The sequence below is a fragment of the Rhinolophus sinicus genome, linkage group LG01 (genome assembly GCF_036562045.2).
Source record: "Rhinolophus sinicus isolate RSC01 linkage group LG01, ASM3656204v1, whole genome shotgun sequence".
NCBI classification, from domain to species: Eukaryota; Metazoa; Chordata; class Mammalia; order Chiroptera; family Rhinolophidae; genus Rhinolophus; species Rhinolophus sinicus.
The window spans coordinates 160,281,180-160,425,358 of NC_133751.1; the positions used below are offsets into that span (position 1 = coordinate 160,281,180).

A 144,179-nucleotide genomic window follows, 5' to 3' on the forward strand; every position below is an offset into this window, starting at 1 on the left:
CCTCTATAAGTTATTCTTTCACCCACCCCATGAGGCCAGTGAGTCTAGTGAGGACTCTTTCAGGGCCCAGGAGACAAGTATGTTGGAGGATTCTCTTCACTTTTTCAGAAATGTTACCACTATAGAACACTTCCAAAATTTTCTCTTTTACATATTTTCTGTCAAGTTACAGAACACAAGGGTTACAACGCAATCTCTCACGTTTTCCAGAAAATAAATACATCTAATTTGGAAACTCTTACCTCAGCAAGATTGTGCAAATATTATGTGTACCCATTATTTCTTAAAGAAAGAAAGAAAACCCCAGAAAATCTTTTTAAAATGTCATTTCAAACGATACAAATAGAAATGTGACATGCCTGGCATGTGCCTGTCCGTTTTACTTGTACTGTTTCACTGTTTCATATTCTGAGCAAACAGAGAGGCTATTTTCCCCCAAGGGTTCAGGAGGGCATACAATTTCATTTCTTCAGAAAATTGTTTCTCAAGATTTCAATCTTCTTAGCTGAAGATGACAAAACATAATATCAGAAACACTTATGCTTTTTATCTACTATATTTTCAAAGCATAAATAAAAGCTCAGTATGCATTTAAGACAGGTAGATCCAAACTTAGGGGGAAATCACATACATATTGCAAAATAGTTTTATAATGTAAAAACATTTTAATTTTAAATGCTTAAAAGAAGATCAATATATAAAGAAAGGCCTTTAAAAATATTTTGCATTGTCACTCTTATTATACTAGGTAGCATTCAATTTTCTGAATCTTGGGGTTAATGAGACAAATAATAAAAAATTAAATTGGATTTTTAGAAAAAGGGATTCAAATGGGCAGCACTCAGCTAAAGCTTCTTTTTTCTATTTCTCCGCACAGTGGTGAGCACTATTTTGGTTTTCAACCTCATTACACATCTATTCATAAAGCATGGTATGAAAACTTTAAACCTCAAATGTTTTAAGAATAAAACAAATCGTGCATCTATGAAAAGATCAGCATAATGGCTTTTTTGTAGCCTGCCTAGCGCACGTCTCAACTGGTCTCACACAGCATTAGCTGAACAATTCCTATTAGCATTAAGATGCTCTTAAGTTTCTACTGTCCTATCATTTAAGCAATAATTTGAGGATCAATTTAATTTCATGGGAATTTCACTATTCCAGTCTGGCTTTGTGGCTTTGTGACATAGAGAAATTTAGTTGTCGAGACATTTAAGGTTTCAAGGTCTTTTGTGGAGTAATTAAACACATACGCAAATGTACACACCCACCATACACACGTCATTAAACTAATGTCCTGGATAAAACCAGGTACAAAATAATGTCGCTTCTGAGGTACGGCTACTCATCAGCCTTCCATCCTCCTTCTCTCAGTTTCCAGCTTCTTTGCAGACACCACAGCAAATAGGTCATCCAGCAAAATATCAGGGTTGGTCCCTTAAGAGATTTAAGAGACACTTAAAGAATACTTGAGTCCCTGTTCCATTCTGGTTGCTGTCTTAGGTTAAGGCATTGCTTCTAGAAGGTCTCTGGTAAGACACTGATTTCTGATCTGGGAGAGTTAACAGAAACTCATTAGCAGAGTTCCTTACATGTAGTAGGTGTTCAATATATGCTTATTGAATTGAAATAGTACCCATGAGATCACATCCACGTAATCTGCCCATTAGTAATGAGCAGCTGCATCAGTGGACAGAACAAGAGTCTTGCGTGCTGGGGGGGGGGGGGGGAGGAGAAGGGAGAGAGGGTGCAGAGGAGAAAGGAGCAGAAAATAAAAATCCCACCGGAAAATTCAGAATTCTTATGTAACTGAGAAAGGTTTACAACGAAGCTTCATTGTGTCCTGAGCAAACTATACTCTTGACACCAAGAATGATTTCTAGTGGTTGCACGAATGTTCAGAGAATTCGCCATTACAAGCTTAGGCCGCATTTTATATGTTCTCACTCCCTGGAATTAGGAGAGGCCTAAGGAATAAGAACGTTATTACACTAAGACTAATAGGTTATTACACTTCTGAACTTTGATGTCAATAAACCTACAACAATCTCAGCAAGTGTCCTGGCTGATCGTGGAACCTCTTAGTATTTTGCTCTTTATAGATAATCCTGCTCCAAGGTTAGTTTAGCTTCCTCGGACAAGCCCTGAAAATGTACAGTTATAACAGCCACATAACATGCATTCAGAAAATGAACCACAGGCTCTTTCTTCTGCTATAAGCGATATATGTGTTTCAAAAAATACTTGCATTCTGCAAAATCACAGCATTTACAGGAAAAATAGAGTTAGAAGCAGATCACCCAAAACTTAAGCAATTTCGTAACAAAAAGAATAATAAAAATAGTCTCACAGGTGTTTTTTTTAAGTTAACATCCTGATTAAAATAAAAAAAAACTACTGTAAACACAGGAATTTTTACCTTGAAAAAAAGATGTATATTTTACCATAATAAAAAAGCAGAGAGAGAAACATAGAAGATAGGTTGATGAAAGAGATAAAATGAAGGATTGAGGCTGCTAATTTGTAGAGACAAGAGCGAAATACCCAAAGATGAGAGAGAACCACACTCAAGCACTTCCAAGACAAAGCACATGGCCAAACTGTTCACATTACGGTCTTTTCTTTAACTTAATTCGAGTGTATGTTCTGTGGTCTATGTGCCACAGCTTGCTGCATTCAGCTATTGTTTGGAAATAAAAGCATTCATGATCTGAGAGAAATCATGTATGACCAACATGACTTCCAAGTCATACTGGCCTCATTCTCCTATTTACCAGTTGCATAAGAGCTAATTCATGTTATGAAAACTTACTAGAGACTTTACTGGAAAAGTTATTGCCCAAATATTGACATGGTATTTTTGAGAAAATAGAAGACATCTGAGTATCCTATGTGTATTACTCCTTTCACAATTTAGAGGCAGAAACCTGAACAAAATAACCTCCACAATCCATCTAGCTCTTCCATTTTAGGAATATTCAATTCTGGGGGCTCAAGAGCAATTTAATTTTTTAATGATTTGTAAATGACAATAGCTGTAGATGATATAGATATAGATAGCAATGAACATTGGTACTAACAGGTGGTAGACCATTGCCCAGTACCTCACATAGAAGAGGAAGTTTTCATAAAGAGGCAATGATTTTGAAATTCTAACAGTCAAACAAGAGGACAGCTAATCAAGTCATCCATCAGGGGATACCATGCCTTTGGGAAACAAGTGCCCAAGGTCTATCAGGGTTTGTAATCCAGGAAGAATCTCTTCCTTTACAGCCCTTTGAAGACATACTCATAGTAGTTAACATTTTCCACCCTTTGGGAGTGTCCAATTAATGAATGGCCAAGAGGCTGTGTTTACCCTATTGCTTTTCACCAAAAGAATGTATTCAGGCCTCTTTCTTTTAAGCCCTTCTTGATGCTAAGCAGCTGGCCCTTTTAATCTGTTAGATTCAGCACAAAATATGAAACACAAAATAAAGTCAGTGGTTGACTTCCATAACTGCCTTTTGTTTTACCTTGTCGGCCCCCTCGTGCCCTATTTGAATAGCACTGTATCTCCTTCACATTCCATTCTTAATGAGGTTATTTACCTTGCATACCCAATGAGACTGTACCTTATAAAATAAATTCTTTTCTCTGATATATGTCTGAGAGGGCAGCCTATTCAACTATTAAAAGGATTAACCTTTTAACTGAGAGTGGTCTTAAAGCTGGACACAATTTTCATGCTGAGCTTTCAATTACTTAAAGATGTCACCATAGCATACAGAGGTGTTTACATTTACATATACTAGTACATCAGCCTTGATAGCTACTCACTAACTTTGTAAAAATGGCTAAGTAAAGAAAGCTTATTTGTTACTACATGTGTATTGCTCTTGCTTATGTATGTTAATGAAATACAGGTGTGCTAATAATGCAACCTGGGAAGTAAATAATATCATTTTTAATGCATTAGTATTGCTAACAATTATGTGTGCTAACGAAATATATGGAGGTACAATCCATACAGACCCTTCAAATGTCATTTTTGCCAATAATTGTTCTTTTCTCCAATGTTTTACCATAAGTGATAACACTAACGACTTTAATTGCATCTTCTTATATTGTCATCCCAGGTGGGAAATAGCAACAAACAGAGAAAGGGCCAAAAGTCTAGACACAGAAAATGGATGAGGAAGAAGCAAATGGCATGGACAATCTACCATTTGGTCAATAAATTTGGCTTTACCTCATCAATGAGGTGGTGATGGAGCTGAGGGGGAAGGTGGCTGGTGGGTGGAGGTTAGGGAAAATAGGAAACTTTTTTTTCATGTACTTATTTAGGCTTCTATAGGTCAAATGCTTATATTGTATTTGAAGGTAATATGAAAAAGAATTTTCATAAATCTTTTTTCTTCCAAACTCCAGTTGACTTTTGTATTATGGCACATCTCACTCTTAGATTCTCAGGCACATTATTACCTAGTCTGCTTGATTAAATGTTGCACTGACCTAAAAAGGATCTGTTTATAGTGGTATCCAAGGCACTGGAGAGCAGCTCTCTTAAGTCAAAACAATTTGGTCTCTATGCTCAGGAGAGGAGTAACTGAAAAGAGAATCTCCTCTTGGACACAAACCATCTTGTCCATCTCCTTTGCAGAAATCCCGGGAAAATTTAGCCTATTTACTAATGTTCCAGGCTCACAGATTATTTCTAGAGAATTCAAATATTTATTGACAACCTGCCAACTGCTAGGTAATGGGAATACGGCGAGGAGCACAACATTCAGAAATTCCTGGCAACATGGATTACTTTCTACTAGAGGCAGGGGTGCAATAAACAAAGATGCAAATATATACAGTATGCTAGATGGTAATAACATTGCTATTGAATGTTGGTGATAATAGAGAAGCTTTAGACAATTTTAATGGAGGACAAAAAGCAGGACAGAAAAGTGGATGGATATTTTAAGGAGGGTGTTGTTAGGACAAGAAAGCAACTTGATATTTGAATAAAGAACTGTTGAAGCGACTGGAAGCAATAGGCTAGTCCACTTCCTCATCACTCTCCTGGGAGGGCCTGATCTCAGAGCCCTAAACTACTTCCTTACCTGCCTTACCAAACATCTGGCAATAATGTTTGACAGCAAAACGTGTTAGTCGAAGTTTATAGAAAGCATACTCTTTGTGAATAGAACCATCACAACACTGAGTTACATACAATAAATGGGAGTCATGAAAACTACACGGAAAAGCCATAAGGACTAAGGAAAAGGTTGATGTCCACCCCACGTTCAATGGGATGACATGCAAAGTACTGGTCATGTCTGGGTGATGCAAATGCTGGGTGAGCACAAGATGACCACAGAGGAAGGATGTGAGAGGACGGGAGGAGAGAAGGGCCAGACTAGGTAGCTGACTGGTATGGGATCCTCTGACTGAGGGTAAGTAGAGAAAGGCAGCTGGTCACCCATGCCTGAACCTCTAGGTAAAGCCTAAGGAGACTGGAGTGGTAGACAGCGGCATTCCATACCCTTCCCAGCCTGGCATCAATAGAAAACCTAGAGGCACAAGGAAAACCCAAACGGAGCTTGCTTTATTCCATTCAAGAATCTCAAATTTCAGAGAAGATAAGCATCTATATCAGGGGCACAGTATCCTGCTAAGAAACAATTCAATTCTGCAAACATGGAGAACGTACTGTTTGCCACGCACTGTTCTAAGTGGAGAGGTGAGGGTATCTGGGACAGTCCCTCAGTGAATGCACAGTCCAGGGAGAAGTCTGTATCTTTCATATAAACCAGACTAACAAGTGTTCAGAAAAATATTTTGATAGACAAGAAATATTCATTACTTTTCAGCGCTTTCACTGAAAATCTCATTGGAAAGACAATTTTTAAAATGGCACAGAGTGAAAGAATTTAGAAGGTGATTCTAGAAATTCACTCAACATCAAGAATAGAAGTATAATTTATGTGATGTTTTCACAAATCAACTCAACTCTGCATGGTATCCCAGAAGAGACATCGCCAACAGTGGAAGTGGAAAGAATGCACACTGCTCCTTCTGAGTCAGAGGAGAAGCAAGCAAGCGGTATGATATTCTTTTTCAGCTTCTAAAATAATAGTTAGCATATCCAATAGTGTTTCACAACATTAGGGCAACCTAAGGAATAGTCGTCTTACTAAAGGGATTCTTCAAAATATTCTTCAGAATATTGAACAAAAACATTACAATGGAACATTTTTATGGACATTTTACTCATTTAAAGTATATAAGGTAAAGAGAGTGTGGCTAGTAAAGAGCCAGCTTTAGCAAACGGGTAAGATTGGAGGCGGTGTGGTACAGGGAACCATGTATGGATCGACCTAGGTTCAAGTCCTGCCTTTGTCACTTACCAGCTGTGTGGTCTTAGATAAGTTAGTGAATTTATATGAACTTCAGATTCCTCGTCTAGAGGATGGAGATGAAAATTATCGATTTCAAAGAATCCTTCTAAGGATCAAATGACACTGTGCGTATGAGATCTCTTAGAGCAGGTCGGCTATATGCTAAGCATTCGGTTAATCATGATTCCCTGGTAGGAGCCCAGTCCACCAGAGTGGCCCCTGGCACTGCAGTACAAAATTAAACATTTAAAATAACTACCCCAAAAGCAAATATTTCTATAAAATCTTACATATACTATAAATGTACCTATTTAATCTTCTAACTCATGAAATTCCTTTTCCTCTCTATTATCACAAATTATCAGTTTGGGAAGCTTGAATCAGATTTTTCTATAATTGCTATCACAAGACAATTGTGGACCACATTACACTCTGATGCATCACTGTATGCTGTATTGTGATTATTTCTTATCAGAAATAATTGTGATTAAATGCTTATCAGAAGCCAGATTTAAGAAATTAGTTGAACATCAAACAAGAAGCAGTCTCAATCTGAACTTAGTTGTGAGATTTCCAAAGAAATATATTAAGGGAAGATCAAAGATTATGGTGCCATTTTGTGTATAACAAAGCAACTACTTATTAGAAGACAAAACCTTTGATTCATTCTTCTTAAAGGAATTAATGAACTGTGTATGTCTGTATATGTGCTTATAAAGGGCAGCAGAGAACATATATAAATGTGTGGGGGGACTTTCATACCATTCTACAAGACGAGAGCACTTTATTTAAGCTGCAGAAAGAAAAAAACTAAGCTTCTCACATTCCTTCCTAAGTTTTAAGTTCATATCATTCATAAAGCATTCATTTTTCTTCTTTATTCCACAGTAGGAGAGGTCTCTATGTTTTTACTGCTCAGATACTCACTTTTTCCTCTTCATTTTGAAGTTGAACTTAGTCAACTTTTCCCAAGACTTTGCAAATGTGAAAATATTTTGAATTTGGGAATAACTGAAGTAGTAACTTGAATTTAGAAATATTTATGTAATATGGTGATTTGTTATAGATCATTATTCTACATTTTAAATTTTTTCCTTTAAAAATGAGTATTGCTACAAGTAAAACACAATCTTGACATTCAAATTTGGAAAATATAGGGTAAGAGGTAAAGAAAAAAAGTAACCCATATTCTACAACCCAAATATAATTAGTTAAAGTTTGCTGTATTTCTTTTGTTTTTTAATCTAATTGGCCTTATTAAGCAATTCACGAATCAGACAGCAACCCATCTAGCAAGCTTTTGCTTGAACAGAAAATTCCACACTGGTTGATTGAGATTACATTTCTGGGAGAGGTTAAAATAGCAATCAGGTCAGGTATTAATTCTAGGTTTGGTATTGTGGGCTTTAGCACAAGTGACACCATTTGGGGCCTGTGGTTTCCTCTTTAACACTACCACTCTCTGTCTGTCCCAGCCCTGCAGACCTTCTTTCAGTTGTGAAAACCCCCAGGGCCCTAAGCACAGGGAGTCCCTTCTATCTGGATCATCCAGCCCCTCCACCTTTGCTATTTGGCTCATTCATTCATCCATGATTTAATCATTCAACAAATACTTATTGAGTGCATACTGTGTGCCAGGCACTGCTTAAATTAGCACTAAATAAAGTTAAATTCCTGTTCTCATGGAGCTTGCATTTTAGTGGAGAAAACAGAAAAAATAACTGAACAAGTAAGTAACTAAAAACACAATGTCAGGAGTTGAAATTGCTATGACAACAAATAAAGCAGGGTAAAGGACTTGTGAGAGAAGAGGACACGATTGGAAGAGTGCCCAAAGAAGCTCACTCTGGAGAGGTTGACACCTGAGCAGAGCACTAAAGTGAGTGAATGCGCCATGCAGGTAAACGGTGAAGAACATCCCAGGGAGACAGAGCAGCAAGTGAAATACATTGAAGAAACCTACAGGGGTTGCTTGAGGCCCTGCCAGGAAGCCAGTGTGACTGAAATGGAGTGGGTAAAGGGAGGCGTGACAGAAAATGAGAGCAGAGAGGTAGCCGGGGCAGGTCATGTAGGGCTTTACAGACTGTGGTAAGGAATCTGGTTTTAATTTACGTGTGATGTGGAAGCATAGAAGGGTTTTGAGCAACAGGAAAATGACCCATTGTGAAAGGATTCCTCTGGCTGCTGCTGGAGAAGAGGGTATAAAAGAGAGAATGAAAACAGGTCAGTTAGGAGGCGGCTGCAGTGGTCCAGGCAAGAGACAGTTGGTGACCTGGGCTACAGCAGCTGTGTTGGAGGTCAAGGGATTGGAGATATGTCGTCAGAAGGTACAGTCAGCAGGATTCGCTGATGGATTGCATGTGTGAGAGACAAGAGTAGGACGACAGCTTTTGCCCTGATGGACCTGACTTCTCAGCTCTAAGACTCTTCCTTATGGAAGGCCTTCTCTGTCATCCAGACTAGGTGAGGTCTCCTGTAGAGAGGGGGGGTGTTACCTGTCCTACATTTTCATAATAGAAAACTGTATCCTGTACATTCCTGTCTTTGTTAGCACTGCGTTTTTGTGAGCCACACAAGTACTGTTTGGGGTATGGTAACAGAATCTGCCAGGATCCAGAGACTCTAGTCCGCTCTGGTCTATTTTTTTCCCACATAAACGAATACTCACACATGGCCAAAAAGCACACCAGGAAGATGCTATTATTAGCTCCATTTGACTCATGAGGAAACTGAGGCTCAAAAAAGGTTAAATAACCTGTCGAAGGTCACAGCGCTAGAAGAGAAGGAGCTGGGATTCAAACACTAAGAGACAGAGCGCTCAGAGGTGAGGAGTCAGTTAAAGGATAAATAGGAGGAGAGGATAGGACAAGTTCCTAAGTACACCACTCTAGCTATTCTTTTTTTTTTTAATTTAGGCATAAATTTGTAATTTGTTTTGTTGTTGGTTTACAATAGAGGAATTTCCTTAAGGAGCAGGTGAACTAGGACAGCACAACTCAGGTAATTTCAAAACCAGAACAAGCAAAGCAATCCTGAGAAACCATTTTTTAGCTAATAAAGTAGTAAAATTGAGAACGGAACTCCCAAAACCACCACTAGCGCTGCTGAAATGGTTGGAAAACTATTTTCTGCCTCTTGGCTAGAGGCCAGTATTTTCAATTCACACAATTGGCCAGTTTGTAATTATACTCTTGTGATGATCTGATTAACGTCACTCCTCTACTAGACGGGCAGCGATATGAGGGCAGAGTCTGTGTCCATTTTGCTCATATTATGCCTCTAGAGCCCAGCTCACAGCCTAGCACCAGCAGATACTCAGTTTGTAACTGTTGCATAAGTGGATGTTGCTGTTGCCATGATTAACTTTTTGGAAAGCAATGAGGCAATAAATAGTAAGACCTATAAAATATAAGATTATTTGAATAGTAATCTCCTGTGGGAAAATATACAACAAAAGAAAAAAAGGAAGACATGAAGATACCCATGTCCACATTATCTGTGAAGGTAAACAAACAGCTAGTCAATGGATTCTACGCATATGGATGGTAATCGTCAAAACAAAACAAAAAAGCATGTTCTCAAATTCAGTCATGTGAGTAGGCAGAAAGGAAACTGACATTTTTTGTTGGTGAGACTAAACCCTAGAACTGGTACTCATTAGCAGATTCTGGGCTCTGGGCCCTCCCTTGACTACACCAGAAGTTGGAGCCTATTCTGGGCTTCTGCCCTACAGCTTGTTGTCGGTGGTCAGCCCAGAAATGCTCAGCAAACACCCACCGAACAGGATGTCACTTTTATGTTCTTCCAATCTTCAGTGATTGGTCTCCAGTACTTACCATTTTCATTTACTATCCAATCAGTTAGGAGGTCCTATCAACAGAACATTGTTTCATCCATCCAATAAACATTTGGTCAGGGCCTACTGTGTGCCAGGTATTCTGCTAAATGCTGGGTAAGAGAAATGAACTAAACAGACAGTCTTCTGTCCTATAAGTTATGTGTTAGTAGAAGAGACAAGACTGCTAACAAATAAATAATGTCAGGTCACCCTGCCTGTCACCCTACTGCAAAAGTCTTCAGATTTCTTCCTTGTCCAACCCAGCCTGGCTGCTAGTTGTATTTTAAAATGCAAATCAGAGCTCACGTGTCCTGAATACTACACTGACTAGGCTACTCAGGACATTGTTTAAATGTCTTACTATGTGCACGAAGCCTTCAGGATGGCCCTCACTTACCTCTCCAGCGTCATCTCCAGGCACCCACACCCCCTGCACACAGAGACCTTTTCATGACTTCCACCTTTCTTCCACCCGAATGTTCCCCATCCACAAACACCTGATGAAAAATGTGAAAGGATTAAGAGCACAAATTGGCAGTTACAAAATAGTCACAGGGATGTAAAATAGAGCATAGGGAATTATAATCAACTATATTGTAATAACTGTGTATGGTGTCAGGTGGGTACTAGACTTATAGAGGGATCACTTCATCAGTTACATAAATGTCTAACCACTATGCTGTACACCTGAAACTAATATAATATTGAATATCAAATCTAATTGAAAAAAAATTTTAAATAAATAAAAACAAAACAGAAAAATATTAGTTAAAAACAAACAAACAAACAAAACACTTGAGTGCCTACATGGCCCACCACGGCCAGGCTCAGGGCCATCAGGACAGCTTTCTACTATCCGGTAGCCACCTCCAGCTCCTAGAAGGTACAGCAGCCCTTTATGTAGACAGGGACGATCGCTCCTTCATCTCTCTGCCAAAGGCCGCACATCCAAGAAACATTTGTGGAGTGAATGTTAAGAGTTACGACAGGCATTCTGAAAAGGACGCTAAGAACCTGGGAGGTCTGCACTTCCGGTCAGCACCTCGGTTGGCACCCAGAGGAAGAGAGAATTGGTGCCTCCTCCTGCGGCCGCTCTAGGAAGAGGGCTCTATGGCCCGGAGGACCTGGAGAGATGCGAGCACAAATTTGTTGTATTTCTTTCCAGTCTCTCTATATACATACATATACACGGTTGTGTCCTTGCATGTGAGACCAGACATAAATATACTATATAACCTTATATCCACTTGTCTCTTATTAATCCATGAGAATTTTCTCACATTATTAAAAATACTTTTAAAACATTTAAATGCATCATTTAAACACTCCAACATTCCTAAAAATCTGGATCACCTATTTTTTTTTCACTATCATAAATAATTACGGGATGAAGTTCATTTTACAGTACAACAGGTTTAGACCTACAAAGCAAGTGTAAAAACTCAATCTGAAGATATATTATGAAAGAGAAATGGAAGAGGAGATATTAGGGAAAGGAGTGAGACCAGGCACCCAAGCCCTCAGCACGCATTTGCCTGAGTATGAGGGGGAACTCATTACCACTTGACAGCTGCTCCGTGGTCTGTAAACAGTTAAGGGTTCAAACCTCTTCCCAGTGACCAGATGTTCATGGCTTCAGGTGGTACAGAGCAGTTAGTAATTGACTCACCAGTTTGACAACAACAGTTCGTGTGAGAGAAGCTACAGGAGGCAAGCAGGACCCCACACAGCGCACCTCCCTCAGACACAGTTTGGTTTAGGAATACAACTGTGTAAGTATCCATTGATAAAATATATAAGCCCAAAGAAATAAAGACTTAAAGAAAACCTAAAATAAAATTAATGCATTACCGTGATAGAATGCAGTGAAACAGCTTTTAAGTTTTTTTCTCTTATCGAGGTGCTTTAGATTTCTTATACTAAAAACCAAGAGAGAGAAACATAGGAAGGTGTTAATGAAAAAAAACAACACTAATTTTATGACATCACTGCATGAGCAGGAGGTTAATGGGGGTGATAGGGACAATTACAAAACAAACAGGGAGTGGTGGTGGAATGTAATATTTATAATATCAAAATTCAGTAAAATACCTTGTAATTCCTTATAATACAACCATCTTATTTTTAAAATTCAGCTTCACTAACTTGACAAGTTTTAAGCAATTCTCATGTGTAAAAGTGATCATTGATAAACCTATCAGCAGCTAAAAACACGCAAGACCCACATACTGAACTATAGTTTCATTTTTATACTAATTTTGCCACTGGGGTAGCATTGCTGCTTTGTGCCTGGCATATAGCTTCTGCCCATGGGGATAATTTGAAGGGTTCTTTAATGCCACAGAAAAGGTACTTGAGATTCAATTGATTTTTTTTACATCATTAATCCAAATATTACAGTAATGTTAAGTAATATCTTTGGTAGCTATTCTCCTAGAAGAGAGCTACAGCATTCCTGCTCTACTGACTCATGGTCCCTTTGAAAATTAGATGACAGCTATGTATTCTCTTCCTGGAAAAATGTGCAGGCACACATACAAAATTCTGCCCGAAATTTCCAGAGGCCTTTGGACTCCCTAAATCCCTGTTAATAACCTCTATACCAGAAAAAGGAGAATTTATAGAGAAATAGTAAACTGGCTGACTGCGAGGTGTAGAGGGAGATAAAGGAAAGCTGAAAAGTAGAAAAGGAAGTTTCACGTTCTGGGCCAGACTTGGCCTAGACTCGCCCCATTCTTTTTTTTTTTTTTATCTTTATTAAATTTATTGGGGTGACATTGGATAAATTATGTAGTTTTTAAGTGTACAATTCTCTAATACATCATCTATATATTCATTGTGTGTTCTCCACCCAGAGTCAGGTTTCCCTCCATCACCATGTATTTGCCCCATTTTACCCTCTTCTACCGCCCTCCCCCTTACCCTCTGGTAACCACTAAACCACTATGTCTATGAGTTTTTGTTTTGTTCATTTGTTGCTTTTAGTTTTATATACCACATATCTTCAATAGATGATTGGATAAAGATGTGGTACATATATACAGTGGAATATTACTCGGCCATAAGAAAAGATAGTATACTGCCATTTGCAACAACATGGATGGATCTTGAGATTATCAAGCTAAGTGAAATAAGTTAGACAGAAAAAGTCAAGAACCATATGACTCTCCCTATTCTTTACTTTTCATAAAAGCTCAGTGCACTACAGACTATTTTTCTATACTCAGGAAACTAAGGTTCAGAGAGGTTATGGAACTTTTCCACAAGGTCATACTGCTGGAAAGTGGCAGAGTCAAAATGCAAACCTGGTCTCCTGACTTTGTAAGTCCAATGCACATTTCAGTTAGCACTTACTACGTCAGCTTACTACTTTTTCACCTTGGGACTTTTCAAGATTGACTGAACTATTAGACTAAATGCATCTACTAGACTATGAATTCCCTGAGAGTGGGGTCCATGTCTCATTCATTTTATAGCCTGGCACATAGAAGGTACTGATTAAAGGAGAGGTGAATGTATGAATGAACACACTGGCTCAGCACTCCCATAGACAGTGGCAGAAACTATGTGCAGCTGTGCATTGCCACAATATAAAGATCCTGTCATCACTAAACATTCCTTTAGATGACCACTGGGTAAACACTTCAATAGATTTTAAAACACTTTTTTGTACAGAAACAGTATTTAATCCTTTTGAAAAATAACCTATTCCTAAAACACGAAGTAGTTTTATAACAATCTGCCTAATAATACCAGGTCAACAACTAACATCTGTCGGTGGTGAACTACTGGATCTCATGAAAACGAAACTCATGTTGAAAATAATTGCATAAATTAGGACTTTTTCTAAAGATGCTTAATTTTACAAATTTCATAATAAGAACTTAAACACATTTTTTGTTGTTTTTGTAATAATTGCTTTGAAGATGAAAACTAAAGCACCCTTTCAATGTAGTAAAGGTAATTGCTGCATTTACTGCTCATGTCATGTTGATGTATGACTACGTATCAAAGGTCATCCTTCTGCACTCATACATTATCAAATTTGAAAGCACAATATTTGATTCTCACCAACCTTTAAACTGCCCACAATGTGTGTGAAAAATAGATAGAGTTCTACCTTAGGTTAAAAAAATGAATGAACCCATGTTTCGGAAGCAGAAGGGTCAAGAAGCCAGTGGCAAGGTTAGATGTCAGCACTATGAATCTCATACTGTCATCGCTTATCAACGAGGTCTAGTACAATGATCACAAGGTAAAATTGCTGTACTAATGAAGACAAAGGTCTAAAAAATTAGATAGCACAGCCCCTCTGACAGAGGGCAGTACCTTGTGGACAATAATGCAGAAATAAGGGCATAAATCACTCTTTAGAGACAATAAAACCTATAATGCACAAATTGAATTGTTTACATGTCTATTGGTGGCACTGTTAAAAACAGAAGTGTCCACGGCCATATCTCTTGTTACTCATCTGGAATGCAGCAGCCCCAAAGTCAGCCGCGTTATTAGAAAGCAAGTTGTCTGCCTCCCACCTCTCCTCTTCCAACTCCAAAGCACACAGCACTCCTGTCCTGACACACAATTTAGTCGTCTCATGCCATCCTGACCTAAAAGAAGTGCTGGACATTCAGGCTTGCTTCAAACTATTGCATACAATTGTTTTCTGGGGGAATAAATTGGTCTTATCAGAATCTACTAAAACCTGAACAGAAGCTGCTCTGGGCTGGGGATCGGGGGCAGGTGGGCAGACGGGAGGACAGCAGGAAAGAGAAAATCCCCACTCTTCAGTAATGAGTGTTGTCCTTAAATAAAATACCATTTAATTTCATTAAGCCCAATTATAGGAGAATGTTTTAATGAAGAGAAACATGAAAAAAGAATCCAGGGCTTCAAAATCCCAAAGAATATATGTGCTGAAAACAATCCACCCAAAGCATGTTTCAAGCATATAAATTTTATTTGATTGTACTCATTTTAAATTATTTTTTTAAATCACACCATCCTATTCTGAAAATTCATGTATTCTTTGGCTATGTGAACACTCATAATTGAGAATACAAGTTCATTCTAAAATATGATTCCTTTTTGTTCCTAGGAAAAAGATTTTTTTTACAAAGCATACTACTATAATTCAACAAAATGTGTCAACTCTTGGCAGGTAGGCAAAGCCTTTAGAATTCTTGTTATAGATAGTAAGGCACAAGTAGCATGTTTCATTTTTAGGGAAAAAAAGATTAAGTGACTACAATTTATAAAATATACCACACCAGTGCAAGTTTTAATTATACTTGCCATGTACAGTATATATTGCCTTTTAATGGTTTCTTGAGGCAAGTACTCAACTTTAAGATCTGAATTCCTATGGTCTGTATACTGAAAGAAGACATATTGTTAAATTATTTTGTGTGTGTGTGTGTGTGTGTATCCAGTCTTCACCAGACACAGTGTCAAAAAAGCAACTTCATCCAGAAAAGTCCTAACTTAACATCAGTTATAACATTAAATAAGTCAGAAATGAGATAATGAATAAAAATAAACATAAAAACAAAAAGGTATTTTTAAATATCCCATTCCATAGGTACGTAAAATATGGGATCGGGGGTGGGGGAGATAGGGGTCTTCAAGATCCCTATCTTGAAGGAGTTTGTTAAACAGACTCAAATTATTTTATATACGATTTAGAAACCTCACCCAAATAATGGATTCATGTGACTTAGGGAAGAGCTCCTCCCCTGTAATCCCATCCTAGTACATTCGCTCTTAGGTAATCTCTAGTTCAGTTCATAGTTATTGCGGATGTATGTCAGGCACTAAGAACACAAAAACAAAGGACTCCTCCCTACCCTCAACGTGCTCACCGTTCCCCTATTCTCGTATCTTGAGCTAGTTCTTCTCACTTTCTACTTTATTTGTAGGAGTTTCAGATAGAACCAGCACACCAACCACCTGTTGATGCTAACCAAGACAGGTCTAACAATTACGTGAATCCACTCTCTAAACATACATGTAGCAGACACCATGCCAGGTTTTAATTTCGCTCTAATTTATGTTGTTTTGTTTGAGGAGAGCAAGAGAGAGAAAATAAAAATTAAGAAACATGGTCTGTCTTCTGTGTTTTCCATCAAATGAAGGAGGCTGACAATAAACAGGTCAGGAGACTACAAGTCACATGTAGTGTGTAAAGTATAAAGGGGTCAAAAAGCAAGTAACCGCTTAGGAAAGCTGAGAAAGATGTCACTCAGAAGACTACAAAGCTGGGTCTTAAAGAAATGAGTTTTACAAGAGTAGCATCATATATGATCAGAGCAGGGCATCTCTTAGAAATATGTAATACTCATCTGTGGATAGAGCACACGGGAGAGTGGTGGGAGAGAAGTCTGGAAAAGTAATTTAAATTTTAAAGAGCATACTTACAAACCACCTAAGGAGTCGGCCATACACAAATGAGCCTTAGAATATTTTTTAAATTTTGTGTTTGAGAAAGCTCCAACAGCAATGTGGATAATAGATAATAAAATAAACAAAAAGACAAAGCAATCCATTGGAATTTGCCTAAATTACGAGGTACAAGTTATCTAGCCCTTTCCCTACTAAATAATTCAAGTAATTAGATAATTTGCAAAATTCCCCACACTATAAAATCTGCACTAAGACTACAGCAATTTTTCCCATTCTGTGTGTGTGCACATGCGTGTATACTACCTATTCAACAGATAATTTATTGTGTCTTCAATATGTCAGACACCAGGAATGTAATAATGAACAAACACAGATATGGCCCTGCCTTCAAGGAGTTCATAATCTGGTGTGGAAGATAATATTATGACAGAATTCCAAGGGGACCGTGTGTGAGTGGAGAGTCTGACAAGTGTTAGGCTAAGGGAAGACTGCCCTGATGAAGTAACACTTGAGTTATCACAAAAATAATGAGAAACTCAAAAGAGCAGTAGTCTATTTCTTTCAGCTACCAAAAGAGAGGGCTCACAGCAAAAAAGACAAAGACTTAAAGATTCCATTTACAAGATCCATAAATTAAGTGGTCTTGAGGAATTCATTTAATCCCTGCTTGATAGGATTCCATCTCTTCACACAGTTGTGAGAACTGTTAAGAGAATGTATGCAAAAAGTCCCTAGAGCACAGTGCTTGACCAAGAGTAGGTATTCAAAAAATGTTCATTTAATTCCTCACTTTCTTCACCCTTCAAAATCAGACTAAGAGAGAAATATTTATTTTCACAAAAATAAATTATTTCTCCCAGTTTTCCTAATCAAGTGCCAGGGATCTGGTAAAAGTCTTTGGCAGCTAAAAATTTGGCCTATTCTCATATAATCCTGGAATAAGAACTTAAAACAACTAATTTATGAGGGAGATTTTGGAGAACACTTTTTAATCTTCTCAGAGTGCTTCCAACATCTATCAATTTTGCTGCCAAAGAAAAAAGGAAGGTATAAATATTTTTTTTAAAAAAAGAAAAAAACCTGGAGAAAAATGCATAAAGCGGAAAATCTAGTTTTTAAAAATGTCATATAGAACTATATAATGTAGTTCTATATAATACACAACTATAAAAGTGGATAGTGTTTTCTTCTCCTAAAGCCCATGAGTAGGATAAATTAAACCACATATAACAAGACCTCTGAAGAGACAGAATGGAAAAATTAAATGGCATCTTAATTTCACACAAAGGCAAACTGATAAAGGGCAATTGCAAGGACACTTACTATCCAGTAAATGCAACAATTTCTAAAAAGCATTTTTAAATAGTATTAAAGAATAAAATGTAGATCAGTTTCTGAAGAGGAGAAAAATTAGGCTGAGACAATAGTTTATAGATTGATACAATCTAACAAGGTTTTAATTCTATAATCATTTTTTGTTTATATTATAATAAATGTACTTTTCTATATTTATGAGACTAAATTCAGAGCCTGAATATATTTACTTACTAACTAAGTAAATATATTTAGATCTAATAATTTTGAAACTACTCAAATTACAAACTATAAGATTTGGCAGATCGATTCACAACCATATCTATCTTACTTCATCTTTACATAATTACTTGCATTATTTTTAAGAGCTCTTTGGAACTTCATGAAGTATATCTAAATCTCTTCTATAAATTTTATAATGAAAGTTATACTAGATAATAACTTATTGTATTATTTTCTTCCATTTTTGCAAAGCAACTGTTCTCCATGATTGTTTCCTTAAATTATCCCCTTTCTTTGACCCTTCAACTAACTGATTTGCCCACAATCCAACGGGTAATATTGTTAAGTAATATGATAAGAAAAAAGTTTTAGGAGAGTAAGTAGTTGGTATCAACCAGAAATAGAAGAAAATGTGTTACATTTTTAAAGTAATCTTAAACTCTAACACCAATATTGATTAGCAGTGTAAAATTGATGGTGCGAAATAAAGCATCCTGCATTAAGAGTTGAGGTCTGAGTTCTGGTTTAGCTGAGATGCTGGCTATCCCTATGACCTTGTGTAAGTCATTTAGCTTTTCTGACACTCTGCATACAATATTTAATGAAAATCATTACATAATTAAAATCTCTCTTTCATGAAGCTATAGCTCTCCAGATTCAATTATGTTCTCCACAACAATTGTGATTGTGTCTAAAGCATAAAATGAAAACGACCAATTTTAAGAATAAGAGGCATAACTCAACTAGCAAAATTTCCAAACCTGGGTTCTAGCTGGAACTATTTCAATTCAATAACTATTTATTGAGTGTCCCTGTGTCTATGTGAGTAGGAAGATATCGCAGGCAGAGAAGAACACGAGGCAGTTGTGGGGTTAGGAAAAACTTTGCACATGCCAAGCACAGAAAACATTATAGCTACATTAAAAATGTGTGTGGAGGGCAGGGTAGGTGACACTGGCAGTAGTTGTGGTGAGAAATGCCAGAGGTAACTAGTAGCAAAATTACACAGGCTTTGTAGGCCTTATCAGTAAATTGAGACCTTATCCCAAGAACAATGAGGAATCATTAAAGTATTTAAGCAGTGGTGTGGCATAATTTGATTTCCAATTTTGAAAACTCATTCATGGTACAGTGCACAGAACAGGTAGTAAGGGGCGAGACTGCAGAAGGGGAACCAGTTAGATGGTTGAGGTGGCGCGGGCCTGAAGTAGAGGGCAGTACAACAGTAAGAGCAGACTTCTGAAGTCATTTGCCTGCCTTCAAATCCCAGAATTTCTACTTACCAAGTTGCTTACTCTCACTATACCTCAGTTTTCTCTTCTATAATCCAGAGATAAAAATCCTCACAGGATTGTTGCCAAAGAACAAATGCTACACATACAACAGATAGCAAGCTGCCTGACACAGAGTACGAATGCAAGCGTTTATTATCATTATTACTGTAATGTTAATGGGATGAAGAAATGAGACAACTGGAAGACAAAAAAAGAAGACAGAAATTGAGTTAAGAGATAGGAAAAAGGGGAAGGGATGAGTGGACAGACTTTAGTTTCTGGCTTGAATAATGGCGCTATTTGATGAGATGAGAAACACAGGTGGTTTGAAAGAACAATAGGGTTCATTTTTTAATGTATTGATTAAGAGACACATTCTAGCAGGCAGGTGAATATATTGCTCTGAAGTGAAGGAAACAGATCAAGGTTGGAGATGTAAGAATCGGAGAGACATGATAATTAAATCCATAGAGGTTTGATGAGAGTCTCTAGAGAAGGGATATGTAGAGTGAAGAAATGCTGACACTAGGTAGAAGCTATGGAACAGCAACATTTAAAGGATGGAGGGGAGAAGCCTGCAAAGCACACTGAGAGAAAGGGGAGCCAGAGAAGTACTAAGAGAACAATAGTGAGAGAACTCAAAATCCAAAAGAAAAAAAAAGGTATTTCAAACAGAAGGGAGCTTACCAATGTCAACACTGCCAAGCAGTGAAGGAAGTTAAGGACTTAGAGCTCTCACAGGATTTGTAAGAAATTATTCATTCACATAATAAATATGTGTCAAGGGTCCTGGAGACACAGTGGTAAATAAGACAAGCAAGAGCCTTGCACACACAGACTTAATGTGGTGAAGATAGACAGTAAACTGGTAAACAAATAAAATACTTCTTTTATTTGAAATAGCAGAGATAAAGTGACATGAAAGAGAATAAAAGGCAGAGGCCAGTTTAGACAGTGATTTTGAGAGGGCATCTCTCTGAGAAGGGAAGATTTAAACGGAGACCTAAAACAGGAAGGGGCTTAGCATGGTCAGAGAATGAAAGAGGCCATGAGGCTCCAGCGTAACAGCGGAGGAGCGATGGAGAGAGAGGCCAGACCCTGTCTGTAGATGATGCTGAGGGCATAGTGAGAAAAGCTGAGATGATGACTTGTTGAGCCATGTGAGTAGGGAAGTTAAGATCACTCGAGATAACAGCACTTAGTAGTTTGCTTTTCCTCATTTCTACTAATCAGAAAGAGGACACTGTACCACTCCTTCAACCATTAACTGTTTATTACAATAATATCGGAATAAATCTTTCCTATTTTAAAAGGCACTATATGATGACAGCATGTTTCCCGTTACATTAATTTTACTAATCCCCGTTTGGCCTTCTTCCACATTTCTTTCAAAGAAAGTCCTCATAATCTCTGCTTGATTCTGTAATTAAATTATATTTCTCTGAGGTCTTTTCAAGCAACGTACATCAGAATTTGAATGTTTTATAACAAGAAGATTCAGCACGGTGCTACTAAAACATGATGGAATTCTCAAAAAAAGATGATATTCCATAGTGCTTATATTCCAGTTTCAGGTTCCTATTTCCTTGATATATGTGTGTGTGTGTGTGTGTGTGTGTGTGTGTGTGTATACATATATATGCACATGACAGGTAAAAGTTGATATAAAAAACATTGGCTTGATTCTGCACAGCTGAATCATATGTTCATATTATTTTTTCATTTCCTTATCTGCAAGAGGAAGAGTTTATTGCCCTTTCATATTTCATAAGGATATCAACAATACATAATGCCACCATTCACTTAAAATATATTAATTATCAGGCAGTAAGCTAGGAACATTACAAAAATTATTTTTAGTCATCCCCATGCCCCAAAGGGTAGGTGTTACTCTTCCCATTTTACAGATGAAGAAGCACTCTTAGAGCAAGCAGGCAACTTGCCCTAGACTGCAGAGCCAGAATTTAAGCCCAGTTCTGCAATTTCGAAAACTCTGGTCACTATACCATGATGCTTCAGACTATTAACAAATTGTCTGATAGCAGATATAAGATATTAAATCATAAAGGTGAATTTAAAATAACTATTACTTCATTAAATTTTTAATAAACTTTATACAACTTAGGAATATTTGCCATATACACCATTCCTATATATTCATTCTTTTGGAATAATAACTTAATTTCAAGTATTTTTTAATAATGGAGAAGAGAGAGAAAAGGAAGGTAGAAAAGATAACCAGACTGTATTTAAGGTCCAAGAATTACCATTCTGCGTCAAATTTTTTCCCCAGTTAATCTTTAATACACATATTAAATTCAATGAACTACCAGTAACTAACTGCTTATTCTCACAAAACTTATATGTCTCTCAAAATTAAATTACAAATGGCCTAGTTTTTCTGAATCAGAAAAACCGAATCTCTGATTGGAGCCTCTAAATGTCACTACTCCTCTGAATTCAAAAGGTAACAAGTCTCAAGAAAAGCATCATAATTTGCTCTCAGCCTATCTATAGATTTATTGTATTGTGAGCTCTTCCTACTAAGATTTTTCAGGTAGCCAAGTCATCTACCAAGACTTTGTCTGAAGAAGTCTAGATATTTAACAAAAGGAAACTGCTGCCAAATCATCTTTATTTTCCTTAACAAAATACACACAAGAGCACAAAATTCACTTACAATATCATCATTATTTTACAAGTATAAATAATGCTCAGAATTCAAGTACAGTCAAGTGCAGAAATATTCCCTATATGTTAATATGTAAACATAAGCTAATTATATACATCATGTGCCTTTGGCCCAGCTGCAAAATAAGAGACATCAAAAAGAAACACTGCACTTGACTGTTCAATTGCATTCTTACTGAGACTTCACACCAATGCCTATATAGTTACAGTTAAAACTTTCATACCGCTTAATGTAAATACCTAAGTAGACATTTAGCCCCACGGCAAATATCTCAAGAGTAAAACTTCTATCCATTTTTAATGATGAAGTATTAAAATCTTAATTGAGTTTCATTCCTTAAAATAAACACTATTAGAACTTATTCCTATCCAAAGTTCTTCCTATGTCAAAATGGATATTATTTATAGGTCACATATATAGAAAACAAGAATGCTATCATGTTTGTTTACTTTTAGAATGGAAAATAAATTTCTAAAATCTATCTAAACAGTGTGGGTCTTTGTACATTCAAAAGGATCTTACTTTACTGATATCACTTGATTTTAGTTTTAATATCCAGTAGATGTATAACTTTGACATACTGAAATAGCTAAGCAATCTTAATTCAAATGACATCAAGCGTACCCTTAGAGAAAAAAACAACAGAAAGCACCACCTAAAAAGCAATTACTGACATCAACAAGACTACAAATATCCAGTTGAAGGCACATGGAAACATTTACTACATTGTCATCAAAGAGTCTCCACCTAGTTCAGGATTAGTAGAATCAGCTGTGGGAACTGTTGGTTTGGCTTCATTCATTGAGGTTTCCTCATTCTCGTTCTCAGTCTCCTCTTGCTTCTCCTGTGGTTCCTCCGTACCAGATACTTTTTGAATCACTTGGTCTGTCTGCTCTGTATCTGATATTTTGTCCTCTGTCTGTTCTGTACTGTTATCAAGAACATCTTGTTCTTCTAAAGATTCTGAAAAGATAAAGAGTCAAGACTTTAGGAATACCCAAATGTTAAAATTGCTATAGATAAGCACACATGTACTTGATCTAAAAAACAGTAGAATGATCCGACATTATCCTTAAAATATTTTAAAACATGTACTTAACTCCCTACAGCATACCTACATAAATTGGTATGAATGAAGAGGAAAAAAATTGGGGAGAAACAAATGCATAGATACACTTTTATCTAAAGCTTCATATGTTCATAAAATTTAGGAACTTTCATCATAACATTTAGGAGTTTTCCTAACGATGCATTTGAATGTTGAAGGTCCAAATATATCAAATAAAGCCCCAACAGAGCTACGTGCTATAACAGCCCAGCAAGTAAAGCAAATGCATTAACTCCCAGAGTATGTTTCCTGCAGGAAATGTCTCCCTTGCGCCCAGCCAACTCTATGAACAACGTGTAAACGTGTGTCTCTGCATTGTGTACACGCATGCACATGTGTGTAGACATGCTATTTCCCACACTAATTTACATCTCTACTAGCCAAGGATGGAGAGGTCTGGATCCACCTTTTCCAAAGGCATGACAAGTCTCCCCTGGTCCCTCTGCAAGACAAAGCCTCAGGGTTTACACCTCTGGATCAGAATATGCTACATACCTAGTGTGTCAGGGGGAGAAAGGGAAGGAAAGGCCTTTTGTCCCTGTCTTGGTAACATAAACTAAGTAAATGTCTTGGTCCCTACCTGAAAATTTACTCCCTCTAAACTCTCTTTTGAGTTTCAGTGAGTTCAAATATCTTAATAATAATTTAATAATAACAATTTTATTAAATAAAGTCCCTATAATTCTTTAAAGTTTAAAGAATGGTTGGGGGAGGGAAAGACAGGAACACAGAGCTTTGGGCCACCCAATTTCCAAGTCAAAGATAAAACTCTGGCTTTGAGATGCTTCTTTGTTTTTACAATAAATAGCAACTAGCAATTACTATTCTTACTAGGACAGATATAGTTAAACCACTAATACGCTAAATAAATAAGCAGATTTTCCTACCCTCAAAGAAGAACCCTGTAACATAGTACAAATGTTATTGATTCCAAAAATCTGGAGGACAGGCCAGTCTACATTAGCAAAACGTTCTAGTTTAGTTCCATGTATAGTACAGACCTGAGTTTTGCTAAATAAATTGACAGTTTTGCAAAGAAACTATGTGCTACATATGCACGCATGCTAATGTGGAGGTCTTACAAATTCATGATTTTACCATATCAGTTCTAATAAACACAAATTATTTGTATCTCACACACTCTATGCCAAGACTTTAAAAACATTTTTAAAAATTAATTCTTTAAACAGATACCTTGGACTCAAGTTTACAGAATTAATTACAACCTCTTTCCCTCTTTTTATATCTAGAATGAAAGGCCAAAATTTCACAGTTAGAGACATCCAAGTTAATGAGATGTCCCTAACTTGTATGAAAATTTCACATGAGATAACAATAAGTAGAGAGTAGTGGTTCTCAAATCACATTTGTACCAAATATCACAAAAATGCTATTTTTATCTTAAAAGGAATGGCATTGCTGCACCACTGTGACTCTTATAAAAACCAAAAGTAAAAAGCAGGTTATTTGAATTTTGTTATTTTAATGTTCCAGTACACAAAGGAAAAACAGAAAGTGCAAACGAAATTCTATGGACATGTACAGATCACATCTACTACATGGGCAAGCAAGTTCTTCAGTAGAAATGTCAGGAGTCACCAACCATTTGCAATTCTACAGAATTCACAAAATTTATCCAGGGTAGAATTTTAAGTTACGATTTTCCACAAATCTCTGGCCACAGAGCAATACCTACTTGCTAAGAACTTTAAAATGTGTTATAATACAATAAGCTGTCTGAAACAAACCAATAAAGCCACACAAAATGAAAAAAACAAAAAGCTCAGAATCCAGGACTCAACTCACCAATAAAGGTGTTTAAGTAAACATAGCCCCACATAGCTTGGCATATTCTGTCTGACAGACTACCTCAACACTGAACAGGAGAGGTATCCAAGTTCATGGGCTATCATATTAAAGCTTTGTGATGTAACTATTTTCAGAAACACATCACTAGTCAAATCCAATTTAACTGTAAAATTCTGGGGTCTTAAAAAAGCAGTTAATACAAAGAGGAGAGCTTTACTACTTAAAATTTTAAATATCTGTAAAGGTGAATTCTGAGAAATACCATGTGCTGTCATAATTACAAAACAACATCATACAAAGCTTGATCATTAATATTATATGGTATTTCAGAGAATATATGGAAGACTAAAAATTAGTGAAATGATAGGGAGTGCTTGAAAACAATCAAAAAACTTATTAATGGCTACTTTTCTTCTCCCAGGTTAATTTACAGAAAAGTAATTTTAACAGCAGTAACACTACAAAAAACTGGCATGTGTCCTGAAGCCTATAATGCAGACATCAGCTGGTCTACATGACACAGATATTCGATGTTTGGATGCCAATGCTATTTTGTGAGCAGTCATCCAAACAAGATTTAAGTGATATGCAAGACTAACAGAGAATTACGTATCAGTTTAATAAACAAACCACAGAGCTTTATGTAAGATTATTGAATGTACTCCAAAAGTATTTTATTTCTATGGGACAGTATCATTTGCCTATTCTAATAAAAACAGTGTTTTTTCTGTGAAGTTGTGTTTTAAAATAACTTGGTGGTATAAAATACATTACAGAAGATATCAACATTTGGGCATAAAATATTAAAAAAGAAACCAGCTTTTCTGTTCACACCAGTTTAGACTAAAATTGAAACAAAGTCACCTGAATTACCTAATTCCATCTGTAAGAAAATTTTTAAAATCAACTTTGGCATCTGTAATGCCAGAAAACAATGTATCTCAATGTGGTAAAACAAAAATGACCCATGGAATTTGTTCCTTTCCCCAGTCCTGCCCCATGCCCTGCTCCCACCCCAATATTTGTGAGAGAGAAGGATTTTCTACCAAATTGTAACAATTGGCTTCCAGTTGTTTGGAAAAGCCTCAACTCAACTAGACAACTCAAACTCATAAAACTGAGTGTAATTGTATAGCAAATACCACTGTCTTACCTATAAACCACACACAAGCAAAAACGTGTAAGATCAACTTACCTTTAGGTTTTTAGCTCTTGAAAGAATGATTTTCTAAGAAAATTAAAGAATTGGCTAGCAAAACAATTTCATATATTTCCACAGGAAATATATAATTTCCACAGAAAAATACATAATTCTAGTTAGATTATGCCTTTGAAAACCCCTTGTATTTGGGTGAATTCATTTAGTCTTACTCTTTATTCCTTTTTACAATAACAAAAAACTTTTTTGCATTGTAAACACATCAATACCCACTACATACATAAACTATAAAATTTACCCAAAAGAAATCTGTTAAATTAAAATAGATCATTTGTCTTTGAACTCAGGTTTTAAACAAAACAGTTTTTACAAGAATTTCTGCCTAAGGAAAATAGCCTACTTATTTTAAGGAACAAAGACATGAATTTCATCCCAAAACTCAACCCAATGAAATGACTCAATGAATAAAATTCAATTAAATAATAACCTCCTAAGAAAAAATAGCTCATATTCAATACACACAATCCTGTTTATTTACCATTGGTGAGCAAATCTATCAGATGAGTAAGAATGTCATTATTAAGCAATGATGTAAAGCTATCAGGTGAAGGTGTTGTAGAAAAGGGAATCAGAAGGCCAAAACATCTCTATGTCTAAAGAAAACATGCAAAAAGCCTACAGTTAAGTTTACATCTTGAGTAAAGTGTACATAATTAAAAATAAAGGTATAAATTTTTGTATCTAATAAACACACAGAATTCAACAAAATTTACATTATCAAATAGTTCAATATCCTAGAGCATCACAACAAACAATACTAGAAACAGAATTTTCTCTACTTCAACATAACCTAATGGTAAGAGTATATTGCTTAAAAGAAAAGAAGAACAAAAATCAGATTTCCAAGATAAATTTTACTTTATATAAATTTTACTTGCTGTTTTAGATAGTATTAATTAGATGCCATGAGTTTTATTATTAGCAAGTTATTTACAGTTGAATAAAAGCTATTTTTTACTAATACAATTGCATAAGATGTAGATAAGTACAATTGAGCAATGAAAACAAACATTAACATTTTTCAAACATGCTAGCCTAAAATAACTACTAGCAATACTAACAGAAATCTCATGCTCTTTTACTATGTCTAACAAAAGAAAATGCAATTTATCAGGTATTATGGAATGCATATTTTTTTTTTTAGAAAGCAAAACTAATAAACCACTTTAATGCAGCCTAGCAGAGATTCAAGTATTACTGTACTTCTCATTTAACCATAAAAGAAACTGAGGAACCTAAAAGCAGTTCACTACTTTGGCATACCATATCTAGTATGCTCTTAGATAAAAACGTAATCCATAGTCCTAATTTCTTGTGTTCCTCTAATACTCGGTAACCAAAGCATTTGATACACCATTCTAGAAAAAATTCTAGGAATTCAAAGGAGCATTTAATGGGAGAAATTTCTTCTAGGTCTTCTTCTTTGATGAAACCTTTCCAAGATTTCATATGTTGTTCTAAAGAGTCATCCAAAAATTTCAAAAGCCTTGTGCCTCATCCTAAATGCAAAATCTTCCAGTAGTAGAATCAAGACAAAACTTAATTTCAAAGTACCATATCATAGACTGGGAAAAAAAGGTTTCTTCCATTAATGCTAGATTATTTGTATAAATCGTTTTAGAATATTTGTTGAAAGAAAAATTCAAACGAAAGAAAGTTACCTTTTCATTCCATTTCTAAATTCAATAATCTAATCATTGCTATCAAGGAGCTATTTCAATTCTTTAAAAAAATATAAAAATTATAGCAGGGAAGTCTTTTTTCAGACTTCAAGTTTCTTACAAGAATACAGAAATCAGAAATCTAAGCTCTCAATTACAATGGCCGTCAGCACAGAGAGTAGATGATCGAGATGATATGGTCTTACGTAGTTCAATTTAATCATAAAGGTATGCCACTTGCGTTCAAAACAAATGCAGCTTCATTTGTTCAGCAGAAATATTTCCAGTCGTACTACAGGAATCCAACTTGGAATTGATAGCTCTATATCAGTGTTGAGATAGGAGTCTTGGAGGAGAAAAGTTTCAGTCTTCTAGAAAGCCAATGAAGTAAAAGGTGCTCACAGCCATTGTGATGAATCCAAAGAGAAGTATGAAAAAGTTACTAGATACTATCTTAACCAAGAGGAATTGTTGCTTCAGTTTCTAGCACTACGAAGTTAGCAGACGAAGTTAGAAGGTCTGCCTCAAGGTTTGTCCTCACCTATTAACATTACCTTATTAGGGTTGAATTTGAGCCAGTAAGACTTCATTCCGGAGATTTCAGACAGAATGTGAGACATCTGGGGCATTGTTCCTCCTAGATTAGATGAGAAGGAAAGGTATAGCTGGGTGTGGTTTGCTATCTATCTATCTTGACCTTAGCAGAAGATATAAAGAATTGGACTCATTATCAAAAGTTTTATTTTGTTGGCTGTTTTTTCTTATTTTTTCTGTCCCAACTATTGGCCTTCAAATATTCACTTTAGTTTTCATAAGCAAGGTTACTCATGGAAAGGACTTCAATTTTTCCTCTAGGCATCTTCAGTATGAAATTCTTTCATTTTCATTTCCAAGAGGCTGCAATGGCAAGGCAGATGATTTGCATGTGACAACATGCAGCTCAGAGCACGACTTACGCAAAAGAAAAAATTTGATATGTGTTTGGAGTCGATGTTGCAGACTTGAAGAAGAGGAATGCATTGATTCAGTGTTGGACATACATATGCATGGCCTCTTGCCATGGCTATCTGTATTCAAATTCATTTTGGTATTTGTTAGTAAGCCAAAAGCCAAACCCAAGTCAACACACGTATTTTAGGTTCACTCTTCAAAGTTAAAAAGAGAGAGAGATACTCCATTTTCATACTAAACTTCCGATATCTGAAAATTCACTGCCTCATATTATTCTCAGTTAAAGCAATTTTTCCCTACTCAATGTTTTTATAAAGAAATAAGATATATATAAATGATAATCCCTAGAAATTAAAAGGATGAATACTGACTGCTAAATAAACTATGTGAACTAAACTTCTATTATGGATTTTTTTTTCTATACCAGGCATAGCACCACATATCATGGACTATGTCGTACTTTGCACAATCTTCACAATTGAGAGCTCTTAACAAATAGCTCCTCACCTAATTTTAATAGCAAGATTAGTCAGCTCTTCTAACTCATCTCTTCCATTTTTTCAACAAACTTCAAGAATTCCTAAAACACAATTACAAGATGAGGGCTAAGACCCAATGAATTCTGATAAATTCTGTTTCTCTAAAATAAGGTTGTGTCCTCAAAGGCATGCATCAGCAATGCTAGTCTCGTGGAGCAAGACAAAATGTTTGTTTCAAAGGAACACTAGTCCTATCCACATAGTCATCCAAAGAACGCAAGGATGATTTTCCAATTCCAAAATTTCCTGCTTTCAGATAACTTCTACCAATTCAAGTAATAAGCGCAAACCTATTTTATCAATGTTAATTAAAAATCTTATAAGAATTTTACCCTTGTAAGTAGTTTTTTCATAATTCTCATAATCTGCTTCATTTACATAAATATAAAAATTGATTCCATAAAAACATTACCAGTCAAATCTCCCAACAGTTATGAGGTCATTCCATAAACAATGTTTACCTAGCTGCTGTTAGATGCTGCTTAACACGATACACTTGACATAACCTGCATTTTAAAACTGAAACACATCATACCAATTAAATAGGAGGCTATAGTATCAGAGCAATAGCTGATATACACATGCTGCAAAATCTGATAAATTAATCCATTCTTATCCAAAAGCATTATGCTTTTATTGTGAAATAGCAAACATTATTAAGAGAGAAAACTTTTTAATTAACATATTCATACCTTCACTGATCTGGTTCTCTGATACAATCACACTTCCTGAGGGCAAGGGACCAACTGAACTTGAGCCTTCCACAGTCTGCCTCTTCTCAAAACTAAACTCTGGAAGTCTTGGAGCCTGAGGTCTGGTTTTTCTTGCAGGATTCAAGAAAAAACAGTAGGCACATCGAAAAGCTGCAGAGAATTTTTAAAAAATAAAACCAAAAATCAAAGAAAACTCAAGGATTAATCAGGTAACTCTCAAGATTACTTTTGCAAATAATCAAAGAACCCTTCAAAAGTTATTTATCCCTTATGAAATTACACATGTTTTCAGTAATATTATGGCAGTGTTCTAACTAAAGCTAATTTTAAAGCATACTTTTGTTTTGTTTTTTAAGGATACAGCTCACAATGGCCCATGAGGGGATCGAACCGGCAACCTTGGTGTTATCAGCACCACGCTCCAATCAACTGAGCTAGTCGGCCATCCCAAAGCACACTTTCTAATAATTATTAGAATATTAATTTTAAAGAAGAAAAATTAAGTCACATAGCACATTAACTAATATCAAAACAATATTAATAACGATCTAAATGTATTAAACTACATTTCTAGTCACCAGAAACATTCCGTATTTTTAAATCCAGAACCTTGCTCATTTGCCAAGAAAATATAGTATGTCATACTTGAAAAGCATAATTAATCTAGCACAGTATTTTTCAATAGTGGCTATACATGAGAATCATCTGAGGAGCTTTAAAAAATGCTGATGCCTGGACCCCCACCCCAGATCAATTAAAGCAGACTCACTGTGAGTGGGCCCTGGACATCATAATTTTTAAAAGCTCTTCAGGTGATTCTGATGCACAGTGAAGTCTAAGAACAGCTGGCCTAGAGGTTGTACATTGTATGAGGAAAATCTGAGTTGTCTATCTTGTTTTGGTCTGTGTTTTAAAATAAGAACAATATGCCTGAACAATATATACAAAGACAATACCTAAAATAAAATGACATTACACGGGAATTGGCACAGAAATATTTGAGAGTTAACTGCCCAATAATTCTTACCAATGTATTCAAATTCTTCTTTCAAAGCCATGCCATTATGAGAAAAACACTGCTGACATATCAAGGCATACCTACACCAAAAGGCAAAACAGATTAGTTACAAATGCAAACAAAGCCCAGGAGAAGCTATGTTAGCTATCACAGCTAATTTATATTTTAACATAGCTAAATATGTCATAACAGATTAGATGCTACTTAGTAAACAAAAAAACAATATTCTTTAAACATAACAACAGCCAAAATTTCAATCATTTTAAAATATAACTTATACAACAAATTAAAAGTAAACTAAGAAACAGTCAAATGAATCCTTACTAAATTAGCAGAAACATATTTGGTACAGAACACTTAAATTTAGTTTTTCCTAAAGTATATTCCTGGGAATGAAATACCCCAAATCTGTGGTCAGATAAGATCAGAAAAAAAATGGAACCTCTCAGAGACTCACAATGAGAAATCTTATAGTAAAGAAATAAATTTAATTTTGTTTACTTCGGTCCAAAGGTTAAAATCTGTGCATCATAATTCCTGTATCTCTCCCAGTTACACTTACACATCCTCCTCGTTTTCTATTTATATATTCTGTTCTCTGTGTATATACTTTTTTTTTTTTTCTGTGTATGTACTTAACAAATGCTTGGCCGTATCAAACAACATTCTGTATTGAATAACATGAAATTTACTATATTAACTTTAAATTCTAGCCTCTTTATTAAAATGATAATATCAACCAATACCTTTGTCAAATATTTAACTCTGGTAACCTAAGAATTTTTTATAAGTCTACGCTATGATATTGCTCTGCTCACATCATACCTATCTCCCCAGATTTATTGTAAGGATCAAGTAAGATAATTAGAAAAGCATTTGGAGAACTATATGTGCCAAATGTAAATTGTCTTCACTGCTATTAAAATTATTACCATCATCAAGGTCCAGTACATCTATAAAACTCCATTTCTTACAACCTGCCAGTTTTCACTATTTATGTGCTCCTTAGGTTTAAGAGTTTCAGTGAAGTGAATCCATTTCTCTAAGAGTGGGGTTATAATAGTTACAATATTGTTTTTTGGGTTTTTTTTCTAGATTATATCTAAATACTTGATCCCAACTCCTACTGAAAAACAACTGAATATGTACTCTCTTCAGGGCTATAAAATACTCCATTATGTTCTAAAATAAGGAAACAGGAGCCACAAAACTAGAGAACATCTAGCATATGTGCACACAACACACACACCATGACCAACAAACTTTTCCTTTACTTTCATCTATCTACCACTCTAGTAAACATTACCTGTTTTGTGGACCATCACCAACTAAATATTCAACAATTCTGTCTAGAGCACCTCGTTCTCGGGGGAGAATGGGTCTTGCTAAAGGTGGACCAGGAGGATGAAGACCTAGTAAATAAATACAAATGACAACAATAATAAACATAAAATAATAAATAACAAAACAAAAATATATTCTTATAAATCTCTGTAGAGCATTCAAACTTTCACTAAAAATGCTAAACTACAAAAAAAATGTGTTTAAGTATGTGCTATTTCACTTAATAGATTATACCAATGTAATCTATTAAGAAATGAAACTATGTTGGGTTCTGCACAAACCAATTTTAAGAATGCCCAGAATATTAAAAGCTTATGTAATAATAAACTAGGGATTTATTCTCTGAACCACAGAGTCCAGGGGTCATATTTACCTTCCCATCTAAAACTACTAAAACACTGTGCAAAAGACATTGGGTATCAGACAATGTAGGATAAAGATCTCTGACAGACAAAAATCAAATAACATAAGCCCTACAATTGCCCCAGTTTGTTGCCTGGAGAGACTTTCCAGGCAGCAGCTAAGGGAGGATACACCCAGGTGAAGTGACTCAGTCTCCCTGAGATGACAAAATAAAGCTGGAATGGGGAAGCCAAAGCAGCTTGAGTTCACAGGAAAGAGTAGGAGAGAATGCACAGATCAGGAGCACCAAAGATCTGCAGAGGATCCCCAAGACTCTCCAGAAGAGTACTGGCTGGTGTATTCATGTGAGACTACCTGAAGACAGAGAAAAGAACTGCCCCCAAATATTAAAGGTAACAGTGCTCACAAGAGGCCAAAATGTTGCATATTTTCACCAACCACAGGGGAAAACTTCGTAACTCACAGGTCACTGGTACATAATCATAGGAGTTTTGTACAAGAATATAAAAATATCTAGCATCCAATAAGGCATGACTCACTTCTGGCATCAGATCAAAAATTATTAGACATCCAAATAAGCAGGAAAACATGACCCATAATGAGAAAAATCAATCATAAGTGACCCAGAAATGACAGAGATAATAGAATCAGTAGACGAATATATTAAAACACTTATGACTATATTCCACATGTTTGAGAATCTAGAGGAAAGATTCAATGTTAAGTAAAGACATAGAAAAAATTTTAAAAACTCAAACTGAACAGATGAAAATTACCATGTCTAGGATGAAAAATCTGCAGACAGGATGAATGGCAAGCCGTTTGGACATTACAGGAAAAGTATTAGTACACAAAGATATAACAATAGAAATCATATAAAATGAAACACAGAGAAGTGACTAAAATTATTTTTAAATGAAAAAAACATCAGTGCGCTGTGGAACAACCTCAATTAGTCTAACATACATATAGTTGGAGTCCAGAAGATGAGGAGGGAGAAGAAGAAAATAATATTTGAAGAAATAATGCACAACATTTTTTCCAAATTTGATGAAAGTTATAAACCCACAGATCTAAAAATATCAATAAACTTAAGCACAAGAAACATAATTTGCAACAAGACACAGCATATTGAAATTGCTTAAAACTAGTAATAAAATCTTAAAAGCAGTCGGAAAAAGATACATTACACACAGAGAAACAGAGATAAGAATGATGACAGAGCTCTCATCAGAAAATAAGTAAGCCAGAAGAAAATGAAACAATGTTTGAAGTTCTGAAAGAAAAACTATCAAATTAGAATTCCATATTTGTCGCGTCCAGAGCAACACAGGCAGTGAGAGAACGAGAAGGGACGGTGAAGGGTTAAGAAAGAAACAGAAATCAAGAAAGTTATGAAACAGGGGGCCAAGGGTCTCCCAGCCTCAAAGGACTGAGAGCCCCGAATCGGGCCGCCTTCTGGCTTTTATTGATAAACACACAAGGAAGTAGTATTTTCTCCATGGTCTGTGAGTCTCATACATCATACCAGAAAACTGATTCAAATCAATCACCCCTGCCTGCAAACAGCCGGAATAGAAAGTCCCATGATGTCTTAACAATTATGATATGTGCCTCCCCAGGGACAAATCTTTTATGCTAAAACTTATTGTTAAGAATGGAAGGAGAACTGATGTTATCACATCATTGACTCACTTCCCAAGCAGGTTGTGGGAAGGAATATAGCCACATAGGCAGAAGCTCTCATTAGCTAGGGGAAGGTGGGGAGCTGTGCCCACCTCTATTGACCCCGTGAGTTCTCCTGGTGGTCCCCACGTGGTTCCGCCTGGCTTGCATTGTTCTTCCCGTGAGGAATCTTACCCGTCATTGGCTGACCAACCATCTTTTGTGGGCCAAACAGAGAGAGATGAAGTGTAAGCACAAAGGTGAAGCAAAGTCCCTGAAAGGAACAGTCACAAACTCTTCTTTCTTTAGGGATAGGCACGACGGTATACATGGTTAGGGTGCTGTGTGACAACACATATTAATGAAAACATCTCTTAAAAACAAAGGCAAAAATGAAAACTTTTTCAAACCTACAAAACTGAAGGACCTTATCACTAGTAGAATTGCACTACACTAAATGTTAAAAGAAGTCCTTCAAGCAGAAGGAAAATGACACCAGATGGGAAGCTGGATCTACACAAAGGAAAGGGGAGTACCAGAAAGGAGTTACTATGTGGGTAAATATACAAAATTTTTATTATTTAAATCTTTTTAAAGTTAAAAGGAAGAATAATTCGTTCTAAATTTTATAACATACATAGAAGCAAAATGTATGACAACAATAGCAGAAAGGTCAGGAAGAGAGAAAAGGAAGAATACTGTTGTTAGATTCTTAAACTAGGTGATGTCATAAAAATGGCGGCGTGAGGTGAGCCTCTTGAAATCTCCCCTGGAATTTACAACAAATTGAACAACTATAAATCCACAAAGGACTCCCTGCACAGCAGACCGGCAAGACGAAGAGTCTCAGGATGGAATTCACCTAAAGGTGGGCAAATTGCGTGCGCAGGGGAGGAGGGAAGGGAGAAGTGCAAAGATGGGGTCCCGCAGGCGCAGGACGCAGACCTAGCTCAGTGCTCCGAGCTCTCTGCATCCCGGAACTACCGCAGCTGCGGGAGAGGGAAGAACTCAGACTGTTAGGGCTCTGTTTATGGGCCACAGGGCTGAGGGGATAGCATATAACACAGCTGAACCCAACGCTCACGGCAGAGACTGCGGAGCAAAGACTGAGGGAAGAAGGCTGAAAACGGTGGTTTAAGCCCTCACTGCCGAGCAGAGAACAGAAGCCTTAGGCACTGAGACTAGCTGTCCCCTCCTTACCCTCCCAGAGCTCGCCCGCCCCACCTGCCCAGTGCTAGAAGCGGAACAGTAGCAGTGTCAGATCAAAAGAACAGAATATTTGCAATTCTGAGATCTGTGGTCCACAGAAACGGACTCGCAGCCCAACTAGTTCCGGCAAAGGGGAGGGAGCTATGGAAGCAGGACTGGCTGTGGTGGTGTTCCCCGCCATTGCTCTGGGTCACCTCTCACAACCCACCCCGCCCCTGTCCCCACCTATCTGGGCGGATCCCTGCAGGAGTAAACAGAACTGCTGAAACAAATGGGCTCTGAATCTGGTGCAGGAAGAACTTGGAACTTCAGAAGCTCTCCACATCCCTACACGGAGGCAGTGCCCTATGACCCAGGCGAACTGTTCACAGAGGAGAAGCCCATCTTCCAAGGAATCCCCCTATTGTGTGAGAAGCCAGAATAATGCAGAGAAAATATAACACTACAGTGTGAGAAAGAACAAAAGGCTGCAGTTGGAGAGAAAATAAAACATTCTACCAACAAGTACTGGAAAACAAAAGAAAGACCTCTTACTATCAACCTGTTGCAGAAGCCACTCCTGTAGATGTCTAGGAAGAGAAATAATAAATCAGTAATTGCCATGAATAACCAAGGCAACAAGACAGCTCAGAAAGAAAGTGAAAAGTCTCCAGAAAAAGAACTTAAAGATATGGAAATATGTAATTTAAATGACAGAGAATTCAAGATTGCAGTTCTGAAAAAACTCAATGAGATGCAAGAAAACACAGAAAGGCAGTTTAATGAACTCAAACACAATCAAAGAACAACATGAGCATTTTATGAAAGAGATTGAAATTTTAAAAAAGAACCAAATAGAACTTCTGGAGATTAAGAACTCAATAGAAGAAATCAAGAATGAAATAACCAGCTTAGGTAGTAGAGTTGACCAGATGGAGGAAAGAATCAGTGACATCGAAGATAGAAACATGGAAATTACACAGATGGAAGAAGAAAGAGACTTGAGACTTAAAAGAAATGAAAGAACTCTACAAGAACTTTCTGACTCCATCAGAAAGAGCAATATAAGAATAATGGGCATACCAGAAGGAGAAGAAACAGAGAATATATTCAAACAAATTGTCGATGAGAACTTCCCAAATTTGTGGACAGAACTGGATCCTCGAATCCAAGAAGCAAATAGAACACCTAATTACCTCAATCCCAACAGGCCTTCTCCAAGGCACATTGTATTGAAGCTGTCTAAAATCAACGACAAAGAAAGAATCCTCAAGGCAGCCAGGGAAAAGAAGACGGTAACCTACAAAGGAAAACCCATTAGATTATCATCAGATTTTTCAGCAGAAACTCTACAAGCCAGGAGGGAGTGGAATCAAATATTCAAACTATTGAAAGAGAGAAATTATGAGCCAAGAATAATATACCAGCAAAGATATCCTTTAGATATGAAGGAGAAATAAAGACCTTTCCAGACATACAGAAGCTGAGGGAATTTTCTAATACATGACCTGCACTACAAGAAATACTGAAGGAGGCTATTCGACCAGCATAAATAGGGATAATTTGTGACAACCAAAACATAAAAGGAGGGAGAGTAAAGGCCTGAACTGGAATATGGGAATGGAGAATGTACGCATGCTGAAGAAAATGGAATACTCTATATGAAACTTTCTTTTACATAAACTTAATGGTAACCACTCAAAAAAAAAAAATCCAGAACTGAAATATGTACTGTAATAAAAGAAGAAACAGAGGGAAAAATCATAGAATACCACCACATAGAAATAACAGACAACAACAAAAAGGCAAAGAAACAATGGAGACACCGTCTTACCAGAAAACCAAAGACAGAATGACAGGAAATCCTCACGTATCAATAATCACCCTAAATGTAAATGGACTGAATTCACCAATAAAAAGGCACAGAGTAGCAGATTGGATTAAAAAAACAAAACACAACCATACGCTGCCTCCAAGAGACACATCACAGCTATAAGGACAAACATAGACTCAAAGTGAAAGGGTGGAAATTGAATAAAAAAAGTAACAAGAGACAAAGATGGACATTTCATAATAAAAAAGGGGACTATACAACAAGAAGACATAACAGTCATCAATATTTATGCCCTCAATCAGGGAGCACCGAAATATACAAGCAACTACTAACAGAACTAAAGGGAGAAATTGACCAAAACACAATTATACTAGGGGACCTAAATACATCATTGACAGCTATGGATAGATCATCCAAACAGAAAATAAAGAAATAGCAGCCCTAAATGATACATTAGATGAAATGGACATAACTGACATTTATAGAGCACTTCACCCTATAACATCAGACTGTACATTTTTTTCCTAGTGTACATGGAACACACTCAAGGATAGACCATATATTGGGACACAAAACTAGCCTCAGCAAATTTAAGATTGAAATCATACCAAGCATATTCTCTGATCACAAGGCTTTGAAATTGGATATCAACTGCAAAGAGAAAGCAGGAAAAACTACAATATGTGGAGATTAAACAACATACTTTTAAAGAACAACCAGGTCAAAGAAGAAACAAACGGAGAGGTCAAAAGATACATAGAAACAAATGAGAATGAAAATACATCCTTCCAAAATTTTGGGGATGCAACGAAAGCGGTTTTAAGAGGGAAATTTATATCATTACAGGCCTATCTCAAGACACAAGAAAAATCGCAGATAAATAACCACACATTACACCTTAAAGAACTAGAGAAAGAAGAACAAATGAAACCCAAAGTCAGCAGAAGAAAAGAAATAATAAAAATCAGAGCAGAACTAAATGAAATAGAGAACAAAAAGACAATAGAAAAAATTAATATGACAAAGAGCTGGTTCTTTGAAAAGATTAACAAAATTGACAAACCCTTGGCTAGACTCACTAAGATAAAAAGAGAGAAGACACTAATTAACAAAATCAGAAATGAAAAAGGGGAAGTTATGAGGGGAAGAGAGGCCTATATGCCACAGAAATACGAAGGATTATCCAAGAATACTATGAAGGACTATATGACACCAAATTCAATAACCTAGAAGAAATGGACAAGTTCTTAGAAACATAAAGCCTTCCTAGGCTGAATCACAAAGAACTGGAAAATCAAAATAGACTGATCACCAGTAAGGAAATTGAATCAGTCATCTGAAACCTTCCCAAAACCAAAATTCCGGGACCAAATGGCTTCACTAGTGAATTCTGCCAAACCTTCAAAGAGGATCTAATGCCAATCCTCCTCAAACTCTTCCAAAAAATTGAAGAAGAGACAGTACTCCCTAACTCATTTTATGAGGCCAACATTACCCTAATACCAAAACCTGGTAAGGACAGCACAAAAAAAGAAAACTACAGACCAATATCTCTGAAGAATACAAAATCCTAAACAAAATTCTAGCAAATCGAATGCAACAATGCATTAAAAAATTATTCATCATGACCAAGTGAGGTTCAACCCAGGGGTACAAGAATGGTTCAACATTCACAAATCCATCAATGTGATACATCACATAAACAAAATACAGGACAAAAATCATGATTATCTCAATTGATGCAGAAAAAGTGTTTGACAAGATACAACGTCCATTTATGATTAAAACACTTAATAAAATAGGTATAGAAGGAAAACATCTTAACATAATAAAGGACATATATGACAAACCCTCAGTTAATATCATAATTAATGGTGAAAAATTGAAGCCCTTTGCTCTACGTTCAGGAATACGACAGGGCTGTCCGCTATCACGTCTGCTTTTCAACATAGTGTTGGAAGTCCTCGCCAGAGCAATTAGGCAAGAGAAATTCCTTTTGCAATTGCAACAAAAAGAATAAAATACCTAGGAATAAACTTTACCAAGTATGTGAAAGACCTATATGCTGAAAACTATAAGACATTGAATTTAAAAGAAATTGAAGAAGACACAAAGAAATGGGAAGACATTCCATGCTCATGGATTAGAAGAATCAACATAGTTAAAATGGCCATATTACCCAAAGCAACACACAGATTTAATGCAATACCCATCAAAATCCCAATGGCATTTTTTAAAGAAATAGAACAAAAAAATCATCAGATTTGTATGGAATCACAAAAGACACCGAATAGCCAAAGTAATCCTAAAAAAAAAGAACAATGCTGGAGGTATCACACTCCCTGACTTCAGCTTGTACTACAGGGCAACAATAATCAAAACAGCATGGTATTGGCAGAGAAACAGACACATAGACCAATGGAATAGAATTGAGAACCCAGAGATAAATCCATATAAATATGGACAGATAATTTTTGATAAAGAAGCTAAAAACATACAATGGAGAAAAGACAGCCTCTTCAAGAAATGGGGCTGGGAGAATTGGAAAGCCACGTGCAAAAAAATGAAACTGTACTGCTATCTGTCACCATGTACCAAAATTAATTCAAAATGGAATCAAAGACCTAAGCATAAGACCTAAAACAATAAACTGCAAAGAAGAAAACACCGGTACTAAACTTATGGACCTTGGGTTCAAAGAACATTTTATGAATTTGACTCCAAAGGCAAGGGAAGTAAAAGCTAAAGTAAATGAATGGGACTATATCAAACTTAAAAGCTTCTGCACAGCAAAAAAAACCATCGACAAAATAAGGAAGCAACCAACTGAATGGGAGAAGATTTTTGCAAACAGTGCCTCCGATAAGGGGCTAATATCCAAAATATACAAGGAACTCATGAAACTCAACAACAGGAAACAAACAACCTAATTGAAAAATGGGCAGAGGACCTGAAGAGACTTTTCTCCAAAGACGACATACAAATGGCAAATAGACATGAAAAAAATGTTCAACATCACTAATCATCACAGAAATGCAAATAAAAACCACTATGAGATATCACCTCACCCCAGTTAGAATGGCTATCATCAACAAGACAAATAGTAACAAGTGTTGGAGAGGCTGTGGAGAAAAAGAAATCCTCAGACACTGTTGGTGGGAATGCAGACTCACGCAGCCACTATGGAAGGCAGTGTGGAGGTTCCTCAAAAAATTACGAATAGAATTACCATATGACTCAGCAATGCCTCTCCTGGGTATCTACCCAAAAAAATATGAAAACATTTATCCATAAAGTTTTCAGGAACATTGAATGCTCCAATGTTCATTGCAGCTTTATTTACAGTGGCCAAGACATGGAAACAACCAAAGTGTCCTCTGATAGATGAATGGATAAAGAAGTTGTGGTATATATACACAATGGAATACTATTCGGCGGTAAGAAAAGATGAAATAGGACCATTTGTGACAATGTGGATGGCTCCTGAGATTATAATGCTAAGCAAAATAAGTCAGACAGAAAAAGCAGAGAACCATACAATTTCACTGATATGTGGTATATAAAACTGAAAACAACAAAAGAACAAGACAAACAAATGAAGGAACAAAAACTCATAGACACAGACAATAGTTTAGTGGTTACCAAAGGGTAAGGGGGAGGGGGTGGTAGATGAGGGGGTGGTAGATGAGGGTGAGGGGGATCAAATACATGGTGGTGGAAGGAGAACTGACTCTGGGTGGTGAACACACATGGGATTTATAGATGATGTAATACAGAATTGTACACCTGAAATCTATGTAACTTTACTAACAATTTTCACCCCAATAAAACTTTAATTAAAGAAAAAAAAATATTCTTAAGCTATATGTGAACTGGTATCACTTGCAGATAAACTGCGATAAATTAAAGATCTATACTATAAATCCCAAAGTACTCACTAAAATCACATGAAAAAGTAATACAGCCAGTAAGGCAACAAAAAAGATAAAAATGGAATCATAAAAGATACTCAGTCCAAAAGGCAGAACATGAGAAGAAAGGCAACAGAACAGATGGGACAAATAGAAAAAAATATATATAGTACAATAGAAGATTCTAACTCAAACCTAAACATATCAACCATTACATTAAATGTACGTAGCCTGAATGATCATCCTCATTACGAGGCAAAGATTGTCAGAATGAATAAAAAAGCAATATCCAACATACGCTGCTTACAAAAAAAATAAATTTAAATATAAAGACCAAATAGATTTAAAGTAAATGATAGAAAAAACATATATAAATATGCTAACACTAATCAAAAGAAATCTGTAATAGCTTATTAACATCAAGTAGATTTTAGAGCAAAGAATATCCTCAGAGATAAAAAGTAATTTCATAATGACAAAGGAGTCAATTCATCAAGAGGGCATAACAATCCTAAACTGTATGAAGCAAAAACTAGTAGAACCACAAAAAGAAACAGACAAAGAACACAGTTATAGTTGGAGATTTCAACAGCCTTCTCTCAATAGTTGACAGAATAAACAGACAGCGAATCAGGAATGATACAGTGTTGATACAGAACAACACTACAACCAACTGGACCTAACTGACAGTTGTAACCACTCTACCCAACAGGAACAGCATACAGTCATGAATTACTTAACGATGGGGATACATGCTGGAAAACGTATCGTTAGGCAATTTCATCATTGTGCGAACATCACAGAATGTACTTACACAAACCTAGATGGCACAGCCTACTACACACCTAGGCTGTGTGGTACAGCCTATTATTCCTAGGCTACAAACCGGTACAGCATGTTACTATGCTGAATACTGTAGGTAATTATAACACAATGGTAAGTATTTGTGTACCTAAACATACCTAAATAGGAAGCTACAGTAAAAATATCGTATAAAAGATAAACAATAGTCCGCCTGTATAGACCACTTACCATGAATGGAGCGTGCAGGACTGGAAGTTGCTCTGGGTGAGTGAGTGAGTGAGTGAGTGAGGAGTAAAGATGAAGGCACAGGACATGACTGTCCACTACTGTAGACTATGTAACCGCTGTCCCACAGGCCCACTCCCTGCTTCCTTCCACTGGGGTCAGAAATAGACCACCAAAGCTGTCAATGCTACTCCATGAACAGAAATGTGGACTGGACTGATTGGAAATATCGAGGACAAATTGGCTGGGTAAGGCATAGATCACCACAATTGTAGTGACTCTCAGGAGGGAGTGAAAGACAGCCTGAGGCTCAGTAGGAAGAAGAAATCAAGATGAGATAAAAGAACATGAAGGACTGTTGTGGAGACATAGTTTTGGCTATTGCACGTTGGAGCAGTGGTCTGATTAAAGAACTTTGTGGTATTCATAAAAATGAAAAAAGGAGACTATTTAACATGGAGAGGATATAGAATTGAAGACTCAATATTTCTACTTTGGAAATTTGTTTTTGTTTCCATTGACCCTGTTTGGTGCAAAGGGCTCTCTCTGGCATTGAATTGATGGAATAAATAAAACTTATCTATGCTTTACATCATTACAAATCTAAAAATATTTCCAAAGTTCAGGGACAGGCTAGCTCCACACTAGCACAGAAAGCTTTTACTAAAGTGGCAGTGGCACTTAATATTTGTCTAGGTAGCGCCTGTGGACCTGTGTCCTTGTACAGGATCTTAGGTCATCAACAAACGCTTTACAGCAGTGTGTTCTGAAGACTATCAAGCTAGATCTGGGAGGGCTGGATGCTCTCTGAATACTTAGCACTGCAGGGACAGGCTCCTTTGTGCTGAAACAATCAGTGGCTGACTGATGGGGATGTAACCTGTGCACTCAAAACTGAGGTCCTGTGAGTGAGAGGGAATCTACTGCCAAGCCCCACAGACATTGCTCCCATTAAAAAATATATAAATTCCTTCTGAACCACATGTCCTCCATTTCTTACAGCAAATTCATCGCTATTATAATCTTACGGGATCATCATCATACATGCGACCCATAGTTAACCGAAACATCATTTTGTGGTACATGATTACATACATTCTTTTCAAGTGAACATAAAACATTTATCAAAACAGATGATATTCTGAGAAATAAAACAAGTCTGAATACATCTTAGAAGATTCAAATAATACAAAGTATGTTTTCTGACTACATTAGAATTGAATTAAAAATCAGCAACAAAAAGACATCAGAAAAATCTCCAAATATTTAGAGACTAAATCACATACATCTGAAAAATTTAGAGCCAAAGGAAAAAAATTAAAAGGGAAATTAGAAAGTATTTTAAATTGAGTAAAAATTTTAAAAACATCAAATTTATGATATGCAGCTAAAGCAGCACTTGGAAGAAAATTTGTAACACTAAACACCTACAAAAGAAGATAGGTCTACAATCCATGAATTTGTCTTCTACCTTAGGAAACTAAAAGCAAAAAGCAAATGAAGGTAAAAAGAACAAAAGACATATTAAAGATAAATAATAATAAAGGTAAATAATAAATATTTAAAAAGAGAAAAGTAATAAAATAGAAAATACAAATATAATATAAAAAAAGCTGGTTCTTTGTGAAGATCAATAAAATTGGTAAACCTCTAGCCAGACTTATCAGAAAAAGAGAGGGAAGATACAAAATACTGTTATCAGGAATGAGAGAAATAGCATAAATCCAGATTGTAAGGATAATAAAAGTATACTATGGATAACTCTATGCCAAATAATTCTATAAGTTAGGTGAAATAGACAAATTCCTTGAAAGACTACAAAACTACCACAGCTCACTCAACAAGAAATAGATAACCATTCAATATGCTAAATTTTGTTAAGAATTTTTGCCTCTGTGTTCATGAGGGATATTAATCTGTTGTTTTTCTTTTAAAGGTTTAATTTTTAGTTTTAGAGAAAACCTCTCCTACAAGTAAAATACCAGGTCAAAATGTTTCAACCTATAATTTCTACCTAACATTTAAGAAAGAAATAATATCAATTCTACACAAACTTATCTATAAAATTGAAGATAAGGGACTACTTCTCATACTAAATATAAGGCCAGCATTACACAGATACGAAAATCAAAGACATTACAAAAAAATAGAGAGATATAGATATATAGATATATATATTACAGACCAATATCCCTCAGGAAAATTGATGTAAATATTTTTACAAAATTTTAGCAAATTGAACTCAACAATATCTATAAAAAATAAAACATCATGACAAAGTGAGATCTAACCCAGGAAAGCAAGGTGGTTTAACATTTAAAAATCAATCAATGTATTTCACATACGAATAGATGTTGAAACAAAAAAAATAAACTAAAACCCCATGAGCATCTCAATAGATGCAGAAAAGCATTTGACAAACTCCATAATCTATTACTAATAAAAACTTTCAGCTCATTAGGAATAGAAGGGTACTTCTCCAACCTGAAAAAGCTATCTATATTAAAAAAAAAAAAAAAAGAAAAGAAAGAAATACCACCAACCTTCAGCTAACATCATGCTGACTGGTAAAAAAGTAATCACTTTTCTCAGATTAGCAATAAGGCAAAGATGTCTGCTCTCACCACGTCTATTCAACATTGTACTAAAGGTTCTAGCTAGTATAATAAAGCAAGAAAAAAAATAAAAAGAATCAAGATTAAAAAGGAAGAAGTAGAACTGTCTTTATTCACAAACAATGTGATAGTCTATGCAGAAAATACTATGAAACCTATTTAAAAAGCTATTAGAATAAGTGAATTTAGCAAGATTATAGGCTATAAGGTCAATATACAAAAATCAACTGTATTGCTATAGATATTAACAATGAACAATTGGAAACAGTTTTTTAAAAAACCACTTACAATTTGATCAAAAATATAAAATTAGATGTACATTTAACAAAAAAATGTGCAAAACCTATATACTGAACACTGTGAAACACTGCTGAGAGAAACTTAAGATCTAAATAAATGGAGAGATATACTGAGTTCGTGTAATAAATTATGCAATATCAGAAGAGAGGAATAAAGAGTGTGGGGTAAAAGAATAACCTAGAATTTAGTTAATGATTTACATCATATAAAAACAGTAACAACAAGAATAGAGTTACACATTTAAACTTTATGAATTGTAACTCCACAATCTTGAAAAGTAAAAGAGAACTGTTTGCAGGAGATAACTCTGAACTGAGACCCAACACAGAAGAAGGCACTGAGAAGAAGGTGGGAGAATAAAATAAGTAAGATTTGACGCTTGCCTTTGTAAAACAAGGCAGGATGAACATAAGAGTAAGATGGGTAGCAATGGAGATTTACATGGAGACCTCCCAGAAGACTTTGAAACAAAATGAGACCTTGTTGGAACAAGTCTTTCAATACAAAGATACAAGGTTTTCAAAAAGACTAACAAAAACTTTAAAGCATTCAAGAATGACTTTAGGATAGAAATATTATATAAATATTTTAAAGAATACGAGATTTGCTTTACAAATAATCACAAACCTAAAGGCTGTTACCATCTTTAAAAAAAGGTCAAATGATGTTAAAATTGTAGCTATCAGTAAATAAAATTTAAGTTCTAGAATAAGCTCTGAGTATTAAAAACCAAGTACAATTTTTAGATTTTATCAGATAAGTTATTTGTTTACTTGTATTAACAACATTCAATCATTACCATCAAAAAATAAACTTTAATGCAGACATTGTCATCCCTCATCAAATTTTCAACTTGAATAAGCATGCCAAATTAGATTTTGAAAGCATTTAAGTCAAGTTAACTTATGCTGGAATATTTTACTTCTGCATGTTTAAAATTAAAATGTCCATAAAGGACTCTGTATACATAAAACAACAGATTTCACAAAAATATCTTAAACCCCTCACATACTTAATAACTTTTAAATAATGCATCTTTGCATTCATACTGTTAAGGATAACAGTTATTAATACAAACATCAAGAGCAATCATTGTAGGAATACTGGTCATTTTTACACAGCTTGGCAAATTATCAAGTACCTGCTGGTTATTAATTTTCAAACATATGGGAGCCCTGTGGTAATACACATTAAATTGATTCTCTTCCACAAATATGGCATAATGAAAAAATGAATTATTAATCTTCTCTATAAGAAATCACTTAACTCATTCATATTTTTGGCAATGTTCAACTTAAATACAAACAGTCTTTTACAGATAAACTACTTAAAAACTTTAGTAAAATATGTTATATTTACATGATCACAAAATGTAGGCCATTATTCCTTCTATAATCCTATTCTTACATGTGTGATACAGTTTTTATTTATATAACTTGCTAAACTTCTGTTTCTTTGAAACTAGATACACAAATGTATAAAATATATGCATTTTCACAAAAATGTTTATTTCATTAAACAACAAAGAATTTTATAAATCGTGTGTATCTCAAATCAGTCAGATAACAACAGGAAAATGAATAATTTTCTATTTAATTTTTCTCAATTTCACAAAATATATGGCTGCCTTAAGAGACATCATTATACGTAAAATTTTAAAGTTTTTTTCAACTATTTTTAAAATTATGACTTGTATACATTTCATTTGTAGCCAGACTTCTTAATTTGTTTATAAATTAATAGTTTTCTTGTTTTCTAAAATCTTTGGCTGCTGTTTTTGAAGGAAGAGCAGGGAAAAAATCTACTGTAATAGTAACATTTAGATTACTTATTGATATTACATACACGTTAAGTGAACTGAATACCTGATATGAACTACTGACTAGCCTCAAAGTCATTATAAATTATGTTAATAATTAGTCATAAAATACCAAAGTAATCTAAATTAGAATTAAATACCCTAAAAGAAAATAATTTACTATCATATTCAAGTATCTGACATGGGAATCTACATAAAATGATGTGATCTGCTAAAGCAGTGGATTTCTAAGTCCCAATCACATCCAAAAAGAAAGTTACAGGGTAATATAATCTATTATGCTCCAAAAATGCAATATTCTAGTGATCTACCACGCTAAAAAAAGAGAATCCAAAGAAATGAAATAGAGTAAAGGCAGTTAATTTAATAGGACTTTATGCTTTAAAGCATCTGTCAGTAAATACTAATTGTCTGGGTTAAAGAAAGAACAATTTACCAGCACATATTAACAATAGTAGTACTGTATACCACAATGAAGGAATATTCTTCCTGAAATATCTTAAGTAATTGTCATGTTTAAAAATATATGTGAAGGGTTTAGCAAAAAGCATGAATATATTCCAAAAGTGTTCTCTTCTATCCCCATTTTATATAAATCTGGAGCCACTCTAAAGCTGAATATAAAAAGATATGCTATACTGTTGACTACAGAATACTACAAAGTTTTATTGCCATTTAAACAAAGAAGCCATAACAGTTAAATGAGCTCAAGAAATAGGTTTCAGTATCACAAGGTGCCAGCTGTAAAGAGTTATGGCTAATTGAATATGGAACTCCTGCTTAATCAGATAACTGCTTTGCAATTTCCAAATGAAATGCCATTTCCATACTGTCTGAAAATGGCCCGTTTTATTGGTAACCAGAGAAAACAATATAAACTGTAAATAACATTAAGTGCTCTGTTTACCCATTCCAGGCACTGAAGTAGCAGGGGATCCGAGACGTCTTGGTAACACATTTGACGATAGGCCTGGAGTAAGCGTTCTTTCTGGGGGTCCACCAGGGGCTGAAGTGTCCTTTGGTGGTCCAGGAGATACTGGAACTTGTTGGGGAGGACCCTGGCTAGAGCTTGCTGGTTTTGGAGAAAGGTTTCTTTGAGCTGCAGTTCGCTGACGAATCTCTGACAATAAGAATAAAAAGTATATATTAAATATCCAATATACCACATTAGCCAATACCACAAGTCTTACTTAAACTAATAAAGTGTTGTGCCACCAGAAGGCATCTGTAGGGCCAAACCTGCTTGTAATAAGAACAATGTAACATTGAAAATTGACTATAACAGAGTTCTCCAGTTCTGATCCCAGAAGTCAACTGCATATAGGTATTTACACAACAAGCTTTGATCTCAGTCTATCTACTGATATTACTCTTCAGAATAAATTCAAATGAAATAAAATCATCACCTAATTGAGTGTCATGTCTTTTACAGCAATCCTTCCTAATTTATGATAAAGAAAGTTTATCAGAATTAGTAAAAGTTACAGATTTGTTTTTCAAGATAAAAATAATGATAACTCTAAGAAATGAGTGAATAAGTATATTCTGGAATTATCAAATAATTTATGAAGTAATTACTCTAAGTAGTCAGAGAAATCCTGAAAAAGTATTCTTTAGTATTAAGTACCATGCCCAATCTCCTTAACACTATTGCTATCTTTTTAGTAAGTGTTTTTGGCAATACATTCAATAAAGGAAAACTTCCACTTGGCATAAATAATATATCACCATAAATAAATCTTATCTTGAGTGGCAGAAATAACAAGACTTTCTGTAACAAGGGTTGGCAAATGTGCCAAATCCAGGCTACCGTCTCTTTTTGTAGCTTTACTGAAATACAATCATGCTCTTTTGTTTATATATTGTCTATGGCTGTTTTAAAAGAGTTGAGTAGTTGCAACAGAGACCATATAGCTCTCAAAGCCATTTATTATATTTATTATCTGGCCCTTTACAGAAAGTTTCATGATCTCCTAACTCAATAACATAAAATTCAATTCTATCATTCCCAATTCCCACTAACACTTTACTTGAATGTTGATGGTAAGATCTCAAGAAACACAGCTTTTTAATTCTACACATCACATTAAATTACCACAAATCTTGAAATAGTAGGCTGAAACTACGTAAGTTAAATTTTAATAGGCATGACTGGTAAAAATGCATAATTCCAAAAGTAAAATACTTTAGATTTGGACTCTATTTCACAGTTAAAGATTTTCGTGAAAAGTTCATTGCAATCAAAAATACAGCTTCAGCATCAGATTTCAGTTTACCACAATCTAGTCTACTAGTTAAGAACCTGGGCCCTGTGGTCAGAAAAGTGTGGTTAGAATCCTGGCTGTTGCTACATTTCCTTAAATGGATTAACTTCACTAAGCCTGTTTCTTTATCTATAAAATTAGGGTAATACTATTCTTAACTCATAGAATTGTTATGAGGATTAAATAAGATAATATCTATAAATTGATAGCTCACATTTATTGAATACCTATTTCAGAGGACAGTGTTTTCACACAACTAAGTATTTTCAAATGACTAGTTAATTATAATGACTGGGACGAACTAACTTTCCACTGATTCTTACTGTAGTCTCTAATCTAACCACTGCAATAATTACAAGCATGTCATCACATATAAATGCATAAATGAAACTGTCTATATTTGGCTATTTTCCATGCAGTTTATATAGAAAATTTCTGATTTTACCTGGACTAATTATACCCTAATATCTCCTACAAATTAGCGGGTCACTTAATGATCACAAGGGACACCTTAAAAAGTAGTTACACATTAAGAAAGCCATTAAATGCTTCAAAAGGTACTAAGATCAGTGAAATCATTAAGATTAGGTCATTAAAACTAATTTAAAAAACAAGGCATTAAATATTGTAAATCATTTTTTGCAGATTTTCAGGTAAAACGTAACTCAAAAAAATGACATTTTCTTCCAGATAAATGAAAGTTTTTTCCATAAACTAGTAACATAGTTGTTTATTACAGATAAATGAAATGTTTAACCTTTATTAGATATGTAAATGAAAGTTTAACCTTTATTAGAGTACATTAAAAGTATCTATTATCCTTCTACTTCTTGAACAAAGACGAGACTGCTTCTTCTGAATGTGCATATACTCTGCGAAAATTAACCAAAGCACACTTTTACCACTCTTCATGTGCTACTGAAAGGTGAGGTCTACGAATAACTAGTAAGCAAGGAACATGAGGTCTGGCATTCCATAAGAGAGACTTGGCTTAATAACGTCTAAGTTGCAATTTAGGCAGACAGAGGGGGAGAAATATTAGAGTCAGTAAAGGGAAAAATACAGTTCCATCGTTTTCAAAGGAAAAGCAAGTAACAAAGAGTTACAATATCAATAGTTAAAAATAGCTAATGATATAGTCTAAATCTATATTTGCTAAAGTGTTACGAAATATGAGTATTTTGTTAATCTCAATTTAAAATATCTAAGATTTCTCAACTTTAAGTCAGCTTGCCATTCACAAATGCCTTGTACTATAATTACTCCAAAAAGTTTCTAGTACTCAACAAAGTAGTCATATTGGTTATATTCAACATTTCCTACACTTAAATGTAAAATAGCACCCCCCAAAAAAGATTTACCCACATCAATCTGGTAAAGTATCATAAGGAATGTTCCATAAGGTCAATTCTTGACCTGAGGATGTTCTAACATACTTATCAATGACCAGTCAATGATTTGATAAAAATCACTCTCACTGAATATGAGGACATGTCTATATTTTCAAATTCAAAATTAAGCAAATAAAATCAAAATAAGATTAAAAACTACAATACCACGATAAACAAAAGGTAGAAAAGTTTAAATAATGATAACAGGATGATTGCTAAAGCAAAGACTCTGGGATTAAAGTGTCTTAATTTAAATTTTAGCTCCATCCTGTTTATTAGATGTGCATATAGCCTTTTCCAAGTTAATAACATCTCTAAGTTCAGGCTCCTTAAAATGTGAATATTTACCTCTTATGGTAAGATTAAATGAGACCATCAGTGCAAAGAGATTAGCCAGAACACAGAAAAAGTACTTAATGAGCAATAACCAATATAAGTAGTATACATCTAAAGGTTGCAGAGATTATAATAAATCAAAAACCAAGCAACCTAGAATTTCTAAATCAATTAAAATAAAATAGATATGAATTTACAAGTTAAATGTTTTCCTAAAGTTATTTGTAAACTTGTTTAAATGTGTAACTTCACAATTTATGTAAAACTTTAAATCTATAACTCTAACTTGTTATTAAATAATTCTTGAGATGAATGTGCTATAATACCAATAATTATCTCTTAATTTATCAGATTTTAAATACTGTTTCTTTACATACTGGTGGAAGGTTTTGTCTTTGCTTTGGTATTAAGCTGTAGTAGGAAGAACACCATACAATAGTTAGCAGGCCTGCATTTTCATCCTAGCTGATACCACCTGTTCTTATGAGAACTTAAAAGTCTTTTATTCATTCTAGGTTTCAAATTTCTTTAAAAAGTGTTGGCAGTACTACAAACACAATCCTCATATTTTCCCTAACACTAGTCAAAGACTTTCAGAACTATTGTGTCCAGTTCTAAGCCTCATAAGAAAAACTTTCAATAAATTTTAGTAATGAGGAAAAAAAAAATCTTTAAGCCTATGAATGACTCACATATGCAGATGTGAAAACTTAAATTTAGGGTGAATTTGGCTCTTTAGAAGTATGATTATAAGATGCAGTTACGTCAGATGTGGTAATACATCTTCAGGAGAGTTTCTATTTTTCAATTTACTTATATTCCGGTCTCTATTATTTAAATTTATACAAATATAATTCCTTTAAATAACCAAAATAAGAAAGATCACACACTGATGTCTCTTACTTTCAAATATTCTAAACTCTACATTCACCATAACATCTTCACATCCTCTTCACACTAACCTCTTTTAAATACAGCTTCTGCCATACTTCTCTACTAAAATTGTTTTCTCAATAAGTTGGTGGCTTTCTATTAACAGAAATGATTCCATAACATCTTCCTTCAAATAGAGGCAAAGATTTTTGAAAAAAGAAAAACTTCCCCAACATTTCACTTCTTAACATAGCACAATCTGGTTTTGGTCCTTCTTTGCTACCACAGTAACCCCCACCACTGGAAAGTACCACTGCTTTGGTTACACCACCATTATTGTTATTAGCATAGCTGCTCTTCTAGGCGCTTTATGTGAGTTTACTAATTTCATCAATATTTAGATCTTTGAGATAACTCCTATCCCCAGTTTTCAAAAGGAAAAACAAAAGCTCAGAAGCTAAGTAACTTACCAAAAGTCTCACAGTGAAATAAGATGGAGCCAGGATTCAAATCCCAGTTTTTATGACACCACCACCCTCATCTGTTACGCAACCTGTCAGATGCAATGGTCTCATCTGTCTTCTACTTACCTGACCCTTTGCAGACTATAGCAGTGGGTGCCAGCTCTACTACACTTCAACTTTTTTAGATGCCAGTTTAATTCTGTTGTTAACGCTGATCACTCCTTCTGTCTTTTTCCTGGGCTCCTCTTTCTCCACCTACCCTTACAGGGTTTTGCCATAGCTCCTCTTACTGTTTTCTCTCCCTGGGCAATTACACTCAATTCCATAGTTTCAGTAACTGTCACCCATACTTCCCAATGATTCCTAATCTGTATCTACAGTCTCAACCTTCTTCCTGAGCTCCATAAGAAATAATCAACTGCCTATAAGCCGCACCACCTGGATGTAATTCCTACACAACAGTTCCAAAAGCAAATGCATTACGTATCTTCTACACAATTACTCCAATTCTCATGTTCCTTATCTTGCTTAAAACACTAACATCTAACCAGTAACCCAAACCAAAAGTAACCTAAGTGATATGCTGACTCCTCCTCCCACTCCCCTATTTCCAAATCTGATTGCCATCAAGTCTTGTCAATCTACTCTTAAATCTGAATTCTCTTAAATCTCTTTTTCAACTCCTTTGCCACAACTTTAGTGCAGGCCTTTATTGCTTACCTACGAATATATTGGATGATAACCGTGTTTCCCCAAAAATAAGACCTAGCCGGACAATCAGCTTTAATGCGCCTTTTGGAGCAAAAATTAATATAAGATCCAGTCTTATTTTACTATAATATAAGACCAAGTCTTATCTAAAATAATATAAGACTAGGTCTTATATTAATTTTTGCTCCAAAAGATGCATTAGAGCTGATTATCCGGCTAGGTCTTATTTTCAGGGAAACACAGTATCCTAACTGATTTCCATGTCTGCAGCCTTGCTCTCTCCAATCCATCCTCCATGTTAAAAAAAAAAAGGACAAAAATCATATGATTATATCAATTGATGCAGAAAAAGCGTTTGACAAGATACAACATCCATTTATGATTAAAACACTTAATAAAATAGGTATAGAAGGAAAATACCTTAACATAATAAAGGCCATATATGACAAGCCCTCAGCTAATCTCATAATTAATGGTGAAAAACTGAAGCCCTTTGCTCTACATTCAGGAACACGACAGGGCTGTCCCCTATCACCTCTGCTTTTCAACATAGTGTTGGAAGTCCTTGCCAGAGCAATCAGGCAAGAGAAAGAAATAAAAGGCATCCAAATTGGGAATGAAGAAGTTAAATTATCACTCTTTGCAGATGACATGATGCTATATATAGAAAACCCTAAAGACTCCACCAAAAAGCTATTAGAAACAATCAACAAATACAGTAAAGTTGCTGGCTTCAAAATCAACGTACAAAAGTCCATTGCATTCCTATATACTAATAATGAAATCTCAGAAAAAGAAATACAAAAAACAATTCCTTTTGCAATTGCAGCAAAAGGAATAAAATACCTAGGAATAAACTTAACCAAGGATGTGAAGGAACTATATGCTGAAAACTATAAGACATTTTTGAAAGAAATTGAAGAAGACACAAACAAATGGAAAGACATTCCATGCTCATGGATTGGAAGAATCAACATAGTTAAAATGGCCATACTACCCAAAGCAATATACAGATTTAATGCAATCCCCATCAAAATCCCAATGGCATTTTTTAAAGAAATAGAACAAAAAATCATCAGATTTGTTTGGAACCACAAAAGACCCCGAATAGCCAAAGCAATCTTAAGAAAAAAGAACAATACTGGAGGTATCACACTTCCTGACTTTGGCCTGTACTACAGGGCTACAATAATCAAAACAGCATGGTATTGGCAGAAAAACAGACGCATAGACCAATGGAATAGAATTGAGAACCCAGAAATAAAACCACATAAATATGGACAGATAATTTTTGACAAAGAAGCTAAAAACATACAATGGAGGAAAGACAGCCTCTTCATGAAATGGGGCTGGGAGAATTGGATAGCCACGTGCAAAAGAATGAAACTGGACTGCTGTCACCATGTACCAAAATTAATTCAAAGTGGATCAAAGACTTAAGCATAAGACCTGACACAATAAACTGCATAGAAGAAAACATAGGTACTAAACTTATGGACCTTGGGTTCAAAGAGCATTTTATGAATTTGACTTCAAAGGCAATTGAAGTAAAAGCTAAAATAAACGAATGGGACTACATGAAACTTAAAAGCTTCTGCACAGAAAAAGAAACCATCGACAAAATAAAGAGGCAACCAACTGAATGGGAGAAGATTTTTGCAAACAGTGCCTCCGATAAAGGGCTAATATCCAAAATATACAAGGAACTCATACAACTCAAAACAAAAAAACAAACAACCCAATTGAAAAATGGGCAGAGGACCTGCAGAGACATTTCTCCAAAGAGGACATACAAATGGCAAATAGACATATGAAAAAATGCTCAACATCACTAATCATCAGAGAAATGCAAATAAAAACCACAATGAGATATCACCTCACCCCAGTCAGAATGGCTATCATCAATAAGACAAATAGTAACAAGTGTTGGAGAGGCTGTGGAGAAAAAGGAATCCTCATACACTTGGTGGTAATGCAGACTGGTGCAGCCGTTATGGAAAGCAGTGTGGAGGTTCCTCAAAAAATTACGAATAGAATTACCTTATGACCCAGCAATCCCTCTCCTGGGTATCTACCTCAAAAATCTGAAAACATTTATACATAAAGACACGTGTGCTCCAATGTTCATTGCAGCTTTGTTTACTGTGTCCAAGACATGGAAACAACCAAAATGTCCTTTGATAGATGAATGGATAAAGAAGTTGTGGTATATATACACAATGGAATACTATTCGGCACTAAGAAAACCATCCCATTTGCTATCAAGATCAAAAGAGATTAATGATTTCTACTTTAATCTTCAATATATCCCACGGAACACAAGTGAGTAAACTCTAAAAACCTACTTAAATAAGAAGTTAAAATCCATTTGCTAGAGCCATTAATTTTTTCTGCAATACTTATTGATTTCAAATTTAGCTGTGGCAGGATACAATTGACTTTTCTTTTGCTAATTTTATCAGTAGAGACGTAGTGTTATGTACAAAGGTAAAAGAGAATGTATAGGTAGCTTCCTTTTAAAACAAATATAGAAGGGTCTGTTAAGAATTTATTTTAGCTATCGGATGTCATCATCTCATAATCTTATCAGCCCCCCTACTTCAGCCATTCACTCCTATGGTCCTATCTAGTCCTATATCCTTGCCATTAAGGATAAGTACATCCCTCTCAAGTTCAAGTATCCCACTCTCAAAGAACACTTACCTTTCCAGCTTATTTCCTCTATTATTCTTTCAACTCCAAGGGGATCTATGATTCATTAATTATTAGTTATTAAAGGGGTCAGCAAATATTTTTCATAAAGCGTCATACATTAATATTTTAGACTTTGTCGACCACATACAATTTCTGTTGCATATTCTCATTCTTCTTTGTTATTTCTTAGAACACTGTAAAAATGTAAAACCAACAGCCATAATAATTTCAACAGCCATGTAAAAGAGCTGTTGGCCCAGATTTGCAGGCTGCAGTTTGCAGACCCCTATATTAATACTGCCAATACCTTTTGACCATTTATCAGCCCCCTCTCATGTCCTTATTTACCTCATGATCATCTTAGATTCCATAATACATTGTTATAATCACTTCCTTGTTATACAACTGCACCTCCCTGCCCCTTTATCACTTTATCAAACCCATTAGGCAAAACCCCAGCTCTGGTTAAAACCAACTCTCGGCCTACTCCATGCCTGTTCCCATACAGCTAAACACAACTGGAAAACACACACAACCATGCTTTAAATTCATGACCATTAACTCTAAGTGGATGTTAGTGTCCCCTGGCCTTCCTACATTTTCCTAATCTACTTACTCTCTCTCCTAGAGAATTATTTTATACCTTCTCTTCAGAACCCCATCTTCCCCATCCTCACTCTCACTGGGAAAAAAGATAAAACCAGAAGAAAATTCCCACCACCTTCCCATATCTCTGTCTTCCCTCCTTACTATAGTTATCAAAAGCCAACTCTTCCATTTGTACCCGAAACCCCACCCCTTCATGCCTCCTCACGGACAGTTCTCCATCAATTGTCCCCACTCTCTCCTCCATCATCAATTATTCTGTGTCTTCTATGCCATTCCCAGTAGCACACAAACATGCTATCATTTTTTTCATACAGAAAATGCTTCCCCCCTTTAGCTTTTTAATCAAAAGAATTGTCTCTCGTTATTGTCTCCAACATCTCTATCCCCATACTTTCTTAAATTCACTTATCAGATTTTTGTCCCCATTCTTCCACCAAAACTTTTCTTTTCAAGATCACCAAGGACCTCAACATTGCTAAAATCAGTGTTGAATTCTCAACCCTCAACTTACTTGGCATTAATTTTTGTCACTACTTTGAAATACTCTCTTCAATTAGCATCCCAGACTCCACACTCTTCTGGGCTTCATATCTCAGTGACCACTACTCAGTTTCTTTTTCTGGTTCCTCTTCATTACTCTCAGTATCTTAATTTTCGAGTGCCCTAGGGTGGCCTTGGTCCTTTTCTTTCCCCACACTTACATCCTTGGTGACCATTTCCAGTCTTGTGGTTTTAATACCACCCACATACTGATGACACCCAAAATTTATATCTTCAACCCAGATAATTCCTGTTTGCCAGACTCATACTCAAATCTTCCTTAAAATCTCCACTTGGATGTCTATCTAGTAGGCATCTCAGATATACATGTCAAATCCTGCTCTTCACCACCTCACCTCAACCCCCTCCAAAAAGTGTTCCACTTGCAATATCTACCATCTCAATAAATGGCAACTCTATCTTCCCAGTTATTCAGGTAAAAATACTGGAGATCATCTCTTACTCCTTATTCTCTGACCCTATATTCAACCCATCAGGAAATCTTCCACCTTCAAAATATGCAGGCTCTTACTACTTCTTACACCACCTCCAGTGTGACTAACTCAAGGTCCAAGTCACCCTCAGTGCTTTCCTAGATTATAGCAACAGCTTCTTAGGTCGTCTCCCTGCTTCCACCTTTGTTTCCTTTGCAGCCTCAACACAGTAAGCTGCCTTTTAAAACATAATTTAGATCATGTAAATTCTCTGTTCAAAACAAAAAAGTAAAACATTTTTTTTAAATCATTGAAAAATGAAGTTCTTATGGTCTACATTCTACATACAAGGCTCTCTACGATCCTTTGTTGCCTCTCTTACTGCTTCTCCTATTCCTCTCCACATGCTTCAATCCAGTCCAGCCATACTGGCGTCCTTTCTATTTCTAGAGCAGTCTGGGCATGCTCTCTACTTCGTCTTTACACTTATTGATTCCTCTGTCTGGAATGTTCTTTCCTCAGATATCAGTAGGGCTCATTCTCTCACTTATTTCATGTCTTTGATCAAATACTTATAAATGTGGCCTTCCTTGACAACCCTATTTAAAACTTCAACCCATCCTCACTCAAGCCACTCCCTATTCATCAATTCATCAGCATGTCTTTATTTTCACAGATAAATTTATATATATACACACATACAAAAAGAGAGAGATTTTTGTTTGTTTGTTTTGTTCACTACCATGTTTCCCCAAAAATAAGACCTAGCCAGACAATCAGCTCTAATGCGTCTTTTGGAGCAAAAATTAATATAAGACCCAGTCTTATTTTACTGTAAGACCAGGTATAATATAATATATAATATAATATAATATAATATAATATAATATAATATAATATAATATAATATAATATAATATAATATAATACAATATAATACTGGATATCATACCAGGACTTATATTAATTTTTGCTCCAAAAGATGCATTAGAGTTGACTGTCCGGCTAGGTCTTATTTTCAGGGAAACAGGGTACTATGTCCCCGGGGCCTAAAACAATGCCTGGCAGATACCACAAACTCATTAAACATTATTGAGGAAAAAAAACAACCCTAAATAAATCAGAAGTTAGAACACGGAAGTCAAATTTAATCCTATACACCATATTTCCCCGAAAATAAGACAGGGTCTTATATTAATTTTTGCTCCAAAAGATGCATTACAGTGTATTTTCAGGGGATGTCTTATTTTTTCATGTACAACAATCTACATTTATTCAAATACAGTCATGTCATCTTTTTCTGGAACATCGTCAAAACGTACTAAAAGCGTCTGTCTGGCTGATGATCTCAACTGAGGCTCATTTTCAGGGTAGGTCTTATTTTCAGGGAAACATGGTACCAACTAAACCTTGAACAAAAATTTAGTTTTTTTACCATCCCCAAATAACTAGATTTATTCTCCTATAGAAGCTATTCAGGAATTTACACTGTGACAAATTCCATTTTTCATTAAATCCAAACTTTATTGTTTTTTAATCCAGAAAGGACATAAAATCTTTCCATCTCTCAGTCCATGATTTCTACAGAACTAGAATAAGTGCTAAGCATCCAAGCACCATATCATTCTATTTAATGATATATGTATATTTGTACATATATCTACTTTTTATGTTCATTTATTCCTTCACATCAAATGATGACACTGATTTTCTGGCACAGCCAAAAGAAGCCTAAGAATACATGACAACTAAATGTAATGTGGTATCCTGGATAGGATTCTGAAACAGAAAAGGGACATTAGGTAAAAACTAAGGAAATGTGAATAAACTGTGGATTTTAAGTTAATAATAGTGAGTCAATATTCATTAATGTTAACAAATGTATTCTGTTAATGTAAGATGTTAATAGTAGGTGAAGCTTTGTATACGGGTATATAGGAACTCTTTGTACTAGCTTTGCAATTTTTCTGTAAATCTAAAAATGTTCTAAAAGACGAAATCTATTTAAAAAGGGAGAGGTAGTTGGGTTAATATCATGCCCAGTAAATATTATACTCCTTTTATTACTAAATCTAAGCAAATCAAAGAATACTATTCTCAAAATCTATAATTAATCTCAGTGTAATATATTTCATTAACAAGTAGGTAATAAAAAATAACAGAATGATACCTACTACACATAAATCAAAGTTCTGTTTTCAGCAATCATGCAAGAGAACTAGTAAAATAAGGACACCACAATTAGATTTACAGTTAGATTTGGAGAGTAAATCTATTCAAGTGCCACATATATGTACATACGTACATCTTCAGTACTTTTTTCTCCTTTCTATTATTTAAGTTCAGAAACAGGTGAAAGAAAAGGAAAGGGAGGGAAAGGGGAAGGAAACAGGAGGCAGAGGGAACGGGGGAGGAAGGGAGGGAGAAAGGAAGGTTGGTTCAAGCAAAGTAAAAAGACTTAACTTTAAACACACAGAAACAGAACTTAAATATAAATAAAACGTATGACAAAGTCATCTGTAAAAATAATGGGAACCTAAAAGAGATATGACAGGATTAATTTAAACAACAAAACTAAATTATAATTCTCAAAAAGTAGGATAAAGTTGAAATAGTTTAGAATTTTTTTAAATAAGGAAAAAATCCAAACAGCAATTAATTACAATAGACCTGGAAGAGCTGGGATTACTACAATAGCACAGTCCAGAAAAAATATTTTAAAAAAAAAATGGTTATAAGCTTCTTATAGTCAAAAACCATTTTTTAATAATTTGTTTATTCCGCATGGTGCCTGTACATTCTTTTAAATAAACAATTCATTTATATATAGCTAAATGTTAATTTTCCAGAAAAGAATATCTAAAAGCAGTACCACAGGAATCCAAAACAGAAAGACCAGCAATGGTTTTTCTATAATTATGATATGACATTAGAAGGAAAAAATGTATTTGGATTTCAAAGTTTCTAAGGAAAGTTAAGTTTAGCTCTTGAAGTAACTTATGCTGCTTAAATATTAATAAATACTTAAAAATGTCAGTAAAGGGGATCATACATCTGACCTTTAGTAAGAGAGAAAAGAACAGAATTTTTCAAAAGTAACAGCAACAGATTTCTGCAAATTATCACATTTTAAAAACATATTCACTAAGGTTATTCAGGAAGTATTTTTGAAAAGTTAGTACCAGTTATACAAAATACTGCAAAAATTACAGAAACCTAGCCTATAGGCCAAAAACTTTTTTTTTTTATAATTACTAGAAAGAAGTATAAATTGTGCAAAAATTTAGACTGATTATTAAAGTAGGAGTTTCATTGCAAGTACCTATGCCTAGTTTATTTTAATAATATGTAAACTTTTACAGTTATCAAAAGAGCAGGCTAATATTTCTAAAACCCAAAATCCTACTTAGGCAATATGGGAGAGGGTGGGGTTCTTCCCACATAGCTCTGCCAACTAGAAAACCTAAAACTATTATGGCTTACTTAGTACCCATCGTCTTTGTGGATATTTATAAAAGAATTGACTTCTCAAAGTTCTAAATGTCATCCTATCTTTATAAACCAGCCTAAATTCTGATGATTTAAAAGGATAGATGTTAAATTTTTCACAATATTATCTTCTATATTTGCTACAAAAGCATTACAAACTGTAGTATTATATTCTAGAGAAGAGAACAAAGAGGGAAGCCAATGTAAACTCAAAAATACTTTTTCACATGCCAGTCTTGGGGATACTCTGTGTAACCAGTCAAAATAATGATTTTTTAAATTTTACATACTATTTAATGACAAAATAAGTCATGGTTTCACTAATAATCTGGGAATATTACCTCAAAAAGAAAGACTTAATGTTATATAGGAGTAATTCAATTTTTTCCTCATTTCTAAATTATTTTATTCTCTTCCTAAATAAAAGTGTTATTTTAGAAGAAACTTCAAATTTGACAAAAATCTTCATTAAATTCACCTCAAAAGTAAATCATAAAAATGTAAGAATTTTCATAACAAAATATTTCATAACAAGATATTTCATAACAAGAATTTTCATAACAAGATCCTTATTTAAAGCGGGGAAAAAACTTACAAAATATTGGTGAAATTACTTAGATTTCAAAGGATTAAAACTAATTATATATTAAAGCTCAACAGATACTTTATCATCATAATCCTATAAAATCAAAATGAAATAAACCTACTGCCATCACTCCAAGTCATATCCCAAATTACCAAATAAAAATTAACATAAAAGCACTCTACATAAATTTTTACACACCTCTATCACACTTTTGAACTCACTTGGATAAATATGGATCTTTCCAACAGCAGCAGCAGTTTGTACAAAGTTATTTACCTTGTCCAGGTCTTGCAGCTACAGCTGCTCCAGCAGATGGCGGCTCAAACTCCTGTCAATTACAATAATGTTATTTCAGTGACCTATTACAATGTGCAATTTGTAATAAAATAGTAGTGATATCACAGACTTACCTTTGCTTTCTTTGAGTCTGGATCAAATCTTTCAAGAATTAATTTAGCTGTTTTATACGTTTCTTTTTCCATGACTTCTTCAAGCTGCGAACAAAAATTTCCATAAATTGTTACATTTTAAAACACACATATTACTTATTTTATAAGTGCTAGTCAAAAAGTGCTCAAATACAAGGCTTAAAATAAACAGCACATAATACATCCAGATAGCATGAAAGACTTCCTACATTCAAATAATGAAAATCCAGATTTTAAAATGACTTCTGACCTCTAATGTTACTTGTATTTAACAGTTTTACTGCAAGGAAATACCAAATATTGCTAATTGTTTACATATAATGAGGAGAATAATTACATGCACCAACTTCAATAATGGAATGTGCAAAAATCTATCAGCCATCATTATTGGAAGTTATTAGACATGACAAGCAAATGACAGGCAATTCCTCAGATTTATTTCCTCACAGCACTTAATGCTATTAATTTAAAGAAGGTCGTTAGCCAAGAGCTTTACAAAATAAAATCTCTGTGCCAATTAACTGCTGTCAGCATCGATTTTAGATTATTTATTAGCAGAAGCAATTAGCTTGCTGCAAATGCAGTGAAAACTCACTAACTGGGAGAACAGCCATGGAATTTGCTCAAATGACTTTAAAAGCTGAAGCTCCCCCTTTTTTATTTAGATTCAAACAACTTTAGAGGGGAAAAACTGAACATAGTAAGAATTTAAGTAAAATTTTTACTGAGTTCTATGCTCACATGAGGGACTGTAATTAAAACATTTCATTATTATAGCATTTTATTTACAATGCACTCAAGTCACTTTACGGCTTAGTACATGGGTTTAATTTTAAAAGTAATCACTAGTAAAGTATCATTTTAGCAGTTATGGCCCAATATCAGAAAAAATTAACTTTAGTGTTAGATAGTCAAAGTTATGACAAATAGCTAATATATAAAATATAATGCTTTTACAAAAATGGAACAGAATCTTTTCCTTCTCAGTGACCACTGATAGGCACTTAGATTCATTAAGTGTCATTTTACAAAGGGCATTTATTTTAAAATGCAATACAGAACACATTTAACAAATTAAAAATACAGTTAAAACTATGCTGCCACAATAGTAGTTAATAGACTCCTCATTAAAAACTCAATTTAACATTTAAAAAGCTAAGTACTTAGATGAATGATTTATCAACCTTGGTTTAGTGAAACTAAAACATTTTTCTAATTATTGCAAAATTATAATAAATTCTCAAAACAAGAAAGTTTAATTTTCTGATGTAAAGGAAATGTTTGTAATATCATTTGAGTTGGAGAAAAACTGGGAATAAGTGTAGAGAGAGGGCATGATAGTATATACACCAAAATTACATAGACTATCAAAGAGCTGAATCCCTGATCTCTACAAATTAATTTTTGACTTTTTAGACCAATGCTGCAGCAATAAAACTTTATATAATGATGGAAATGGTTTATATCTGCAGAATATAGTAGCCACCAAGCCATGTGATAAATGAGCACCTAAAATGTTGCTCATGCAAATGAGGAACTGAATTGTAATTTTATTCTATTTTAAGTAATGAAAATTTAAAAAGCTACATGGGGCTACATAATAGCTTAATTAATACATTTATCCATACAACATTTTAAGTGAATAACTTGTTTTAAATAGACATTCTGATCAGCAGAAAGAACATAAACTTGAAGCTCTGAAGTCAGAAAAGATCTGGGTTCAAAGCACATCTCTTCTTAATCAGCTAGAAAGACTTCAACCAAGTCTGTTAGCCTCAGTTCCCCCTTTTGTAAAGCAGATACATTAAGATCGTATTCATAGTACTGTTGTCCAATTTAAATATGTAGGAGAGAAAGAGTCTATAAAAGTACCTAACACAATAACACATAATCTTCAATGATATCCCAATTATTCAGAATGGCTCTGAAACAAACAAGTGTTTTGAAACAAGTTGGTTTCCAGATATCCAACATATTAATCCCAGAATTTAGGAGTGAGAAACTGGATTCTCCGAATTCCCTAAATTATAAGTTTCTCTGTATTTTTCATAATATTTTATATATTTCAAATAATAATGAATGACATAACAAAGAGTGAATTGTTTTGCTGTGATATGGTTATACTAAAATTTCAGAGTTTTTTATTTAAAAAAGAGAATAAAATACATGGTTACTTATTTATTAGGAATCAACATTATTTTGGCAAGATTTTATATTTTAATAACATATAACAATTATTTCTACCTGGTATAGACATTTCATCATAGAGAATACAAAAAAGGAATACTAACACAAAATAAATGTCAAGATTTCTTTTAATTTTGAAAAATTGCACAAAAGTTTAATATTTAAATTATTATTCTTGAAATAAAATTTTAAAACACAAAGCATTAACTGCCCTATCCAATATTCTTGATTTTTGTTTCATGACAAATATTCCAGACACAGAAAAATTTCTTTCATTTTGCACTGACTTTGGTCAAATTATTAATATGCCAAAAAGAATCTTAAATTCAGAGCATTAAGGTACATGTTGCATCATTTAAACTCATGATTTTACAACAATGAAAATATTGTCTGCTTACCCTCATATTGTTTTTGCTGTTGAAATCAATATTGTTTTTACTAATTCAGATTTTATATTATTTTCTGATTTCATATAGGAGTATTTCACAATAACAGTCACATCTTTTCTCTCTGCATTTCTTCTGTTAAAGCATTTACAAAGATCTGTAGCCTATGGTGAATATTCAAACACTGGAAAATGCCAGCAAACATTATTGGGTAATACAAAAATGTAACATTTGAAACGCTAGTGAGGTTATTTAACAGCCCTACACAGAATCACATGCTGAAATTGCCAATTTAAGGACATCCTTTGCTTCCAAAATTTATTTCACGGAATATCATTCACAGGATTTTATAAAAAGTATATTGTGTATATAATTTACTTGTAAGAACAGCTCACCATTAATAACAGGCAGGCACATAAAACATACTTATAACGTGACCACAAAAGCAAGACTGACTAATTAGATTGTGCCACTTCCCTTCTACATGCTTTTGTCCTAGTCCCAGAAATGTCCACATTAACCTACAGCTCAACATGTTAGAATTTTATTCTTGCTTTCAACTGACATTAGTGGACTCCTTTGAACCAGTAACATTTGTAGTTGACTGTTAAGCTTTAATTCTCAGAAAATTATAACACTTCTTCCCATGTTCCCCCTTTCTCAACTGATTTTTCTCAGGATTTGGAAAAACTTAAATTTCCAGGAAAATGCCAGAAAGGAACTACCACATAGAAATACTAATTTGGAAAAAGCACGGCATTTTCATGAAGCCACTTAAAGAGATCATTTTGACTCGTGTTTTAGATGTTGTCTTTCAACTGTTTTGATGGGATGGTCATGGAGGCAGAGGGATTACCTATTGAACAGTGATTTTTAAAAAAAAAACAAAACTAAAAGTGTTTTTTGAAGACCAACCACAAGTTATGTGGAAAAATAGACACATTCAGACTTGGAAGTTTTTTAGATAAATAAAGATTAATTCCTAGCTTTTAGTAAGTACTTACATTAAGTTCATAGATTTAAAACATTGTTAAGATGTTACTCTCTTTCCTTTCTAAGTAATTTAACTTTTTAATCAGTTGATAATTCATGTTCATTGTTACAAATTAAACTTTTACAAATTAAAAATTACATTACAAATCTATTCAGATTAAAGAGATATATCCTTAAGGAAACTACCTTTAATAAAATGTCAAGTAGTAAATATAAACTTGTATTAATTTTGTTAGTAAGAGAAGGTATAGGAGTTGAATAATTTTAGACTAAAAGTTATTTTTCCTGCAGGCATTTCAACAATAAAAGTATTTTTTAAGGCTATAAGTGTAGAGTTTAGACTTAAACATCAATGGACGAGATCAGTTTTGATTACATTTAGCTTTTGCCCAAAGTAATGTCCCTTCTTTCTCCTCTCATTGCCAGCACAATCATTAGCTAGCACTGTGCTATTTACTAATACACCCTTAACACCTATTGTTCTAAACAAAGTGTAAAGCTACTCAAACAAAGCAGCTTTGTAAAGGGCTTGAGCAATAAAGTCCAGGAACTAGTTCCTAGTAGCAACAGTATTATAATCATAATCAGCATTGGTCAAGTCAATGTAAATTGTGTTCCCTAATTAATAAAATGAGTGAGAGCAGCCAACATATTTTCCTTTAATCATACTGCAAGAGAAACGCCATAGTGAACTATTTAACATGATGCTTCATGAACCATTTAGATATACACAACTATTGAATCCTGAACTGAATTTCCCAACTGTCAGGCCTAGATGAAGCATCTTTTATGTTGTGATTCCTTCAAGGGCTATTAAAGAAGAAGTAAATAACTTGGCTAGCCCTTTCACAGAATTTTCCAAGTCTGCTCTGTTACTCTATTGAGAAGTTTTTCCCCAATTATATGTTCTCCAAGATTGTGTTTTCTGGTGATGTGATGCCACTGACATTGGAATAGCTTCTCATCACTCAGAAATTTTTATTTTCTTCTGCTTTTTTCTTTTATCTTCCTCTGTGTCTTTTCTACCTTAATCAATATTTCTCCATTTTGGTACAAGTAGGGCTTAACTCTAACCATTACTACCAGCTCTTCTTTTTATCACATCAGCAAACAAAACCAAGCATGTCACAACTTCTATATGACAGAGAACCATCAGTATTTCTTCACTTTGAATTCTGGCTGCTCTATAATATACAGTATGTCAAAAATATAACAATATAATGGGAATATTTCTGTGTTTCAATTTAGGACCATCAAAAATGTTAATGCAATTTTGATAAACATCTCACAGAACATTGAAGGAGCATGAAACAAAATAGCTAAGGAATCTTTTCATAATTAAAGTTCCTTTATTTTTCAGGTATTTAAAACCCTCAAGACCAGTGTCTTTTATTATCAATTCACAGAACAATTTTTAACATTAATCTTATTAGTTTCAAAATAATTGTTACATATTACATGTTAGATTAAAATACATTGATCATTTTTATCTGATTAAATAAGTTTCCATATAACACGATAATGCTATCAATTATCATTTACATACTTCAAAAATAATTACATAAAAAACATATGTAAATTCAAGTCAAAAACCAAGTTCAATTCACTTATTAGAAACTATTATATATTAACCTCCAAATATGTAGGGCCCTTCCTTTCTTACTCTTGACCCTCTCTCCAATGCATCGGAAGGATGCATTTTACTGGCCCCACAATCAATACCCATGTAATCAGAGTTGCTGATAGAAAATGGAAGAAACCAAAGAAAAAAATTCTCTCTCGCTCCCTTTTTCTTCATCCTTTTCATGTTAAATTTGTCGTTTACAACCAATCTTCTTGATTCCCTCTCTCTTTGCCTTATCTTGTCAAGAAAACCTGAGAACTGACATAGGTGGATATTTAGTCCTTTTTTGGCCTTAATCAATAATCAATCTGGACACCCACCTTTTTAATCCCTTGGCCTCACTTAGTCTTCCAATATGATTCATTTACTTACTTCTCAGCTTCCAAATGACACTTCCTCAGAATCTCAAAAGTCCATCTAACTACTTTTTCCTGTCAATCATTATTAACTAGCAAAAATATTCATAACTTAGCTTCATCGTTAAAATGCTACCTAAAAGCATACTTGTTTCTTAGAAAGTCATTACTTATAACATATAAACATTAATTATTCAATTCTTAATTAGTTTTATATAAGTTAAATTTAACTTACTATTTTTTTCTTCTGTGATTTTAAATCATCCAATGCTTCATCTAGAAAACAAGATTTAAATCAAAGCTAAATCAGATTAAGATACCTAGATATAAGAAAAAATCATGCCAAATGATATATATATTAAGCAACAGCAAGAAAAATTGCTCATTTTAGGATTTCTCACTGATGTGTACAGATAAAAATTATCACAATCTTTACCCATATATATTTCGTATTTTTGCCTATATTATATATTATAAACAAAGTAGGGGAAAAATGGACTTTACATAGAATACAAGTATAAAAAGATATATAAAGTATTTCAGAAACATTACTAATTACTTCTTCCTTTCAATATCCCACCCAAATTTACAAAATTAATGCCAAATCTCTTTTTATGCATTGGTAATAAAAATGTTCTCTTTGTTTACAATAAGTGCATAATATACTTTATTAAGTTATTCAACCTTCAAGACACTGAGCAGTAATAAAGAAAATCTTTTGAAAATCTCCAGTACTATACATGCAGAGGTTTTGGAAGAGGAAACTAATTACTTTTCAAAATTAAACTTTTCTAAGATTTCCCTGCTTATTTAGGTTAGTATGGTGTAACATGAAGAATCATTTCAAAAAATATCACTTATGGGGCCAGCCAAGTGGTTCAGGTGGTTGGAACTCCATGCTCCTAACGCCGAAGGCTGCCGGTTCGATTCCCACATGGGCCAGTGGGCTCTCAACCACAAGGTTGCCAGTTCGACTCCTCGACTCCCACAAGGGATGGTGGGCTCCAACCCCTGCAACTAAGATTGAACATGGCACCTTGAGCTGAGCTGCAGCTGAGCTCCCGGATGGCTCAGTTGGTTGGAGCATGTCCTCTCAACCACAAGGTTGCCCGTTCGACTCACACCAAGGAATGGTGGGCTGCACCCCCTGCAACTAACAACGGCAACTGGACCTGGAGCTGAGCTGCGCCCTCCACAACTAAGACTGAAAGGACAACCTGACTTGGAAAAAATCCTGCAAGTACATACTGTTCCCCAATAAAGTCCTGTTCCCCTTCCCCAATAAAATCTTTTTTTTAAAAAAAATCACTTATGAATGTCAATATCTGCTTTGCAAATTTGTTTTAGGTTTCTAGTTTTTATCTAAAAATATTTAACTAGTACAAATAGGAATACTATTCCAACTGGCAAGATGAATAAGTTATAACTTGATTTAAATATTTTATCAAATAAAATTAAATGATTGTTCTTAATTTTTAATTAAATTTATAAATAAAATTATCTCTTTAAAGTTCTGGGGTAGCAAACACCTGAATATCCAATTAAAAGTATATTATTTATATAAAAATAAAAAAAATACAAATTTATAGAGAAGATGACTTCCCTATAAAACATTTTTTCAAAAATTTTTTTTTCAAACTACATTAAGTAGTCTTTAATAGGCTAGCAGACTTATTGCTAAAGGGAGAAAATAATTTGCTGACATCTCTGAAGGAAATAGTCATCTTTAGTTAGATGAGACCAAGCCAAATACCTATCGTTTAATCCAGAGGTCAGCAAGCTTTTTCTGTAAAGGACCAAACAATAAATATTTTAGGCTTTACTGACCAAAACACAAAATCAAGTTCGTAATTTTAAAGCAAAAGAGAAATTCCACAAACCTTTTATTGACAAAATTCAAATATAATAATAATAATGAGTTCAAGTTTCTATAACACAGGTTTGGCAATGAAAATAATGGAATTATTTTCTTTTTGTGTGAGGGGATAATACTGCACTTAACTGAGGTTCAAAGTTAGTGTTCCCGTATCATCAAATTGATTGCAAATTTTAATCTGTTAATGTTGATATGTAATGAGATTTTACACATTGGATTTTTGAAAATGTTTTCTTTGTATGTGTGTATGTGTGTGTGAAAAAACATTTTCAAAAATCCAATGTGTACAGCTAATAGTACACAAAAATCCAATAAGTACTGCTAAATACTGAAGTCAGTCCACAAGCACATGATTTTAACTGAGAATATTTACTGTCTGGAAGGCATTCATAGAATTCTTCAGATTTTTTCTTGAAATATGCCTTTTATCATGTTATTACATGGCAAATTAATCACTTCCAATTGAATATTAGTGGAAGCGCCTCAATTGTACAGTTAAATGGATTTTGAAATATGGAAATTTCCTTACACTTGCATGAGCTCTGAAAACAACTGCTAAAACTGTAGTTTGAGCTCGGATTATGGATCTGCTGCAAATCTGTGTGGAATGGAGATCTTGCTTGCTTAACTTTTCATAGCATTTTTAAAATTACTTTTTGTCATTATAATGTTATTTTCTAAATGACTTTATGGCATGAAGTTTTCACATATGGGACTGTTTGGTCTTGCAATCTTAGGTTAAACTCATTAAGAACCATTATAAAATCTGCAGCAAAAGCTAATTTCCAAAGCCAGTCAGCATTCATTCAGTGTTTGAAGATGGTTCTTCTCACTCCAAAACTTTCCATCTGGGCTCTGAGCTCAAAATATCACAATAAGACTTTACCACTACTAAGCCATCAAACTGCTATGTGGTACGGCAGGTCTAGATATTCAGCTTCTACTTCTAATAAAAGATCACATAACTGACGATAGTTAAGTCCATAACAACAAATAAAATTCCCCATTAACATTACTATTAGTTTAATAACACATGATAAGCTCGAATATGCTCTGCAAATTACGTGCTATTGAATAACACAGTGAATAACCATATAATTTAAACACCTTACAGTTTAACGAGCTTTGTAAATTAATCCAACTGAGCCTTTTTCTGCTTGACACATATTTTTACTACTAATAGTTATAATACATCTTAGCAGATTCCACTTCAGGTTGTACTGAATTAGTGTTTTTTTCAACTTCAAAAATATTCTCTCCTGGAACTGGTCTACACAGATTTTTCATAGAGGCTAACTCTTCAGTCACTTCAAGCTCAGTATTGAATCCTCAAATAAACTACAATTAAGTTCAGTATCAGTAATACTTGTCAACTCATCAAAAGCCAAGAAAGATGAATTCACTTGAATTCATTTGCCTTGTTTTTAAATTGACTATGTTGCTTCCAATGTTCTCACTTCTTCGAGCAATTGTTGTTGCTTGCCAAAGACTCCTAGCCAAACAAGTATATTTTCTCTGAACACATTTCTTCAGCTGCTTCAAACAAACACAATTTAATTAACTCACCATTGGTACATGGCTTTCTTTGCTTTGCAAATAAGCCACTCAGAAACTCACTTTGAAGTTCCATTTTCACTTTTTATTTGTATAAAGAATTTCTGCTATGATATTACATTTTAAATGTTCTGATTTTTCTGACCATTGCTTAGCTGTGAGTTGGGAATATGATGAGTACTTAGTATGGTACTCATTACTCAATGAGTACTTAGTATGGTATTAGTTATTGTATATTTTATTCTTTTAGCACAGCTATAATGTCACTGCACAATAAACACAATGCTTTGTGATTTGATAGCAAAAGTCTACATTCCATTGTATCCTTAAAGGAGGACAACATTCAGAGTCCAATTTTCTTTTTTTGTTTTTACTTAATGAGTTTGCCCTCATAACAAAAAATAAAATTGTCACAATACAGCAATACAGGTAGCACTTGAAATGCTGTCAAGTTAAAACTATGTCACTGTGATTTGTTGTGCATCCTGAAACAGTCTGAAGTATTAAGAGCACCACATACAATCTGCCACAACTACTCAACTCTGCTATTATAGAATGAAAGCAGCTATAGACAACCCATAAATGAATGGGCATGGCTGTGTTCCAATAAAAACAGAAATTTGAATTCCATGTAATTTAACATTTCACAAAATATCATTCTTTAGAATTTTTTCAATGATTTAAAAATGTAAAAACCATTCTTAGATCATCAGCTCTGTACAAGATGATGGGCAGGACTTAACCCACAGGCTTAATTTGCCATCTCTTAATTTAATCTATACTAGGTCTGACTTGTAAAATAAAGGAAGTAAAACTAATAGAGAACAACAATCAAGAACACAACCAATGGCTTCAGGCATTTTATATATATATATATATAATACACATTTTAAGAAAGGAAAAACCTGTATTAAAATTATGCTGATGGCAATTACTTTGAGCACCTCTTGTAATTACAGAAGTCAAATGTGACTTGTATTCATCTTCTGTTATCGGTATATATTGAGTATTACAATTTTAATACAGGAGTTTTTTCCTTTCTTAAAATGTGTCTACATTTTTTTGGCACCCTCTGTATATATATCCTGACATTATGCTTTAACAACATGTGTAAAACTACAAGACAATCTTTTATGAGTCTATTTAAATGTACATGCAATACTTATTCAAATGAATTAGCAAATTTTCTTAAATGAAAGGATCCTTAAAATAAACTTTTAAAGCAAAAATTATTTTATATAATTACCACATCCTGATGTGCCTATTTGTAAGTCAAAATATTGAAACATTTGATTTCCTAGAGAAGTATTTCCAAGGACTTTTTAAAAATAAGATTTCTTATATTTTTCACTATTTTGTTCCTTCCACGAAGTCAGAGAGCATGTTTGTTTTAATCTTCTTCCTATCCTCCCAGCAGCCACTATGCTACTAAATATCACTGGAAACAATACCAAAAGCTTACTTCCTTTAATCTAATAAAAAATATCAGTATTTTTAAAAACCATACCAAACATCATACTTAATGGTTTACTCAGGAACTAGACAAGGGTACCTGCTATGCCCACTTCAATTTAATATTACACTGGGTACTAACTCATTAAGGCAACAAAAATTTTAAAGGCAAGAATAATTTTAAAAGAATAAGAATTGATTAAGAAAAATTAGTACCATCAGCCCACATGTGTATTATTACACTCTGCAGCGTTTATATGCTTTCACATATAGTTTTAATACTTGCAAACAAATACTTGTTTCCATTTTATAAATAAGAAAACTGAGGTTCAAATAATTTAAAATTATTTGTAGAACAAAAGATGTCTAGTGTGGTTAAAGCAAAAGTGAAAAAAGGTGAGTGGAAGGAGGTGAAGTTAGAGAAATAGGCCGTAGGCCAGAGACTTGGGTAAGAATTCAGATTTAACTCTGGTTACAAAGGGAAACCATTAAAGAATTTTAAGCAAAAGAACCACAAGATCTGATTTGTACTTTAAAAATAGACCAGTTAGGAAGCCACTGCGGTAGTGCAAGCAAGAAATGATGACCTGAGTTAGAACTGCAATAGTAGTAAAGAAGGTTCAAAGTGGTCAGATTCAAGATAATTTTGACATGAGAGGACTTTGAAGGGGAGAGAAATGTATGCTAGATTCAAGGGAATATAGAGTCAGCACAGGGTTTTTTCCCACCAGATGACTGTATTGAGGCAGGATTATATGCCAATAGGGACAATCCAATAGACACAGATGATGCAAAGGAGAGGATAAGTCCAGGAAGGGATAACTGCAAGAGCAACGTTCTTGAGATGGCCAGAGTATCCAGAATCCAGAGCAGAAATGGGAGCTTAACCAGAGATGGGATCAAAGTCAGTCTCTCAGAATACCATGAAGATGACAACATACTGAGTAACAGGTGGAGCTAACTTGATACATTTGGTGGCAAGGGAGCTCCCATCTACCTACATCTATTTTCTCCTTAAAGTGAGACATCAGGTGAGAGTGGCTGGGTAGAAGTGTTAAGTATATGCGCACATTTGGTATTTGCAATCATAGATATTTTTAAGTAAGTCTGGTCAACATATTGTATGATTGATTTTCCTCTAACAAATTTACCTTTTCTGCTACAGGCATAGATTAACCATATAAATGTTTTTAACCTGGGTAGGGTCTTGCCAGTCATAGATTAAGCATATAATTGTATTTGAACAGGGTATGGTTTACAAGGTACGATTTACCAGACAAATAGGCTGGGAAAGAGGGCAAAGGAGTCAAGGAAGTCTGCCAGGAATGGTCAGATGAGCACGGAGAACAGTTTGAAATCATGTATCTGTATGATCCTTATTTGGATCCTGAGTCAAACACACAAAATATTTTTAAAGCAAATGATACTTATGAGATAATTAGAAATTTAATGTTTATATTTAATATTTTATGATATTAAGACTTCTCTTATAAGAAACAAATTAACAAACAAAACAAAAACAAACTCATAGACACAAACAACAGACTGGTGGTTACCAGAAGGAAAGAGGAGTTGGGGAAGGGCAAAATGGGTAAAGGGGACCAAACGTATGCTCACTAGATTATTGGTAGTGAGCACGCTATAGCATATACAGAGGTTATCTAATTACAATTTGGACACCTGAAACTTACACAAGTTACTAACCAGTGTTTCTTGGGACTTCTTTTAAAATTCTTTTTTAGGTATTATAATGTATTGTGTTAATTTTTTTAGTCTGCTATGGATAGATATATTTGGAATATATTATACTCCAGAGTCACATAGGACGTGGGGGAAGTGGGGGTAAAAATGAAAGCTTGACCATGAGTTGATGATTGTTTAGATTGTGTGATAGGTATGCAAGGGTTCATTATACTATTCAGTCTACTTTTGTATATATTTGAAATTTTCTATAATGAAAAGTTAAAACAAGAAAAAGTATGTCACATATAAAGTTCATTTCAAATGAAATTTGCATAGGTTTGGTTAATTACAGTTCAGAGTTTTAAGACCTGAAAATCTTTAAAATCTGTACATACACAGAACAAGTACAGAAGATTTTATCATAATTTCCATACTTCGATTAAAAACAAAAGCCTATGGTCTGTGAGGTTAAAGAGAATGGTGTAATTAATAAAATAAATTAATTACCATATTTTACTCAATAAGTTTTCTATAGATTAATTTAACAAATATAATTTCTCTTGATTTAAAGAAATGAATTCATTTAGTGTAAATAAAAATTCTAAATGAACAAGACAGAAATAACACAACAGAACCATCTTGATCATTCATAACCTTTCTTACGCTTTACAGTAAACCTCTTCAATATTTACCACGATGTCATTTCAATACAGCATTTCATAACCTACCATTCAATTACAAACCAATGCACTATAAGACGGATTTTTTAATGCACTATAAAATGGATTTTGTAATGCATTTATAAGAACTTAGAAAATCAACTTACTATTTCTTTCTGTTCTCTTGGAGAAGAAGAAAATAAGCACTGTTCTTATGCTCCAGATGCTACAGAGGAAACAAAATTCAGAAACAAAAAGACCATCATTAGAATAAGTAAATTAGAAGCCATATAAAATGAAAACAAATACACATTTCCAGTGAGAGTTAGGTAGATTGTTTCATTTTATATGTTGACAATCAAAAAGTACTCGTTTCTTTCAGGGACCATCAGAAGTCTATCTGTGCTTTCAAAGGAGGAGTTCTCAATCTAAAATCCATGGACGTTCTAAGAGTCCCCTGAATTGCAAAATTGCCTTTGAGTGCATAAATGCATTTCTCTGGAGAGACCACTGCTTCCATCATTCTCAAAGGGGTCTATTAACCCCACAAAAGATTAAGAACAAATTATATAATCCCTTCTTACTAAGTAAGCATCAACTCCAAAAATTTGTCTATTCCCATGCATTAAGGGAAAAGTATGTTGTACAAATCCAGAGCATTATACAAATGTAAGTGCCACTCTCTTCCTATTATTTAACATTGGAGGGATCTTCTCTACTAAATAGAATAAGCTATCTAGAGGGGAAAAATCTTACCTTAATATAAATACTTGATACGTAAATTTAGCTATACACCTCCTTCCAAAGATTTTATGAGGATAATTGTTTAAGCATTGCATTAATAAGACATCAAATGAAATTAAAAGAATTAAAAAAAGATCAAAAAATGATCCTAATCACAAACTTATCAAGGTCAGCTTTTAAATTCAAAGTAAATATAGCAAAATACCTCTTTCTCCATAGAACATGGCAGACTATACAAACATTATTCATCATTTTATAAAAGAAATAAATTATATCTGAATATAAATTCAGATAATAAGCATGAAAATTAGTTCATGACTCTAAACTATCATTGCTATTCTTGGTGGTCAGCCTGCAAGGTAGTCACCAGTGAACGCGTTCTTCTGGTATTGACACCACTGTCCAGTCTTCTCTCACAAGTGTCGGTCTGTGTGACCAATAGCATATGGCAGAAGTGATAATATGTCACATCAAAATTAGGTTATAAAAGACTACAGCTCCCATCTTGGGTCTTCTCTTCCACTCACTATCTTTCTATCTCTTAGATTACTCATTCTGAGAGAAGCCAGCTGCTGTGACATGAGGACATTCAGGAAATTCTATAGAAAGGCCCATGTGGTGAGGAACAGAGGTCTCTGAAAACAGCCAGTGATCAGGAGCTGAGACCTGCCAATAACTACATGTGTGAGCTTAAATGTAAATTCTCCAGCCTTAGTTAAGCCTTGAGATGACTACAGCCCCAGCCAACAGCTTAACTGCAATTTATACATGAATAAAAGACCCTGAGCCAGAACCACCCAACTAAGCTGTCCCCACATTCCTGCCCCTCACAAACTATGAGAGGTAATAAACGTTTATTTAAGCTACTAAATTCTAGGGCAATTTGTTACACAGCAATAGATAACTAATACAAGCTTTTTTACATTGCTGTAATTTATTTTTATGATATGAAAACACCAAACAACCAGCACCAGATTCCTACATGGCACCTGCACAATGACTTAAGACTAAAAAAGACACTGAGCACTGTCCTATCAAGGGAAAGAAAATGAGAGAAGGTTAAATAAACACACTGTTCATCACCCTCAAAGATTCTACAACAACAGAAAAGTCCTATATTATTTATCCACTGCAAAGCCACTGAAACAGTGGCAAGCCGAGAGAGATAATGTAGAAAAAAGTACAAGGAAAGAAAACAGAAAAGATAAAAGAAGGAACTGAAAAGAAAGTGACTGGAATTCTGTAGGAAATCAGTAAATTTTCTTAAATGAGTAGATACTTTTTTTAAAGCATATATAGTTTTCAAAGAGTAAAAACTACAAGAATTGAAATAGACTCCCTTACTTCAAAATAAAACTCACTAACCCCCCAGGGTGAACAATAAATTCTCCATTTGGTTTTTATCAGAACTACTGCAGGAGAAAATGAGCTATCAAGTAATACAAAATTTCCACGCATCAAGTCTTCAAAACTTGAAAAGGTACAACATCCAAGTTAGCTATTCTTTAAGGCTAAATTAAATGGAATTCTTTTGTATTTTTAAAATAAAATTTAGAAAAAGAATTAAAGTGCTTCAGGAATCTACGTTTCAGTTATCCTGACAAAGTTTTGCTCTCCCAATAATTACATATAATTTGTGAAAATGTGGCAACATTTTGTGAAGCTATTAAAGACACTATTAATGACTCCTACTTGAGAATAGTGGCATAATCTTCTTTCCCCACTCCTTTTCTTAGAAATCACCCAAACAAGGAAAACAAAAACAAAACTGCAAATTTCTTTTTTGATACAGCTAAAGCCCAATCCTCAAAATATGTGGAAGGGCTCCCAAAGCAATGGAGATCATTCAGGGACTCAGAAGAACAGAACCAGAGAAGGAAAACTTTATCTCACAAAGAGGTAGCAAGATAAACTTCTCAAAGTGTAAAGCCTAAAATCCACGTTTAGAATAATGAAAATAAGATACACATGCTACAGGCAGAAACTCCTGTTTGGTTTCAACAATGACACAGACAGGCATAGCTTAAAGAGAAATCATGCATCCTTTCTGCTCAACTTAAATACTCTCATTGCAACAACCCCATAAGCCCTCTCCAATGTATTGAAATGTTTCTAGATGAGATTTAAATATTACCTAAAGCTAAAACCGAAAAGATATACAGGTCTCAATATGTATAACTATGTTAACTATGTTGTCCATTTATTGAATCAAAGGGTTTAGCAAGAATAACCTTTACATTCAGACAAACTAATAACAATGATTTATTGTGGTATAAAAAACATGGTAGGAATCAAGACTTACTTTTTTACTTTACTTTATTTATCTATCTAGCTATTTATTTGTTTGTTTTTGGATATAACACCACCATTTTTCCCCTTTGATTTGAAGTGTCAGCTCTATCAAACATAAAAACCATAGAAAAATTCCTTTTGGGAATTCTCATGTCTCATTCTTTGGTCTGTGTCTCTATTTACACACTGTACCAAACTTTTAATTAATGAAGCTTTATAATGCATTTGATGCCTGGTAGACCTCTGCATTCCTCTTTTTTTAGAATTTTCAAGATATTCTTATGTGATTATTTTTCCATTAAAAATTATAGAATAACTGTGTCAAAATTTTTAACGTATCATTGGTATTTTTATTGTGATCATATTTTTATATGAATTTAGGGAGAACTAATCTCATTACAATATTGTGTCTTCCCATCCAAGAGTAGAATATTTCTCTTAATTATGTCTCAGGTACATAATTCTTTAAATACAAAATTCTATCAAGTAGAATTTTTCAAGTAGATATTCAATATTTGAATATCATTATTCAAATATTTATCAATATTATGAAAGGAATGCTTTTGTAGGTGAGATGATTTTCTTACCTACAAGAGTAAATACAGTTGACCCTTGAACACAGGTTTGAACGGTGCACGTCCACTGATACGTAGATTTTTTTCAATAAATATATTTTGTCTTCTTTATGATTTTCTTAATAACATTTTCCTTTCTCTAGCTTATTTTATTGTAAAAATACAATATATAATATATAAAATATACAAAATAAGTGTTAATCAGCTGTTTATATTACCAGTAGGGCTTCTGGTCAACAGTAGGCTATTGGTAGTTAAGATTCTGGGGAGTCAAAAGCTATATGAGGATTTTTTACTATTCTAGGGATTGTTGCCCCTAACCCACCCCCTAACCCCACCCCCTACCCCCACTCCCACCTCCACATTGTTCAAGGGTCAACTGTGTTCTCCTTGAGTAAATATTAGGAAATGTTTATAGATACCTTCTCCTTTAAGCGCCAACTATAGTTGAGAGATACTTTCTATTCTTATTAGAGTGCATACAACAAATGTTTAACTTTCTTCAAAAGGCTGGAGGAGGAGTGTGATGAAGGCATAAAAATTGGTAAGATCAAAGTTCTATCCTCAAATGGCTTCAATTTAGTAGAAAAACAAGAAAACTTGAGAAACAGGAGCAGTGCCACTTTCCTCAGTTCTTCTGCTTAAAAATTTCCCCCAGAACCCCATTTAAGCAGCAAAAAGGAATTTAAAAAAAAAAAAAAAACAGAAAAACTATGGCTAAATCCTCTGGGAAGGTGAACATTTTACGCTAATTGATCTCTGAAATGATCTTACAGGGAATGGAATTTCTAGAAAGTTATCATCTGTAAGAATAAGGTAATCAGGAGTAAAAGTCTATAAGATTACCCTTAGATTTCGTTAAGGCAAAGCTTATAGTTAATGAACCAACTCTCGAGGTAAAGCATATCAGCCAGCATAATGCAGAAATAGAAAATTTTGACTATGACCCAAACCTTCCCTCAGTATGGAGTATAGTCTTTATGATTCTTATGAAATAAATTCAGCATTTAGATTATAATTTCAGTTTCAATAAGAATTGAAAAGATCAAAGATGTATTATTCGACCTGAAAGGCAGAAAACACCAAGTTCCTCCATATTACATCCTGAAAGATATAATAAAATCTCAAAACATCTTATATAGAGTACTGATAGGCTACCATAAAAGATAACTTTAGAATAGTTATGATTTGCAATATATGCTTATGTCCAGTAAAAGCATTTGGGAAATGGGCTGCAGAGACAGCAGTCACCTTTTGCAGTTATCAGGTGGATTTCTAAGTTTTGCAATCAATGCACATAGTAATGAGTAAAGCAATACATTTTAATGCTCCTCTGCCTCCATTTCTTTAAAGGAAACCCTGGTCCAGATCTCAAAACTTTTGTTTCCAAAGGAAAAAAGTCCAGGGCTAAAGCTTGGGCAATAGCTCACATTTCACAGTAAAGAAAACGCCCTGTGGTAAGTCTGCCTTCTGTCTACCACAACATCCACTTTCACGTTGTTGTGTTTTATTTCATGCTTTTTTGATTGTCATCAATCAGGAGGACAATTCTATTCTTTGTTGGATAACTGGTCTATGCTTCCAAAAGTGAAAAGCTCACTGAAATAGAAGCTGCAGCAGTTGAGAATCAGGTCACAGACGTGAATGAGACAAAGTGAGAAATGGCTCTGAAGCTTAACAAGCCAAGAAATACTAGATGCAGGTGATGCAGAACAGGCAGAAGGACACAGTAAGGACAACAAAGCTTCATACTCAAAATAGTAGAATGATCAAACTGAAGAAAAACCAAACATTTTGAAAGAAATGAAGTTTTCTACTTTTAAAAACAATTAGTATATGATTTACTTGCCAAAAACAAAAATGTCTTCTGAATCGTAATAGCAAATCCAGTAGACAACAATTTGTGGGTAGCCATTAAAATCAGCACAGCGGTCAGACATTCTTTTGCAACTAGACAGATATCTTTTATAATCAGAAAATCAATTTTTATATGGAAATGGGTTTTTTAAAAGTTTTTAAAAATGCTTAAGTCAACTAAACATCTCACACATATGCCCTTTCTAAATTTCTTTTCTCCTCTCTTTTTATGAAAAAATAAAAGGGAAAGAAAGGAAAGGGGCTCAGCATCATAAAATTCACTACGGTACCTGAAAGAAGAAGCATGTCATAAGATTTCAAAAGAGAAGGAAAATTTTGACACGGCAGAGCCAGTTATTCTGTAATATGCATGCACTCAATTTTTGGCTCTTCTATCTACATACAAAGCTAAAATTGTATGAGCTCCAAAAGTTCCAACTTGAAATCGTGCCCTGCACAAAGACTAAACAAACAAAACAATTTTACTACAGTGGTCCCAAAGAAAAAGATCCTACCCCCTCCCTCATGTCAAACCAAAAAACCTAAGTATCACCCTGATTCCTCCTTTTCCCTTACCTCCCATTTCCTCTCAACTTGTCTCAGTTTTACTCCCAAAACATTTACAAGTCGTCTATTAACCTCCACTGCCATTGGGCAGTTTAACCCATATTCATCTTTTGATTAAACTTCTATAACAGCCTAGTTGAGCTCCCCATTTCTACTCGTCCTCCTCTTATTCAATCTCTAAAGCAGCACATATTGATCCTAAGTCTCACCAGGCCATTCTTCCACCAAAACGTTTGTAAGCGCTCCATTTCACCCAAAATGAAATTCAAATCTCTCTATGACCCGCCATGATCTAGATCCTACCTGATTCTGCAGCCCCCTTTGTACCACTCTTTCTCTCCATCACACATTCCAGATATACCTATCTTTTGGACCCTCAAATAAGTTATGCTTTCTCCTACTTCACAGCCTTTGCATTTTTTTGTTCTCTCTTTTTGGAAACATCTTTTCTCAACTCTTTAATTTTGGTTTTGTAAGAAATTAAAAAAGCATAAGAAAAAAATCACTCCTTAAAATTCTACCACCTAGAGAGAATTATCATTAATAATTAGAGAATAATCATTTCCTACCTCTCTCTATGGATATATATGCTATTATATACTGTATATACAAATAATATTCCATAAATTCCAACTATTTCCATGCTGGTCCTTTTTCATACTTTAGCTCTCAACTCAAATTTCATACTTCACCTACTCAAGAGACCTTCCAGGACCAACCTAAAGTAGCTTATTCCTCACTATCACACTGTTTTCTTCATTGTACTTATCTCTCTCTAAATTAACTATGTTTGTTTGTTTACTTGTCTCTCATTTTTTGTCTGTCCAACTCCAATAGAATGTAAGCTCCATGAGGACACAGATCTTGTCATTACTTTCTCAATCACTAGAGACTAGCCCAATCCACCTGCAACACATTGCAGGTGCTCAATATTTACGAATAGATGATGGCTTTGATTGACATTTATAAGCTGCCAAATCCTAAATTTACATCACCTATTCAAATTTATCTCCCGCGCTTCATACTCATACTTAATCATTCTACTTGGTAGCTCTCTGAATAGAAACACAGGTATTTTAGTCTCAGTGGTCACCAAACCTGGTCCTCCTAATGTTGTTCCCTATTTAGATGACACTACCATCAACCAAATTTCCCAAGCCATAAACTTGGATTTCGTCATTGATGTAAATTTTTCCCCTCAACCCACATCCAACTAACCACTAAGAACCTATCCATACTGCCTCGGTTCTACCTCCTAAATCTCTTCAAACCATCCACTGTGCTTCTCTTCCCTGCTACCATGACTCAAGTGCAAATCACCATCAATCCCTTCTCCCCTAGACAATGTAATAACTTTCTAACTTGCTGCTCCAGGTGCCTTTTTATTCCTCTCTAATTCATTTTCCATACTGTAGCCTCAATGGTATTTTAAAAATAACAATATGATCATGTCATATTGTTTCTTAAAAATCTTCACTGGCTTTCTAGAACTCTTAGAGTAAAGCCTAAAATCCTTATCATGAACTAAAAGGCCACAAGAAATATCCTTTGCCTAACTATCCAGACTCCTCTATCATCCAGTCTTTGGCCTCTTTCAATTCTTGAAACCTACCATGCTCTATCCCAATGCTCCCCCCGCCTTAGGGCTTTCAGGTATGCTGTTCCTCCTGCCTAAAACACGACCCACCATGCACACCACAAGCCCTTGATACACATACTCATCCCTTTGATCTTAAACTCAAACATCACTTCCTCAGGAAGGCTGTGGTAAGCAGACTCCTGAAGATATCCTTCGCCTTCCCCAAGACTTCCACCTTCTGGTTATATAATCAAATAGTAATCTAAGTGCTGCTGTGAAGGAACTTTGCAGATCTAATTAAGTATTACTCAGTTGATTTTAAAATAGGGAGATTATCCTGGATTATCCTGCTGGGTCCCATATAATCTGTTAAACCCTTAAAAGCAGAGCTTTCTCAGCCAAGGGCCGAACAGGAAGTCGGAGAGATGCAGAGGTTGGCCAATAACCTGATTGAGCCTGCAAGAAGATTTGTCCCCCAGAGACTCCCAATAAGACCCCAGACCAGCTGACAAGCTTGATTTAGATCTTTAAGACCCTAACAAGAGAACCCAACCAAGGTTCTTCTGACTACACAGGTGTGACATAATAAATGTGTATTGCTTTAAGCTGCTAAACTTGTGGCAGCAATAATGAATACAAAGGCCTTTACCTGACCCTACCTCCACCCGAGACTGTGCAAGGGCCCCTGTTAAATGCTCTCATAGCATTAGGTACTTCTCGTTCATGATATTCATCATGCTTATTACTTAATTTAATGTATGCAGCCTAACATCTACAGTCACAAATTTTGTATTTTTTGTGTACCATACAACATTATAACCCAATGTCTACACAATTGGTACCCACAAATGTTGATTGAATGGACACATTTTTTATTCAATTGTCTCTCAAAATTCTCAATTACAACACAACTTCTGTAATGTGCTATGTTATAAAATATTTCTATAAGGGTCAAATGCTTTATAGCAGTAACTAAAACGAGGAGAAGAGAGATGGGATAGATGGAATATATTCCAATCATTGGGGCAGTTGTTCCTTTTGTTTTACAAACCCTCTGTTACTCTCCACTACCCACAATCTGAAATGCCCTCTCCATGCCCTGTACCCCTAGGGAAGCATGACCATCTATTAGAGTGTCATAAAAGACTGTCATGTAGAGCCATTAATACTAATGTCACTGGGTCATATTCCTCAGGTACTGTAAAGAAAGGTTTAAAACAACTGTTCTATTTTTTGAAGAAGTATGTTTTAAACTGAAAAATAAAAAACAAATTTATTAAATCTGAGACACTGATATTTCCTAATGAAAAAAAGACTAAATACATTTAAACTACCTGGTCAGAAAGAGCAAAGGTCAACAAAAAGAACAATTTACTTACATCAGTGGGAAAGCAAAAAATGGGAGTGTCATGACAAGTCTTGCTGAAAATTCATCGGGAAGATACCACAAGTATACAATTAAACATGTAAGCAGATAAAGAATTGAGGAGTAAAGAATTAATCTTCCAACCCATAATTTTTGTAGTCTCTGATTTTTTTCCCTAAATTCTTCCAATGTTTGAATTTCCTATTAAGAGAAAATTATTTTACATTAATCTCAAATTTCATAAATATATTAAAATATTAACAAAATTTTTAACATGAGGTTATAAAGAACTCTTAAAGTACAATGAAATATAATACCTTAATATTTTAAAAGGAACATGAAAAAGAAAACTAAAAATGAAGATTAAAATAAATTTAAAAATGCCTACTCTGACAAATTACTTTTTTAAATGCAAAATTCAGATACTATTTTTAACCTATCAAATTAGCAAAGATCAGAGGTATGAAACTGGCATCAATAAATAGTATTTGTTAAACCAAACAAGTAATAATTCTTCCTGGATAACACCTACAAAAAATCTGGCTATAAAAAGAAAGAATAAAAATTGAAACAGTGACCCATCCTATATTCTTTCAATCTATTCATCCCTCTCAGTATTCCCAAGGAATAGCCATTTTTTATAATGACAGAAGGCATAACAAGCTGTGAAGTTTGCAAACTTATTTAATAAAAATTGTTGCAGACTATTTTATAATCTACTTTATACTATCTGTAACATTGATTTACACCAGGCTGTAGATCTAATTTCATTCAAACAGAATTTCATTCTCTATTACTCGACACAGTCTTCTTAAGTCACTGATAGACTTTGAATTTTTTTGAGATCATGTAACATTAAAGTTCTCATGCTTGCTCTACGTCATCTTTAAATTTCCATACCAGATCCAGGCTCCAAAATAATATATACTAAAATATTTACATAAAATGAATTAAAATGCCCCAGAGCCATTGAACATACCTTATCTATATTTTCCAGAACTTCTACAGTTGAAGGTTTTGTCTGTTATAGAAATAAAAATAAGACACAGCATTAAAACTTGTTACTGCAAACTTAGAAACACCTTGATTTAATCATAAAAGAACGTATTTATCCAAAATTGTTTTTTTCAAATGTTGTCGGGCACTATGTATTCCTCTTTATTTATAAATAAGATTTAAATTCAAATAAAAATTATAATTGTAAACAGAACTATATAAAATTAAATAAGCATTTTCATACTTCTTTTTAGTCCTAGAAGTACTTTTCAACTCTGATAGCTCAATTTTTACCATTCTTAATCCCAACAAAACACACTTTTATACAAACAAATTTTCCTTCAAGAAAAATATTCTTAGCTATGATTATTCAAAAAAAATTATGTATTAAAAAATTCAAGACTAAAGATGGCCTGATTTACTATTGCTAAAAGTTCACTTAGGACTCTGGAGGTCAAAATCAATAGGCTACCTTCATTGTGAATTCCTTAAGTACTTTTTTGAAGGTCAGATTTTAAAAGGGCATCTAAGAATACTTCATTAGAGCTGAGCTTACTTGTTAAAGATTTTTTTTATACCACCTAGAATAAAAACCAGCCTAAATGACTCATACAACACTTGAGAAAATATTTACCAATTATATACTCAACAATCTAAGAGTGTAATGAATATCAATTCATTGTAGTTCCCACAAGCGTTGTTAACATTAGGTTGAACCACATGAAATTGCTATTTATGTAAGTCAAAGCTGTTGAATATTGGCAATTTCATATGGTTTAACCTAACAAGAAAGACAAAGGAAGAACAGATAAATTTGATCCTTAGGCAGAACTGTTAAAAAGTTTTTTGGGGGTGAGGGGGTCAATATAATGCCAATCCAAAATAAAACAGTTCTAGCAATAGCTCAAAACAAAACTGTGAACCAAGTATTGCTAGACTCCAGTATTAAAAAGGAGTCCAAAAATAATAAGCAAACTAATTTGTCCTAGACTACATTATCTCCTCTTATATTAGAGAAGAGCATTTATAAATATATTTTAATTTTATAGCTCTAAATTTGAGATACTTCCTCTAAAGTCTTAACCAATAAAATCAAACTGCATTTTTAATTTTGTTTAACCTATAATTCCTAAAAGTATATTTAGTGTGACTTCAGTAAATATTTGTGACAAGCTTTAAGCAAAAGGATATAGCTTGTAAAAACATAAGTATTGTATACCATACTTAATTTCAACTCTCTTTCAAATGACATTGAAATTTAGGTACAATGAGAAGAAAACAAGAAAAGATACCATTTGTACATGAATGCATAAATAGAGAAATAAAAGCAATTCATAGGTCAGAGTGAAATAATTCATTAAACAGAGACATTAGATACTATATAGTAAGTAAAACTACTAAAGTCCAAATAAAAAACTAATTCATAAGACAGATAAAAAATTAAACAGAGTAAGGGATAATATCAAACTACCACTCAATTCTACACCACAAAGGAGACTTTTACAAATAGCTTTATTTGACACTTTTATATTAGACTACAAACTGGCTATAAAGAAAAGTAACTTACCCTCCATCGAGAAAATAATCCACCCATCTTTTACTTGTAGAAACTGAGCACAATGATAAATATCATCAATTGTCCGAAGGAATTCACAACTAGAAATAAAGCAAGTATTTTTTAAAAATTTAAGTTATAACACACAGTATACCTACTATAAAATTTAGATGTAATACTGCCTAAAAATATTATAAAAGATTAATTTCTTTGGACTCCACTTATGTGGAATTTTAAGTTAGACAGTCTTGAGGTAAAGTCCACCTTCTAAAAAAAATCCTTTCTTCCAAACCAGTACATATTTAAAAGTACAAAAATCTGGAAAGGCTTAACAGCAAGGCATTTTAGAAGTGTATATTCATACCGCTTTGCAATTTTCTGTTCTTTAAAGTGTTGTTCTTGTAAAAAAAGTTTTACTATATTACTTTCATTCTATATCCTTAAATACAACTATTTCTATCATTCTGCTGTCTCCCAACTAAACTAGTTATTTGGAATTAGGGGTGTTTTACAATGTTTAGAATAACATGACCTTACAAGTAATAATAGAAAGCCAACTGAATTTTCAATAAAAAATATAAGGATTACAAGGCTACCTGCGACCTTGAGTGAATCACTTAATGTTTCTGAGCCTTAGTTCTTTTCTGAGAGTTAGAGTTAATAATACTACCACTTTTCACACGACAGCCTTCATTATTACCATTTTACAGATAAGGACATTAAGTGAAAAGAGGTTTAGTGATTTGTCCAATAGCTCAGAAAAACACATGGCCCAAAGCCACTCTATCTTCAGACTTCTCATCTATTCACTGCTGTTCAAGTCAAATAAACATTTCTCTCTGAAATTGTGTCTAAGTTCCCCTCAAGTTAGTTGACCCTCATGTCAGCTAGTTGTATAATATATCCCCTTCTTTTAGTTGTTTTTCTATTACTCTAAAATTTATTATAATATTACCATATGTATGAAAATGTATCAGCAATATTACATTTTAAAACAATTTATCAGTCAATAATTATATAAATTTTTATTCTTCTAAGTTGAAACAGTAAAAGTATACTTCCAAACTTACATATTTTTACCAAACTACAGTATATACTACCAATGTATAAAACTACTTCATTTCCATCAAAAAAAAGTTAGGCCATGATTCTACTTTTTTTTTTAACCATGTATGTAATCACAAAACAATGCCAGTACCAAGTTAGCACATTCACTCTGCAACAGTATTTATAGGTTGGAATTAGCATAAACCATATCTGTCTTGGACTTCCTTGGTTAGAGAAGTAACGAAGAGCCTAATTATGAAATACTTTCACTTACAAGTAATTTCTAGGGACAGAAATACCTATAATCTGCCCTGAAATTTTTTGATGTTTATAAATATAATGAGCGTTATAAACCACACTTAAGTTGCAGTCAAAATATTATTAATCTTTCAATGTTAATTCAGTATTCAAATTTCTAAAATGCAGTTGTAGGAACTCCATGAACTTTAATGAATAAAAGTATAAATTTCTGCATTAAGACATTAAATAGATCTTAAAACTGTCTCAAGATGCTAAAAACAATCACCAAGAAAGGTGACTGGGGAGGGAAGCTTTAGATGAACCACTTTAACATGGTATTTTCAAAGTATACATCATCCCACTATTTTGGAACTAACATATGGTGTCTAGCACAGTGCTTTATACACAATTGACTTACACATTTTGGTTTGTAACAGAGTAACATGCCTCAAAGTTAAGTTTGTAGCCATCACAAATCAGAATTTTTAATATTTAAAAGTAATAACAACAATGATAGAATCAGTTAAATACTTGGTAAGCAAGTATTTTCTAGCAGGGCCTACAACAAATGCTTTACACGAATTTTATCATTTAGATACTACTATTCCTCCATTTTACAAGTGAGGAAACTCAGGCTAGGGAAGTGAAATAACTTGCTAAGGCCCCAAAGATTTTAAGTAACAGAGCCAAACACGGCATTTTAGTTTTGATTTTTTTAAAAAGTAATCAGTTATTCTCAATAATGCAAAATCAGACATAAAGTCTGCTGCATATAGATTAGATTGGAATATTTATATATAAAATACATGAAAGCACCTCTGACATTCTCAGATAGCTGGTAAACAGAGCTACTGAAGTGGGAAGTGAGTTATAAACACAAGAGACTGCTACTACAGTGTATCGTGTAGCCTAATTCCTTCATATGAATGCCTAAATCTGCGTGGAAGAGAAGCTAAAAATGTTTTGCCAAAATCATGCAGCTCTGGCTAGGGGCAGAACTGGCACCAGAAGTCTACCAGCACTGCCTTTACTTGTTTACTGTATATCACTTTTAAAATAAGTGTAATATGAAATATATGCATAAAATTGCAATTAATACCAACTTTGACATTAATTATTTGCTTGGAGAATTGTTTTAGTGTTAATGAAACAAACTTTGGCTCAACTTTCAAGATCCCTGAAGCGGAGGATTGTGCTTTTCAATTTGTCCTCTCCAACAGTAGAGCAATAGTCATTAAATGCCATATCCACGCTTTCAGGTTTGTAATCAAAGAACCAGTCAACCTCATTGTTCCAGCAGTTTTCCTACCAAATTCTAGTATTTGTTAAAGAAGCTGATTTACTATAATGCACAACTAATGGTGGTACTTCCCAAAATATATGAAAGCATAACAAAATTAAATAAATTAACTATTTTTCTATAACTTTCATACCTCTTCTATTTTCAAACTCTTTTTCCCTCCTTGCCACCCAAACATCTTAACTCCAATTGCTGTGGCCCATTGCTTACTATGAAACCTTGGGCAAATAAGTTACTCACCTCAGTTACTCAATATCTTCATCTGCAAAGTAGGGATAGTTAAGGACCCTCTTAAATATTGAAAGGCTTAAATGATATAATGCATTCTAAAGTATTTACAGCAGTGCCTAACACATTCTAATTTCTCAATTCAAATTGTTGTTTTAACGGTTGTGGTCGTGGCTGTTTTCTAGTTCATTTCTGCTTCAACACATGGAAAATACATGGGAACCAAATAACTAGCATTTCTTTCTGAAGCATAAATCAATTTGCTTGCCCTTGAGTGGACAGATGGCTCAATCTCAAGTGGCTTGTCCCCAAGAACTCTTCCATGAACATGTACAGAGAGTCTCTCTCCACTCTATCACAATGGAACCTGACATGACCTTAAAAGCTAGGTGCATCTAACGTGTTTTTCAATGAATAACAATGTCCACCATATTATTTGGGTGTTTTCTATTAACTACAACTCACACTCAGGCCTGGATGTCAGAATTTAAAATCTTGGGGCATGCTATTCTTAAATTTTCAGCTCACTTCAAGTCACATTAAAATAATGGAGTAAAAAAAAGGTCTAGTTTCAAAAAAATGGCTCAACCACATACTGTCTATGTGATCTTGGGTAGATTAAACTCTCTAAGCCTGTTTCCACATTTGTAAAGTGGTGAAAATACCTATACTTCACAGAATTGTTGTATGAATTAAATGAAATAATGTATCATTTGGCACAGTCTACAACAAATTTTAAGTGCATAATAAATTGTAGCCATTGTTATTACTGTTGCCAGAAAACACATGTAGTAGACAATACTTCTAATATGGAACGCATTTCTTTTTAACTTCCTACAACAGAAAGACTTATTTCATAATTTTAAAATTGTAGTTTGTATTTTAACTGAAATTGTACTGCTTTCATTTTCTCTAGTACAAAAAATAAAGCAAAATACTGTGCAGACCCTTCCATTAAAATAACCTGTAGGCCTTTAAGAGCAAATGAGGTTTAGTTTTATGTTTATCAAGTTTCAAACTTAAGTAGAAACTACTCATGCAATCACTATCAACAATACCTCTACAATATATTGTACTATTCAATATTAAAAGAGATTTGTTTTAGAACTCTAACTTTCAAATATCCTATTTGAAAAGGCAATTCTGAAATATCTCAAACTGCTACATTTATTGCTCAAACAATAAAATTACTGAAAAGAAGTACAGCTCTAAAAGCACTTTTAACTATAGGATGATTAAGTTCTGGTCTTCAGGGTAAGTCAGTGTTCATTCTGAACTAAATACTACCAAAAATGATTATTTGATTAGAAAGATTTCTATATGAAATCACACTTGTTTGATAGCCAATAACTTCTTCCTTTTCTTATAGTCTTTTTTGATTTAACAATATAGAAACACAACATAAGTGTATTAATAGCATTGGGCTGATCTCAGTAGATGACAGAGAGACTTAAATTTCTAATTTTCAATGCATCACTCCTTTTAAAAAACGAGTTCAAAATCAAATTGGTCCTCCTAAAACCAAAGTATGGGGACACTGAGGACAAGCGATTAGCATTCCCTGCCAGTTTGAACATATGCCTGAAACCAGCTTACCACCACACAAACCGCTGTGGAATAGGGGCAGCTTTGTCAATAGTGACACCCAGGCCACGGAGAAAGGAGAAAACAGTCGCCACTAGGCCCCACAAACCAGAAGCCAAGTGGGAAAAGCAGAAGGTGGAAAACGCAGTGAGTCACAGGTTTTACTTAGTACTGTCAGGGAACCATCAGCAAAATTGAGTTCACCAATCCCAACTCTCTTCTTAGTCCGCATGCACAATATTCAGGAATTAAAACGATTGATGTAGTTTAGATTTGCTCTTCTTCTGCCACGCTTACGACACCTAAGCAACCTCGCGCACCCCTTACACCGCCCACCATCCCTCAGACAAGGACAATCGTAGAGGCTTCTCCAAGTAGCACATAATCCACGCCCACACGCCTGGGCCGAGCAGCATGACACTGACAGTTTTCGGTCCCTCCCGATCTTTCCAACTCCTGGCGCCTCCGCACAACTCAGAAAGAGAAGCTGGGTAGAGCCCTCCACGCGATACCTTAGCGGAGGACCTCATGGCCCTTCGCCCAGACAGAGGTGGGCCGAGGAGCTGATGCTCAGCTCAACTCTGTCAAACCCCCGGAATCGGTGAGAACAGGGCTAAGGAACCACCTCCCCTTGGGGGCCCGAAAGGGGTCTCCAGCACTCCAGAGCCACCCCTGCCATTGTGTGGGGCAATCAAAGGGACCCGGCGAGCGGGTTTGACTCGCCGCCGCGGCCGCAGAGCGCTTAGGCCACTCGGCGTGGGGCGGGGGCGCCGGGAGAGGTAAGCGGGGGAACCGGCAGCGTGTTTCCCAGGGAGAAGCTCAGCGCGCCTCCCCTCTGCCGAGCCCTCCGAACTGCCCTCCGTTTGAGCACTCTACCTTCAAGAAGCGGGCAAAGCCCGGCGCTGGCTTCCACCTCTGCCAGCTTGGGCCGCCACCGCGCAGCCTGCCTCCGGAGCAGGCAGCAGCCACCACTGACAGAGCCGAGGGCCCTGCCAACTCCTTCCCATCAAACCCCGCGCTCCCGCCGCGGGCCAATCCGGGCCGCGGCCGGCGCGCGCCGCTCGGGGTCACGTGACTGTGACCTGGGCGAGCAGTTAGGGCGAGTGGGGAGGGTGAGTCGGGCGTTTGGCCCGGGGACGCCTGTCGGTGTGGCTTCGCGGCCAAACTGGGTGCTCGTCGTCGCGTCTCAGAGGTGTAATGCCACTTATTGTGACTCTTACCAATACAGTTGCTTCTAACTCTCCCTTATCCTTTCTTTTAAAGCCCGTTCTGCCAACTCTCTATGGAGAAAGAAAAGCCCGATGCCCCTAGACCACCGAGAGGAGGTGGGAGCTTCTGGAAGGGAGTTCTCCCTGAAGAGTCGCGGGTCAGCTATGAATCCCGCGGGCAGCGGAGCAAGTTAGTACTACACGTATTAGAAGACACCGGTTTCCAAAGAAGCCATTGGGGGAAAAATAAAACTCAGCCTAGACGTCAGGCTTTTATCACTAGAGGACGTCAAAAAGGGTCATTTGATGAGTAGAGGCTTACCTCAGCGATGTGTGGTAAACTTAAAATGCCAAATGATGTTGGTTTCAAACTGTGGATCACAGCATAAGCTGAGTTTTCTTAAAACGATCGCCTCCAGAACACTCCCTTCACGGGCCCACAAATAAACCACCCAGGTTACATTTGCCTCAGATTTGAAACATTGGCTAAAGAGCATTAAATGTCCTAGTCAAATGGGAATGACAAGTCTCAATAACAAATGAACCACACAAGGCAACGTGGAGAAGGGTAGAGAAACTTCAGCAAAAACTTTTGTCGTGTTTCACCCCTGTGTGCAAACATTTTTCATGGGATTTTTCTGTTTTAGTTAGTTACATACACATTTTAAAATAATAAAATGTTTCCACGAATTTTAGAGTATAATCATTTTAATAACGCTGCTTAAACTTGGACAGCACAAACAGGTAAAGTAAGGAAAGAAACTGAATGTAGTGTCTATATGGTAAGAATAATTTATCCTGGAAGCTACCAGATAATTCATTGTGGAGTTGCTTGTCCTAGCTGCTAAAATCTTTAGTAACAATTTTGTAAACTTCAAGGATGAAGGGAAAGGAACCAAAGTTTACTTCTTGTGTACTCTGAGTCAGGCACTTTACAAATCCAGAAATTTACAAAATAATATATATTTTACCTATTTTGATACGGAAATTTAACCATTTTGTTTTCCAACCTTTGCTATTTTAAACTATTTAAAAAAATGGCCTGTGCAGTTATGCTATTACTACATCTCATCTCAGGAAGATCTCTTTTCCCAAGAGAATAGGGAAGAAATGTTTTCCACTTGCTAAAGATTTGTTCTCTAGTTTTATTTGAGCCATCAAGGTCTATTGTAAAGGGGGAAAAACTGGAGGAGGGAGACAGAGAAGAACTATGGGAGTGCAAGAGATCCCAAAAACCTAATCCTGTGACAAAATTCTCTAGGTTCTGTGTTGCCCGGAAAATAAGACCTAGCGGGACAATCAGCTGTAATGTGTCTTTTGGAGCAAAAATTAATATAAACCTCGGTCTTATTTTACTATAATATAAGACCGGACATAATATAATATAATGTAATATAATATAATATAATATAATATAATATAATATAATATAATATAATATAATATAATATATAATACCGGGTATAATATAATATAACATAATATAATATAATACCGGATCTTACATTAATTTTTGCTCCAAAAGACGCAATAGAGTTGATTGTCTGGCTAGGTCTTATTTTCGGGGAAAACACTGTAAGTGCTACCAGAGCTTACAAAAGGGTCATCCATTCATCTGGTCAGAAAGGTTAGGGAAGTCTTCCTTGAGGAAGTCACAGTAGAATGGAGAGCTGAAGGACGAAAAACTGAAGAAAGGAGAAAAGGAAACATCTTATGTAAAGGCCTTTTGTCAACAGGGAACATTACAAGCCTGAGAGACTGAAAGGAGGCCATTGTAGCTAGGGCATAGGTTTCAGAGAGAGAGTGCTACAGTATGAAGCTGAAGACCAGACTAAGCAGGACCTCACTGGCCGTACTGAGAACCTTTATTTTTTTTCTTGAGAGCGAAGTGGGGAGGGGATTTGACCTGATCAGATCTGTGTTTGAAAAGATCATTCCAGCTGCAGCATGAGAATATGAACACGGCCAGCATTGTACCAATTAGGATTTATGGGTGGTACTTAGTATTGGAAGTAGTTCAAGTATATTTGGGTGGGAACAAGGAAATAGAGACAAGTGGGGAAAATGGAACAATTTAGAAAATAAAATGGGAGACCTTGGTGATGGGTTTAGATTCCATGGGGCAGAATGGGGACTGACGAAGAGGGAGGAGTAAGAGATGACAGGATTTCTGTGTGGCCCAGTGGATGGATAGTAATGCTATCACTAAGATGTGAGGAACACTGAAAAAGAATCTGGTTTGGGCGAAGATGTTGATTTTAATTTAAACACGTTGAGTTTAAGATGTTTTGTGGGGGTGGCTGGTTAGCTCAGTTGTTTAGAGTGTGGTGCTGACCCCCAACACCAAGGTTGGGGTCCCCATATGGGGTTTAATCCCCACATGGGCCACTGTGAGCTGCACCCTCCTTAAAAAAAGATGTTTTTGTGACTTCAAGGAAAGACGTCATGTAAACAGATCTATGGATCTGCAGCACTGAGAAGTCTGGGCTGAGGAAAAAAATCTTACAGTTTGTAATCCGTCCTTTTCCACAAGGTACTTAGTTTTTCAAAATGCAAATATCTTTACTTATTGTAAATGTTTTGTTTTTAAATATATTGCAGAGAAAGCAGAAAATAAAAAGTTAAAGGCTCTAGGGCAGTTTCCCAGACTTCCTTGTGAATCGCTGGGGGCCTTTGTTAAAAAAACAAATTCTTAGGCCTTCTCCAGAGATTCTGCTTCTTCTCCAGAGATTCTGATTCTACGTGTCTGATATAGGGCCCAGAAATTGGGATTTTTAACAAGTGCAACTAGTGATTCTTTTTACCAGGCAGTTTCCCTGGGCAATGGTACTCCAGTACCAGAGGCACCTACATGAGAATTACCCAAGGTCCTTTTAAAATATAGATTCTTGGGTGCAGAATAAAACCTCTAGGAGTGTAAGGGATGGGAAGAATGGAGAGAGAAAGAAGGCACAGCACCAGGTAGTCCAAGACTTTACCCTCCATCTCTGACACACGTGTCCTAGGCTGGACACCTGGTGTCCTTTGCTGGATGATGCATAGCAGGCAGCCCTCGTAGGCTGCTCTGATAACAGCTTTCCTGGCTTCTAGCACAGGCCTCATGCCCGGTCCACTGTAATGGTGCTCAGCCCACTCTGATGCTCTTTTGCCACCACTCCCATAAAACCTCATCCTTCCCTTGCTGGTCTCCCAGTCTTCTTCAGTGTTCTTCTCCCAGTCTTCTTCAGTTCCCTTGAATTCCTCCCAGTTCCCTGGTTTTTTAGCTAATCTGGCCAAGGCTGGGAGAGAAATAGGGTCAAATGCTATGCATTACTCTCAGCAAAGCTTTTTTTAGTCTTGAGACCCTACTTTGGGAGTATTTTTGTTTTGAAAGACTGAATTGTTTGTTCAGTCTTTGTAGTCTTTCTACAACAACTCTTAAGTCTCTGTGAGGCACTGTAGATGCTACTGAAGAGGAAGAATCAGGAAGAATGGGGGGGGAGAAGATTAAAATAAACTTTTTGTGATGGGAAATATAACAAATACACAGAAAAGTTCATAAAACCGAAGTGTACTATTTAAAGACTATAACTCAAACTCTCATGTAACTAACTCCACTGCATCAAAAAGTAGACCATTGCCAACACCCCAAAAGCCTCCAATGTGCCCCTTCCTTTATAATCCCCGAGTGCCTAGAGATAACCACTATCATGATTATCAACATTTCTTGCTTTTCTTTCTTGTTTTACTGCCTAATTAATCATTCTTAAACAATATAACATGCCAATTTTTGAACTCTATGTAAATGGAATCATACAGTAAGATTTTTTTACATCTTAAATTTTTTTGATCAATGCTATCTGTCTTTGAGATTCATCCACAAGTTGTGGCTGTAGTTTATTCATTTTCATTGCTTAGGTTACCATATTGCATGGCTATACTATAATTTATCTAGTCTACTATTGATGGACATACGACCTATTTCAAGCTTTGCCCTATTACAAGCAATGCTGTTCTGAAAGTGTGTGTGTGTGTGTGTGTGTGTGTGTGTGTGTGTGTGTGTGTGTGTGTCGTAGAGCACATAAACATAGATTTCTATAGAAGCTTTATCTTGGAATGGAATTCCTGCTTCATAGGGCATGTTTACCTTCAGCTCCACAAGAACATGCCAAAATTTTTCAAAATGATTGTACCAATTTATATAACCAACAATAACATAGAAAAGTTCCTGTTGGGGCACATCCTCACCAATACTTGAATTGTCTGACATTTAAATTTTTGCCAACCTAATAGGTGTGTAATGCCAACTCACTGTGGCACTATTTTGCATTTCTCTGATTATTAATCATTTTCATATGAGCATTGAGCATCATATGAGCATCAGGTATTTTCACATTATTATATAGGTTGTTTGTCTTTTTCTTATCGATTTGTATTAATTGATCATATAATATGGAAATATGTATTTGGTCGATTATAGGTACTACAGATATTTTTTTCCACTCTGTGGCTTGCCTTTTCACTCTCTTAGTAATGTCTTTTGATGAAAAGAAATTCTTAATATAGTTAAATGTACCACTCTTTCCCTTTACGATCAGTGGAATCTGTATCCTGTTTAAAAGACTTTTCCTACCCTGAAGTCATTAACGTAGTCTTCTATATTGTCTTCTAAAATTTTATTGTTTTGTTTTTCAAATTTAGTTCAAAACAGACCTTAAGTTAACTTTTTTATGTAAGTAAGGCATCTGTAGTCCTCACACCCTTTCCCTTCCTCCCAATGTGGACATTTAAACCAGCACCATTTATTGACAGATGGTCCTCTCCACCCTACCTGCAATGCTGTCTTGGTCATAAACCAAGTAGTCACATATGTGTGGATTTGTTTCTGACCTTGATATTCTGTCCTATTGGTCTTTTTCTTTTTTATATATTGCTAGATTCAATATGCTAATATTTAGTTTAAGATCTGGGAGGGCGTCTTTCATGAATGAGATTGACCTGTAATTTTTCTTTTTGGTAATGTCCTTCTTTGGATTTGGCATCAAAGTTATATAGCTAGCCTCATGAAATGGATTGGGGAATATACCTTCTCTTTCCTGCTCTAATGTCATTATTTTTACCCATTTTATTCTTCTTGTCTTTACAATAAAATTGTAAAGAACACCCCCGAAAAACCACTTAGATTTTTATTAACAGTTCTTTAATTGTGTATATTAATTTCAGGGAGAATAATATTCTTCCATATGAGCCTTCCCTTTCTAGAATATGGTATGACTCCATGTGTATTCAAGTGCCTTCATACATTCTCTGAAAAAAATTTATCATTTTATCATGCAGGTCTCAGACCTACCTTATAGTAGGCAGAATTCTAAAGATGTCCCTCTAAGATTCCCACCCCTTGGTTAGTCAATAAAACACTAGTCTAGGTACTACTGTGAAAGACAGTTACAGATGTAATTAAAGTTATGGATTATCCTAAATTATATAGGTGGACCCAATCTAACCACTTGAGTCCTTCCAAAGAGGAATTTTTTCACTGGAGTGAGAAATATGTGGCAGAAACAGGAAGCAGAAGAGGAGGTGAGAGAGATTCAAAGCATAAGAAGGACTCAAACCATTGTTGCTGACATTGAAAATGGAGGGAAAGGACCATAAGCCGAGGAATGCAGGCAAGCTCTACAAGCTGGGAATGCCTCCTGGTTGACAGCTAGCAAGCAAATGGAGAACTCAGTTCTGTAACTGCATGGAATTAAATTCTGTCAACAACCTGAACGAACCGAGAAACAGATTCTCCCTTGGAGTCTCCAGAAAGGTATACACCTACTACTGCTTTGATTTCAGCCTTGTGAAACCCAGAGCAGAGAACCAGCTGAGCCACCATGTGCCTGGATTTCTGACCTACAGAACTATGAGATGAGTTGTTGTTTTAAGATGCTAAAGTTATGGTAATGTGTTATGGCAGGTAAAGAAAACTAATACATACACAACTTCCTTATTAAGCAAAAAATTTGGTGGCTCATCAAGTAAGCCTTTAATCTAAGTAGAACGATACCAGGAAGGTCACACTACTCAAATCCTGTGGCTGAGATTTTTTTCAGCTTTTAGAATCCAGACTAAAAATGCTCATATATCTAAGGGAGGTGGCACTTGAAGCTACTCTCAGCTACCTCCTGAAGGTGGGTTTGGTAGACAAGACAGATAATTCTTGAGCGAAAAGGGACAAGTTGGGGAAAGGACAGTCCCAAAGCCAAGAAGAGCTCAGAGTGCAGCACAATGAGCATTTCGCTTCCTCAACCTCAGTTTGCTCACTTCTGATGTAAACTCATCACCACACTGTCCTGAAACAAATGTGTGCTAAAAAAGTAGGAAATAAAGTCTAGATTGCTGTGAAATAACTTTGAAAATATCAATGTATTTTGATATTGACATTCGTCAAATCTAACATTAAAGATTCCTATTATCATAAATAATGCGTAATTCCAGAGACAATTTGTGTCTGAAAGGCATGATTTAAACTAGAACACAAGGTATTCTGGCATGTAGACAATTCCATGTGAGCTCAATCTAGTTATTGAAAAAGAGAGGAACATTTTCTTCTTACAATGAAAAAATAAAACTTTGCTTGTTCTGGAAAATATATATATAAATTAAGCAGGTTAAAATAAATTATAGGCCTGGTGCCCAGTAATTTCAAAAGGTAGCATTCTAGTGCTACCTTAAAAATAGTGATACATTTGACAAATCAGGTAGCTGGTATAACTTGAATCTTTTCTTGTATGCATGTAAAGCTTATACATAAAACAAGGAAGATGTAGCTTTAGCTAAGTCACACTGAGATTTAGTGTTACTAGAAGTCATAAGAGTCCATGACATTTTACAAAGCATAAAATACGGAAGACAAAATTTTCTGCCCTGAGGAGTTTAGTAAAACATGTGTAGACCATAACAAACAGGAAAAATATTAAGTCATGATGATTCACAAAGTGATCAGCAATGAAAGACTGAGTATTTAAAAAGATGTCCTATAAAAAGAGAGAATTGGAAAATGCCAAGGACTTGAAAAAAAGTGATTGTGAAAGCTTGGAGGAAGAATGAAAAAGAGATGAGAGAAATGAAAGAAAGTTCCAAGAAATGAAAGAAGAATATAAAATAGAGAAAAAGACTTGGTGCTGTGACATATGAGCCAATATATGAGAAAGAATGTAGGATTGGTTTGCTTGACAAACCTCTGAAATTAGACAACTGGAAATCCTAACTATACAACTCATTACTTATAAAACTCAAGAGCTAGTTTTCCCAAACAGTCAACATTAAACCAGACCTCTTGTTCAAGCCAGATTATTTCATCTATAACATATGTGTATATAAATAAAATTCCGTATAGATATGTGCATAGCTGAATTGTAAACAATAAAAAATTTAAGGATATTTTTAAGCTGTGGTATAATAGGAACTTTACTTTAGAAGATATACTCAAAAGCACTAGTTTTCTTTATATACAGAGGGTGCCAAAAAAAATATATACACATTTTAAGAAAGAAAAAAACTATTAAAATTACGCTGATGGTAACCTCGTTGAGCATCTCTTGTAATTGCAAAAGTCAAATGTGACTAGTATTCATCTTTTGTCATCGGTATATATTATTACAATTTTAATACAGTTTTTTCCTTTCTCAAAATGTGTATACAATTTTTTGGCACCTTCTGTATACATGTATTGTAGAAAAGTCCCAATGCTAAAGCAATACTGAAATTAGACCCAATATTTCCCTACAAGATAAGGACCAACTTTCTGTGCAATGTATGCAGAGCCCATACCATCTCCTGGTGCTACCTCTGTGGACACAGCAGCTATACAGACTTCTCTTTATTAATGTGATATGTCATACTCAGGGAATTACCTGTTTCAAAAAATTTGTCAGATGCTTTTCTTCATCTATTGAGATGATCATATGGTTTTCCTTTTACTGAGTTGATACGATGAATGATACTGATTTTCAGATCTTGAAACCTGTAATAAACTGTAGCCAGGAGTGTAATAGCTCTCATTGAGTTTTGTGAGCGTCCTTTCAGTGAATTATCAAACCTGAATGTGGTTTTGAAAACCCCTCGGAACTTACATTTGGTGTCAGAAGTCTTAAGTGGACATGGCAGTCTGGAGATCTATACCCTCTACCTGTAGGAAGCATGCAATCAATCTATTTAGGCTCAAACACAAGTTTCATCTCTCCTTCTACAGGTGAAGGCTCCAATGTTAGTTCAGGGGTTGTTTTGTTTTGTTTTGATTAGTTGATTGATTCTCTAGGCTGGTGGTATTTATCTCATGTTCCATGTAAAGGTTAGTCTGAGTTTTGAGATTTGTAATTTCATTCTCAAAGCCTTGGCTATGTATTATAACTTTGGGTCTCCACCTGTGGTAAAATAAAACATACATATTTGGTCTTTGTCCCCCAGTTCCTGGCACAGAACTCCTAAAACCCTTGGAATCTCCTATATAAGAGTGTTTTTGGCATGCTAATGAGATGACTCTTGCCTGAGGGGCTCCTAGATAGTTTCAGGATACGAGTTAGTCACTAGAAAGACCAAACCTTGATGAGAAGCTTAGAACTTTGAACCCTATCCCCCAACCTCCAAGGAGGGGACAAGGGCTGGTGATTAACAATGGCCAGTGATTTAATCAAGCTTGCCTACACAATGAAACTTCCATAAAAACCCCTAAACTACAGGGTTCAGGGAGCTTCAGGATTGGTGAACACATTGAGATGCTGGGAAGGTGGTGAGCTCTGTGCTATTTCCTTTCCCCCATACCTTGCCCTAAGCATCTCTCCCTTTTGGCCTTTATAATACACTAGAAATAATAAGCAAACTGTTTTCCTTTGTTCTATGAGCTGTTTGCACAAATTATTGCACCTGAGGGAGGAGGATTGTGGAAACCCCTGATTTGTAACTAAGTCAGACAGAAGTGTGAGTAACCTAGGGACTCCATACTTATCACTGGCATCTGAAGTGATGGCAGTCTTGTGGGACTGAGCCCTCAGATCTGTGAAGTCTGATGCTAACTCAAGGTAGTTGGTGTCAGAATTGAATTGAATTGAAAGATACCCAGTTGACGTGCAGAGAGTTAGAAAATTGGTTGGTATGAGGGAAAAACCCACACATTTGGTGTCAGAGGTGTTGTGTATAAAAGCAGCTCAACCATACTTGCACAACTCAATTGTAAGCCTGACATTATGCTGTCTTATCACATAATTTGAGGATCATCTTCTCCAAGTCTCTCCCTTCCAGGATTTGTCCCACACTCACCAGCCCACCGGGGTCCTTTCTCCTGATCATTTGGCCAGAAAGATGGGATTCCTCTGAATTCCTGGATGCCCGTGCCACTGCACAGTTCTTACAACTGGGGCCACCTCATGGGGTAAGGCAGAGAGAAAGAAAAGAAAAATTAAAAAAAACAAAAAAAAAACAGGAATTCTCCTTACCTTGTCTAGCCCTCGGGTCCCTTTTCTCGACTCCTCTGGACAGACAGGAAACCCACGGCTTCAGCTTTACCATAAGCCAGCCCTCTGTAAGCCATAAACAAGGGAAAAAGGTGTATAAAAAAGGTATTATTCCCACACTCTGGCCCACAGCATCCCCCTCCCTGGTCTTGTGGACAGAAAGATGTAGGATTTCTCTGAGCTTTAGCTGTCGGCCGTATGGATGCCCCAGCTCTGCCCAGGGGCCCACTCTTGGCTTAAGACCATGAGCAAATAGAGGAAACTCACCTCTCCAGGTTTTAACTCCTTTCTCCAATCTGCCTGCTTTTCTTTACTTTTCAAAGTCCTCATGTAGTTGCTTTTTGTATTTTGTCTAGAGTTTTTAGTTGTAATCAGCAGAGAAATAGGCTTTAGTGAACTTATTCTATCTTGGCCACATCAGAAGTTCAATCTGCATGCTTTTTAATTGCCTCTCCTTGTGACAATGATTTTGTAATATTTTCTGTAAAGAGGAGAAAGATAATTCAGTCTCTTGGTTGATTAATTTTTTTTTTTTACATTATTGACAGTTTATGGAAATATTTCAGTTTGTGTTAATAGGCATATTTTTAGAATGGTTGTCAAATGTGGGAAAAGTACTACCAGGTTGTTAGTATTTTTCATATATATGTACTGTAAGATGTCAGGGCTATTCAAGTTTCCTTGTGCAATAATTAATTTGAAATATTCTTTGAATCAATGACAATTATAACCCATCTGTGATATCTTTGTTATAATGGCATATTATGAGTTTTATATTACTTTTTTCAAAATAATCATTTTATGTCAAATCAACAAGTACTTCGTGTCTTTTTCCAATGTGTTTATATGATTCCCTCCTCTCATTAACTGGATTAGCAAACAATCCAAGAGCATATTCATTACTTCTATTTGAAAATGTATCTCTTCTGTCTAGTGACTTCTTGATTTTGGTGATGATTTTAAATCTTTTTGTTACAAATACTTCTTGATGTCAGAATAATTTCTGTCGATTCAATCGCTTACCTTTTCCACTCATTTCATATTCCATTAATTTTTATCTGAATTTTTTCTCAGTTCTTTACAAATAGATTTGAAGATGACAAAAGATGATCCCTATCATTAATTCAAATAAGGTGACTGCAATTTCTTAAATGTCTTATAGAAACATTTCAATGTATCTTTCTGAATTGTAGTGAAAATATTGTATTTGACTTTTATTATCTTTTTTAATAAGCTTTTCGCTTTTTTTTGTGTTGGGGCTTTTCTTCCAAATCTTTGAAAAATATATTTTAGAGCCCACAAAATGTCCTTGACTCATATTGTAAGACTTGAGTAGCTTAAAGTGGACAACGCATTATATTACATGTAGACTTTTTTTTTAATCCAAGTTAATATGTGTATGTAAAATACTCCATTTATGAGAGGAACCTGAAAGGAAAATAACTGTCATAAAATGCCGACATGGTTAACAACTGTGGAGGCAGCCTTTTCTCTTACCAGATTAAAGAAATGAGCTGCACATGGTGTACATCCTGCACACTTATTAATATCTTTAAAGAGTGCTAGGAGCCCTTTTCCTCACCTTTCATAGCAGCCATGTTGTTGGACAACACTCCATGAATGTTTTCAACCACAAATTACTATTGTCCAAAAGTTATTTCACATTGTTGAATAAACCCACAGGCTGGTTTTCAGTCAGTGAAAATGTTTAAAACTATACATAGAGTTTTCAGTCACAGCAGTAGAGCACAATAATGGCCAACTAATCAGTGTCGGACACATCCGGCATAGAATCTACAATAATGGAGCAGTATTTGGTGTCTGGTTTATTTATTTGTTAACCCTTTCATTATGTATGTATTTTCCCGTTATTTCTATTCATTCTGTATAAACTGTTACTTTTTTCATTTTGAGTATTTTCCAAAATTCTTATGCAAAAATGAGTTAAACTTAATAATTATTTATACGCTTCCCATTAAATTTGTTTTTTGAATCATGATTATTATTCTTATCATGACCTCTCAAGGTTAAAATGCAATAACCTCAATTACTCTTTTTTTTAGCACTTCAAAATAATATGAACTGTTCTTTCTTAGCTGTTTTTTGACTTATCTGTACTCTAAGATAAGCTAGTTGTCTTGTGCTCCATAAAATAGTCACAGCTTTCTCAATATATTCATTAAGTCTGAAAATGCATCCAGTGTAAGTAATGTCTGTCTTATTGAAAATAATTTACAAACAAAACAATATTAATGACCTTTATTTTCCCTTGGAATAAACTAGCTAGAATCTAAGTGTATAACTAAAATATTTTTTTCAAAATATCTTTTTGAGAAACATCTCTTTTGCCCACTTTATATTCTGTTCTGTTTGGTTATATATAAATATTATTGAAGTCATAGTTTGAAGAAAAAATTGCTTTAATTAAAGTATTGGATGACATTATTACTTTTTGTAACAGGCCATAATGAAAGACCACGGTCCTCATTAAAGTCAATGAAATCATCAACACAAAGCTGCTGCCAACCCCTGTTGACTATACAAATTGTATTTTGCTTTATTATTTTCTTTTTGTTTTTTCATTTCCCCTTTGGGAGTGTCCTGATTCTTACAACCTTAAACTTTCTGTTACTTTAATCGTCCATCTTTTCTTGGCTCTCATGAATGCTTTCTTCATGATTTTAACATTTTCAGTGTACATTTCAATGTAATGAACTAGTTTTCGATGTTTTGAAGCTTTTGTGAATCTTCAGTTCAAATTTTTGGCTTCCAAAAGGAAGCCAGATATATTTGAATGTTAGAATGATCAATAATCCTGAAAATTTTTTTAAACCTGAATTTAAAACATGCAAAGAAACAATTCAAATGCATTTTTTAATTTGCTGCTATATTGTGATGAGCTGGAAAATTGTGTAACCAAATTACTCATATTACCTACATTGATTCATTGATAAATATATGCAAGAGTCTTGTCACTGGAAATACTTGTCTGCACTGTGTTAGTGGCAACTTTGCACGCCTAGTCCCCTAACCCACCAGACTTTGTCAGGATAAGATGAATCAGTTAGGCTAAGATAACTTATAATACATTAGGATGCAGAAAAATGCACAGAATATCATTTCAGTGTTGCTACAAGTGTGTACCCTACAAACACAGGAATTCTGATAAACTCTATTTTGCACAATTCCCATCAAAAAAGAAAAAACATGTCAGTCATATATAATTACATATGCAGCATTAGCAAGTATATTCCTGATAGGAAAGAACTTTTAATTTCGCTAGATTTTAATGAGAACTCAATCCTCCACATAAATTTTACTCATCTGGTGATAGAATTTTCCACAGACTAGCTTCCAGCTCCATACATTGCAAACCTCATTTCTGCTCCACTAATAACCGATTCCCACTACCCAGATACCACTCATTTTGTGATAGCCTCTGGCCTTGCACCTTCATACTATCACGCCAAATGAGTTGGCACAATAGGCAATTGGAATATGCCTAGAAGTTATTCTTACCCTGAGAAGCCTGGCAATAACCACAGGAGTGAATGGCTGTAAACCATGTAAATATATCCCACTAAATCCAAAATAACCTATTTCCAACTCAAGTACCCCTAAGGTGGATCCCAAAAATGCCTGAGCAATTGCAAAGCAACCTAACACAAGGGAAAATGTGATGGAAGGAAAGCCAAAAGGGAAAGACACAGAAATCTGCACTGATTGGAGTTAAAATATCTTACTTGGGCAAATTTTGCAAAAATATATAATCCTATGAACAAATTATTAGAGATCCTATCAAGTAGCTTTGTAACCATTTCTGCCAAGGAGCCGTGACACATCAACCTCCTTAGCTGCATGGTAAATCTCTCTGGACATTACTTCCAGGCTTTATCCACGATTCTCCCCACTGCCCAGAATGTCATCCCTTCTTCTGCTCCTGGCATATCCCTACTCTTCTTTCAGGGCTTGATTGAAATGTCAATAATTCCCTGAGAAAGAACCTAGTGTATTGGGAAGAATTTGGGCAAAAGATTGATATAGGTTTCAATCTTATTTGGGTCACATGCCATTTGTGTGTCACAATCAAATTACTAACTTCTTTGAGTCTCAAGTTCTTCATCATAAAATATGGATAAGACTATAGACCTTGCTGAGTTATAAGAATGTTTTAAAATTTAATATTTCACCAATTCTGTTTTTTCTTATTTAATATCTCTCTGTACAAAATGGTGCTTAAGAGAGGCTTTATTTATTTCTCTTCTTCTAACATCATTTTGCTGTTTGGGTGATCAACAGAACTGGAACTAGGACGAAGTGAGTAAGGCATTTGCCTCAAGTCCAAAATATAAAGGGGTATCAAAAAATTCATAAAAATAGCACTTTAATTCAACACTGTTAAAAATCTATGATGAACGAAACACCAAAATTTTAAATAAAGACAGGATCAGTATTACTGATATTTATTTTGCCTTCAGCTCTAATATGGCTTACATTAATACTGGTGATGAAAACTTGATGAAAGAATTTGGAATATTATTTCTCTTTATAATTATTTGTAGCAAATTTGAATTATTCTCTTCATATTCAGTTATTTTTACAGATGCCATCTTTCAATACCTGCACTAGTAATATTTCCCATTATTTCTTGGGGTCTAGCATTAAAGCTTGAGCCTTCACAACAGACAACTATGAGGAAATTATTTTTCTTTTATCTTAGAAATATTGTTTGTGCTATTGAAAAGTGCTCACTGGTTTGGAAATCTTTTAATAATTTCTATTAGAGATGACTTCACTCTAGAATGATCTACTCCATTTTTTTACTACGCTGAAGCTATTTAAATCTCACTTTCAACCTTTTGTAAAATGGCTCACTTCAGAGTATTTCAGAGACCTTATGCTTTCTATAGGAACTCTACTTATATATCAGTAAGTTGTTTTTCTTTTCCATCTCAATTATCTAGACAAATTTATTTATGACTATTTCTCTGAGATAGAGTAAGACACTTCAGATATTCTACTTGAGATGTGCTCTGTAAGGTGTACTGTCATACACTATTGGTGGAGGTATAAATTGGTATTTGTTTAAGGTCAATTTGAAAAAAATCTAAATTTGAAATATGCATCACACATACTAGTTTTATAATTAAAATAATAGTTTTTTAAGGAAATCGTTTTTGACAGTGGCTCTTCTCCCCACCTGCCCACTCCCACCACTCTGGAAGTGCACTGTCCTATCCTCTCTCTTTCGAGAAATTCACCATTTTCTCAGCTCATTCAGTGCACCTTTGAATTCTTTCCTGCGGCGTAACCAAGTTCCGCTTTTCTATCACAAAAATCTCTGAAAGAAAAATATCCCAGGATGACACTGAAAAATATGGTATCTGATCACCTTGGGCAATGAGGGGCTCACAACATGTGAGCAGTTTTAAGAAGAAATAAAACTGAAAATAGAGATTTTTTAAAAAGTAGCTTTTTCTCATTCTATCCTTCTAGGTGAAAGAGTGCAGGGTCCTTGGTTTCAAGAACCTCATACTTTAAGGATGAAGGAGAAAAAGAATGATACCTTGTGGTCTTTAAATGGGGAGATATATTTAAATTGCTTTGAGGTGTGCTGTTATATTTTAAATATTAATTATAACCCACAAAGAAAGTGTGACGGAGTCTAAAAAATTTTGGAGTTGCCTTAATGCTACACTTTGAAATTGAAGATAATTTTATATTAAATGTAAATAATATAATAATCCTCAAACTAAGAATAAATGAGTTGTTATACTATTCATAATATTTCTCTTTTGGGGTTACTTTGTAAATTTTTTAAATGGGTAATACATACATATGATACAAAATTGAAAAGCTGCAAAAGAGTATACAGTAAAAATGAAGTCTCTCTCCCACTCTGTCCTCAACAGTCGTAGTTCTCCTCCCTGGAGGCAACCACTGCTGCCAGTCCTTGAGTACCTTTTCAGATATATTTTGTGAATATACAGATCATTCTCTCCCTCCCTTTAAATTATTTTTTAATTTTTACATTTTTGCACAAAGAGTAGTTATTCTAGACACTGTCCTGTATATATCTTAAGAACTAGTTCTCAGTCTTTTTAGTGGCTACATTATGTTCAATTGAAAGAATGTAGCATTCTTCATCTAGTCTTCTAGCCATGGATGTTCAGGTTGTTTCTGATCTTGTACAATTATAAACAACACAGCAATGTGTACACTTGTGCATGTGCCAGTTCTGTGTGTGTCAATATACATCTGTAAGAAAGAATTTCTGGAAGTGGAATTGCTGTGTTAAAGGACACATGCAACTGTAATTTTGATAGATATTGCCAAACTACCCTCCATAGAGGTTGTACTAAATTACAGTTCTACCAAGAATGTGCCTTTTTCCTCATCCTGTACAACAGTGTATGATCACTTTTTTTTTTTTTTGACAATATAATAGTTTTTAAAAAATAGTATCTCATTGTAGTTTTGTATTTTTCTAATTATGAGAGAGGTTAAACATCTTTTACTTTCAAGATTCATTACATAAAGAATGGTCAATATTTTCCTTCTAATTTGACTAGATTTTTTCCCAATGAAAGAAAAACCTCCTACTGAGTTGTAACTTTATGCATCTGCCATTAAGATAGATAGATAGATAGATAGATAGATAGATAGATAGATAGATAGATAGATAAAGATAGATTGATTAATAGATAAAACACTATAACACCTTAGGATACAATAGCAGGGTTTTTCCACCTTTTCTGGAAGAATTCAAAAGTTCATCTTTAGATTTATAACACATATGTAAAGTTTCACTAAAATTATCTATTAGTAAAATTAAAAATCCCCACAATATATAAATCCTCAATTTTAATTGTTTGTTACAATTCCATACCAAAATGCAAAATACATACATATGTATATACTGTGTTTGCCCAAAGTAAGACTGGTGTTATATTAATTTTTGCTCCAAAAGATGCATTAGTGCTTATATTCAGGGGATGTCATCCTGAAATATCATGCTAGAGCTTATTTTCCGGTTAGGTCTTATTTTTGGGGAAATAAGGTGTATATATACCAATAAAAAAAAGTTTTCCTCAAAACTGTATCTGTGATAGTATTCAGTACTGAAAAAGCAAACTTTTAAGACATAGAAAATCTTTCTTCTAAATTTCACTTTTATAAAGGGAAAGCTTATCTTTAGGGACTTCTAACATGATTATTGATAAATAATATAAATACAGTATAAATTTTAATGCAGTATCCATAAATAGTATTTTTACCTTGTTGCTAGAGTTGCAACACCAATGTAAATAAATATTATAAATAAATATCAATGGTAATGTTTCTCTCTGTATCATTTCACTGATGACATTAAATCATTATAATTTCATTCCAAACTTAATCTTACTAAATAGAAACTAACACTTGATATGTATCAAAAATCTCAGTACTTTTCCAGTTAGTTTGTATTGATAACATGGAAATTATTTAGCATATTAGAGTTCTAGGTACAAAATATACTTTTTAATATCATTAATTTAGGAAATTAGTCTTTCTATCCCAACTTCCCACCCTACCCCATCAGCCTCACCCAGAGAAATAACTCTCTCTTACAGATAAGAGATGCCAATTAATCAGTCGGCTGGTCACTGGAGTGAAAGATGTCGCCGTCAGGTTCCCTGTTACCCTGCATAGTGGCACAGACTCCTGGAATTGAAAGGGAGGCGGCTCAAGGAGTCATTTAATCCAGACCTCTCTCTTCCTGCAAGGCTCTGCCTGAAATGTCTAAGACAGATGGTTTGTCCTTAAAATTCACTAGGGACAGAGATTCTACAATATTACTCTGGAGCCTTTTCTAATGTTTAATCACTATTACTGTCAGGTCAGTTTAAGCTCTTTCCTGCTAGTTTTTCTTCTGCAGACATGGAAAACAGTTGGTCAGCAACCGCTTTATAATCACCTTTCCAAGACGCAAAAACCAAGGTGTCCTTCAACCTTGTTTTTTCAAGATTATATAATTTATCCTCTAGCTACTCTTAATATATCAATATTTTATCTCATTAATCACTTGGATTACTTTTCATTAAACTCTTTCCATTTGTTCTATATCACTCCTAACTTAGTATTATAATAAGTTATTTCATTGTAATGTGTGTTTTTTTTAATTTTTAGTTATTGTAGGACAAGGTAGCTACACTTTCATTTATTCACTACATAAATACTCATTGGGTATTCTGTGCCAGCAAGAAAGATAGGCAAATCTCCTGCTCTCGTATAATATACATTCTCATAGAAGAAATCAAGAATAAACAATTAAAAGTGGATCTATAACATATAAGGATGTGATGATAAAAAGAACGTGTCTTGAATTAATTAGAAAAAGCCTAGGCTGCTGTGATAGAGACTCAACAATAATGCAGTGGTTTGAAGACGAGCTTTGTTTTTATACCCTGGCAGGTATAATGTGACGGCTCTGGATCACCAAGAAGTTCTCCTTGAACTCAGTCCCAGACCTTCTATCATGTTGTATCATTACACCTTATATTATTGTCATTATCTTTCTAGTATAAACTGGAACTGGGTCACCCCAAGTTCCAGCCAGCAAGGAGGAAAAAGACAGCATAGATGAAGCTATCGTAGGCCCAGAAGTGGCACACAACATCTACACTCCACTTCTTTGAGCAGCAGACACTCACACATGGCAAGGGAGGATGCAGTCATAGTGTATCCATGTGCCTGGGAAGAAGAGGAGAATGGATTTGGGGGGACCAAACAGTATGCTGCAAACACTACTATCAATATTTCTACCGAATATACTCAAATCCCTTTTTACCTCTTTGTATGTTTCTGCTTCCAACAGCAAACACAGGCTGTTTTTCAGAAGATGCTCTGGGATCTCACTTGGCAGATGCTGGAAAGTGCAAGCTAGCTCCCCTACTCTCCGGTCAGGACAATTCTGAGACATAACTTACGTTCCAGGGTTCCCATGCAGGCAAAGATGAAGCTTCCCTCTGTGGGAGCTGGCCTGAGAGTCATCCTTGCTTGTCTGTATTCTGTCCTGTCCTGCTTTCCACAGCCCCTTACTGGTTTCCCCCAGGAGTACTTTCTTAATAAATCACTTGCACATGAATTCTCATCTGATGATCTGCCTCTAGGAAATCTAATCTAAGACACAGGTAAAGGGTTAAAGATGCTGGACCACTTTTAGTGGCTTTACACATACGATCATACTTGTCCATATATTTGGACAACTGTGAATGAGTTAGCTTGCAACTATCAGCACTACTATGAAAAAAAAAAACTAAAATGTATACTTTTATTATTTTGCAAGGGTTACAGTCATATATATAAATTTAACTTTTTTGATGTGGATATCCACAACCTGTTCAAAAAGTGAATACATCTGTATCTTATTCTATATTATCAAATTAAATTTCATAAAAATAATCTAATTGGATCTTTGAAGATAAAAGGAATACAGTTAAGTGAATGGAGTGAATAGGCAACAAAGGTGCTCGGCAATACTGAGACTGGGTAACCCAGTGGGGATTGAGAGCATTTCAGAATACAGGATGTCATGGACTCCAAAGTAACTACAACACTGAAGAGTGACATCTTTCTGTGGGCCACATAGATCGCTTGTAATTGTTTGGAACAAGGGCACTGGCTGCTGAACTTTAAAGAAAAACAATGTGGGATTGAGGGTGGGAGAGAGGATTCCAGAAGGAGCATTTGGCAAAATATTAGCTTAGCTGATTGAAATTTGACTTTACTAATTGTAAACATCTATAATTCTCTTCTGTAGTCCCAATTAATAAATTAACACAGGAGTTTATGTTATGCAGTATTATTTTACAATAATATTGAAGTATGTAAATATTAGACTTATTTGTGTGCTGCAGAACTACTAGGTTTTGGAAGAGTAATTGACTCAATAAGATAGAATTTTTTAAAAATCACTTTCCAATTTAAAGCATCACCTTTAATAAATACAAAAATCTAGACATAGCGGTGCTACTTAAATAAAATTAACTTATGTTGAGATTACTGTTCTACACATTTTACCCTCTCAGAGCCCTGCAGACTTCTGTCAGAGACCCTTGTAGCTCTGATCACGGTTACAATTGTACATTTATTTTTTGTGCTTATTTGATTAATGTCTGTCTCCCACAGTAAACTGTAGATCTATGAGGGCTATTTTTGATTATCATTTTATCCATCACCAGCATCAATACAGTACCTGACGCATGATAGGTATTCTGAAAAATTAATGAATTTACAAATACAGAATAATTTACATGACATTTCAAATAAAAGAATCTTTACCATCTAAAGCACATGGTGCAAATATTATTACTTACCACTCTGGAAATTATAGAGTATGGGTAATACAAGTGGTTCTGTTTCATAGAAATGCAAATAAATTATATCCAGTAGAATGCAGTTGATTATTGCTCAGTGCATAGGTCAGTTTTGCATCTATCTGTAAAGGTATTTTAGCTTTCCATAGTGCCCACATATATGTGGGTCTTTGGGTACTCCTTTGATTTGCTTATAACATTCAACTGGTTCCCTCCTCATTAATTAATGCATTAAATATTTGGTATGTGTTCATTTTATATTCATATGAATTCATATGAGTCATGATTTTACCTTCTTCTGGAAAATATCTTTTAACCTTAATAATACCTTAAAAACATCTTAAATGATGTTAACAGTTTATCTATGTACACAAACATATATTGAGAATGAAATACATGAAGATCACGGTGCTATACCTGAGCATAATAAACAAGTACAGGAACTGAATATCTTCATATCTTCATAACACTTCTTTAAAGAATTTTACTAGTCAAGCTGTGCAGAGATTAGTAAAAGAATTATTAATACATATCTTGCTTTTTTTCATTATTATTAACTCCTATAAGTACTAACACTGTATCTTCAGAATCCTGCTCCAGTTTCCTGGGATTTGCACACTAGGGAAATATTTTTATACGACCATCCATGTGAATATTCAAAATGTTCTGGTTTGCAGTTAAATTCATTCTTTCCTTTTCTGTTTTCTTTGGTTATTGTTATTTCGTTCCATTTTATGTACTTTATACTCAAAATTGGGAAAAAGAGATAGCTGAAGTATTGGAATTTCAACTCCATACATGTTTCAAAGAGTGCAAAAGGTTGTATTTCACGGGGGTACTAAAATTACATATGATTTTTTTCAAACAAATGCCAAAAACTGTATCTGCTAATAAGTTTTGCCCAGCTTGGAAACAAAACTCAGCCACGTAGTATGAGAATGCCAGATATACGACAATAAATATTTTTGGCATAGTTTCAAAGCTACATAATGCCAGACATAGACATGTAAAAGTAATGGCAAGAACTACAAAGATTATAAAAGAAATAAAGTCACAGTTCGTAATTCATATGATTATGTTCAATAGCAGGCTTAGACAGCTTTTCACATAATAAGATCCACATGTAAAAGCATCAGCTTATTTTACTCAGAAAAAAAAGATAACAAATATTAAAACGGCTTTTAAAAGTAAAATTTTGTTGAGAGCTTGTAAATGTATTTTTGCAAGCTGAAGGAAAGTAACTTAAATTGTTTTTTTGTTTCTATTTAGATACCCAACTTTTGCTTACTTTTTTGTCATGCAGAAAAAATTTTTAAAGAAAATGAAATCTCAAAGACTGGACCATCTTTTAAAATATTGCCCTATAATCTGTATATTAAAACTGAAGTTGAGGAAAAACACCAATCCCCTAAAGTTAAATAAATAATGCATTGCATTTAGAGAAAAGATGAAGCAAATGCAATTGTCAGATGACTACTGGGTACAGACGACAAGGCTCAAAGCCAAAGTGAATAAAATAGTCCACAACAATTCCACTGCATCCTCCCTTGCAAGGTGAGTATATCTAAGGCTGGTTTTTAGGCACAGGTATTCTAGCAATATTTTGTGCTACTTAGAATATTTTATTTTAGACCCAGAGTAATCACACTAAACTGAGTTTGTGATGGGTTTGATTTCCAGAGATAAAAGAAGCACACTTTTGTGTTTTCCTTCTGTTTAATTTATGGATTAGAAGTGGTCAGCCATCAGGGTGGGCTAATGAAAAGCAAGACTAAGGGGAAATGCTAGTGAAAGAAGGATGGAAGAAACTGTAGAATCTGAGATAAACTGTCAGTCCCTTAGGCAAGATAAGCCAGAAAACCACAGTGCCAAGAACAACTAGCTCAGGTTTCAGTTCTCAGTCACAAGCAATACTGTGAATTGACATTCATTTGTTAAAAAGGAATTTTGCCAGGATAGAAAATAATAATTTAGTAGGTGAACTGCACATAGTCACATTTTAAGATTTTATATTAAATGCAATAAAATATGTTTGTTAGTGCTATAGATCTAGATTGTATTGAATTTTTATTTCATTGTATAAAATATAAAAAATGGTTTTGTTTCTTTTCAACCCAGTGAAATTTATAATGTAGGATGAATTACGTGGCATCTCTTATCTATCAACTATTATAAAAGAAAAATATAATGTTTTGCAAACACTTATTTTCCTTAGTTCCAAGTTTGCCTGAAATTTTCAAATACCCCTCTAGCAATGCACTGTTTGTGTTGAATCCATGTGTAATGCGTTGGAGATGATATACACTTTTACTTAGATGTGGGTGAAAACGTTTGTTACAAAAAGACACTTTCAGATTGAGTTCTATGCCCATTTACACATGGATCCCTTTAATGGATGTTGAGAGTCTTGATTTAGAACTTTTAACAGGCTCGTTTACATTTTGCAAATCTCTACCTTTGAAATAAAAATGCAGTGATCCACCCATCTGCAGACAATTAAGACCAGCAGCCAAGTATAAAAGGGTGGAGAACTTTTAATGGGTGTTTATAGATTGGAAGCACCGACCCCCTTTTAAATGAAAGAGGCCTAAGAAGAAATAGTAAGTGTTAAGGATAACCATGAAATTCATTTAACCCCCCAAGCAGAAGATCTGTTATCAAAGAATTGGCAGGACTCTATTCCTTCCAACTTAAGGTTCTTAGCTTAAGTACTTAGCAAAAGTACTTAGAAAAGAAATATCTTATTTAGAAGTGTTTTGATTATAATTTTGTAGCTGCTTTAAGGTCAAAACACAAGCCCACAGGAAGACCAACAGTAAGGTATGTGATATAAAAACAAATATTTCCATAAAATCTTTGCCCTAGCAAAAAGAGAAATTCTTAGTAGCTTTAAGGTGGGAATTTAGGGAATAGTATTTTTTTACAGGAAATACTGGTTAGGCGTTTTATATAGAGGGTTCTGCATTTGTGAAGGGATAATTTGCTCTAAAATATGTGGGCAACCAGCCTAAATTCTCTAATTGAGTAGTTTGCTCATAACCCCAGGCCATTAGGTGAATGTAAACTGTTACAGGCTTAGTAAGAAAATAGTCCCATTAGGATTTTTGTATTTGTATGTGGTTGTGGGTTAGAGTAACTGTTTCCAAAATCATGGATTAATGAAAAGCTCTTTTTTCTGAGTTTGCAAATACCAGCTTTGAAATGCTCAGTCAAATTAAGCCAAGGATTCTTTTTTTCGTTGTTGTTTTTTCTTTTTTTTACAGTTAAAAAAAATCTTTACAAGATCAAGTCTCAACTATAAGTTCCATTGTAAGTTATTGAAGGAAAATTAGAGCTATTTAATTGACTGATTGTTAATAATAAAGGAAAATAGCCATATTTTCTTTGATATGCCATTCAGATCTTTTGCTCATGTCCTAAAATTCCCCATTGGCAATTGCCAAGCAACTTGATGCACAGAAAATGGGTATGACTTTTAGAAAATAAAGAGATATACAGAAATTCAAGAAATGCCATGCACATGTATTTCGTTTGGTACACGTGCTGCGTATAAGCTCACATTTCTATTAAGAAGAAAACAACTTTATCCAGTCTTGGGCTCCTCTCTCATTATGGAGCTTTTCACTTAAACAGTCTATTTCCTTTTCTGTTCCCTGATTCCTGTTAAGTCATCACATTGTGTTTCTTACAGAGCATAGTATACTTTTACATCCTGGAGCAGGGCAAGGAAGAAACCTGAAATTGTCTGCATAATATTCCTTCAGATCAATTAACTGTAAGTACAGAAGAAGTTCAGTCAAAAGAGGAACATATCTGACCAAACATATCAGATAAATTTAATAGACATTCAAAATTGAGGTAATTCATGTGTTCTTTTCATGTTTCCACTTCCCCTTTGAAGTTGGCTCTAGTACTAATAAGGTCATGGCTATTATTATCAAATCTTCTTTTAAAAATTGAATTATACAAGAACTTTTCTTAGCAATTAAATATATACCGTGTTTCCCCCAAAATAAGACTGGGTCTTATATTAATTTTTGCTCCAAAAGACGTATTAGGGCTTATATTCAGGGGATGTCATCCTGAAAAATCATGCAAGGACTTACTTTCCGGTTAAGTCTTATTTTCGGGGAAACACGATAAGAAACAAAATCACAATTAAAGCCCAACACCACTCTTTTACTCCACCTGGGGCAGTGCTAGGTGTTTTCATAGGCTGTTTAACTTTTTACTCTGTCAGAATTTCTGTTTTCCATTTTTAAATTTCTTATTTCAAAACATAAGAGTAGAATAATACCATAAATATATATATTTGCCTAAACAATTTAGTTGAATAAATCAGAAAAATGTGATACAGGAGGAAATCACTTTTTAAAGTAAAATTTTAAAAGCACATACTAAAGCAGAATTGTTCTGAAATGATTTCTAACAAGTGGAGAATTAAAGTCACGTACACAGGAGTGTGTGAAGAAAGAAGGGATTTTAAGAGGGCCTTGCTCTACCATGAGGATATATCTAAACTGTAAACCTTGAAAGAATGTACTAAAGATTTCCAAAGAAGTTCCAAAATCGTTTTGAATAGCTTTCTGAAAATCTTTCTAAAAGATACAACAGAGAGAATGTATTTATTGTTTTCTTTGGGTTGAGATTGAAGCTGGAATACTTGAATAATAAGTTTTGGACAAGTTGAGAGGTGAGATTTGCTAAAAGGACTAATGACAAAGGAAATACAAATTGACTCTGGTAATAATCAAATGGAGAAAAAGAATTTATCTTCAAAATTCTTCCTTTAATTTCTCATTTTCAAAAATGATAAAATAATACTGTAGAGAGGAAAGGCAGTGATTCATCAGATTCTTTTACACACCCGTTTACCAATATTTTTAACACCAGCCTAACTGAATTGTGTTAAGGACAAAATGAAAATGGATATTTTCATGGAGAACAAGCCCACTCAGAGTGACCAAAAGACACAGGAAAATGTTAATGATAGCTGAGACCTAACAGAGAAAAAGAAAAATCCATAAAAGTAAGCATAAAATTAGGAACTATGTGCATGTAAAGATGCTTCAAGATGATCCTAGATGGCCTGTCAGAAGAGATATAGGTAGCATTTTAAAAGAATATCCCAGCCCTCTTAGCTCCATCTTACACATACAATACCCTTAATATTTTTTTAAATAAATGGGAAAGAAAAGAGAAAAGCAAGCCTATTATGACCCAATATCTATTTTTTGAGAAAGAAAAGAATATAAGGCTAAGTATTTGCTCTTTCAAATTTACCGTAATATGGTTTAAAATAGGTTCCCGATAGGTAACTGTGGCCGTCAGGTGAGGGGATTTCATTATAGCATTCTCTTTTTTGTATGTGTTTGAAATTTTCCATAATGAACATTTTAAAAAAGAAAAAGTGGATTCCTTGAAGTTTGGAGGATAAAGTGGCATTTGCCAAGTTCATATTTAGTAATCAAAACCTGAAGAATATTGTGGACTTCCTTCTCTAGGAAAGATTTGTTGGAGGAAGGGCTAATGTGGTGTCTGCTCTGTCTGGTGACAGTGAAACCAGAAGGTGGAATGAGGCAGAAAGGGAAGTCAGAAGGGAGGGACAAGGCAGCTGTTTTAAGCTTGGTGGCTATTTTAATATTACAAGACTTTGTTCTTCCGATGCTTCACCACCTCATTAACCTATGTGTCATTTTGAAGTATTTTGCCATGCTCTGATGATTACAGACTTGCTCACTAACAACACAACATTTTAAATGCAAGCACTTCCCTGGAGTCGTGGTGAATTAATTTTCAATTAGTTCTCATTAATGAACTTCATTTTTATGGGTCTAACTGCTGCCCCAGCTTCAGGAAATTCAGCAAGTACTCTGATGGGGGGAAGAGGGGCAGCTACAGGAGTCAGAAATATCCTGGGCCCTTTTCAGAAGACCTTACTTCAACCATTTTCCAAAACAAGAAATCATATCTAATATAAATCAAACGCATTCCCATAGAACCCATGCATCTTTTCTGGGGTCTTCAGAAGTAAGTTTTATTGCTAGCTGCACCTGGTGTTTATCTTATACCCCCCAAAATAGTCTCAAGAATGGAAAAGATCAGATTTAAGTAGAAAAATGCTCTGGGCAAGTCACTCACTCTTTCTGTGCCATACTTAGTTCCCTGTGGTGGAAAATGTTTTAGTCCCAATAGTCTAGATCCAAATAATATGAGTCTATAATCCTTGGCAAATAATTACACAAGAATCTAATGCAGAAAGACAAACTACATATTAATAGTAAAACCAGTGTTATTGGTTTGCTAATGAAGGACCACAAGTCTGAGTAACATGCCCACAAACGAGGGTGATGCTCTTGTGCCAAAACAAGGTTTCTATGCAATTCCCATTTCCATTTTTCAAAACCTGCAACTGAGAACAGTGAGATACTCACCACCTAAGGTTTTGCCTTTATAAAATGTAATACATATTTTTTCACCTCATGATTTTTCCATGAAAAACTGAGTTTGTTGATATCCTTTGGTGTTTGCTCTTGAGGAGGCACATAATTCAAAGTACACTGTGATTTTAGAATTAGAAAAAGGTATTTCATAAATGAAGCATATTTCTTGGTTTATGGTGTAAAGTCTTCCCTTCACACAGAAATGACTATTTCAGTATTTTCAGTAGGTATTATTGAGTACTGATTTATTCATAATACTGAGATCTTCAGAATGATATCTAAAAACAAATCCAGAAAACTAGAAGATGGGGTTACCGTTCTGGTGAAACTAGAAAGCACTTGAGATGACAAAAGAGGAATGCATGACACTGTAGAACACTGACAAAGCACCAGATGAATAACTACAAAATAATGCAGTAGAAATTATAAGGGGAAATGCTCAGGGCACAGAAAATAGGGTCAATTAAGATGGCCATAACCCATTGCAGGTGTTTTATTGTCTTTATTTACTTCCTTCGTCCAAAGCAGTTTCTCTGCATGGCTAATCATTTTATTTTGAAAGCAAACTCAGATTTTAATTCTTCTGAAGTGCGTGGTTATCTTATAGACAGAAGCATTTCCTGGCACTCAATTGTTTGTCACAGAAAGGTATAAGAATAAAATTGGGTATCTTCTGTGGTGATGTAAAGGACATCAAGATGTAACTGCCACGTGGAACAGCAAGAAACTGGAAATGTGAAATACTTTGTTAGGTCTGTCACTTCTAAAGATCTGGAACACCCCTGTGCAAGTTAGAATCTACTCTCTAAAAAAAAAAAAAAAAAAAAAAGGACGAAAGAACAATAGATAATAACACTGAATTAGTAATATACAGGAACAAAATTCAGAAGAAATAGGTGGCCCATTAGTTACTGCAATGAATTAAGGACAATTTGTCAAAACAGTGAGAGATGTTTTAAACTTTAACCCTTTAACAAAATAATGTCTAATTGGTTATGAACTTCAGGTCTGGAGTCTGACGATGGCATAGTAGAAAGAGATCAGATTTTAGAGTCAGACAGACCTGAATCAGTCCCACTTCTGACATTTATGAACAGGCTCTTGGGCAAGTTTGTTAACTTCTCTGAGTCTCAGTTTCATTATTGGTAAACTACAAATAATAATAATGCCTACATTACAAATATTTTGTGAAGATTAAATGGTATAACTCATGTAAATGTTTTGCACATGGTAAGCACTCAATAAAAATGAACTATTGCTATGACATATACTCAGCTAAACATTTGGAAGCAAGCGACACTCTCTAGGAGCTTAAGGAAAGTTATCTGACCAAGTTATCTCATTAGGGAAGTCAATAAAATATTTTTATTAAAAACCACTAGCAAATTTGGAGACATAACCAAATAAGAATTATGTGACTTCCGTTACTTAGGCTGCATAATAGTCAATTCAAAAATTGATGAGATGTCACCAGTTTCCAAATCTCAACTTCTGGCACCAAAATCAAGTATTTAATATTATTTTGCCTCCTTAATTCCACTGAAACACCAGATTATTAGGTCCTACCTTTTGTTCTAAACTATCCTTAGTTAAAAATCAACAGCAATATACATGTTCTGTATCTTCTCATGTATAAGTACATATGTATATATGTGGTTTTATTAGATCAGCTGGAAAAAAACTCCCTTGCAGCCAGGCACCTGTTTTCTACATATTCCAATATGGAAAATGTCAACTACCTTAAAAGAACCACTGTGAAACTGGCCTTTAAGTGCATTATCCTAAAAACATAATAATGATTTTTCTTACATGATACATGTTTTTCCAAAACATTAATGTCCTCAGGATTTCTAATCTTAGTCATAATGTTCTTATAAAATGGATGATTTTTATTACTTTAATCATTTTTTAGACATAGTCATACTATAGTAACTGAAATTCAAATAGTATTACCAGAAAAAAATTGAATATAATTATAATTCTGACTCTGCAAGATACTTTTTAAAATAAGCCATTTTACCTGTGGTAAAGTAATAGAATGCTATTGCCCCATTATAGCCTAATAAAATATCAATGACTTTGTTTTCATTTTTTGAAAACAATAATACATGTATGTAGTTTCAAAAATTGAAAAGTTCAAAAGGATATGCTTCCCTTACTGAGCTCCCAATTAAACTTGGTTCTTAAATTGGAGGCACTATTCAGTCATAGACATTATAAATGTAATTTTACATTGATTTACCTAATACCAGATAGATTAGATAGATGGATAGATAGAAAGATAGATGATAGATAGATAGGTGATAGATAGATGATAGATAGCTAGATACAGACTTTTACTTCTGACATAATATATGTAGTACATATTATTATATTTAATATTATATTAGTTAATAATGTAGTACATTAAATCAGAAGAAAATGAACAAATAGAACATAAGTTATTGCAGGTCTTTTGTGATTTTTAGTTTTGAAGAAAATACCAGCACAAGAAGAGTCTATTGTATTATAAAAAGATCTTTAAGAAAAGTTCTAAAAACCATTTCACTTACAATACTATTTATATGGAGTCAAAAGTACAACTGAAGCAAATAACATAAGCTCCTATCTAGCCAGAGCCAAATAACCAGAATTCTTTGTAGCCATAGACAATAACTTATGCAAGATGCAAGTGTCTTCTGAAGCACAAAGCAGTACAACTGTGTTTGACTGTGTTAATGTTAAAATTGTCTTGTTATATTCTATTTCCTTGAATCGTACGATCAAGAACTAAAAGTTTCATATGTGTGACAATTTTTTTGTTACCCAGAATATTAAATTAATTATAACATTTCATTGTCCTTAATTTTTTTTTTTAAAAAAAGAGGAGTTCCCTTTAAGTTTAACATGGAAATAAGAAGACCTGTGGAGAAAAGGAAAGATGATATTTGCCTATGCAGCATTATGAGTAAGAACTCTGTCCTCATTCTTGAATGCATTAATATTAATACTGTCTTAAAGTACACTAAGCAATTTTATCTTTTTTTTGTATTTTTCCTAATACAGGTAATCAAACACTCAGATGTTCTCTTAATAAGTTTTGATTCCATAAACACAATATCTTAAATGCATATAAACGTATTTCAAATGATTAAAGCACAGCTATTTAGATATCTTATAAAAAGAAAAATATTTTTTAGTAAATACAAGAAATTGTGCTCAGATATCATAAATAGACATTTATGATACTCAGTTTTGTAAGTTAACAATTTAATACCATTTACTGTTGTTTTACATAATTTAAGTAATTTCTTCAGAGATAGGTACCCGTTTTTTACATCCATTTTAATAATTACACATTGTACATGGCTTGAATAACTGCATTAAAATCGCTCTCACTGAATATAATTTGGAAGGTAAATAACAGAGGAAATTGTTTTTAGACATTCTTATTGAAAATTTTAAAAGTATTTTATGTATGCTTTGCTTTGTTTTTTAAAAATGTTTCAAAGATACTAAATTGTTCTATTATTAACAATTTTTTGTATTTATATGCATCAACATTAGAATATTTCTGTTTTGACAGAAACAGAAACCAAAGGAAGCAAGGAAATGCACAATTAAACCAGAAAGATACTGTCATCCAATACTCAGACACTACAGGATATGTTAAGAGAGCCATTAAAATAGCATTCTGTTGTGTTGCAATGACATATGGTAGGCTTCCAAAATTAACAGAGTATTTTGCTGTCTACTGGTTTGTATCATAGTCTTAATAGTTTTGTTTTTCTTTTTTTGTTTTTCTGGAGGGAGGGACTTAAAATATCTTCTTGTTTTGATAAGTACTTTTTAAAATTTATGAAGCATTAATCTCTTTTAGATATGTGATGACATATGGTAGGCTTCTAAAATTAACAGAGTATTTTGCTGTCTACTGGCTTGTATTACAGTCTTAATAGTTTTGTGTTTTGTTTTGTTTTGTTTTTTCCAGAGGGAGGGACTTAAAATATCTTGTTTTGATAAGTACTTTTGAAAGTTTGTGAAGCATTAATGACTTTTAGATATGTGATTCTGGTTAAGGAAATACTCAGAAATCACATTTCTTCTCTTTTCCTTACATTTCTCTCCTCCACTCTATGCCTAGCCTCTTCTTGTTCATTGGGTAGCTTCTCTATTCTCTTCCTCTCAGCCAAACTGCCTTTTTTTTTTTTTAATATTTTTTAAATAGATTAGGGAAGCTATAAATTTGTTCCACTGTGATGTCTTTTTCTCATGCCTACCCTAATGAGCCGTGCATTCCCCTTGACCTTTCACACGTGCAGCGGCTTCTCCAATTTTGTTCAAGACTCACAGAGTTAGCTCTGCCCGAACACATCCTGGACACCCACAAGTGGAATGGAGTCACTCTCATTTCACTTCAGCTTTATAAAACATTCAGTTTATGCCCTAGAATGTGTGCACTAGATAAATCAGATTTCAATATGATTCCAAAATATGGAATGTATTTCCAAGCTATAAGGAAGAAAATAGACTCTCATCTCAAATTCCACATAGGTCACTATGTGGCACTGTTCTCAAGATGAAATGAAGGTTTTCAGAGTCTTATAAACTCAACCTCAGTGTCCATGTATACACTTTCTAAATATTAACTAGGATACTCTGCATCTCCGATAAACTATAGTGGGCCCTCCTCCTCCAAACCTCCAACCACTGCCATCTGGTTCTGAAGCATCCATGTGTCATTGGTTCTGCCGTGTGTCAAATTTCTTTTTGGAGGTGTTATATTTAAATTTCTGAAAGAGATGGGAGTAACACTTAGCTCTATAGCCCTCACCTACCCCCAAAGGGATCCAAGGGCAATACTTTGACTTAATATTTTCAGGTTAATTACTCTCTCTCTCTCTTTGGTTTAGAAGGACTTTAGTAATGCGATCTTCAAGACCACAAAAGGTAAAGGCGTTTACCTGCACCCAAAACTACTGACACCACATGGTGGGAGATGACAACGGTGCCAAATTCCTTCTTCACATGGTATAACAGGCAAAGGATATCTGGAGTGTTAGTTTTCTTTAGCTGACTTTCTTTTCTGGAGCCAAAGGAAGACTCAGACGTAGCATGTTTAAGAACACAGGCACTGAGTTTATCCTGCCTGGGTTCGAATTTCACACATTGCTAGCTGTGTGACTTTGGGGAAATTAATTAAGCTTAACTTTCTCCTCTATAAAATAGTTAATAACCACATGTTCTTTATAGGGCTTCCATGTACGTGGTAATGTACGTATGTAACATGCCTAGCACATGGTAAGCACTCAGTAAGTGCTGGTTTTATTATTTCATTTATTTACTCAACAAGCACTGAAAACCTAGTGCAAAGCATTTTAGGGATGGAGAAACTTAGGCACACAATCTTGTGCAGCTATCCAAAGTTACTGTTGAGATAAAACTGAGACACAGATGTCCTAATGTAGATTTTTATCTCAGCAGGCTAAGCTTGTTTTCTTAACGCGCTATTAAAAACCCTACTTAGATTTAGGAAGTTTCTCAAAAAAAAATGACACATTTTAAAGAAAAGCTAATTTCTTGTTTGGGTTTTGTGAAGGGTGTCTTTCAGATCTGTCTAAAATGTTTTCTTGAGCAGAACAAAATAAGACTGAGATATACATGTGACCCACACGGGAAAAAATGCCAACAAATCCTTAAAACGCACAAAAATCTATCTCACTGCTTTACCTGTGTCACGCACAATCTAAAAATATGTCTTGTAGTCAAATAAAGGCCTAGGGTTTTTATTTCTTTAATTGTACATATTGTCTTTATTTCTTCATAAAATGAGATTATAATAAATTTTAATCAATACAATATATAAGAAATAATCAATAAGGACAATGAGTGAGGGGCAGGAGGAGAAAGCGTCTCTTTCAACTGAAGATTTATTTTCTCAAATGAGTGCTTATTCTCAGAGATTGCCAAACAAAGTCAAGTTATTATACTAAATAGTTTAGCCCACATTCATCCTACCAAATGCTGATTTTAGATCCCCTATTGAACAAATATTACTGAAACCTTTAATTTTCATATTACTACTGAATTGAAATTTTCAAATTCTGTAAGCCCAGAATAACCTAAGGATGAATAAAAGACTATAAGATGAAATCACATTAAATATACATTTCTTCATGTATTCTACCAGGAATCTGAACATATGATACTTGGGTTGTTTTTGCACAACAATGCAAAAATATGTTTATTATAAAAGTGATAAAATATATAACTAGTTATTGTGATCACTAAAATACTTCATTATTTATTCAGGACCTATCCAACCTTGAGACTTTTTGCCATTGAAAGCATAGAAACTAATTACCTTAAGGCTGTCCAAAGAATTTGACCAAATTTAATTAATGTTCTACAGGTAGATTTTCCAAACATCTTTAACCAGAAAGCTGAGGTTTGATGGGGTAAAGTAGACTTATATTTCATGACATGAATATTTCAAAGTATTGAAACCTGATTTTTCCTAAATACCTCTAATTGAAAACTATACCAAAATTAAAATGAAAATAAATTTTGAAATAGCCATGAATCAAAATGTATATTTTGAATGACAGCAGTTCTATGGCTTATAATCATTTCTTTAGCCCACATAAAAACCTCTTTATGATTCCATAATGGTGCGTTTCTGATGCAGATAATTTATTATAAGAAAAGCAAGATAGTCCTGGCCTGTGTAAGTGCATATAAAATTTATTCTGCTGTGAGATATAACCTTGATAAGAAAAGATAGTGGAAATGAATACTATTACAAATGACATAACTTTTTACGCAAAACTGGCACTTGACAGTGTCATTTACAATAACAGTGAGTCTTTTAATCCATGTAATTTCTGGAGTATTTTATCTGTTGTACATGGTACTTACCAGTTTTGGGTCACATTGTGACACAGTTCTGAGCTTAATATTCATTTTTATGTTCCCCCTCCCCTCGTACAATAGCAATTTTGAAGCTGATCAAAGTAAGATTTCTCCTCATTAAGTAGTAGTTGAGATTAATCTATTCATTCATTTCACACTCTTTTGTGGAGTGCCTATTTATTATGTGCCAGCCAGGGACCTGAGCTGAGAAAAATCCATAGTCCCTGCTCTCATATCGCTTAGAGTCTAGTGGGGGAACAAGGCTGTTAACCAATAGTCACACAAAAAAGTATATAATTTAAAGGTGATTAAATGTTATGAAGAAAAATTATAGGGTACCATGAGCTAGAACAGGGAGACTCTAATTTATTTTGGGAGATCAGGGAAAGCCTTTCTGCAAACCTGATAATTAAGGTCAGAGCTAAAGAAAGAATGTGAGTTGGCTCGGAAATCCATTGAAGAAATAAAGTAGACTTTGTGATTACCTTCCTCCATATCCTTTCACCCCACATACCTCTTACACACATAGTGTATTAGCCACAGGTTTGGGCTGGTATAAAGTCTGTCCTCATCTCAAGGACTGGACCCCTGATTGGTCCAATCAAATCTCCTTGCCATAGTGATTGGTTCAGAGATGGACTGGCCTAAGCCAATCAGTACATGACAGACTTCAGGTTGAAGTAATTGATTCTTAGTGGACGTGTGACCCAAGTTGGATTAATCAGAATGATAGTCAGGGCTTCTGTTTGAAGGAGGGAGGGAAAGAGCTGTTTTCTCTCCCTGGGTGTGAACAAGGACATGTAGCCTGGGAGCTAGCAGCAGCCATCTCTCCACCAGGAGAAAACCCAGCTTGAAAATAAAACCAACATACAGGAGATGGAAGAACCAGGGTAATTACAGTGAAACAGAGCCCTCATGGTATTATGAACTGAAAGCTAAACCAACCCCTTGTCCATCCGACTTGGGTTTTTTGTTGGCTACCAAAAGAATTCTGTTACAGGCAAAGAGAATTCCTGGCAGAGGAAATAGCCTATGTGAAAAACTCTGAAGCAGGAAAGAGTGTGATACAATGTTAAGTACTTCTTTTTTCCAAAATAGATCCAATCCTTTGCTCCCTGATCAACTCCAAAGCTATGCTACACTGTTCTCTCTTCTCTGGTATGTTTTCCACCTGCAATCTGCCTATCAAATCCTACCCATCCTTCAAAGTCCTTCCTCCTTCTCCACAAAGTCTTCTCTAATCATTCTCACCCATAACAATACCCCTTATCCATACTGATCCTAACCAACATTTTTCCAATTCCAGTTTCCACATCTACTATATCACTCAAGCTCTCCATCTAACCTGTTCTCAGGGTAATTTTGCACCTGCGTGCCTTTGCCCAGCATATTTTATATTTCCTTCGCCTGGAATGAACTTTCTCTTACACCAGCTATTGAAATCCTACATACCCTTCAAACATCAATAATGCCACCTCTCTTGGAAAGCCTTCTCTAATCCCCTAGTAGGACACGAGCATGTTTGTTTCTCCCACTAGATTGTCCTTTCTTGTGCACAGGGACCATCTTTTATTCAACTTTGAGTTCCCACTGCATTACTACAACAGAGACACTAGAGACAAATGTTTTTGAATAAATAAGTGAATGAATGGATGGGTGGATTAATAGATTGACAGATTTCTCTCTCTCTCTATCTATCTATCTATCTATCTATCTATCTATCTATCTATATATATATATATATAGTTCTTAGAAAAAAGAACCACATCTATTTTTTTAAATCCTCTCAGTACATAGCAGAATACACAGGCATATTGTAGGAACTAAATATAAATATTTATTAAATGAGAAAACTTACATATGAAATGCTAGAATTTCAAATAATTAGAAGTATGAGAGTTTCAGCAAATCTGTGGATGATGTTTTTCTTTTGTTTTAAACTGGAAGCTAGAGAATGCCATTTAGCTACTTTACCTTTAATGCCAAGAGTTAAGCACATTCTTTGCTTATGACATAAATCATCAGAACTATTACTAAAGTCTCTGATGTACAAGGATAGGGAGTTAATAGAAACCAGAAGTGTTGTTCGTGCGATTAAATGTTGGTGAACTGCGTTTAAATAGCAAATAGCTTCAGCTATAAATACTGGAGTAAAAGAACTAATGACCAATGTGTATGTCCATCTATGAAATGCTCTTTTGAAATGGCAAATAGATTTTTACATTGAGAATGTCTTCAATGAATCAAACTGGAAACTTAATTGTTTTATTAGAATAAGTAGCCTCAGATTTTTGTTAGGCTAAGATTTTTTGGTGCCACTCGTGCAATGTTTGGAAGGAATATAATTGGTAGAGATGTTTTGAATGACAATTGACATTATCTATCAAAATGTAAAATATGCATAACCTTTGATCCATTGAACACATTTTCAGGAACCCATCCCAAGTGAAAACTCACACTAGAATACAAAAAAATATGTACAAAAAATGTTTGATGTAATATTATTACTGGTTGGAGACAAATACACATCAGTATGGGAATGGTTATATAAACTGAAATATTTCGATACTACAGCATACTATACTGCTGCTAAAAAGAATGACGTGAATCTCTATGTATAGAAATAGAAGAATGTCAATGATAAATTCTTGCAGAAATTGAGTGGTGAGTACTTGCTCTTCTCTCTGCTTCTTGAATGTTTGCAAATTTCCATAATACAAAGGGTTTTTAAAATATAATCCAGAGTTCTACTTCTGCGTGGTATCTAGAAGCTTCTAGAGAGCACAACCCCCACCTGAAGAACAAGAAAAAGCCAGATAATTATGATTTTCTACAAAATCATAATTTTTCTTGAATCCATTAAAGACCTGAGTACACAAGGCAACTAAATGAATGAAATCCCCCAAAATAGCAAGCTCTTCCAAGAAAAAAAGGGGAACACATGAATTTTCGCCTGTGAATACAGCTTCTTGGCCTGCTGAAAGTAGCTTGATGTAGGAAAAACATGAGCTTTGGTATCTCCCAGGCCTTTGGCTGTGGGACCATACGCAGAATACTGAGCATCAGTTTCTTTATTTGCAGAATAGAACAGGAGGGAGGGGAAAGTAATGCTTACTTTTGTGGTTGCTAATGAGAATTAAATGGGCTCAGTATGAAAACGACTGGTCCTGTACTTGGCACATGAAAGACACACACTACAAATGTTCAGTTCCCTCTCTCCTCACCCACCACTATTCTTTTACCACATATTTTGTTTTACGGATTTATCCACTGTTCAGAGATCTTGTTGCTATATAACACTCTTAAGACTAATACTTTGGTCCAGAAAACCATATGCCTGGTTCCCTTGCACATGGCTGCCCTGTGAACTGCTTTATCTGTCATCTTCTTGTCCTTCTGCCTCAATACTTGAAGACATTTCTTCAGCCCTCCTTCAGCTCCCATCATAACTGTGTGTGTGTGCGTGTGTGTGCTTACTGATGTTATTTTTTAATCCTGTTACAATGATTACAATTAAGCTGAGTTATTTCTCTGTCTCAGTGAATAAACGACACATGGGAATATTTCTAGGCAACAAATGGACCTATACTTAGACATTTTTACATCCTAATTCTTGACCAATTCATCTTCCCTCTTAAAACAATACTGTGTCCGAGCGACAGGAGAAGTTAGAGAATGTCTAGCCCATCCTCCAAGACAGGCCAGTCAGCCAGTTAATGGCAGAGCCAAGAGTGAAACCCAGGCCTCCTGCTTCACCCTGCTATTATAAAGCAAACTGACTAAACGATTTTGAAAAAATCAAGTAACTATGCCCGGCTCTATAGTATAAGTAAGATCTATAAAATGTGTAAAAATGCCAGGGTGAAGGCTTTTATGGGTGAAAACACTTCAAGAAAAGAAGCTATATTAATCCAAAGTTGTAGCAGTATTCATTATTATTATTGCTGTTTTTCAAACAACTGAATTGTTTTAGTTCATTTTAATATTGTATTCTGGAAAAAAAAAAATTTGTTTTGCTACCCCTCCCGTAGAATCTGGGCTGACCTCAGTGACCTGCATGATCTATAAAACACAGCAGAAGTAAGATCCTGGGACTTCTGAAACTAAGTCATAAGAAATCGTGAAGCTTCCACCTGGGTCTCTTGGAATCCTCTCCCTGAATACCCTGATCTGTTAGGTAACAAGTCAAATTTACAACTTTGCAACAACAAAGTAACCAAATTTAAAAATGGACAAAGTATTTGAATAAACATTTCTCCAAAGAAGACATACAAATGGCTAAAGCGCATGAAAAGATGCTCAACATCACTAGTCATTAGCAAAATGCATATAAAACCACTTCACACCCATTAGGACACTTATTATCAAAAAACATATAAAATAAAAAACGTTGATAAAGATGTATAGAAATTGGAATACTCATGTATTGCTGGTAGGAATGTAGAATGGTGCAATTGCTATGGAGAACAGTTTGGTGACTCCTCAAAAAGCTAAACATAAAATTGCCATAGGATCCAGCAATTCCACTCCTATGTATATGAAGTTGTGATAATTAAGTTCGCAAACTTGTTGCAATGATGTTAATAACCTTTTTTTATATCAGAGGGATTATTCATTATGAATTTGCACCAACTTGACAAACAGTTAACCAAGTTTACTATTTGGAAGTGCTGAAAAGGCTGCCTGAAAAAGTTAGATGACCTGAACTTTTCACCAACAATTCATGGCTCTTGCATCATGACAATGCACCAGCTCACATAGCACTGTCTATGAGGGATTTTTTTAGCCAGTAAATGAATAACTGTATTGTTTATGCAAATAACCCTCCCTACTCACCTGATCTGGCCCCCAATGACTTCTTTCTTTACCCAAAGATAAAGGAAATATTGAAAGGAAGACATTTTGATGACATTCAAGACATTATGGGTAATACGACGACAGCTCTGATGGCCATTCCAGAAAAAGAGTTCCAAAATTGCTTTGAAGGGTGGACTAGGCGCTGGCGTCGGTGCATAGCTTCCCAAAGGGAGTACTTCAAAGGTGACCATAGTGATATTCAGCAATGAGGCATGTAGCACTTTTTCTAGGATGAGTTCATGAACTTAATTGTCAGACCTCATATATCCAAAGGAATTGAAAGCAAGGACTGAAACAGATATTTGTACACTCATGTTCACAGCAGCATTAGTCACAATAGCCAAAAAGTGGAAACAATCCAAGCATCCATCAACAGATGAACACACAAGCAAAATGTGGTATATATATACAATGGAATATTATCCAGCAATAAAAAGGAATGATGGTCTGCTACATGAGCAAAGCTTGCAGACATGCTAAATGAACTCAACCAGATACAGAAGAATGAATATTGCATGATTTCACTTACGTGAGGTATCTGGAATAGAAAAGTTCATAGAGACAGAGAGTAGAATGGTGGTTACCAAAGTTTAAGGGGAGGGGCTAGTTATTGTTTAATAGGTAGAGTTTCAGTTTGGGATGATGGAAAAGTTCTGGAAATGGACAGTGGTTGTACAACTTTGCAAATGTGCTTAATGACACTAAATTTTACACTTAAAAATGGTTGATATTGTAACTTTTATGTTATGTGTATTTTACCACAGGAAAAAATGGCAAACTATGTCATATGTTTTTTTAAGAGGGAAAAGAAGGAAAGGGGGTGGCGAGAAGAAGGAGGAGAAGGAGATGAAGAAAAATCCTAATTCTAATACCTTGAGACCATCACCGGAGAGACGACATGTAGGTGCTCTGGTTGATCAGCCCAACGATCTGATCAACCTGGATCTGGTTGATCCTGACCTTTGAACCATCCCTGCAGGTGCCAAACATGGGAGTGAAGCTATCTTAGGCCCTCGGGACCTCCAGCTGATTCTCTGAGTGACCTCAAGCAATGTGACTTGGAACTGAGGACTTATCCATCTGAGTCCTGCCCTGCTCCTTAAAAGCATAGACATAATAAAGTAGTTGCTGTTTTAAGCTGCCAGGTTTCTGGATAATCTGTCATCCGGCAACAGAAAACCAGAACACATCCCCTCTACTTTCTGTAAGTGAGTTGACATGATGGTCCCTTAGGTGAAACTAAAAGTGTGCTATTGGTACAAATACCACTCCGTCCAGTTTTAGGAGGTTTGGAGAAATGTTTAGATGGTATATAACACTGGTCCCCCTCACATAGGGCAAAAGCAACAACAATTTACCTTAAACATTGTATCCCAGTTTGCTGGTAAACATCCTTTACAAACACAGGCCAAGTCAGTCATACATTTAAAAGTTTACAGACTGCATTTTGTTTTCATTCAAAATGAGGTTACTTTGATTAAGTCCCATGCAGGGAGTGGAATGTCATCAAAGTAAAATTATTCCCTTTATTAAAATAACAATGAGGAAAGTGGTATTATTTTTCTACACAAAAATATTATTATTTCTTTCTCCACTTGAAAAGCAGAATGATGAAAGTTACTTCTTAATCCTTTGTCTTAAAATTGGAAGGTGAACATGCTTCCCTTTGCCTGTAAACTGGGGGCTGCTCTTCAGTGCCCCAATGGAGAGTGGTAACTCATTTAAGACAAAAATGAATAGTACTACTCATATACTATGAATAGTGGTTATAACAGATGTCAGGAGACCTGAGTTCTCCGTTCCTTTTCACCCACCATGTAACATGGGCAAGACATATGACCTCCCTGGAAGTCAGTGTCTTCATCCACATAAAGGGAATACTCTGGTTACCCACTGGAATCAGCAACCTAAGATAGTATAATACTTGACATCTTGATGCCGAGGCTGCACCCCAGACCAATTACATCAGAATTTTTGTAGGTAGGACTCAGTCTTCAGGATTTTTCTAAAATCCCAATGCTTTCCAATACAAAGTCAAGGTTGAGAAACTACTGAACTGGAGGAGTGAGGCACAGAGAAATCTTTGAAATTTCCATCCAGCTCCAAAAATTGCATAACCTAGCTGTTTTCTACACACACCAAACAAAGGGCAGTTCTCTTTTTGCGCCTAGCGCAGTCATGGATGGCTCTTAGTCCCAAGAAGCATCTGAAATGTGTTGCATCTCCATAGCATTGGCTGCTGGGTAAACTGATTAGTGTGTTTGCTTCTTGTCCATCAATTGGTTTCCACAAGCTGAGGGAAATGTCTCCCTCTCTTCATTTTCCTAAGGAACAGACTTAAGTATGCCCTAACAGGAGATGAAGTAAAGATCTGCATGAAAGTTCATCAAGAATAATGGCAAGGTTCAAACTAATATACCCTACCTTGCTGGTTTTATGGACGTCATCAGCATTGACAAGAGTGTAGAGAATTTCTGTCTGATCTATGACGTCAGGGGTGGCTTTGCCATTCATCATGTTACACTTAAGGAGGCCAAGCACAAGTTGTGCAAAGTGAGGAAGATCTTTGTGGGCACAAAAGGAATCCCTCAATTAGGGACCCTTGATGCTCACATAATCTGCTTTTCTGAGTCTCTCATCAAGATGAATGACACCATTCAGACTGATTTGGAAACTGGCAAGATTTCCCAACTTCATCAAGTGTGACACTGGTATGGTGATCCAAAGTGCCAACCTGAGAAGAACTGCTGTGATCACCAACAGAGACATACTGGTTCTTTTAATGTGGTTCATCTGAAAGATGCCAGTGGCAACAGCTTTGCCACCTGGCTTGCCAACATTTTCATTATTGGCAAAGGCAACAAGACATGGATTTCTCTTCCCTGAGAAAAAGATATCCACCTCACCATTGCTGAAGAGAGAGACAAGAGACTGGCAGCCAAATAGAGGGGTGACTGATCTCTGGGTAGGTGACCTGATCTCTAGGTGACCTGATTGGAAGAGTCTTTGCACTTAAAGATAATACAGCATAAATAAATAATTAAATACATACATACATACATACATACATACATACATACATATTGTGTGACATGGTACCCAAAAACATTATCATTCCTTCAATAAATATTTAACACATGCTATGTTCCAGGCATTCTGGTTGACATTAGAGATAGCAAACGGAGTTCAGCATTCTAGATAAAGGGGTGGGTGGGGTGTGGAAGGGATATCACAAAGAAATACAGTATTCACGGGAAGAAATGAAATGGCCAATTCTCCTTGGAGGAGGGAAAAGAGATTCAAAGAAGAAATAACTTAAGCCAAGTCTTCAAAGATAAATTGGCACTTCATAAAGGTAGGGCGCATATAGTGGAGAGAAATAGGACATCTCCAGTTGTCTAGCACTCTGGTGTCTAACATTTACACATAAAGTTATTGGTGGAATTAAGTGGGAACATCTGTTTGGTCAATTCTGTGACATCAGTGTGAACCACTTTTCTAAAAGGTCTTGGCTTATGAAGACAGAAATGGCTCAAAGGGAGTGTGATAATACAACTAATAACAACAGCTACCATGTATGAGGTGGTACCATGAGCCAGCACTGTGCTAGGTGCATGATATTCACAAGTTCAGTGACTTCTGATCACATAAGCAAGATGCCTCAGAATGTTCAAGGACTATAATGTGGCAGCTCATTTGGGTTTGTTCTGTGTGGTCCTGGATTAAAACTAGGATCAATGAGTGGAAGCCATAGAAAAGACAGATTTCAATTCAACCAAAGGAATAGCTACCAAAGAGACTAAACCAAGATTGACCAAATAACATCTGGACAAAAGTAAGTCTTTCACTTTTTAACACTTTAATACTTTCCTTTATAATAAACAGTTTTTACCCCAAACTACTTAGAAACAAATAACAAGAGGCAAAGGCAGAATTTGAAGAATTCTGATTCCTTAACGTTTATTATTCCTCTCACTCACGACTACACCTCTATTTCCTACAGGACCAACAAGCAAAAAAGATAGGGAACTAGAAGGTCTTGACTCATAGGTGAAATACAATCTTAAGCAGCTCAAACACATTTGATTCAACTGGGATTTGTTCAACAATACATACGGGGTTCCTCACAAAACTTTGAGATGAAAGTGGTACTTAGAGCATCTGCTGTGATGTATGGTTTACTCAAGATTTATAGTCTCTTCGTCTGGTTGTAGAGTTAGACTGGTACCCAGACTGCCAGTTCCAGTGGGCAGCCCCTTGCCTGGGTTCTTCTTGTTCCCTGCCAACCATCTATGGATCTACTTACCCATTTGCTTTTCACTCTGAGCCCCTTGCTTTGACAGATGGTTTTAACTTCAAATTACAAATAATTTTCTCTCTGGCTACTATCTCAGTCTCTAACTTACATTTAACATTTTAGGTAATAGACTGCCATTCATCATCTTAAGCAATTTACAGATTTAAGCCTACATTGTGTGTGCATGTAAATACATATGTGCTGTAGTACAAATAGCTTCCTGCTTCAGTATGGCCACACAAAACATTCTGAACCAGAGGAAGGTAGAAATGAGGAAGCCTCCGGTAAGCTGAAGATTCTCCACGACCCTATCACCACTTTACCATACTTGAAGGACTCCATATCCCTACAACTTACAGAATTGTTGAAGAAGGGCCTCCAAGTGTCAGGTGAATAAGTTACATTACATGGAATTGTTCTCCCAAGTCTAAGAACCTGTGATTCTCTGATCACTAACTTTAGTTGAGATCAGCCTTGAAATGGGACAATTTCCCATCTCTGTCTTTCAGTTACAAGTTGTAAATCATCATGGCTGCCTTATGAGATCAGCAGGGGATGGGGATGGGAGGGTCAAAATACAAATGAATAATTTATTTACTGTTTGGTTGCAGCCAAGATTCCAAAAATTAGTAAGACATGGTCCCATACTCAGAAAGTTCATAGTCAAGTGGGGGAAACAGCCATTCGAGACGATTTTGGAACAATGTGGCAAATAAAGTGATTTTTAAAAAATGTGTACAAAGTATCATGGGACCGCAGAGGAGGGGCCCCCAGCCTACCTTGGGTAGGTGCAGAATTTGGAAATCATCTGGAGGAAGCGATTACTAAAACAGTTTTTAAAATAAAAGTAGATTGGAGGGACAATCAAGATGGCGCAGTAGGTAACTACTGCGTTTACCTTCTCTCACAACCACGTCAAAATTACAACTAATCTACAAAACAACCATTATTAAGAATCACCTAAAATCAAGCCAAACTGAAGCCTTTCAACTAAGGATGTGCAGAAGAAGCCACCTCCGGACTGGTAGGAAGGTCCGAAACACGGAACAGGAGAGTCCCACACCTGTGTGTGACCATTAAAGATCGGGAGGGCTATTTCAGCTGTGGGGGTCCCTCCATCCTCTAAAGGAGCGAGAGATACCAGCCTCATCCCAGCCCAGGTTTCCAGTGCCAGGGAGAAAGTCCCCATAAATTTTGGTTGCGAAAAACAGCGGAGATTGTGACTGAGTGAGACAGTGCAGCTGCACTCACAGGTGCTCCTCTTAAAGGGACTGTACATGGACTTACCCACCAGTGGAATCACTCACTCTGAGCTCCAGCACTGGGGCAGCAGCTAGAAAGGCGACAAGAACAAATGGTGGGGAATTGAGTTGTCTGGCTTGGGACAGGGGCTGGAGAGGCGGCTTTCTCCTGGATTGGGGAGCTGGCAGACGCCATTGTTTCTTTGCTGAGCCGTCCACCTTCCTAGTGCATGAACACAGGTGGCTGCCATTTCTGAGTTTCCGCTCTTCGTTGGCCTTGCCCTGACGATTTGAGACTTGGCCCCGCTCTACTTTGGGGCACACCCAGCCTGCTTTCAGTGTCTTTCTCATGCAAACTGCCTGCCTTGGCTCAAGCTGCACTTTCCTAGGGTCTCTCAAAGGTTCAGAGAACCCAGACAAGCAGCATCTGGCTTGAGCATGTCCTATACCTCTGGCTGAGCAGTCCTAAGCCGTCACTAGTGGCAGCCGGCATTGGTTTGTGGTTTGGCCTCTCAAAGATGCTTCCAAGCACAGCACAGGTAGCAGACATCTGCAGATTTCTTTCTGGCTCCTGCTAGGTGGCCCCGGGTGGGGCACGGGCTATGGCTGAAGTAGACCTACAGAGGATCCCCTCCAAGGTAGTCCTGGGGCTGGCACCCCTAGTGGCCAGCTTCAAAACGAGCTTGAGCATCACCTAACCATCTCCAAGTATGACACACCCAAGAGATGGATAGGGCAGGCGCCAGAATCCTGCTGAGGCAGATCCTGCTCTGTAGGATTAGCCCCTGCACAACAATCCTTCCACTGTAGTCAAGACCAGCCCTTACAACAAGTGAGCCAAAGGATCAGTCCCTCACATTGATGTGCATTTATCAACCAAGGCTCAACTGCAAGAAGAGGGCACGCACAACCCACACAAGGGACACACCTGGAGCGTGTGGCTCAGGTGACCAGAAAGACTGCACTACTGAACCCTACAGCACACATACTATGTAAGGCCGCTTTACAAAGACTGGAAGACATAGCAGCCCTACCTAATACATAGAAACAAACACAGGGAGGCAGCCAAAATTGGGAGACAAAGAAACATGTCCCAAATGAAAGAACAGAACAAAGCTCCAGAAAAAGAACTAAGCAAAATGGAGATAAGTAATCTATCAGATGCAGAGTTCCAAACACTGGTTATAAGAATGCTCCATGATCTCATAAAAATTGAGATGTTAACCATGAAAAAGAACCAGTCAGAAATAAATGATACAATAATGGAAATGAAGAATATATTACAGGGAACCAGTAGTAGATTAGATGAAACAGAGGATCCAACCAGCAATATAGAAGATAAGGTAGCAGAAAACACCCAACCAGATCAGCAAAAAGAAAAAAGAATCCAAAAACTTGAGGAAAGTTTAAGGGGCCTTCAGGACAATATGAAGTTACCAACATTTGCATTATAGGGGTACCAGAAGGAGAAGAGAGAGCAAGGAACTGAAAATCTATTTGAAGAAATAATGACAGAAAACTTCCCTAACCTGGTGAAGGAAATGGACATACAAGCCCAGGAAGCACAGAGAGTCCCAAACAAGATAAACCCAAAGGGGCCCAGACCAAGACATAACATCATAATTAAAATGCCAAAGATTAAATACAAAGAGAAAATCTTAAAAGAAGCAAGAGAAAAGCAGTTAGTTACCTACAAGGGAGCCCCCATAAGACTGTCAGCTGATTTCTCAACAGAAACTTTGCAGGCAAGAAGGGAGTGGCAAGAAATATTCCAAGTGATGAAAAGCAACAACATATAACCAAGATTGCTTTTCCCAGCAAGGTTGTCATTTAGAATTGAAGGACAGATAAGGAGCTTCCCAGACAAGAAAAATCTGAAAGAGTTCATCACCACCAAACCAGTATTACAAGGACTCTTAGAGGGACTTCTTTAAGATGGGCGGGGGGCTAAGGACAGGTGAAAGAGGAAGGGATTAAGAAGAACAAACTGGGTGTTACACAGTAGTCATGGGGATGTAGGGTAGAGCATAAGGAATAGAGTCAATAACATTGTAATAACTAGGTAAGGTGCCAGGTAGGTACTAGATCTATCAGGGTGACAGATGGGAATGGGGTTGGGGGCAGGGTGAAAAAGGTGAGGGCATTAAGAAATACAAATTGATAGTTAATGTAGTATGGGGAATAGAATAAAAAATGTTGTAAAGATCATGTAAGGTGCCCGATGGCACTGGACTTATCAGGGGGACCACGTCATAGACGGTGTAGATGCCTGACCAATGCACTATACACCTGAAGAGCCGAAGTAGAATAATATTGAATGTCAACTATAGCTAAATATATACGTATATATAGTCACGGGATGTAGAGTACAACATAGGGAAGTTAGTCAGTGGTATTGTAACAGCCGTATAAGATGTCAGAGGGGTACTAGCTTGGGGGGGGTTATCACTTTATGAGGTGTTTAAATGTCTAACTATGATGTTGCTTTGTACACCTGAAACTAATAAAAAACATTAATTAATTAATTAATTTTTTACAAAGTAGATTTATACTGGCACGTAAAGGGAGATAGCAGCATCCTGGTGTTGTATTGTGTATGGAGGGGGAAATTCTACTTTGGGACAGAGATGTCAAGGCTGGTGTGAGTGAGACTTGGAAGTCAGCAGGGGCCAGACCACAGGAGGCTTAAATCCCTCATTAGGGCATCTGGGCTTTACCTTGTTGGAAGGAGGGAGCCATTGTTGAGTCTTAAGCAAGAGAATGACATGGTCAGATAACTCTCTCTGGCATGGTTTTGTAGAAAACTAACTTGGGGAGACAAGAGAGGAGACAGGGAGTAGTTAGGAGACTGTTATAGTAATCCAGAGAGGAGGTGATTAGGGTGACACCTGAATCTGGGTGTCAGTAATTAGGGGAGAAAATTAAGTTGAGAAATATTACGTGGTAAATTTGGAAGACGGTTGGTCATGGGGGTGTCAAAGAGTGGGGATCAGGGACAACTTCCAGGTATCTACCTAGAGTGTCACTTCCCCAGTGAGACATTTCTTGGCCACTTTATTAAAACTAGAACATCATCCTTGCCAGCATTTTCTATCCCCTTCCCCCCTACGTCTTTCTCTATTGCTCCTATAACATTTTATGTCATTCCATTACCATCTGTCTCTCCCCACTAGACTATATGTGCTTCTTCAGGGCAGAGATTTTGTCTCTTTTGTTCACTGCTGCATCACCAGTACCAGGAGCAGTGCCTGGAACCTCCTATGTGCTCAATAACTATCTGCTGAATGAATGAATGAATGAAAGAATGATGGTGGTGCTGAGAAACTGAGAAGAACACAGGAAGAGGAAGAGGTCTAGAGAGAAAGATGTTGAATTCAGGTTAGGACTTTCTGGACCACTCCAGGGAAGGCTCTGTAGGAAAGATAAAGCTATGCAGAATCTCAGAATGTTAGATCTGACAGATGCCCCAGACACTGTGCGGTATAGAGTTCCTTCATTTGGGAAAGAAAAAAACACCTCAACTCCCAGGCCTCCTGTTTCCAGCTCCATGCCTTTAATGTTTATGCCTTACATTATCTGGTTTCTGCTGATCTAAGAGATGGCTAAAAAACCATTTGCCTTCGACCTTCAGCTAGAACTTAACTAAGCTGTTAAATCATTGTTTTCTCAGGGCCCACTTGACCAATTAGTCCAGGAAAGAAAACATTTGAGCCTGAACCAAATACAGAAAATCTAATCATGGAGGACCCTTCTCCCCAGGGATCTTACCAACTGAGGCTGTCTTAGCAGCTATGCTAGAACAATAGACATATCGGACTGTATGCCTCACACCAGGCAAGAGGTTGCCTGAACCACTCATAATTTCATCTTTATTTGCTATTTTCAAACAGAGATATAATTTACACATAGTGAAATGTACAGACGTTAAGTGCACAGGTCAATGAATTTTGACAAACATACACCTATGTAACCACCACACCAAAAAAGATCTCTCCTGCCCTTCTCAGTGAAAGGGCCCGCCCAGAGGTGCCACAGTTCTGATTTCTATCACCATTGATTAGTTTTATTAGTTAGATCAATTCTTAAAAAAGAAAAAGTGTAGTATAGATTCTTCTGTGTCTCTCTCCTTTTGCTCATGTCTTTTAGCATCATGTCTGTGAGATTCAGCTATGTTGTTGCTTTTATCAGTAGTTTTATTCCTTCGTATTGCTAAGTAGTATTCCATTGTACACTACATTTGTGTATCTATTCTTCTATTAACAGATATTTGGGTTATTTCCCACTTCTGGCTATTGTGAATAAAGCTGCTATAAATAGTCTTGTTTAAATCTACTTATAGACATATGTTTTCATTTCTCTTGGGTAAATACCTACAAATGGGTCATAGGATAGTTACATGTTTCACTTTATAAAGAACTGCCAAATAGTTTTCCAAAGTGGTTTTATGATATTACTCTCCCACCAGCAATGTAGATGATTTCATTTCCAATTGCTTCAGATCCTCACCAATAAAAATGTGGTCAAGACTTTACATTTTAGCCACAACTCATTTTTTGGTATCTGCTAATACTTTGGAACATTCTATTATCATGGAGAATTTCATATATTTACGAAAACATTAGCTATACCCATCACTCAACTTCAGTACTTATCAACTCATGACCAATCTGTTTTTATCTCCATACCCATCTATATCATCCTCCCATATTATTTTGAAGCAAATCTCAGATGTCAGATCATTCATTGATATTTCTGTATGTATCTCTAAAACATAAGGATTCTTTTTAAACCTAACTAAAATGCCATTAGATTTATTTTTAAAATAGTAATGCCTTACTATCATTAAATATTCAGTCAATACACAAATTTCCAATTGTCTCAATGTCATAAATTTTTTGTGCAGTTTGCTCAAATCAGTAAACAAATAAGTATGCACATTATAATTGGTTGATATGTCTTACAAGCATCTTTTAATTCAAAGGTTCTCTCTCATTTTATTTTATTCTTTGCAATGGTTTTATTAAATAAACTGGATTGCTTGTCTTCTAAAGTTCCGAACAGATTGGATTTTGCTGATGCATTATTTAACACATTCCTCTGTCATCTGTATTTTTTGTAAATTTTTATTTGGATCTAGGAGCTTAATCATACTCACGTTCAAATTTTTTAGCAAAACTACCTCATACTTCATATTGTGTTCTTCCATCAGGAAGCACATAATATCTGCTGTCTCTCTTTTATGTCAACACTGTTCGTGTTTAATGTCTAGTTCATTAATTCATTTTGGTTTGCAAATGGTGATATTCCAATGCTATTCTGTCTCCATTTGTGTGTTGAAATACTTCTGCAAAGAGAAACTTTCTTCATTCATCTACTAATTGGTTACCCCATGGTATAGTTCACATAAGAAAGGCAGAACAAATTCTTAATTCTTTTCCTTCATTTACCAATTTCTTTTTTTTAAATAATGAGTCCTCTAGCATTCTCCAATAATGACCAATTCGTTTGGTGTTTTGGGAGGCATCATTAGGATGATAAACTTACATATTTAAACATATTTGATGTGTTTTAATCCCTTGCAGTTATTATCGTTTTTTATGATAATTTCTTTCTGTGAATCAAAGTGTACTTAGTCCACTGACAAACAGCTTTAAAAAGCTTTACTATGCTTTGAATGGTTTTTATTTTCAATTTCATATGTGACTGTTTTTTTTTAATTTAAGTAATTACATAATATAGGGCAGTCCTAAGAAGAAGCAAGATCTTCCCAACAGTATCACTATTGCCAGCAACATCAAAGAACACCTACTCTGTCCTGGCCTCTTGTGTAAGCTTGTCAGCAAGAAGAGTTCTCTGCAATGGACTTAGCTTGTACTATTCTATAATACCTCAGGGCCACCAAGAAGGCAACTTGGGCAGCATAGCACACTACTTATTTACCAGAGCCCTGAACCTAGCACTTGGGTTCAAATCCTGGCCCTAACCTGACAAGCTTGGTGAAGTTATTTTAACCTCTTCCTGCTTCATTTTCCCCACCTCAAAGAGTGGGGTAGTAACAGAGAGTAGTAACAGTACCTCAGAGAGATGTTATGATGAGAAATGAGCTAATACATGCAAAGTACCATTTGACTGGCCTATGGTAGCACTCAAAAATGTGCACACTTATTACTACTCTCATCGTTCGAGCTGAACTTGGATTTTCTTTAGGACTCCCAGCCTGCCCATGAATGGAGGTTTGAGACCTCAGATGCGTGCTGGAGTCTTCAACCTCCAGTCTCTACTAAGAAGAAAAACACATCCAGTAAATACATGAATAAGAGGCAGTTGAAACATGACATGCATTAACTTTCATAAGACACAAGAGTTTTCAGAAAAGAAAGCTGTGGTTCTCCCTGGACATTGCTTATTTGTTTTATCATTTTTAACTCATTTTTCCTGGGGGCTTCTTATGTGCCAGGTGGGACTATCTATTTTGATAAAGACTTTAAACTTTGGAAAGCATTTTTGCCCACATTATCTCACTTGATCCACATGATATTCCTGAATAGAGACAGGTTTTATTATCCCCATTTGACAAACAAGGGAGCTGACAGTGACTTGCCCAAGGTCACAAAGTCAATTAGAGGCACAGCAGGAACCAATAGCCAGGTCTCCTGGTTCTTTTACCGCAGTTTTCTGCTTTCACCAGCGTGACCTCATCTTCTCATCCCTTGATTTATTCATTCAATAACTATTTATTGAGCATCTATTGATTTTTCAGGCACTGTTCTAGGACTTGCACATTGTTGATATACCAGTGGATATTGCAGGGATGGTGGGGAACCACACAAATGAAAATCTCTGCCTTCATGGATTTTACATCCTTGTGGGAGACCAAAAACAAACAAATAAAAACATATAGCATGTCAGATACCAGTCAGTGCAATGGAAAAACATAAAGTAAATAAAGATAATAGGGAGTGTAATGGGGTAATAGGAAGGGGTTACAGCTTTAATTGACTGGTCAGGGAAGGCCTTACTGAGAAGATGACATTTAAATGTCATCTGACGCAGTGGCCTGTTGGCTCAGTTGGTTAGAGCTCAGTGCTCATAACACCAAGGTCACAACTAGATTGAAAACAATGACTAGACTCGGAGCTGATGGGTCCTGGAAAAACACACTGTTGTCCAATATTCCCCAATTAAAAAAATTTTTTTAATAAAAATAAATGTCATTTGACATTTAAAGTGACATTTCAAGTCACTCGACTTAAGTCAGGTGAAAGAGATGAGGGAGGGACCTTCCAAATATTTGGTGGTGCAGCTACCAGGCAGAGAGAAGTGGCAAGGGCAAAGGCCCTAAGGGGGTAACAGGCCTAGTAGGTTCTAAGAATAGTATGGAGGTTACTACAGCTACAGTGGAGGCAGCAAGAAAGAGAGTCATATCAGGACCAAATTGTTGAGGGCTAAATAATTGTAAGACCATTAATTTTTATTCTGAGTTAGACGGGATGTCATTGGAAATTATTATATAATCCTTATTGGGAAATAAAATCAATAATAATACATGATAACGCTAAGATAACCCAGCAGTTCCTATCCTAGGTATTATACCCACAAGAAAAGCACACATATATGTACCAAAATACATATACAAAAATGTTAATAGCAGCATTATTCAAAATAGCCAAATACCAGATACAACCTAAATGTCAAACAACAAACAGGTAAGTTTTCTTTATCAATGTTATATTTCAGTGATGTTTATTAAAGAAATAATAATAATATGGAAAAATAAAAGATCTATGATATCTATCTATAAATCATTATTCAGCACCTCCTATTGCAAGGCACTGTTAGCCACTCTCAAATTAATTATTGGATTACTTATTATTATTGTACCACATAGAGCAGACCTTTGGGGGAGGGGTCTTAGTTCTCTTGATAAAGTAGCAGTGAGTTCATTGTTCTGAGAGCAGAGGCCTAATGCTAAGCTTATTCACCCATCTGTGGTCCAATAACCAGGCAATAATGATAAAAGGACCACAAGATAAACACTTCTACTAATGCTAGGATCCGCAAAATGTACTCAGGCTCTTAACAAGTATTTTAAATGTAGCATACCTGAATGGGATGTCTTTATCAGAAAATATAATCAATAATAGATGATAATAACTATAAGGAAATGTATGACCTTAACGTGAACTTTTTTTTTTAATTCTAGTTGAGGGTAGGCTAGCTTTCAAAAAAATTTCACATTTCCTCAGCTGACTTAAAGTCAAACTTTTTAGACTAATAATAGGCCAGCTATCCATCTGGCATTTAAATCCCATCTTCTAAAAGACAAGCTGACATCGTGAGTTTCTTGTATTTTAAACTAAGAGATATACAGAGGAGTTTATTAATACCATACCCTCAATCAAAGTCAGACTGCATTAAGGCCAAATTACCTTAAATATGGCATGTTTTAGTGTTATGTTCTACATTTTTTACGTATCGTATGTGAATATTTGTAGAGGCCCACAAGGTGTGTCAGAAGCATTCATTCCCTAAGCCAAGAGTAAGGCCACAATAGAACAAAAACTCAGATGGTTGGGGGCAAAAACAGAAATGACTCTGGAAAATACTCATGGGCTTTAGTAAACCATAACCTCAACTTTCTAATTCCGACAGGATAGTGGGGAACATCTGCTTACCAGTTAAACACACTG

The 144,179-nt window shown here is 35.3% G+C and overlaps 1 protein-coding gene and 1 pseudogene across 2 annotated transcripts; one reads left to right on the forward strand and one right to left on the reverse strand.

Moving 5' to 3' along the window:
• Nucleotides 1-22,039: 22,039 nt before the first annotated feature.
• On the reverse strand, nt 22,040-91,733 carry LNPK (lunapark, ER junction formation factor). 2 transcript variants are annotated; one of them, XM_074338307.1, is made up of 14 exons: nt 91,595-91,733; nt 86,332-86,420; nt 84,748-84,789; nt 83,782-83,969; nt 74,956-75,014; nt 67,800-67,840; nt 62,001-62,084; nt 61,867-61,918; nt 48,107-48,319; nt 32,438-32,543; nt 31,141-31,211; nt 30,093-30,263; nt 28,465-28,547; nt 22,040-23,076 (listed from the first exon to the last, which is right to left on the reverse strand). In XM_074338307.1, the coding sequence occupies exons 2-14, from the start codon at nt 86,356-86,358 to the stop codon at nt 23,068-23,070; spliced, it is 1,146 nt and encodes a 381-aa protein (XP_074194408.1). In that variant the 5' UTR covers nt 86,359-86,420; nt 91,595-91,733; the 3' UTR covers nt 22,040-23,067. The 2 variants fall into 2 exon arrangements, with proteins under 2 accessions (XP_074194408.1, XP_074194402.1); XM_074338301.1 differs by lacking the exon at nt 28,465-28,547.
• A 40,400-nt stretch (nt 91,734-132,133) lies between these two features.
• Nucleotides 132,134-132,897, forward strand: LOC109451233 (small ribosomal subunit protein eS4; annotated as a pseudogene).
• The last annotated feature ends 11,282 nt before the right edge of the window (nt 132,898-144,179 follow it).

What these genes read in the sequence shown, in the direction of transcription:
- LNPK (XM_074338301.1), bottom strand. Translation starts at nt 86,358, where the DNA reads ATGGGTGGATTATTTTCTCGATGGAGG. An exon ending in TTTTTTGCTTTCCCACTGAT is followed by an intron (nt 75,015 to 83,781) that starts GTAAGTAAATTG and finishes TTTCCTCTGTAG; the next exon opens with CATCTGGAGCATAAGAACAG. An exon ending in AGCTGCAAGACCTGGACAAG is followed by an intron (nt 48,320 to 61,866) that starts GTAAATAACTTT and finishes TCTTATTGTCAG; the next exon opens with AGATTCGTCAGCGAACTGCA.